This window comes from Chionomys nivalis, chromosome X, assembly GCF_950005125.1.
Source record: "Chionomys nivalis chromosome X, mChiNiv1.1, whole genome shotgun sequence".
In the NCBI taxonomy this organism is placed as follows: domain Eukaryota; kingdom Metazoa; phylum Chordata; class Mammalia; order Rodentia; family Cricetidae; genus Chionomys; species Chionomys nivalis.
Window position 1 is genome coordinate 36,089,072 of NC_080112.1, and position 144,179 is coordinate 36,233,250.

General features: G+C 39.6%; 1 long non-coding RNA gene across 3 annotated transcripts; it reads right to left on the reverse strand.

The window, feature by feature from the left end:
* Window positions 1-32,521: 32,521 nt before the first annotated feature.
* On the reverse strand, window positions 32,522-115,395 carry LOC130867929 (uncharacterized). 3 transcript variants are annotated; one of them, XR_009056485.1, is made up of 6 exons: window positions 115,254-115,395; window positions 113,000-113,098; window positions 92,271-92,367; window positions 74,939-75,010; window positions 54,982-55,145; window positions 32,522-33,103 (listed from the first exon to the last, which is right to left on the reverse strand). It is a non-coding gene; the product is annotated as an uncharacterized LOC130867929 (long non-coding RNA). The 3 variants fall into 3 exon arrangements; XR_009056486.1 differs by lacking the exon at window positions 74,939-75,010 and having other exon boundaries at window positions 32,523-33,103; XR_009056487.1 differs by lacking the exons at window positions 74,939-75,010; window positions 92,271-92,367; window positions 113,000-113,098; window positions 115,254-115,395 and adding an exon at window positions 56,222-56,358 and having other exon boundaries at window positions 32,525-33,103.
* Window positions 115,396-144,179: the final 28,784 nt, after the last annotated feature.

Consider the following 144,179-nt stretch of genomic DNA (forward strand, 5'->3'; position numbering starts at 1 on the left):
GCACACTTCTTTCTCTTGGGCTGGTTTCACTCCCTGTTAGCAGCTCTCCTTGCCAGGTATCCCATGGCTCTGGATCTCCAACATCTTGGGCTAAGGTAATCTAGGCTTTAACTCCACTGCTTCACACAATGGCCTCTCTAGGCCTCCATTCAGGGACACCCCTGACACATGCTGGCCTCGGCGACTTTCCTTAGTTGGAGAGTTAGTTCAGTCCTTGACTCTAGAGTTAGTTCTATCTTTAGTCCTACCCTTGACTCTAAAGTTAGAACCATGTGGCCAAAGCTGCAGCGTTCTAATACTTATTAGTGCTAGAAATGGGCCCCTTGTTTAAATTACACCTTCACCAGCTTTCTGTTATATATTGTTTCCTTCACTGCCTAAGCTTGGCTGTTCTGGAGCTTGCTCTGTAGCCCAGGCTGGCCTCAAACTCAGAAATCTACCAGCTTCTGCCTTCTGAGTGCTGGGATTAAAGTGCACCACCATACCAGGCTCTAATCTTTTCTTTAATTCCTTTTCACAAATTGGAAATTTAGCTGGGTGGGATCTGGTCCTGAAGTCACCACCCCCTTTATTCCATTTCTTATTCTGTTTATCTCCTTGAACACAGGACTTAGCTACATTTCACTTCCTGGTGCTTCTTTTCTCATCAAATTTTATATTCTATAATTTACCCTGCTAAGCTGGCTTCTTCTCATTATAAATCTTCATTTGAGTTACCACTAATAGCCGTGTGACACTCTATACTAGACTGTTTTGAGATTTCCTCTGTCAATGGAATTAATCCAAAACTCTTCACTTTTGCCTCATGTAGACTCTTTGAACAAGGGCAAAAGGAAGCTACATTCTTCACCAAAATATCAAAGACCAATCTCTAGGACATATATTAATATTTTTCTCCTCTGGAACATTGTCAACCAGGTTCCCACAGTTCCTCAAATCACACTCAACACCACTGTCTTTCACGATTCTACCAGTATGATCCATTAAGCAGCCCTTAAAGCATTCAACTGCTTTTCTATCCATAGTCCCAGGGTCCATCCATATTCCTTCAAACAAAAGCATGTTCAGGCCTATCACAGGAATACCCCAGTTCCTCCTACCAACTTCTGTCTTAGTTAGGGTTTCTATTGCTGTGAAAAGACACTACAACCATAGCAACTCTTATAAAAGAAAAACATTTAATTGCTGTGGCTCAATTGCAGTTCAGAGATTTAGTCCATTATCATCATGGCAGGAAACAAGACAGCATGCAGGCAGACATGGTGCTAAAGAAGGAACTGAGAGTTCTGACATCTTGACTCACAGAGGACAAGTAGTCTGAGAAACTGAGTGTGGCTTGAATATATTTGAGACTTCAAAGCCCACCTCCACAGAGACAGACTTCTAACAAGACCACACCTACTCCAAGGCTGCACCTCTTGATAGTACCACTTCCTTTGGGGGCCATTTTCTTTCAAACCATCACACACTGTTATATCAGAAGGAAAGCAGAATTTAATCTATCAAGGCACTGAGGCTCTGGGATTGTTTGCAATATCATCTTATAAAGAGCTACGTTCAGGTCATTATTTGTATGGGGATCTCTATATCTCTGAACAAAGCTTTAACGTTTAGTATTTGCTGCCTTCAATGGTATAAATAATCCAATACTGTAGCTGATTTCAGACTACCAAAGTTTGAAATGTCACTGAACTTGGAGCTAGAAAGGACTGCTAACTGTCCGTTCCTTGTGAGGCTGTATAAACTTAGTTTGCTACTGTATAATGTGCCCTGACTTATTATCCTAGTTCGCTTTCATTGTTAGCTTTCTAATTGAGAAATTGCGTAGGTCAGATTAGCCTGTGAAAATGTCTGTTGGGTATTGTATTAATCAGTAACTGATAGAGGAAGGCCCAACCTACAGTGGGCAGTACTATCCCTTGGCAGGCAACCCTGAGCTATACAAGAAATGTAACTAGGGCAAGATCTTGACTTGCCCTGTAGTCAGACTGATGACTATCTTAAATATCTCCATAGAACCTTCATCTAGCAACTGATGGAAACAGAGACAGAGACCCACATCGGAGCACTGGACTCAGCTCCTAAAGTCCAGTTGAAGAGTGGGAGGAATGAGAATATGGGGTGAAGACCATGATGGGGACACCCACTGAAACAGTTTACCTGAGCTAATGGGAGCTCACCAACTCCACCAGGACTGGGAAGGAACGAGCAAAAGACCAAACTAGTCCCTCTGATTGTGGTTTACAGTTGCATGGCTGTGGCAGACTGAGGGGCCACTTGCAGTGGCAACACGATTTGTCCCTGCTGCAGGTACGGGCTTTTGGGAACCTATTCTCTCTTTGGATGGATACCTTGTTCAGCCTAGATATAGTAAGGAGGGCCTTGGACCTTCCCCAAAGTCTTACCCTCTCTGAGGATTGAGTAGTGTTGGGGTGGGAGGGTATGTGGAGGGAATGGGAGGAGGGGAGGGAGTGGGAATTTGGATTGGTATGTATAATGAAAAAAAGATAGTTTCTTTTCTCTTTTTTTAAAAAAATTCAATTATACACTTAAAATTAAAAATAAAAATAAATGTAGCTAGGCACAAACCTGTCAGTGAGCCAGGAAGCAGCATTTCTTCAAGGTTTCTGTTCCAAGTTCTTGCTCCAGTTCTTGTCCTGACTTCTTCAATGATGGATGGTAACCTAGAAGTGTGGACCAGAAAATCTTTTGCCCTGAGTTGGTTTCGGTCAGAATATTTAATCACAGAAGCATAAGGGAAACTAGAACACTAATTTACTCTGTCATATTCCACAACAATGAGAATCTGCAAGAATCCTACAATCTATCACAAAGATTCTTAGATTAGATAACGTCTAGGTGAGCCAACAGCCCCTCCTAATATTTGCTAACTAATTGGACTGTGACTTAACTGTGTAGTTACTGAAATCTGAAGATTGTTTGGAAATTTCATTTCTCCTTAACACCTGGCACTGTGCTTTGCACTTGGCAGGCATTGCTAAATGTGTATGGAATTCAATTATTAATGTTTGCTCCTTACAAAATTTGGGTAGCATTTAATCCTCACATCTACTTTTTAGTGTTACTTATAAAACTAAAGACTAAAAATGTTCAGAATCCAAGTAATCTAAATATCATTGTCTGTATATTGAATATATGTACAGTCACTCATCAGTACGGAAACAGAAGAGAAATGGGTTTAGGAATCAGAAGATATTTATGTTCTTTCCATTAAAGGACATGATAATTTCATAGAAACTGCACATATCCTCCTGCATATTTTAAATTATCTCTATATTATTATTAATACACAAAGTAATGAAAATACTGTGAATAAAGGTGCTGTACTGCAATGTTTCAGGGGAGATAAGAAAAAATAATTACATGCTCAGATACTACTTAGACACAAATATTTGCAATGTATAGCTCATTAAATCAACATATGCAGAATTCATGGACATGGGAGTCTAACTAAATGTATGTTGTTTTATTCATATTACTTATGTGCTAAGAAATATCAGTTTGGTGCACTCATGCTATGGTTTATAGCCTTTAAATTGGCTTGCAAAGAACAAACTACCTGCTGCTTATACTGAGGAGGAGGATGTATATTTGTACATTGCTATCATCACTGGTCTTAGACGGAAGAGTTTCTTTTAAAGGAACATATATAATATATTCTAGGCCTAATATTCTATTTTTTTTAGGTTTTTTTTGTTCCCAGATACCATGCTGTTTTGAAAATGAAATCTTAAAATAAACAGAGAAACCAACAAAACTGGATTCTTAAAGTTTAAAAAGAAGTCTAAAGACTTTAAGCATATCCTAACATGCACAATTCAGGACAGGAAGCAAATTGAATATCAAATTCCTTCAGAAATATCTTTTTCCAGTCATAAATATCACTGCAAGTAGAATCAGGCTTCATATTTTTATACGTTCTTTTGTGCTTTCATTCAATTCTTACTTAAATGTTGAAACAAATAAACAGACTACATACTGGAGTACGTAGTTACAGGTTCAATTTTTTCCTTCAAGCCTATGATGAAAATGTGAATGCTGATGCATTTAAGGCTGTGGTAGAATATGTAGTTTTATTCAGAGATTAAGCACAAACTTGAACACTAGCATAGACCATAGACATGACAGACATATAAAGTTCTAAGAAATTGTCCTTCAAACAGCAGAAAATATAAGATGGAGGGTTTCTTAAAAATAGAATTTTAAAACAAATCTAAAATTTTAGTCGTTTTTTTTCTCTTGAAAAAGATTGGAAAACTTGGAATTGATTCTTACACTTCCGAATTAAGATTTCTAAAACATATAATACTGCCATTAAAGACAAAGTGTTGGGGCTAGAGAGATAACTTGATGGTTGAAAGTATATACTGCTGTTGCAGAAAACTCAGGTTGGGTTCCCAACACCTACTTCAGGTGACTTACAAACATCTATAACTCCAGCTCCATGGATGTTCCATGGGCATTGGCACTCACATGTGTGCTTGCATGTGTGCCCTTGGGCACGAGCACACACACACACACACATGCTTGCATAAAATTAAAAATAAAAATAAATTAAAGATAATCTGGTTTTTTTTTGTTCAGTTCATTATCTTAACTATTTTTTTGCTTTATAAATAATACCACTCAAAATTTCCACCTCCTCCCCTCCTCCTATTTCCCTTTCACTCCCCCACTCCCCCTCCCCCTCCAGTCCTAAGAGCAGTCAGGGTTCCCTGCCCTGTGGGAAGTCCAAAGCCCTCCCCCCTCCATCCAGGTCTAGGAAGGTGTGCATACAAACAAATTAGGCTCCCAAAAAGCCAGTACATGCAGTAGAATCAAATCCCAGTGCCATTATCATTTGCTTCTCAGTCAGCCCTCATTGTCAGCCACATTCAGAGAGTCCGGTTTGATCACATGCTCATTCAGTTCCAGTCCAGCTGGCCTTGGTGAGCTCCCATTAGATCAGTCCCTACCATCTCAGTGGGTGGGTGCACCCCTCACAGTCCTTACTTCCTTGTTCATATTCTCCCTCTTTCTGCTCTTCAACTGGACCTTGGGAGCTCAGTCCAGTGCTCCGATGTGGGTCTCTATCTCTATCTCCATCCATCCGTGGACAAAGATAATTTGTAAAAGAAAGAACACTGTTAACTTGGTAACAACTAGTCTTTAAGTGAGAAACAAATGCATAGAACTGGCTCCCCTTATTACTTTAATATGAAAGCATAAACAGGCTAGATTCCTTTCTTCCATCTGAGCTAATAATAATCAGAAGAAAAAAAAAAACATTTTCCAACAGGACTAAATACCTGAAACAAGAGAATGTCATGAAGGCAGCTTTTATTTTTCTGAGAAAAAAAAAATAGGCATGGGTTACAGGAGTATTTAAAATGTCTCATTTACAGCATAAAGTTGAAAGGTAGATGTAATTCTTATACCTCTAAGTATTTGTTGGATTTCTATCTCTTCTTTACCACTGGGTATCCTTTATATGTAACTAAGATAAGGTAATCAGATAGCCTTATTCAGTCTTTATCATTTTCTTTTTTTTTTTTTGCTGTTTTTCTTTTTGTAAATTTTTCAAGACAGGGTTTCTGTGTGTAGCTTTGGAGCATGTCATGGAACTAGTTATTGTAGACCAGGTTGGCCTTGAACTCACTGAGATCAGCCTGCCTCTGCCTCCCAAGTGCTCGGATTAAAGGTGTATGCCACCACTGCCCATTTCAGTCTTTATCATTTTTATTCACCAGATTGTTCCTGTGTAAATTGAACATTTATTGTAGCACTACATAACTGATTTTAAAATCTGTAAATGAGTTCGTACTTTCATATTGAAACAAACCTGCTAGCTTATATATAAAATCAAAACTGTTTGCTGTTGATAAAAAAGAATATAATAGGGTGGGGAGCAAGTTAATTATTAATTTAACAATGAACTAACAATTTTGTATCTGGTGACTTTAAGGTGCACTCACCTCTGGTAGTGACTTGAATTTGGTATGTAAAAAGGGGTTAGTGATTTTTCATTGCTGCTAAAATTGGCAACTCCCTCTGTGTCCTTTTTGTTCCTTAAAGCTCTTAGTATACAAGTGAACATTTGGATGCAAGACCTTATATAACAAACAAAGGTGATATATGAAGTATGTAAATTGAATATAAAAGTGCTACTCTTAAAGAGTTGATCTAGAGTATGGCTAAACATGCATATGTGCAATCTATTAGAAGAACTTAATCTGGCAAAAAAAGAATTCATAGTACTGCTGATGGTTTGACTTTGATTTAAATGCTAAACTTGTAAAACATATAAACTTGATAAAATTTCAGTGCGACAAACAAAATTTCAGGCATGTGAGCCAGTTCTCCCCGACTTGTGGGAAAATCCTCTTTGACGACAGTTTTCATCATGGCTGTGGCTCACCCATCTCTGCTACACTAAAATTTACTAGGTCTAAATTTTATGTTTAAAGGGTTTTCTGGAGAAATGGCCAAGCAGTTGGCTACTGTAGCAGAGGATCGGAGTTCCAGTTCACACAATTCTCATGACAGATCACAACCACCTGTAACTCCACATCCAGGCGATCTGACACCCTCTTCCAGCCTCTTCAGTCACCAGGTATCATATGGTAGATATACACACATGCAGATACTCACACATACACATAAAAATAAGAAAATCCTAAAAGGGGAGTTATCTAAATTGTAATTCAAGTTATTTTTAAAACCTAAAGATTATTCAATCTAATCCTCTTGATTAGACTTACTATACTCTATTATTTTACAAATGAATGTGAATTAATGATATTTATAAGTTGACAATACATTTTCATCCTGCTCTTTTTCAAACTCATGTTGATGCTAAAAGGTCTTTGCTAAGCCAGGTATGGTGTCTCAAGACTTTTGGAAGGAAGAGCAGGTGGAGCTCTGTAAGTTTGAGGCCAGCCTGGTCTACGTGATGAGCTCCATGACGGTCATGGTTATGTAGAGAGACCCTGTCTGAAAATAAATAAATAATAATAAATAGTAAAAATCACTGAGAATAGAATGCAACAATCATTGTGGATGCAACACCAATCATTATGGTTGCAAAAGCAAACATTATGATACAAGTAGCACACCCTCCTTAAGACTACATGAAAGTTTTGGGTACCTTGTAATATTCTTGGAAGTTTCTATAAGTAAAAAAAACCCATGCTAAACATATCCCCACTGTGCAATGTTATGTAAAACCAAAAAAAATACTCCTTGAACAAAATCCATTTGTCAGTTTGTGAATTCAAAGGATAAGGTATCAACTGCTTGTTTCTGTACCACTTACATGGATCAATAATTGTGCAGGAGTAAAAGATGTGACTCAAAGAAAATGGCTTTGAACACTCATTTGGACAACTTTTTCTTATTCTATTAAAGTCACATATTTGGGACACTATAAATCTAATTCCACATTATAGTACTTATTGATTGATTATTCTTAGGCAATTTCATTATGCATATACTGTATCTTGATCACATTCAACACAAATCTCCCTTTCCACTCCAACATGCTAGAATGTTGATTGGCTTGATCTTGTGCAACCATTGTGTAGGTAAACATAGTTGTTCTGAGTTCATGCGTACAATAGCCATATCTTGTCCAGAAGCTAGTATTTCATTTCCATCCTTTTGCTTTTATATTCTGGTTGTTCCCTCTTCAGTGATTTTCTCTGAGGCTTGCGTGGTTGATATAAATGTGCTATTTATGGTTGATTTCGCAACAGTCACTTATTCTCAGTTCATGTAGGAGTCCCACAACAAGTAAGGCTAAATGCAGATGGTTTCACTGAAAATCTTTGAAAAAAGTTGGGTTCAAAATATCATCATTCAAAATGGTCAAGAGAATACATCAAAGCCTGAAGGTTTATTGAGTGTAGTGAAGAAGGCAATGAGCCTCTAAACTGGGGGTCAAGAATAGCTGATGGCAGAGATGTATAGAGAACAGGAGAAGGATATTGTAAGTTGTACATATTAACTGTTGATACAGTCATCTTTCTTTTCACATTTAGCTTCCCAAATACTTACAAAGGTTTATAAAGTTTTGCTCTGGGGAATCTAATCAATCCAGTGGGGAGGAAGATGCTATTAGCATCAGAGATTTCCTAGTAAATGAGTCAGATCAGTTTCTATTGCCTCCTATAACCAAAATATTCTACTCCTATACACCAACCTGTATATTGTAGTCAAGTGAGAGATCATCCAATATGAGAAGTATGAAAGAAAGTGAGCAAAACAAGCAAACAAGAAACTCAGGAAAAAGACTAATCAAAACAAAGAATACTTCCAAGCAAAGGTTTATCCAGTTCTTCAGAAAGAAAGTGTCATATTCACAAAACAAGAACAAAATGGCAGTAAGAAGATTCAGAATACACTAAGAAGTTATTTAATTAAATATCTAAATATATAAGTAGGCTTGAGGACAGGAGTTAAGATTGTTGTAATAGGAAGGCCGCTTATTGGTTCCCAGCTGCTTAGCCCCAAAATACTGTGTGTTAATTAAATCACTGCTTGGCCTATTAGCTTTAGCTTCTTATTGGATAACTTTTATATGTTAATTTAACCAATCTCCATTAATCTGTGTATTGCTATGTGGCAGTGGATTACCAGGTAAAGTTCCGTTCATCTCCAGCAGGGCTACATCGCTTCTCTCTTTGCTCTGCCTCCTTTCTCCCAGGATTCAAGTTAGTTTTCCATGCCTAGCTCTGCTATAGGCCCAAAGCAGTTCTTTTATTTATCAATGGTAATCACAGCATACAGAGGGACATACCACATCACCCTATAACCCATATAAATACTAAGCAAATGTGGCAACTCAGCCACAATTCCATCCGAGTGGAGACAGGATTCCCAGAGGAAGCAAGCTAGCAAGGCTACCTATATGGGCAAGCTCCGAATTTGATGGAAAAACCCTGCCTCTGTGAATACAGAGAAAGAGTAATTGAGGATGATTCTTGACATCAACTCTTGCCTACACATGTAAACTTGCAGACATGCACATGTGAACATGCACTCACACACATGCAGAAGCACTCATGCGTGTACACACACATACACACACCACTACCACCACCATTCATACAAAAGGATGCAAAAGGATGGAAGCAAGGCTGGAGAGATGGCTCAGTGGTTAAGAGCACTGCCTGCTCTTCCAAAGGTCCTGAGTTCAATTCCCAGCAACCACATGGTGGCTCACAATCATCTGTAATGAGATCTGGTGCCCTCTTCTGGCCTGCAGGCACACATGTAAACAGAATACTGAGAATACTGTATACATAATAAATACATAAATCTGTATAAATGCATAAATACTATATATAATAAATACATAAATGTATACATAATAAATAAATCTTTAAAAAAGGATGGAAGCAAAAATAAAAAGATAGAGAGGAGGAAGATATTTGAAAAACTTTGTTGATTTGTCTAAGGAAACTAAAATATCTTAAATCACTTGATCTTACGTTGTAAAACAGTTGTCTTTTTATTTATAGTTTGGTTACTTAACATTATAGGGGTAAACAGTTTAAAAATTAAATAAGTTACTAAGACTTAGCAGAAGAATAACCGTTGTCCCTCTATCCTGCTTCTGCATCCTCTAAACACAAAATCAGGAAAAGAAAAGGGTAAGACATTGTAAACAACACTACAATAGAACAATTCCAAAACCCTTCCCCAAATGGACAACTGGAGGCTCCTGTTTGCAAAATCTTATCACGAAGGAAGAAAACAGATCCACATCAAGGCGCTTTTCAACCATATGGCACAAAGAAAAGTTTTTCCTAGAAAAAGACCTGCAAAAGCATCATAAAGAACAAATAGCTCTTACACAAAGAATTACAGATCATTGTGATATTCTAATTTTTCTCACTAATATTTCCAAAACAGTACTCAATATCAGCAAAACTTGAGAGAGGAGGCTAAAGAGATGCCCCAGTGGTTAAGAGTGTCGGGTGCTCTTGCAGAGAACCAAGATTTGGGTATCTGTACCCAAAATTTCAATATCAGCATCTCTCAGTTTGGATAGTAAGGGACTCACAACTGCCTATGACTCAGGCTCCAGGGGCTCTGACACTCTCAGGACTCTATGAGAAGCTGAACCCATGTGGACAGGCAGATATATACACATGTATAAATAACATCATCTTTTCAAAAATTGATTTCCAACCTAGATCTTATATACAATGAAACTGTATTAAATATGAGAACAAAGTAAAGCTGCTGACAGTCTTAAAATCTTTGGAAAAAAAAAAAAACCACTTTGCTTTCTCTGGAAATGGACTGGATTCTGTGTTCACAATAATAGTAAACCAAACAAAAAGAAGACTCAAGGCAATAGTACAGTCAGGAAGAAGGCCAAAGTTTGAGGGATGGAAAGGAGACTGAGGGTGAAGCATTTTTAGGCACAGAAAACAAAAGTGAAATAAAAAAAGAAATATGTTTATTCCCAACAATGAAAAAAAAAGATCAAGTGAGCAGAGGAGAAAAAAGGATGGCTCCCTAATTTATTTAATCTCAATCAAAATCCCACCTGATTGTCTTATAGGAATGGAAACTGTGATTCTAAAACACAAAACAGTAAAGGATCTAAAGTAACCAAATAAAGTCTGTGTCAATACCTCAGTCACTAAAATGTTTGCCTTACATAAACACAAGTTGAGACCCCAGAATCCATGAGTGTGGGGTGTGAGGAGTGTGGGAAGCCTGACATGCTGGTACATACTTGTAATTCCAGTTCTGGAACAGCAGAGATAGGCAGATCCCTGGGGCTCACTGGTCAGCAAGCAAGTCAATGAACAATCCTGTCTCAAAAGCAGAGGTTGGGACCTGGGAAACCACAGTAAAGGTTGTCCTCTGGCATCCATACTCATTTGCTTGAACACATACATACACACACATAAACATGCACAAATGCATACCTATAAAAATAATAATAAAAAAATAACCAAATAAGCTTCTCCAATCCTGCTGCAATCAGCCCAGCAGGTGTTAGTTTGTTGTTTTTGTCAAAGTACTTTCCTGTGCTCAACCTGTAGCCTCTGAGAACATCCATCTCCATTCTAGCCAGGGAACCCTCCACAGACCCAGCAGAACAAAGGTGCTTCTAAACAGCGTTTACACTGAAACAACTCACAGAATTCAAGATGAAGTCTCAAAACAGACAATATCAATCACCAAGCAGGAGCTGGTCCATATCTGGGGAGAGGGATAGCATTTCCTTTTTATGTTTCTGCTGAGCCATCAAAAACTAACCAAACTGAAGATGAAGCAGAATACAATAATGTCATTAGTCAATCAAAGAGAGTCTCAGAAGAATAAAGGGGACCTGGAAAAAGAATTCCAAGGAGTTCCAAGTGCAAATGTGATGACACAGGTTCCAGTGAAGGTTGTCATGGCAAGAAGTGCCAAGCCATTCTGTTTCAAGACTGGCAGTCTCAGTCAACTACATCCAAACCTTGGCACTACAGCTACTCCATGCCCTTGTGTTAGGTGAAACCTTACAAGATTTCTGAATTTAGAAGATCTCTGACATCTTAAAATGAAGAAATCATGCAGCTGCCAAGCTAAAGAGACCTCATTTCATGAAATGAATAGTTAATCAGCACGCCTATCACTTGAGCAGTATTTCCACAGTCCAGCTCCTGTCCATCTTCTCCAGATGTTACCTGACGACAGAGACACTCTTTCCTCTACTCGAGGCTTTTTGTCACTTATCCAGTCTTCCACCCACAGGGTTTACCACCGGATCATGGGTGTGTTAGATGGAAATTGCAGACCTTCGATGGGTGTCACGTCTCATCCTCAATATGACAATATAAGACACAGCAATTCCACTTTCGACACAGCAATGGAAGCAAGTTCGGAGGAGATGACTGCCATGGATGCAGCTTCGTTGAGACGACAGATAATCAAGCTGAACAGACGTTTGCAACATTTAGAGGAGGAGAACAAGGGACGAGCCAAAAGGGAAATGGTCATGTACTCAGTTACTGTAGCCTTCTGGCTGCTGAACACCTGGCTTTGGTTGCGCCGCTAGAGGTGACCTCAGTTCTCAAAACTAATGTCTTGTCATCTAGGAATATAGAGCTTGCAAACTTCCTTTTTGTTTCTGTATTTGCCATTTCTACAACCCATGCCTCCTGCTAATGAATTTCTTCCAGGAAGTAGGAAGGGAGCAGGCAATGGAGATATAGTCTGTCACTCAGCTGTATTTACTTGGGACCAGTTCTGTATTGATGGGATGTTAAGGAGGTCATCCAGTTCTTGTTTTGAAGGTAAAAATTTAGTCATGAAGCATACAGTTTAAGCAGTTTATTTAGCAAAGTTAAGCTAACCAAATACTCCAAAGAGTATAGAGTGGACTTCCTCAGAGTAGAACCCATCAAGCTCTATTTTGATAAAGGTGTTTATGAATATTTATGAGGCTAGTGGCACAATTGTAAACTAAGTAAGGAAATTAATTTTCCCTTCCAAATCATGATGGGCCAGATCTCTCTTCTATGGTAGTTTTCTAATGATCTTTCCAAACCCAGGGGTCAAAACTGCAATGCCAGTGATATATAATGACACCAGGTCTTTTGAGAATGCATATCCTACATTAGTGCACATGTGTGAAAGAACGTTTTGTTGCCTTTCTGGAGTGAGAACAACCTAACTGCAGCTTTAGGGATTCTTAACCACAAAAGTTTATCCTGATCATCAGGAGACACAGCCACCAAGACATAACTGGAGTTTTTCTCAGTTGCCCCATATCTAACTTCTGGCCTACCTCATATCAGTAATATCAATTGTAAGAATTCTTCCTGTGGGTTTTGTTAGGGAGATTTAGGGTTTTTTTTAAGCACTTGCTTTTGTTTTGCCTCACCAATTAATACAACTAACTGAGTGGGACAGAAAGTACAGAAACAACAAGATTCAGAAAAGCAGCTGTAAAAGAAAAACAATATTCTGACCTCTTTCTCAGACACTTTTAGTTTGAATGGTTTTCTTTTTCCTTTATTTTTCTTTAGTTTTTTGTTTTTCAAGACAGGATTTCCCTGTGTAACAGCCTTGGCTATCCTGAAACTAGCTCTGTAGACGAGGCTGGCCTCGAACTCACAGAAATCCACCTGCCTCTGCCTCCTGAGTGCTGGGATTAAACGTGTGCACCACCACCGCCCAGTGAATTGCTCTTATTAAATATTCTTCCATCCAACTTTTCAATATTAGCACTTTTGAAATTCTGATCTGTTCTCAGGTTTAATTTGTCTTTGAGAAGGAAGGAAAAGAAAAGATAAATGAGATGCAACTAAGGAAAGCATACACCTAAATTGAATTATTTTTATTCAGAACATATAAATATATATTCTTTTTTTTTCTATTCTGCAATATTAGCAACTAAACTCAAAGCTTTGTTCATGTCACACTGGTGCTTCCTGGGATGAATTCCTGGCTATTGGGTTTGGGGATTTTGTTTTGAAGTAGAGTATTGCTATGTAGCTCAGGATGGTCTTGAGCACTCAAATCTTTCTGCCTAAGTTCCCTAAGTAATAGAATCATAGGCATGGCACAGTTTTGTGGGACTAAGGATGAAGTCCAAGGCTCTATTATGCTGTATCTCCAGTTTCTAAAGAACACAATGAGAAGGATAATTTAATTATAAATGAGAAAAAGATTTAGAGATATTCACTTTAAAATACACAATAATGAGAAATAAATAAATAATAGAAAATTGGTAACTTTACTCCCTAGAGAAATATATCTTAAAATCACAGCAAATGGCTGAAAAGAAGGTTTAGCTATTAAGGTTGCTTGTTGCTCTTACAGAGGACCAAAGTCCATGTCCAAGAACCTACATGATAGTAAATGACCATAAGTTACTCCAATTTTGGAGAATCCAATGACTTCTCTGGTCTCAGTTGGCAGGGAACAAACATTGTACATAGACATATATGTAAGCAAACACCCACACACATAAAATAAAAACAATAATCTTTTAAAGTGAAAAAGTGCCTTAACTACCCTTCCCCTATAAGCCAATTAATGACTACCAGCAATTGTCATTATAGTACCCTCATCTAGTAACTGATGGAAGCAGATGCAGAAATCCATGGCTAAACACTGGGCTGAGCTCTTGGAGTCCAGTCTTAGAGAGGGAGGAGTGATAATATGAGCAATGGGGTCAAGACCATGATGGGGAAACTCACAGAAACAGCTGACCTGAGCTAGTAGGAGCTCACTGACTCTGGGCTGACAGCTGGGGAAGCTGCATAAGACTGAACTAGGCCCTCTGAATGTAGGTGACAGTTGTGTGGCTTGGGCAGATTGTGGGGCCACTGACTGTGGAACCATTATTTACCCCTAGTGCATGAGCTGCCTTTTTGAAGCCAGTTCCCTATGGAGAGATACCTTGCTCAGCCTAGATAAAGGGAGAAAGGCCTTGGTCCTGCCTCAAGTGATGTGACAGACTTTGGTGACCCCTCATGGAAGGCCTTACCTTCTCTGAGGAATGGATAGGAGGAAGCAGGGAGAATGGAAGAAGGGGAGGGAGAGGGAACTGGAATTGATATGTAAAATGTATAAAGATTGTTCTGCTAAAAAAAATGTCATGTTGAAATTTGCATGCAAATGGATGGAACTAGGAATCACTATCCTGAGTGAGATAACCCAGACTCAGAAAGAGGAGCACAGTATGTACTCACTAATAAGTGGATATTAGACATAAAGCAAAGGATAATGAGCCTATAGTCCACAACCCCAGAGAAGCTAGATGACAAGGAGAACCCTAAGAGAAACATGCATAGTTTCCCCTGGGAAGGAGAAATAGACAAGATCTCCTGATTTCTCTCCTGATTGGGAGGGTGGAATGGGGGTAGAAGGGAAGGCCCAAGGGGACAAGGAGAGAAGGGGAGAGAGGAGAACTTGAGGGAACAGGATGGTTGAGATGGGGAAATAACAGAGAGAGAGAGAGAGAGAGAGAGAGAGAGAGAGAGAGAGAGAGAGAGCAAGGAAAAAGGTATCTTGATTGAGGGAGCCATTATGGGGAAAAAAAAAAACCCTGGAACTAGAGAAATTCCCAGGAATCCACAAGGATGACCTCAGCTAAGACCCTAAGCAATAGTGGAGAGGGTGCCTGAACTGGCCTCACCCTGTAGTCAGATTGATGACTATCTTAAATATCACCGTAGAACCTGCATCCAGCAAGCAATCAATTCAGATGCAGAGAACCATAGCGTAGTGTAAGACTGAAAGGGCCTGCTTGTTTGTTGGGATTTTCTGTCCTATCCGGTTCCCCACAGCCGGCAAACCCCAAAGAAAATCACACAGAGATCTCTAAAAGTTATAAAGCTGATTGGCCCATTAGCTCAGGCTACTTATTAGCTCTTGTAGCTTATATTAACCCATTATTCTGATCTATTTTAGCCATATGGCTCAGTACCTTTTTCAGCTGGCAGGTCACATCCTGCTTCCTCAGTGATCTGCGCAGGACTGGGAGGAATCAACTTCTTCCTTCCCGGAATTCTCCTGTTCTCAATTCATCATTTCTACTTCCTGTCTGGTTTTCCCGCCTATACTTCCTGCCTGGCCAATCAGCATTTTATTTTAAACATGATTGACAGATTACAGACAATTCCCCCGTACCACTTCCCCCTCTTTAAAAAGAAAGAAAGAAAGAAAGAAAGAAAGAAAGAAAGATAGATAGATAGATAGATAGATAGATAGATAGATAGATAGATAGATATTCTTAGTCCATTTTTTGGGAATGTGGGCATAGTATTCCAGGCTACTTCCAGCTGGTTGGGGGAGCTGATAATCTTATGAGGACCCAAAGAAAATTTAGAGTTATGATCAAGTCCTGACTGAAGTATCCTGTGAGTCTTGATCATCTCAGGCAGCAGTCTTGAACCTGTTTTGGATGAAGAACTCAGACATCTGGGCCATCTATTCCTGCCGGAGATTTCTAAGGTGGTCTTCCTTGATCAAAGCTGATTTTTCTTAACTCTGAATAAATCCACAGCCTCTCATTTTCTGTGGAAACAAAAGCAAAATTTCTTCTCCAAATTAACATACCTTTTGACTTCAATTTTTAAGTCAAGGCATTTTCAAAATACCTATCTTAGATTAATTCTGCAGCATTTATAAGCAAATATCTTTTTGTAGCTGTTGCTCCTTCCTCAGCATTCAAACAATTTAAAGAGAGCATAATAGCATACAGTATCAAGATTCTCTGTGCATTTTCTATCTTTATGTGGCTTTATTTTAACCTCTATTTCTTTTATTTTTACTTTTAACTTTTGGCTTTTTGAGACAGGTTCTCTGTGTATCTTTGTCCTGGAACTCCCTCTGTAAACCAGGCTATCCTTGAATTCAGAGATCTGTCTGTCTCTGCCTCCCAGGCAAATCCTACTGGTGTGTGCCACCACAACTGTCTACTCTCTTATTTTTCTTTTTTCTTTTTTTTTTTTACTCAGAGAACTTTAACCTTTAGGCTGTATATATTTTTATCACACTGTAAACCATTTAGAGGTTTTCTTCCTCTTTGAATCTCTCTTTACTGTATATCTCTCTTTTTCTGACCACATGGGTCTTTAATTTGTTAAGAAATATGGAGAAGTTTTTTGCCACAACTCTATGGCATTTCAAGGTCCTTGCTAGCAAGCAAGCTGCAACAGTGTGTCCATAGCTCCATAGTCAGGACCACCTGCTTGAAAGAGTCAGAGTTTTCCCTGGCAGGAAGGCCCAGAAAACCAGCATTTTAAAACTGAGCAGCTTTTTTCCTGCTACAGCTGAAAACTGAAATGCTTTACTCTAGGCTTTACCTAGCTTTCTCAGGCGTTCTGTGGATGCAGTATCCACGTGGGCACCATTTGTAACATGAGGTGTCCTGCTAGTTGGGGTTTCTGTCCTGCCCAATTGCCCACAGCTGGCAAGCCCTAAACAAACAAGCAGGCCCCTTCATTGTTATAGTGGAGTACTGGACTGAACTCCCAAAATTCAGTCAGAGAGGGAGGAGTGAGAATACAAACAATAGTGTCAAGACCACTATGAGGATGGATACTCACTGAAACAGCTTGCCTGAGCTAATGGGAGCTCAACAACTCCAGTCTGACAGTGAAAGAACCAGCATAGGATCAAACTAGGCCCTCTGAATGTAGATGACAGTTGTATGGCTGAGGCAGACTGTGGGAACACTGGTAATGAGACCAGGATTTAACCCTACTGCTTGTATTGACATTCTGGATCCCACACCCTTTGGAGAGATACCTTGCTCAGCCTAGATATAGTGAGGAGGGTCTTGGTCCTGCCTCAAAGCAATGTGTTAGACTTTGATGACTCCCCATGTGTAGAGAGCTGCATTGTGCAGTGCTATGAGGGTGGCACTGGTTTCCGCCCATCACCCCCTCTTGAGAATGTGCTCTAAGTCACGCACTATTCCCATATATGACTAAGACTGAGAAGGTGGTCTAAGTCACATACCATCTCGTATATGGCCTAGACTGAGAATGGGGCTTGCTTTCGTGTACCTAGACCTATCCACTTTTCCCACGTAGCTTGCTGGGGCTGGCTTACCAGGGGCTACTTTAGCTGTGGGTGGGCTTTCCCCATTATTCGAAGAATTGTTCAAGGTTCCTGAATTAACTGCTGAAAGAAGAGTCCGGTGTTGCATCTTCCTTGCTGGTCCGAGGTGGTCGCGACACCCATGGGAAGCTGTACTTACGCTCTGAGGAGTGGATGGGGCTGGAAAGGAAGTGGGAGTTGGAGGAGGGAAGGGAGTGGGAACTGGAATTGGTATGTAAAATGAAAAAATAGAGCTTCTAAAATAAATAAATTTAAAAAAATAAAACAAAAAAGTTGAACACACACACAAAAAAAGTAATCAGCCGGGCAGTGGTGGCATACACTTTTAATCCCAGCACTCAGGAGGCAGAGGTAGGCAGATCTCTGTGAGTTTAAGGCCAGCCTGGTTTACAAGAGCTAGTGCCAGGACAGGCTCCAAATCTACAAAGAGAATCCCTGCCTCAAAAAAAACAACAACAAAAAGTAATTGTGTAAAACTACTTATGACCACTATTGTAACAAAAACCAAAAATGTTTCCCAATACCCAAGATCAGTATGAATGTAAACCAAATGAGCTGCTAAGTGTAGATGAGAACAGAAAGTGGTACTGTCGTTCTGGAGAACCATTTAGTAGTTTCTTATAAAAATTCAAGAAGAGCTACCTGCTTATGATTCGCAGGCACTTTCCTAGAAGAAAAAGAAATATGTGTCTAAAGAGAATGAGTGCTCATAAAAGTTGTGTCATTGTTAAAATCTGAAAACAACCAAAATGTCTCCTGGAATGGGAAGAAATGAACCAATTGTGCTAGACCCATACACACACTTCTAGTCAACAAGACAAATGAACAAATGGCAGACAAATATTACATGACTGAATCTCAAAATACTATGTCAAGTCAATGCAGCTCAATTAAAAAATCTACAGATTGCAAATGCACATTTATATAAAATGCTAGACAAAGCATGGAACATAGACCAGTGTGTCCTGTACATGTGTGTGTATGCACTTGGGGAAGGGAGTAGTGGGGATGAACCTAAAAAAAGCACAAGGGAGATTTCTAGGATGATATCTAGATTGTGACATCAATTTATCAAATTCCTTCTAATCATACGCTTTAAATTGCTCTACTTTAATATATGCAAAGTATACATCAATGAAGTTGATTCTCTTAAAATCAATGTAACTCACTACATTAACAAAACAAAAGATCCCCCAAGCCAGATGATTATATCAGTAACGCAGAAAAAGCGTTAATTAAAATTAACTATCAACTCATAGTAAAAATTATCAGCCTCAGAAGAACAGTAAACTGAACTGAAAATTCTGTTTTACAAAGACCCTAGAGTAAACATCACACTGGAGAGATGCTGAAAGCTGTCCCTTGGAAATGGATGTAGATATTTTCCACTTACTAGTCCATTTAGCATTGTAGTAGATATCCAAGCCAGTGTCATTAGGAAATAAAATAAATATGATTAAAATAGAAAAACTAAAACTTACAGATCTGTGCCTGTAGAAAACCTCTAGTTCATTTTTTAAAAGTAAGTTTATCAACATTAATACAAATTTAACTCCTCCTGTATTTTTATATGCCAGGGAAATCCATTACAGAGTGAATTTTTCAGTAAATGCAATGTACAACATCATCACAAAACATCAAATACCTAAACTCTAATCTAAAGGATGAGATGTAGTAACTCTACATAGAAAACTGAAAGAGAGGGAGAGAGCAAGAGAGAAAAAGTTAAATACTATACCAGTAGAAAGATCCCAACTGTAGCACACCAGGAAATGCAGTAAACTCTGAATACCACTTTTCTCAAACATATCACTGAAATTCTAATTAAAATCATAACTTTCTCATCAAAATTAAAAATGGAGTACAAAATTTGTAACAAATGTAAAAAGCCTAGAATATTCAAAGCAATATCAGAGAACATTGACTAAAGTAGCCATCAAAACTGTAGTTCTGATGATAAATACAATGTGGTATTATCACAAGAATAGGCAAATAAAACAGGAAGACAGAATAGCTATTGCAGAAATACAAATAAATAGTCAAAAACATTAGATTCATTATGAAAGGTGTTTTGCAGAGCAGTGGGAAACATCTTTTCAATGATATTGGAAAAAAGTGTTGGATTAAATTTCTACATTAAATATCATGACTAACACCCAATTTAAAAAAATCAGTCTCAGGAATATCATAGATTCAAAAAAATAAAGCTTTTGAAGTAGAGAAAGATTTTAGGAAGGGCAAACAAAATTAGCATTTATTATTAAAGGGTTGATAGATCAGATTACATTAAAAGTGAAAATATTTAATTGTAGTGGTTCACTTACAGTTCAAATGTTCAGTCCATTACCATCATGGTAGGACAAAGCAGTGTTCAGGGAGATATGGTGCTGGAGAAGTAGCTAAGACTTCTACATCTTGCAGGTAATGGGATGTGGTCTGTCACATTGGGTAGTATCTTGAGCATAGGAGACCTCAAAGCCCAACCCTTCCTCCAACACACTTCCTCCAATGAGGCTACACCTATTTCAACATGGACACACCTCCTAATAATGCCACTCCCTATGAGATTGTGGGGATAATTATGTTTAAACTATCACAAATAACAGAAGACTTGTATCCAGAGAATTTATAAAAAAAATCAATGTGTAACAACTCTACCCAATGTAAAAAGTGAGCAAGAGTTGAACAAATAAATCACCAAAGTGGATATTTAAATGACAAATACACATATTAAAAGTACTCAAATTATATATACCACCACATTTAGTAAAGTGCTACTATTAAAATGTTAAATATTAAAATTATTTTTAAATGCTGATGAGGATGTAGAACAATAGGCACTCCCACCCACAGTCTGTAGGAGTGTGAAGTATAATGATCACCATGCAAAACTGTTTAGAATTATCTACTAAGGTTGACTTCACCATAGCCCACCACCTAACAATTCTGTCTCCACATATAATCTAATACAAAGAGTACATATGTACCATCAAGTTTCGACTGAAATATTTTTATCAAGGTTACTCAAAATAAAGCACACAACTGAAAACATGAGCTTACTAACATGGGGTTGTAGATGTAACTCATTGGTAGAGAGTGTGTGAGGCCCAGTATTCTATCTACTGCACTGCCAAAAGGTAAACAAAAGTTTACTTATGGATTAAAATGGAGGCATGAAAATGAGGAAGCTATACCTATAATGGTTTAGATAAAATGATGCAGTGCACTGAGGGACAGCGGCAGGCCATGAAGGGTGGCCAGGTCCTGCCGCCCAAGGCCTCTGTGGGTCCAAGGAGGGTAGGAGGTAGTGGGTGAGAGACCTTGGCCAATTGGTGGGGTAGCAGGTTCTATGAGGAGCCACAGCAGGTGGGAGATGGATAGGCATGCCATGCAGAGAGAGGGTTTGTGGTGCAGGAGAATTATCTGTATTCTGTCAATCATGTATTTTAATAAAACACTGATTGGCCAGGCAAAAAGTATAGGTGGGTCAATCAGACAGGAACTAGAGGTGGGGCGATGAGAACAGGGGAATGTTGGAAAGGAGGAAGCCCATTCCTCCCATTCCAGCACAGACCACCGAAAGGCAAGATGTAACCTGTTCAACTGAGAAAGGTACCAAGTCATGTGGCTAACATAGATAAGAACAATGGGTTAATATAAGCTACAAGAGCTAATAAGAAGAGTGAGCTAATGGGCCAATCAATTTATAATTAATGCAAACTCTCTGTGTAATTTTCTTTGTGGCTTGCCAGCTGTGGGGTACTGGGCAGGATGGAAACCCCAACAAGCAGGCCGCTCATTGTTAAAGGTTTGGGTACAGTTTATTCAATGGGTTATGGAAGGAAAAGAAGGGGAAGGAGGATGGGAAGAAGAGAGACAGACAGAGGGGGGGAGAGAGATAGAGGAAGAGGGAGAGGAAACGAGGCAGCAGCCACCTCTTCCACAGAGAGAGAGAAAGACCGACAGAGAGAGAGCTCACAGGCTGAAAGAGGAAGGAACATTTGCTTGCCTGGGCAAAAGTAGGGAGTGGGTGGGCTTGTCTCTTAAAGGGACAGGACAGACCATTACATTTCCATCTCTTTTTTTATAATAAAATGGCGGGAGGTTAGGCACCACAGGTTAAATGAATTGTGATGGCTGATTCTCAAGACTGATTCCTGCTTATTTGTGGGCATCATCTTGGGGGGTGGATCCTGAGAAAGCTGGGTGCTGGTCACATCCTGGGGTAGCTCGTCTCTTTACGCCTGTCCAGGGTTTGTGGTATGGAAATGTCCAGTGTCTTTTAGGCCTGTTTAAGGTGGATCCTTCAATTTAGCTCCCTGGAACTCACAAGAATGTTTTGGGTTTGTGAAAAGATAAGTTTTAAACAGCAGCATATTTATATCAGAATGACTGTGAGAGAGGAGGGGGGAGGAGGCTACAGCCACCTCTTGCAAAGAAGGACAGAGAAGAGAGAGAGCTTATAGGCTGGAAGAGGAAAGAAGATCCATTTGCCTTGGCAGAAGGGGGAGTGAGCAGGGCTTGTCTCTTAAAGGGACAGGACAAGTCTGTAGCAGTTTATAACATTCCCATCTCTTTTTTATAATAAAATTTTATGGTTTAGATAAACACTGCAGTTACCCCAAGGGACAGCAACAGGCCATGAGGGGCAGCTGGGTCACACTACCCAAGGCATCTGTGGGTCCCGGGCAGGTGGGAGGCGGTGGGTGAGAGACCTCAACACATTGACAGGGTAGCTGGTGAGAGACAGAGATGGATAGGCATGCCATGCAGAGTGAGTATTTAGTGGGTTATGAAACTAAAGGGAAGGGATAAGAGGGAGAGAAGGAGAGAGGGAGGGAAAGAGAAAGAGAGAAAGAGGGGGAGAGAGGGAGGGAGAGAGAGAGAGAGACAGAGACAGAGAGAGAGAAAGAAAGAAAAAAAGAAAGAAAGAAAGAAAGAAAGAAAAAAAGAAAGAAAGAAAAAAAGAAAGAAAGAAAGAAAAAAGAAAGAAAGAAAGAAAGAAAGAAAGAAAGAAAGAAAGAGAAATGGGAAGGAGAGGAGAAGAGGCCTCAGCCACCTCTTCTGAAGAGAGGGGGCATACAGAAAGCTCATAGGCTGGAAGAGGAAGGAAGATCTGCTTGCCTCGGTGGAAAGGGGGAGTGGGTGGTGTTTAGTCAAAGTGAGATCCCAGCCCTCTAAGACCCCTATATCACAAGAGTCTGGAATGTAATATTGAGTTAGACTCCAATTCCCAGCCTGTCAAGTGTTTAGACTCCAACTCCCAGCCTGACAAGCACTGACCCCTCCTTGAGAAGGGTCAGGATCACTCCCACAGGGCATTTAGACTTGCACCAGAAAATGGAACACGTGGTTTCAGGTTTGAGTAGGCTCCTCTCCCCACCATGCTGTCTCAGTACACTCAAGAATGCCGCATTTATTAAACACGGGCATTTTAATTCAGACTAATCTGGTTTGATTGGAGTTCTTTGTTGGCAGAGTGGCTTTTCTTAAGATTAAACCAAACAGGTCGGACTTGTCTCTTAAAGGAACAGAACAGACCATTACAATACCTACAAACAATATGAATAAACCTCACAGATACTTTTAAATTAAAACTTTTTTATAGCAGTTAGTAATTAAACTCAGGGCATTGAGTATGGTAGGCAAATGCTTTACCACTGATTTACCTTCACAACACTTCTTTATCTTTTTTCCACCCCTCTCTCTTTTCCTGTATTTATTTATTTGAAACAGAGTCTCATAAAGTTCAGTCTGGTTATTAATAATCAAGAATGATCATCAATTTCTTTTTTCCTCTCATTTTTATTGACATGTACATATATATGATGAATTTTAATTGTTTGTATCCCTCAATTCTCCCTCTATCCCTATCTCTCTCACTAAAACTTTTCTTCTCAACAAGTCCCCCTCCGACTTATATATCTTCTTTTTGTGTGACCCATTGACTTTAGCTAGGGTTGTTTGCCTGAGGTTATTTATTAGAGCATGGCCAACTAATCTCTAGCTACATCACTAAACAAAATGATACCCCTCCATGAACAAACATAAGTAGTCTCTCAGGGAGGGATGGAGCATTTTGGGCCCTTTCCCATACATGGTGAAATTTTGAAGGGTTCACAACAGCTACAATGAGTTTATGAGTCTAATACCTATGCCATGTCTAGAAGACTGTGGTGAGCCCACAAGTATACAATAAATGGCTGGGAGATCTATTAGACTAATCCACAGGAAGTGTATATGTACATGTCCACACAAAGAAACCATTCAGCAGAGCTGTGGGGACTTATCTTTTGGAAAAGTTACTATTAAATTTGTTAAAACCCTGTGAAGTCATAATTCTTTTCTTCAAAATGGGATTCATTCCCAAAATACCCCAGCAGTATCACTTCTGTCCAGGCAAAAGAATGGCCTTCCATGAGGCCTTAGAGTGATAACATTCACTCTTTGTTTTAGCAGTCAAATCAACATAAACTCAATCCCTCACAATTATCTTTGCCAACAAATTACGTAGGAATTTCAAAAAAATAGGAAGACAGCATCTGGGTTTCAGGGACTTTTAATAACTTTATCTAATGGTTTGGAATGTCAGGTATTTCCCCTTGGATGCTGGCCCCTCCTGGGTAGTGTCACCCCCTTCCTGGAGTGCTGCTTTGTCTGGTTTTACCTGCCCCTTTTGATTCTGAAATGCATATCATCATTGTCTTTGCCTATGGAATTTTTTAACCATATCTGTAAAAACTAAAAGCTTGGTGAAGATCATCCCCTTTTCTTCCCTTTGCTTCTTTACCCAAAGGAATAAAGAACTGTTGTAGGAGCTGTGGGCCATGTTCCTGCCACCCAGCTCCCAGTCACCTGGCTAGCTTATGCCCCGAAATAACAACACACAAACTGTATTCTTTTAAACACTGCCTGGCCCGTTATATCTAGTCTCTTCTAGGCTAATTCTCACATATTAATTTAGCCCATTTCTAATAATCTGCGTAGCACCACTAGGTGCACTTACCGGGAAAGATTCAGCATGTCTGACCTGGCGCCTGGCTGCATCGTGTCTGGCTCTGAGAGGAGCTGCACTGCATCTGAGCTCATTTCCTCTTCCTCCCAGCATTCTGTTCTGTTTACTCCGCCCACCTATGTTCTAACCTATCAGGGCCAAGCAGTTTCTTTATTAATTAACCAATTATGTTCCTCCATCATTTCCCCTTTTTCTGTTTAAACAAAAAAAAGGAAGGCTTTAACTTTAACATAGCAAAATTACATATAACAAAACAGTTATAAAGCAAGAATTACAGTTACAATATTTATACCTACTTTATCTTTTATCATAGCAAAGGAAAACTATAAGTATCTATCTGTTCTTCAACTCCATCAAAGACTCCAGAAGGATATAATATTACCTAAGTAAATGAGAAGTAAACAACTTACAAAACTCTAGAAATCACAGAGATATCTTGCTGCCTGGACAGTCACCCAAAGTTCCTCTGTACCGTTGGGGCATCCATCTTCGGCCTACAGGCCCATAGTTTCCAGCAGACATTTCAATGAAGCAGGAAATTTCAAAGGCAGTTCAGTCACTATCTGCTGTATCCTTCAGAATGTTTCGCAGACTCTTTCATGAATCAGGAACCCAGAAAGATCATCTCACCTTTAGGCAAGTTCAGCAGTCCTCTCTCTGTGGGTTCTCTGTGTCCAATTCATGCAACAGTCCAGGAAAGAGCAGTTTTCTTCCCCAAATGGCTATCAAACTCCATAAGGATCCTCTTTGATGCCCATCTTTTTCTTGAAGTAGATTGGTGCTGCCAGGAGCAGAGTGCCTCATTGTCATGAAAAGTCCTAAGTTATTAAAACATTAAATGTCATATTCTATAGTCTTTGAAAGATATGAAGAATGTCTATTCAACTAAAATATATATACATATATCTAGAAAATCTTACTAACATGACTACAAACTTGACTATTATTAATGATTATCCATTAACAACCTATATACATTACATTTTTCCATGAACTACACAATCACAATACCTTAATCAAGATCAAAAATACATATACATATAACAAAATTGACCTTAAATTTAAATCACTAAAGCAAAATCCATATCAGTGCAAATTATTCACATCTATATCATATCCCCCTTTAAATGTAAAAGAATATTTATAAACAATATTTGGGAACATGGGCGCAGATTTTTCTCTCCAAACTGCTTCCTGTGGCATGGGGGCGCTGTTATTTAGGTCTTTCATGGTATAACCTGTGTGCTAGATTCATCTCAGTCAGCAGTTGAGTGAAGTGATTTTTTGAAGGTGTTCACAGCAACCCTTCAGGAGGGCATGGTCTATCATACCATATTGGGATAGAAGCAATACACAGGGTCACATCATCTGTGAAAACAAAAGAAGAAACTCCTTTCCAAAGCATCATGTCCTTAGATCCAAATTTTAAAGTCAAGGTATTTTCAAAATATCTATGTTGGATTAGTTCAGCAGCATTTATAACAAATATCTTTTAGCAGATGTTGCTCTTTCCTCACCATTAAAACAATTCAAAGAGAGCATAATAGCATACAGTATCAAGATTCTTTGCATATTTTCCATCTTTGTGTAGCTTTATTTTAACCTCTATTTCGTTTATTTTTACTTTTAACTTTTTTCTTTTTGAGACAGGTTCTCTGTATATCTTTGTTCTGAAATAACTCTGTAGACCAGGCTGAACTCTCAGAGATCCGCTTGTCTCTGCCTCCCAGGCATTGGATTAAAGGCGTGTGCTACCAAACCTTGAAGTCACAGAGGTGCTACCAAACCTTGAAGTCACAGAGGTCAATCTCCCTCTGCCTCCCAAGTGTTGGACTTAAAGGTGTGTGCTACCACACCCAACTACTCTCTTTCTTCCTTTTTTTTTTACTTTTAAGAACTTTAACTTTTAGACTGCATATATTTTTAACACACTGTAAATCATTTAGAAGTTTTCTTTGTTTTTGACACTCTCTTTACTATATCTCTCTCTGTTTTTCTGACCACATGAGTCTTTAATTTACCAAGCAATCTCAGTAGGACTAAAGACGTGGCTTGGCTAGCTAGATGTAGCCCATTCCTTAGCTTTCCAGCCTCATGGCAGAGGGACTGACTGTAGCCATTTTTATTGCCACAACTCTATGGCATTTCAAGGTCCTTGCCAGCAAACAAGCTACAACACTCGAATGCTCTCTCTGTAGTTGACCTCCTGCCTCAAAGAGTCAGAGTTTGCCCTGGTAGGACAGCCCACAAAGCAGGCATTTTAAAACAACTCAGCTTTTTTCCTGCTACTGCTGAAAACTGAAAAGCATGCGTTTAACACCATTTAAGTGTTTCGTGGCAGGACCTCTTAAAACAGCTGCTGGGTTTTGCAGCTAAAGCTGAGTCAGGAAGCCTCTCTTAGATGAGAGTGCTTGCTTATCTCTATCAAGCAGAGCAGAACTGAGAAATTGCTGCTACCAAAAAAACATGCTTTACTCTATTCTTTCCCAAGCTTTCTCAGACTTTCTGTGGATTCAGTTGTCCACAGGTTGGGGGCCATTCTGTTGTAGGAACTGCGGGCTGTGTTCCTGCCACCCAGCTCCCTGCCGCCTAGCTAGCTTATGCCCCGAAATAACAACACACAAACTGTATTCTTTTAAACCCTGCCTGGCCCATTATATCTAGCCTATTCTAGGCTAATTCTCACATATTAATTTAGCCCATTTCCAATAATCTGTGTAGCACCACTAGGTGCGCTTACCGGGAAAGATTCAGCATGTCTGACCTGGCGGCTGGCTGCATCCTGTCTGGCTCTGAGAGGAGCTGCACTGCATCTGAGCTCATTTCCTCTTCCTCCCAGCATTCTATTCTGTTTACTGCACCCACCTATGTTCTAACCTATCAGGGCCAAGCAGTTTCTTTATTAATTAACCAATGACCTTCCTCCATCATTGAACATGTAGAGATAACGTACATGAGTTGATTTATTCTGTTTACCCTCAGATCCAATTAGCCAGGTTTTCACTTGCCATAGCAAATCTTAGCTGGACCTTGAGGGGTGCTGGGGCTAATACTCAAAGCCCTCAACAGAAGATATTTTTTTGCTGGACATTTCCTCAATCCTTTGGCTCTTACTTTCTCCCAACCCCTCTTCTGATATGTCCCTGAGCATTGCTAGAGGAGCTACAGTTGTCTCATTTGAGGCTGAACACTCCAACATCATTTATTTTCTGCACTTTAGCCAGAAACAACAGTATTATATTCCAACCTAGGGACAATGACGTCCCAAGCCTTGAGTTCTTAAACAAGGTTATAGATTCAGGTCTTGGGGGGGAGCAGGACTTGGGAATAGGCCTCAAACTCAAACAAATGGCGGTTTGTGATTCCCCCATAACAGTCATGCCACTATTGTACTAGAATCTACATCTTGTCTGTTGTTATTGCAGCTTTCAAGTTTCACAGTTGAGTAATATTTACTTTCTTGTACCTCAGCAGCCTGCATAACATCAGACCTTCAATTTCTGATCTGCCTGTCTCAATATCCTTAGTGCTGAGATTACAAGAGTGGGCTGCCATGCCTAGTTTTATGCAGTTCTAGGGATACAACCCAGGGCTTTCTGCATGCTAGATAAGTACTCTCTCAACTGAGCCAAATCACTAGCCATTACTTTCATTTTTCAGACAGGGTCTTACTAAGTTTCCTAGACTGGCTTCAACTTGAAATCTTCCTGCCTAACCTTCTCAAGTATCTAAAATGATAGACCTTCACCACTATGCCCAGTTCAGCCAATTTCCAGCAAAATAAGTCAAACAAAAAATTATAAAAGTCTACTTACAGAAGCTTCACTAACAGTCTTAGTGACTGCTAGTCTTCGAATTAAGGTGACAGTAACCTAGGAGTGCCCATAATGGTTGAGTTTTAAATCATATCATTATGTATCAATCACTGAAAGGTTCACTGATGTTTGGAACACAGACAATCTATACTAGGAAGTGCCATGAAGGGGCAGTAAAATCTGGTGACCCAACAACTTCATTCCGCATTATGAATTAACTATTAACTATTAACCATTTCCGACACAGAACCATAAATGGACATATATTTAAATGCTCACTATAATGCTGCTGGTGATACAAGAAATGAGGCATAGCCTCCATCACTGGAAATTGGCACTGGTAGAATGTGGTAGCAGCACCCCATAAAATCCAACCCAGAATTTGAAGCAACATGAGTAAACATTAAAAGAAGTGCTTAATTTGTAAAAAGAAATAAAATGAGAGCTATCTAACACCATACAACTCATGTAAATTAAACATTATCTAGACAAAATAGGGTACATTTATCAAAAATACACAGAAACTGACTGCATGGTGTACATTTTAAAAAGCGAGGAAAATAAAAATACAGAATGGGGGGCTAGAGAGACGGCTCAGTGGTTAAGAGCATTGCCTGCTCTTCCAAAGGTCCTGAGTTCAATTCCCAGCAACCACATGGTGGCTCACAACCATCTGTAGTGAGGTCTGCTGGCCTCTTCTGGCCTTCAGGCATACATATAGACAGAATATTGTATACATAATAAATAAATAAGTAAATATTTAAAAAATACAGAATGGTAAATAAAAGGAAAATTTTGGGTGCTGGTTGTAGTGGTTATAGTGCAATTATTTCACATGTACTAGACCATAAGACTCTAAGTTCTATTCCCCAGTACTGCAAAATAATAGTAAGGAGCTTCGGATATAACTACAAACAGATTATTTGCCTAACATATGAGGATTTAGCTGAACTCTTAGGACTACACAAAAGGGAAGTAGAATGGGGGAATGTATGAGGGATGAAGGCAGTATCAGGTGGACATCTTCAGCAAACAGTCAAGGTTACTACTCCTGGTGGGACACATTCATATAAATGTGCCTGTAGATACCAGGCACTTAAGGGCATAGCTTCTGTGGTACTGTCAAATGTGTAACTTAAAGTTAAACAGGAATCTTCTGGGCAAAATGAGGGGTAGTCAATGAAATAGCTGTTCTCTATTCTTCCAAAATACCAGTCATTACAGACAATAGAAGGATTGTGAATCTGTTTCACATTCATGACTAAAGATCTGGTTGCTAAGAGGTGAACTGCAGATGAGATGCTAAAGTAGAAACAGGACAAGTCAGGTGAGTATAGAAATCTGAAGGAGGCATGTATGGCATCCTCATGTTAATTTTGCTTTCTGTCATGTACACATGATACGGACATCTGGAGGATTCAGAGCACATGGAAACCATCACACTAAAATTTCTGGTATAAACAAACTAGGAATTTTACCAACTCCAAGTGTCCAACTTCCCAGCACTGGGAGACTGAGCCAGGAAGTCTGCCGCAAGTTCCAGAACAGCCAGAAACACATGACAAGCCCATATCAAAAGAAAAGAAACCAAGATAAAAGGTGCAGGTTCTGGTACTCACAAAGCTTTCCAACCATCAGCAAAACATTAATTTCCAACTGTTCTTGGACACTTTCATCAGTCCAAGAGAGCAGCTCTATTCTCACCAGCAGTCATCCCTCACTCCCTTCTATCCCAGCTCCTGAAAACCTGTATGTCTAGAGAATTGTTTCCTGTGGCAATTGTGTATCAACAGAATTGGACAATATATGGCTTTCTGTAACTTGTTTTCCTCACTGAGCATGATTTTAAAGTTCACCCCCATTGCAGTCTAAATTTCTACTGTTCTTTTTGTTTTCTAAGATGGGGGACTCATGTCACCAGTCTGGCCTTCATCTCCTGATCCTCTTATCTTCATCTCCTACCAGACCCAGTTTATACTTTCTTTTAGGGCTAAAGTTTATTTCAGTTGATGGGCATTGGGGTTATTTCTATCACTTGGCTATTGTAAATGTTAACATCACTGATAATATGCATACTAGTATTTGACTTTGCTTTCAATTCTTTTAGGCATATACCTAGGAGTGGCAACTGGTTTTGTTAAGAATCACCATTTTTGCAGTTGTACCATTTTAAGTTTTCACTAGCATTTTTTAGTGTTTATATTTTACAACATATTTTACTTATGCATGTGTGTATCTCTCTACATTTGTGCTTCTCACTTCTAGACAAAGCCACCAAACATTTGGTCTATTTTTTCCAGGGGTCTCACAGAGACAAGGGGGGAAAGTTGGTGAAAAAGTGAGTCTCTGATCATTTGCACCCTTTAACCCTGTGTTTACTCATACCATTCTGATAAATGTGCCAAGTGTCTTGGACTTTCATGACAGCGGCCGAGTGTCTACATTTAACTCTACTTTGCTACCTTCTCCTTGGAGCTAGAATCATATCGTAGACAGTACAAGCTCAATCTCACAGTACTACTTCAAATGCCAATTGCTTGTTGCCATTTACATTTGTCTGTCCACCTATCTATATATCAATAGTTCTAATATATCAATAGTTCCCATAACACCTCATGCTGGGGAAATTGTGGTATAGCTCACAGAAGTCAGGGAAGTTGACTTAACATTTCTCATTTATCCTAAGGGAACCAAGTAAGAAACAGCCCAACCAAAGTCATGTATGTGGTAATGTGTGTTGGAAGACACCTGGCTTCCATTCCTTTCCAAGGCCACGTGCTCAGTAGCACATCCACCAGAGGCTTTTTGAGCTTCAGAGTTGGAGGATGTTCCATTAAATTCATTAATCAGGCAATAATGTCACCCCCCACCCCCAATTCATGTTGAAACTTGAGATCAGAAGTGTAAAAGTAGTAAGACTTTAAGATTTCAGGGGATACTGGGGTAAAATAAATGTGTTAACAAGTGAAAAGGACATGAACAGGGGATGGAGTTAGAAAAGTACCATGATCAAAATATGTCCCTTTTAAAATTCCTGTTGAGACTCAGTGTGAAATATTGAGGTAGGTAGGTAAGTAGGGTATTCAGAAGGTTGACTATGTCACAAGCACTCCATGCTTAATGGACATTATGGATGGTTTTCTTTATGTGAAAATTGTGTTCAACTCTCTTTTGTGTTTTTACCACATGAATAAACACCAAGAAGGTGGCTATCAGACAACAAATGTTGATGTCTTGGACTTATTCCCTGGAGTTGTTAAAAAATACATTGTCAAGTCTTAGGTGTTTTGTTATAGCCATATGAACGGACTAAGAAAGTGATAACTGGGCTGGGAGGAGATTGTCGTAATGGCTCAATGTACTTTGGAGGCATGGTTGGGATCCACACCTAATACTACAAATATAGAAAAAAGGTGTCACTTATTCAGTCAGAAGAACAGGGGGCATGAAGCTCCAACCCACTATAGCATGATGATTTGGCATCTAGCCACTTTCTAAGCCAACCAGGGCACCCCACTCCACCACCACTTATCAATTAGCATATAAAAGATTGACTCAGTGCTCTAGACTCTAGTGACCTTGGGTAGTCTTGTGTGAGGATAGACCAACTACAATAAAAGATGCTCCTAGCATCCCTATTATTCAGTAGAATACAAGGGCGTCAGACACTGTACATATGTCTGAATATGTATTTCCTGTTATATCACCATATTTGGCCATACTTAGAGCATCTATTCAGAATTGCTCTGTCACTTGGGAGAAGGAAATGAAACCTAGGGTATGAAACTCTTCACATCTGTCTCCACAGCCAATACTTTGTTTAGGAATAGGCAAACAACTTCACAGAATTTCAAAACACTCTCCTTTTGATAACTATCAAAATAGTTTTATAATTATGTTTTTAATTAAATAAATTCATGCTGTAGAGAGCCATTTATCACACTTAAAATGTTGCCAAATACCTGAGTAAAGCCCCATCCCCCTTTTAGAAGACCAGTGGCTTGGGAACACAATAGGGGATGGAATGACCTGGGATGTAGGAAATATAACCTCCCAAAGAACAGACAACACAATCTTTTATAAATTCTAAGTCATTAGCTTCATTTTTATTGAATTCAGCACAAGATGACAAAAACACATTATATTACCATATTTGGCAATTAGTTAATTAGACATTTATCTTTAAATCACTTTTACTCCTTTTCCATTTTTAAGCATATTAATGTAAAATACATGATTTCTTACTAAAAATCTCTAGTTTATATAACAATTAATAAATACCCCTTTAAAACTATTCCTCTAGTGAGAATTTTAGCTTCAAATTTCTACTTTCTAAAAATATTCATAAGTGTAAATTTATTTACCAAAAAAGTAGGCAAATAACCCATATTATAAAACTTGTTTTTCTTCGAAGCAAGTTCCATTCTCTTCTTCCTCCCACCATGGAAAGTCATGCTTGAGCTCCTCAACTAAGCTCCTCATTCCAACACACAGTTGCTCTTCTGCTTTCAGAAGGGATGATCGGCAGTAGGGAACAGTCCAGTAAATTCTAGGGCGAGCTTTCGGGGAACTAATGACGGAGTGAGATGTTGAAACACATAAAGTGTTAAAATTCTATTGAGACTGGAAAGTCCTTCATAAAAGTTTTGGAACAATGATGTAGGAAGAACAGAAGTAAACCAGGCTCCTGGGTAGATAGAAAAGAAACCAAAATGAGGAGAAATGGTGAGGTAGGGGAGCAGTGTGCTAAGGTGTTTTACTCTCTATCAGCAATAACAAATAGAAAACATTTATGATAACACAGTCAGTCTTTAAAAGTTGAGGCAAGAAGAGGAAGGATGACATTACATCTTATCTTTGATCTCTTCAGCTGACAAGGTTGATGAGACTGTTTTGGATGAAATCACAATGAAACCATTAATTGCTAAGGTGATCAGCTTCATGGAGGTCCTTTTGTCTGTTCTTTTCAATGAGATAAGTCACACACGCATTTATGGCTCCTAGAAAAGTGACTCGGAAATATTAGAGATAAAATGTTGATAATGTGTTCAATGGAGAATTGCTTCCAGGTAGCCTGAAACCCAGCAGACAATGTAGCTGTTGCCTAATAAACACAGAAATCTACATTGTATGCCAGGTTCATGCCCCAGACCTGGATGTTCAGCCTGCAAATCATTCAGATTATTTCAATGTAAATGATTGTTTTAACCAGGATGTTAACATTGATATGTGTCTTATTTACCACAAATAAAATAAAACAGAAGTAAAATTTACTGTGATTTACTTGTAGGTGAAATTTCTTCAAATAATGCTATTGGCTGTCATTCATTATGTAATCTTTAAAATGCCCTTTAAAGGTCAAGAGATATATGGAAGTACAGGCAGGGAGAGAGAAGGATATCATGTTAGGTATATGATACACAGATAGCTGAATAGAAAAGTGTATCTTCATGGATGATAAGGAGGAAAACACACAGAGGCCTCACCAGTCATAAAACTCTTGAAATACAATGAATGATGGAAGATTCGACTCTAAAAACTATGTTGTTCCAGATAAAGCTATCATTTCATTAACCTTGCTCTGGGTATCGTAACTGACGCTAGATGATGCCACCAGAGACCCAGTAGCCAGATGTAGCTGCTGATTACCAAAGACAGGATCTACACTGGTTACTGAGCCACAGAGGACACCCTAATCCTTCTGAGAGCTGGACAGTTTGTGGCCTTCTTAGAAGAGAATCTGTGGAAGAAAAGATGTCAATTACAGAAATTAATAAAACAATACCAAGAGTTTTCTCGGGTTGTAAAAATATGTAGCTCTTAACTACCTCTAGATTCACTTACTAAATGTCTAAAACATAAAATTATTAAAATGTAACCATTGCAACAATATTCAAAGTAGCACCTCATCTGTTTGTCATTTCCAAGCTGTTCCCCTACAAGAGAATACAGGTCTAAATTACTAGCTAGTTTCTTATTGATCCAGCCATTCATTTATCTTTCTAAAAATACTTATTAGGACCCTTTTCTGTATTTTAGTTCAGGACCCGAGGATACAATATTGAAAAAAAAATCCCTAACTCTTAGAACTGAGAATTAAAGATAACAATAAGGGTAGAGAAAAACAAGAAAAGAATCCAGCACAAATGCAACTAGTTTATAGAATAATAAATAGTTGAAATCAGTGGTACTGTTTCTAAGGTAGATGAGCAGTGTGTAACTGACTGGAAGAGAGGCATACATACATCTAGAGAAAGGGCCCTGGGGCAGGGTGTGTGTGGGGGGGGAGAGGAGAGGCATCAGGGCAGGAAACTATCCAATGATTTCAAGTAAGGCACTCTATCTCTGCTTTTGATCATCACAGGCAATCACTGTTTTCTACATTTAAGGTCATTATCAAATGTAAATATAAGCACATGCACCCTACAGTCCTGCCCCTTTTTTATTTTAATAATCTGCAGCATTCACTTAGAAAGATTTAGGAGGGTTCTCATCAGGAAGAAAGCTCTCAAAGGCTTACAACTTTCAAATAATACAAGTTCAGTGGACATGCAGCTGCACTATAGGATGATAGTCAAATACATGGACAACCAAGAACAGTGGCTTATTACAATACTGTTAACAGTAAGGAAACACAAGCAGCTTTCTGGAACCCACAGTGTACTTGGCTCTTTTTGGGAGGACAGCTAGGATTGACAAGGGAAGTAGGCTTTTGTTTGATTGCTTTTTCCCCTTTTAATAATTATAAACTAACTTTATCTATTAGTTGTATTTTAATACTCTCTACAAAAGAGCATGCATAATGAGATGAGGGGGAAAATGAGCATTTGCTCAGTTTTTGGCAGGCTCTTACCCTTACTATAATATAAAGCATTTACAGAGACACAAACACACATCTCATAACACTCTAAAAGTGTTCCTAAATCACCTTTTATAGAAAAAGCTTCCAGAGCTTAGTTTGATTAGTTCCAATGCAAGGTTAAACGGATGTTTATTTATACTTCTTAGTCCATCTTAGATACAATCTGTAGACCCAGAGAGGTTAGATATGGAGGAAGGGATGGGATGGGGTGGGATGGGGAGGGAGTTATATGGATCTCCCTGGGAGGGGAAAACAATAGATTTTATGGGTGGAATGGGAGGATCAGGTGGTTGAGGGGAGGAAGGGTTGAGGGAGGGAATTTGGGTGGTCTAGAAACCTACTGCAGTGGAAAGTTTCTAATGAATAATGGGGAAGAGACTCCCAACTGGCTATATAACCAAATGAAGTTTCCACTACTGGAACTGGGTTACATCCAATTGAGGTGTTGGCCAAAGGGGTCCCATGGAAAACTCCAAAAAATTCAACCCATTGCAAAGAATATAGGTTGTTCGCCACAAACAGATAGAAAGGTCCATTGCTGAACATAACACCCATACAACTCATTGAAGATGGATAGGATCGAGCTGTTGCCTACATAGAACTCCAATACTCTGGTGTCTATGACACAGAAAGATACTCTGCAGGCTATCAAAAGAGAAATCCAAACACTAACGCAGCCACAAAACCTTTGATCTACAATCTGTCCTGTGTGTAAAATACATGCTCGGGCAATGCTGCTACAAAGCTTGTGGAAATGAACATCAATGCCTGATTTGACTTAAGATCCATTCTAGGAGAGGGAACCTATGCCTAATACTGCTTGAGTGATCGAGAATCAGACTAGATAGGCCAGACCTAGGGTAAAACAAAATATTACTAGTCTTTTTTAAAGTACTGATAAAATGACTCATAGTGATAATCTGCTATATTCAGGTATTATTCAGCCATGACAGAAGTTTTCTCCTGCAGCAGACAGAAACTAATATAGAGACCAACAGCCAGACAGGAAGAGAGACCTCAGAACATACAGCTCTAATGAGTTGTCTTCAACAAATTCCTCCCTCCCCTCAGAGCTCAGGAAACCTCATGGAAGAGGAGGCAGGAAGAGTGTGAGGGCCAGAGAGGATGGAGGACACCAGGAAAACAAGGCCCTTTAAATCAACTGAGCAAAGCTTACAGTAAGCACAGGGCTCAGTACTAGGTAGGTCCTCTGCATATATATTATATCTTTCACTTTAGCATTTTTAAGGGACTCTTGAATGTGGGAATGAATGGGTCTCTGATTCATTTGCTTTCCTTTGGGGCTCTTTTTCTTCTGTTGGTTTGCCTTGTCCAACTTTGATGTGATGGTTTTTGTTTTATTTATTTTGTCAAGCTTGGTCGTTATCTTTTAGAAGCCTGTTCTTTTCTAATGAGAGACAGAAAGAGTGAGTCTGAATGAAAGGGGATGTGGGGAGGAACTGGGAGACAGATGGATAGGTAACTAATTAGAATATATTGTATAAAAAAAGAATCTGTTTTCAATTAAAGGAAAAAATTGGAGGGGAGGGCATGGAGGTGTATTTATTACTATCTAACAATAAAATTATTCAAAATGTAATTAGTCTTATTGTTTTTAAAATTTCAAACAAAGGATGGTAAAAAATTTTTCCTTTAAATTCATACAGGTAATGCATGATGAACTATAAATAAAGCTTTACTCAAGTTTATTTCATGAGTATCCACCACTAACAAATGCAAAAGTGAACAGAGTGATATAGAATTTTATGTAACAGTACATTTTAAAAGTTCATAAAATTCAAAGAGAAGAAACATTATTAAACTACAAAGTCAAGTTACATAACATTATTACCTAATAATTAAACCCCGTATGAGAAAAAACTGTAATCAAGGGATCCACTGCCTGAATCCAACTCACACCACAAAGAGACAAAACACAAACAATTAACACACAAAAGTCTCCATTCTGGCTGAAGACCATTAGTTTGTGGTGGGAAAAGAGAATTTAAATGGAGGCAAAGACTCATTAAAAGTTAAGTCTACAATCTACTGCCAGAGAGCTTGTTTGGAACCCTATTACTTGCAGTTACCCTAGCATTTGAAGAGCCTACACTCCACAATTAAACAGGAGAAACCTACAGGCTGAACTAAAGGAGAAGTTGCCAGAGAGAACACTACCTTCCAAAGTTTCCCTAGAAATGAAACAAATACTGTTTGGAGGGTCATTCAACTAAAGCGAGAATAGAATCACTCAACCTCTTTTGAAAGTTTCTTTCCTCAGGCAATTCTATTTTGCCTTCAAAAAGTGTCTCCAACTTTAGAAATGACAGCTCTGGGAAGAAATTTTGATCCTGAAGACTATATGGGAAGTAAATGCAGAAGGACCAGCTACTAGCACAGCACTGGCAGAATGAGACTTTGAAAGTGTTCAAAGGACTTTTTAAAACTTAAAAAGGAGTTTCTAAACACTTTTCAGTTCTGTGATTTTTCTAATCCTAGTAGGTTTGTCCCACATATCTGTCTCTAGAAGCCACCCTAGTGGCCTGTCACATGTAGCATATGTGCTACCAGCCTTCCATTAACTAAAGAATGTAGTCAATTTCTGTCCCGAACACATTGATGGCACTGAAAGAGCACAAGTCAGTCCAGTTGCTAATTTAAAAGTGAATAAAAATGTCTCTCACTAGATGGGCTGTATATTAAATGTTCTTTAAAAAATAGACATATACACGGTGAAGGGGGGCAGAAAAAGGGACAGAGAGGGAGAGAAACAAACTTGATTATGGGTGATTGGAATTATGACATTCCATATGTTTACATATATTCACACTCATCAACTGCCCACATGAAATGTGCTACTCTTTGTCATACTTTAATAAAGCTGTTTAAGAAAACCCACGTGCCTCTCCAATGGTAAAGAACAAAAAGTCTATTTAACCCTGAGTATAGACCAGTATAGCAATGTATTCACATACACGCAGTGTGCCACAGGGCTAAATTATTCTGGAGGAGAAACCAACCTTTTAAATACAGGTGTCTAATTAAAGCACATTCCTGTGAACTTAGATTCTTTCTGCATTACGTTAGAGCCCTTGACTGAGGCTATCACCATAAGCAGGCACGTGGTGGCAGCCCGTCTCACTACGGCATACCTGAGGTCCTGTGACTACATTGACCAAAAACATTTATACCAGCTGATGGTCACTTGATCCTCACATCTCTCTATTTAGTAAACTGTTCTACAAGTTTGAGATAAACATTTTCTGGAACATTCCTGCTCAAGACACTTTAAAAAAGACAATCTCTGCCAAATAATTCTAGCCTGAACAGGCCTGGGAAGGGCTGGGTTGGCACAAGATCCAAAACACGATTCTAAGGGTGAAACCTTTTCCAGCTAATAAAGACAGACTCAGACTAGTTCTTAAAAATAATACTTAGCAATTAGATACATGCCTTTAATCCTTATGAGTAGAAAAAAATAATTCATTTTCTTCACTCTCTCCAATCTGGAAAAAACATCTATGGCATTTTCTAGAAACAATGTTAGCAATGTGTAAGGCAGTGTAGGATTCCTGTCCTTAAAAGGGGAAATAAAATTATTTGCATCCCATTAATGATAAGAAAATAAAGACATGAAATAACCACTTTCTGAACCTTTAAATAGAAAGAATAAACAAGCAAACAAACCAGTCAGTTCCTCAAAAAATAAATACCTTGTATTTTGTTTAATTTCTGAAAATATCTAACATCATAGGCTGTAGGCCTCATTTATAATATTAACCACCAAGCCTGTTTTTGCCATTGTTCAACTTTTACATCATCCAGTATTCCCCATGGTGCTGAATTTTTAGTGCTTCTGTAACAAGTTCTACTCAGTTCAAACAAGCTAAAAGAGAAGCAAGTGGTAGGCCTTCTGTGTGCTGGTTGTCCAGCTCCGGTTGCCCAGCACTAGGCCTCCTCACAGATGGGAAGAAGGATGCTTCTTTAGGGCTTGCTCACTGATAGGTCTGTGCTGCTCAGAAACAAAGTCACGCTGCTCTGACATTAGTTGTTTAGAAATGTGGCTCCCTGTGAGAACACAGGTGCTTTAGGTAGTAATCAGGTCTCACTCTTTTCCAAGTCCCTAGATGCCAGAAGCATTTTGTAAACATTTTTCACTAAAGTCAATCAGGCCAGTCAACTATAAAATGTCTATAATAATAACACACTTCAAAGAAACCACACACAGAAAACCCTGAAACCCCATGGATGAACATCTCCATTCGGGATAGCACCTATGTATGTCTTTGTACACTTAAGAGCACTGAAGGATCTTAGGGTCAGGCACGGAGAGCTATTAGAAAGCCTCTTAACCTTCACTACAGCCCTTAGCACAACCATGGAAGCCTACCAGAAGTCAAGCCACACTATATGCACCAACAGGTAGGGTTCTGTGGTTTTTTTAAAATCTAAGTCTATACAAATGGCTCCCACCACAAAGGAAAAGAAGGAAAAATGAGCTACCTGATGGAATGTGAAGATTTGGAAGCACCAAATCAGATAATCTGAAAAAGGTAAAAGGCTAAATTTGCATCACCATACATGCAAACCCTATTTGATAAGCTGTCAGCTACAACATGCAATGCTCAGCGAAGAGGAAAAGGGAAGAAAATGTGAATTCTAGTGTAACAAGGAGAAAATGGAAAAGGTAAGTGAGACTTCCAGGAGTAGTCGTTTATAAACTGTAGGAAATGTGAGAAAAACAGTACACAGTCCGAACTCACGATCAAGTATTTGCTGCCAAACTGGTTGAGGCTGGTTATTACACAGTGAAAATGAATCCATTTCTTCAACTGGTCAGAAGAGCAAGTATTTTGTTGGAAGCAGCTCAGTACAAACCAAGGACCTTGCCACATCTTGCAACAGCATTCTTCTTCTGCCCTCAATTTAGCTGTAGAAGCGGGACTGTGTCCCTGCTGATAGGGGAAGGGTTTTCATAGCATATGGCCAGTTCTATAGAACACAAACAAGTACTTAGAGAAAACCACCATGCCAGTTAAAACTCAAAAGTCAAAATAAAGATTAAGAAAAGCAAAAACGTCCAAATTAAGACTAAGAAAAGTAGGGCTGGTAAGATAGTTAAGTCTGGAAAGTACCTTACCATAAAAGAATGAGGACTTGGATTTCGTTCATAGCACCAAAGTTTGAAAAACAAGCCAACAGCAGCAACGAAAAAGCATATGCTGGGGTTCAGCTGTAATCATAGCAATGGAGAGAGACAAAGACAGGTGGACTCCTTGGGCTTGCTGACTAGCCAGCCTCCTCTACTTGATGAGGTCCAACAAAAGAAGCCGCCTTAAAACAAGACGGATAGCATTCAAGGACAACACTGGTGGCTGACCTTTGGACTGTGTACCGTATGAGATGAAACATTAGAGAAGGAGGCAAGGACGAAGGGAGGGAGGAAGAGAGAAATCTGTTTTCAATTGAAAATCACCTATTTTTATGTTGCATAATATGCAAGATAACAAGGAAGGCAGATACGAAAAAGGATTACTACTAGGTACAAAGTGCAAGGAGAAGGGATGTCAGTGCAGTAAAACCAGAAACACGGATAAGGGAAGCCAGGTCTCCTGACACTCCTCATTGGGGACATCAGCTTCCTGAATGGCTGCTCTTACCTAAATAGACGATGAGAAAACCTGAAAGGCTGGAAAGAGGAGTGACTTTGATCAGTTTAATGAGAAAGTTTAGAGCCTAGAGACCACAAAAAAAGGAAGATTATTTCTAAGCCTAGGGGAAGACAAGAGATAAAGGAAGGAAGTCTTTCTTCCTGTGCAGAGGAACAGTAGCCGACTTCATTACTAGGTTGAAAGGGGAAATAACACGAATAAAATTGCTGTTTATATTGATGGTAAGTAACACAGGGGAAATCTGGTTCCTCTTTCTATGAGGGGAAAAAGGGGTCAGGAGAGGTATGCCTTGAAAGGATTAGCTAAGAGTAAAGCTGGATGTGACTGTTAAAGTGCCCTAGGAATACAGCTTTCAGGTAAAAAAGAAGGGTAAGAGGGCTGGGATGTAACTCGACAGCAGTGTCCACCTATCACGTGTGAGGCCCTGGCTTCTATGCCCAGGTGCTCCCTCTTCCTGAAAAGGCTCTGCATTCTCCTGAGCTCCTGGCTCCAAGACTATAACCTCATGTTCATTCTCCTTCTTACTATCCTATCAAGACTGTTTCAGATTCTCATGGGAAATTACAATTTGCTTTCTGACATGGTCTCTTTTGTAAGCCTTACCCAGATGATAAAATGCTGTCATTTGGGGAATGAAGTAGGAGGAAAAATTCCAAACATGCTCATTCTTTTACTTTCCCATCCTAACAGTGGTAGTGCATACAGGGAAATCCCAGATAAACTGGAGAGACCTGTCACGCCCGTCACCACATTTCTTCCAGAGCTGTCCCTAAGAAACTGGCAGGGACCAGAATCATTAGTGATAAAGGAGCTGTAACAGACTTGACAAAAATGAAACAAAGCAATAGACTTCTCCTTGACAGAGTTTCATATCTCGACAGAACCTAACATTTTTGTTCACCTTTATTACTATAGCCCCTAATGCATTTAAAGCCAAAATTCAGCTAAATGAGTTCTCCAACCATGAACACAACACTCCAGAAACAAGAAGTCTCAAGATGCAGTAAGAAAGCAAGTTGTGTTTTGTTTCCAACAGGTGAATGGGAAACCGACAGAAAGCCCTTAAGAAAACTGTCATTTTATCAATATGTCAAACAAGTTACAAAACAATGTGTCTACTAGAGCCCTCAACCAGGATACAAGCCACATAAACAACAACAACAACAACAAAAAAAAAAACAATCAAAGAAAAAACAACCCCACAGTTCTTTGACTCTATTACAAATAAGAATTGCACACCATTTTTCTACAAATATAAAGGCAGTGAGAAACCTAGAAGGCAAGCACCCTACTTGATGCTGTTTCTCTCAGTTTCTTAAACTTACTTGCCCACAGAACTCTCCTCATGTCTCCTCAAAACATGTTTGCTTAAGTACCATCTCCCAGAAAGCTTATTCCTTAGAGTTTATCACATATGCTGACAAGTTTGGATGGCAAATTATGTAAGGAGTACTCTGGAGGCAATTTCCTCAAAACCACAAGTGGGAAAATGCATGAGACAATGAAGGGCATTTAAAGTGACAGGCACCTGGAAAATAAATATGCTATTAACATAACCCAGATGCAAAAATATACCAGGCATGGTCCAATCTTCCAGGGAAAAAAACTTCAACAGCACCTGCCTTTACCTATGGTTTTGTGGATCACTTGAAACCAATTATTTATTATTTAGTGTCCTTGTAGGAAGAATTGGAAATGAGCTGAGAGTCTTGACCAAATAGTCAATGATACAAGTTTGGGAAAAAAACAAGGTGTATGTAGCAAGTAGCAGGAGAGAATGGTGAGCTTTCTCACCAAAGAAAGTGACACAAAGGTTCCATGATCCAGGAAACAGCTTGGCATTTCCTGAGCCTGTTTATTCTTCAATCAAAAGAAAATAATACTGACCCACACAACCATGGAAAGGCTTGCACACAATGAAGTAGGTACCTTACAACCTGAGGCCAGCTTCCGAAGCAGCAGCCTTGCTGCATAGGAGCCCAACAACAATGGTGTGTAAGTTCAGGTTCATAAGGCAAGCAGGCAGCTGCTCTACAAATTTGGGAATGGAGAGAACATTTTGTCAAAAAATACATTCATTTAAATGAGAAGGGAGTGGTGAAAGATGGGAGTGGTTACAGGCTACATTCACTGTTCTACTTTGGATGCTCACCACAAAAGTTCTATTATTTCTATACCAAAACCATTGAAACTCTATCAGGTTTTCCCTCCCTAAGAGAGCGTAATCTTGATTTTACCTTCCATTTTACTATAATGATGATATCTTGCTTTCTTCAGGTTCTTCAAAAATCAAGGAATAACCAACACGCAATAAACCACACATAATTAAATTAGATGATCAATCAGGAAGTCTGAAAAATAGAATCACCCATGAAAAAGCAACATAAATAAGAAAGTGAAATTACCCACTAGATCTAGTTTCCTTGTGCCCCTTTGCAACCCTCGCCTCTTGCTATATCTATGCTTCTGTTCTCGCTTGATACAATAACTTTTCTTTCTGTCATTAACAATTTCTTTGTATTTTCCAGAAATTTATGTAAGCAGCATTATATTTAGTGTATTCTCATTTTATTTAGGTAGTAACTTTTTCCATTACTAAGCAATAGCCATTGAAATACAGTGATGTATTTGTCCATTAAGTTGCAGTTGGACATTTGGGATTTTCCTCTTCTTGATCATAACTAATAAAACTGGTATGAACATTCACGTATACATGGCTTTCTTATCCCTCTAAACAGGACAGTTAGATGACATAGTAAGTGTATGTTTGACATTCTAAGAATTCCCAAATTGTCTTCTAAAATATATCTACCACTTTACATTCCTTCATAAATGTCTGAGAGCCAAATCCCTGCATTCTCAACTTCCACTTGATAGTCAACCTTTTACATTCCAGTTGTTCAAATAGTATGTAGTTTTCATTGACATTTTCCTAATGACTAATAATGCTAAACACCCTCGTGCACTTATCTATGGAATATGGGTATCTTCTTTAGAGAAATGTCTGTTGAGATCCTTTGTCCATGTTTTAATTTTGTTGGCTTCTTATTATTGAAAAGGTTATCAGGTTTCACAAGTGGTTGAAGCAAACTCAGATTTTACAGAACTTATAGTCCACAAGTAAATAAAAATTCCCACAATATTTTCTAAAGCCCATGTTCTATTTATGATAAACCTGAAACTCTTTCACAGCTTGAAAAGAACTATTTACATGACTTAACTATTTATATGACTTAACTAGTTACATGACTACTGCTACGATGATCAGAACTTAATTAGTGAATGAAGTAACCCTATATACTACATGGTAGCCCCCAAAACCTTTGTTACGCCTTGGAAAATTACCAGTTTTCATCCATAAGTCACGTTTCATTCAAATATTTGAACTATATACACGAATCCTAATGATTCTATTTTATAAAATAATAATTTCTTCTATTCAAACTCAGACCCATATTCAAAAGTAAATAAGGTTAAAACCAAGTTACATTGTTTGTGCAAATGGTGGCAGATGAGCATGTGACATGCAAACAAGAACATGAATTCCCAGTGGAGATTCGTTAACAGCAGCTAAACAGTTCTAGGCACTGCTGAGAGAAAACAGTCCTGGTTCTGTTGTGTGGCACCACCAGGTCGTGGCTCAATTGTTACAGTTGATGTGGGTTTCCTTTTAGATGCCTGGAAAATGACTCTGCTGACCACATCCACATTCTGAAATACTTTTTGAGAACTTGTAACCAAACTGCAGGAACTGACTCATTTTTGCAGTGCCCAGTCACCACACAATAGTTTCAAAGAGGCTCAAGTCGAAGGCAGAAACACCAAGGTTTCAGAAAATAGGCAGAAATCTGTCTGAATTTTCATGAGAGGAGGGGGAAACCCCAGGGCAAAGAGAACTAGGATTGAGTCCAGGACATTAAGATTAGGTCTTGGAGAAAAGTCTGAGCAACAAAATCCTTATAGACAAAATGTGTAAGAAGTCTATTTCTAGAAAGTAGATTCAGTGGGAGATGTACACAGGGCGATTTCATACAAAATGGTGCCTTTAAAGCCATTCTTGAATTCCTCACTCTTTCCAGTTCCTCAAGCCAAGTGATGCTCAGTCATGAGTACTCGCTTGCTTCATAGGCTATAAGCAGTAATGGACAGCATAGCATGCCTAGGACACCAGGAATAATGAAGGGCTGACACTAAGCTCCTGGGACTCCCCTACCTCCTCCCCTGTCCATTTCTCCAAATTCTTCTTGGCTCTATATGCAACACAATCAAGAAGATGGGTATGCGCATAAAGCTCCAAGCCTCTCTGTATTCACACTGAGCTCCTGAGTCAGCTCAGGGAAGGAAGAAAGGCAGCAAATGGAGCCCTTCTCCTGGACACCACAATCTTCCCAAAGTACTCATTTCTCCTTCCGCTCAAGTGAAACAGATCAGTCACTTTCAGCCAGAAGCAATGATGAGATATGGCCCAATTGAACCAAATTTTAAACAACAAAACCAGCAATTTTTTATGCAGGTGAGCGCTTTGCTAAAAAAGAATATAAGGGTAAACAGGAATACATCACTAGCTAGTCAGGCCAGATGATAAGAAGTTTTGATAAGGGATCAGGTATCAGGAAATAAGATCCCCTTAAGTAAGATCTAGGAGTGGCTATCAAGCCCCATTTATTCTAAGTCTGGTGTCCACACAATGGTATTTATATGCTTTATGTCTGGTCTCACGCTTGCCATGCAAACTTGCAAGTGTCACTAACTGCCAATCTTTTATGCACAAATCAAGACTTTTGGTATTAGATTATAAAATAGACAATAGGGAGTATTTATGGCAGTTACTGCTCTACCTTTAATGAATTTCAATATAACTGTAAGAAAAGTTATATAAATTCTTACCCTTCCCAACTGACCAACTGCTTTCATTTTCCTAGGTTCCCTTTTTGTCTCCAGTTGTAAAATCAGTAGGATTGTATAATTTTCTAACCTGGGTCAAACAAAATTTTCTAATAAATTAGAGGGACTTTACTAATTGACTGAATATAAAATAGAACTAGTAAAAAAAGCCTAAGTTGCTTCAAGTTGCAAACAAAATGTAAAAAGCCATGCCCTATGGGACGCGTTACAGGAAACATAAGTGACTCAAAACATACCACTATTCAATAGTAAGGCCCCTCACATCTCTGTCTCTGAATACATGGGATACCCACATTGAGCGCCTTCATTTTTCTTTACTAGCTTTATAAGACACATCACAATAAAAATCAGAAAAGAAGCATTTTATCAAAAGAAAGTCCTGTACAATTTGCACCCACTTTGATTTTATAAGGTGCAAAGACGTTTGGCTCTCCAAGTTCCCTATTGCCAATATTACCCCTCCTCTAGTTAGTTTCTACCTCATACCTTTCAGCGTTATCTTACTATAGAGAACAGATTCCCAAATGGTTCATCTTGATGTGTCCATTGCTGTTCTCCTTTTTGATTCCTAAACTTCTCTTCCTCCAGCTACCACTGTGGCTATGTTAGATCTTTCTATGGGTTTCTCTGCACAAATGTCACTACATCATTGGCTTTTCAATCAGCTCTAACCCTGCAGCACTCCCTATCTGTCGGAGTTGGTTGTGTTTTCTGCCATAACATTTACTAACACCTGTCACATATTTACTTCTTCCTACCTACCATGTAAGCAAGGACTTCATTCACAGCTGCGCTCTTAGATTGTGAACACTAAAATGAGCCTTTCTCTTTGTGGTATCTCTGCCTATTAATTCTCCTCCATACTTACCAAGTTCAGTTGGCACCTGAAACAACTTTTATTAACACCTTACCAAAAAATCCAAACTTTAAGGGTCAGGAGTACAGGGTCAAGGGAATGATCCGTTTAAAGATATATTCTATCTTCTATGCACTATAACCTCCCCACCACTCTAGGGTAGAAACATAAGAGGGAGTATTAGGGTGTGGATGCCAAACAGAATGTGGGAAAGTAAGAAAGCCTGTGTTGACCAATTTGTTTGCTTAACTTTGATCTACATTACCATTTTATCCCATTGGACCATGTGCTTACTAGGAATGTGGACTTCAAAAGTCACACTGAACTACATATTCTCGTCAATGTCTTTGTGGCTAAAACACAGGTCATTCTGTTTCCTTTAGAAGAATTTGAATAGCTATTTTTAAAAGATCTGTGGGTAGGGAAATTCATGTTAAATTTACTACTTAATTACAAGGAAAAGTAAATTGTCTTCAAGAGAAGTATTCCCAATGGCAGAGTGGCGACAAGTAAGACTTTCTCTAGAGTGTTAGCAGTCTTATATCTTCCTCTCTCCACAAAGAAAAAAATATCTCTCCTTATTTGTCACAACTTTACTAGATATTAAAAAACAAATAACCACCACCACCACCACAATAAAACAACCAAAAAACCTTGAATTTAACTGAGGTCAGAATCAGAGTTCAAGTCTATTTTAAACTGCTTTGTAAGATATCTTTAGGGAGGCTCTTGTTAAGATTTACTAACCTTTATAGAAATGGTTTGAAAGCTTAGGTGTTCTGAAATCACATTTGGCCAAGAAGAAAAGAAGTCAATCAACCCATGCAGATCCCAAGTTTTTTCTTCCATTTAAGCAAGGAACCTAGTTGACAGAAGATGCTTAAAGACTTGATGCCAGCCTGGGAGAGGTATACTGCCCCCAATGACAAGTATCAAACAAAAGACCTTTACTGGGGGAAAAAGGACAAAGGAAGTTTCCAGTTTCTACTTCTCTATCCAACCCCATTCCAAGGACTCTTATTCTGTCCTTTCTTTCCTTTTGTCTTCAGGAAGAGGATGAAAGAGGAAAAATAAAGATAAATGAATGAGCACAAAAATGATGGAATGAAGGCAAGCACCATTTCATAGCCTCCTGGGGTTAGGCCCAGTTCAAGACCAATGAGAAGTTTTAGATAATTCCAAGTACGCATGGACTTGGTTGGGTTGCCCTCACACACCTTCTAAATCAAATTTAAGCAAGTACAGTAAGAAGAAACTATTAATTTTCAATCTGAAAGTTAACTCCTGGTGCGAAGATGAAGTTTTTCTTTTAATGGGCATCAGTGGCTGCTTACAAGTTCTGTTCTATAGAGAAAGTCTTCAGAACTAAATGAAGATAAAATTAAAAAACATTCATGAATACAAATTTTCATTCACTTTACCTTCCTACCAAAAGTCCATCCTAGGATAACAGTACTCACATAATTCTCCCCTCCACCCCCACCTTCAAAAGAAAACTTGAGAGGGAAAAACAGGGGAAGTTAGATGAGTAAACGTATTAGTGATTTAGGTCAACTGAAAACAAGGAATTCCCCTCCTGGATTTCAGTGGCCTAATTAAAACTCATAAAACACCCATGACTAAGACCATTCCTACTGATTTGTGATATAAGAAGTAGCAAAAGTCAACTGTGTATTTCAGTATTGAGAGACCCAGGCCTGAAAGATGTGATGCTTTTTAGACAGAATTGAGAAGATCACTGCTTTCAGCTTCAGTCAACTTTAACTCTGCCTTTGAACCCAAAGGACTTCCCATCTAAGCTATCAACAGTCTATTTGGATTCAGATTCTGTTTCTACAACAAAGTGGCCCAGAGTAAGTTCCTTTGTTTCTCTGTGCTTTAGACTCGTCACTCATAAAGTAGGGGAGACGGTGGCACCAACAGCTAGCTATGAGCATCAAATGGGGGTACTGCCACTGGAGTAACCACAGGAGCAACTACTCAAAACATACTAAGGGCACAACAAATGGCAATCAGAAACTTGTTGCTATTTTAGTTAATCTGCTGTGCCCAAAGTCAAATATGTTAGCATAAACCCATAGGCCTTGGCTTAACCCGAAAGGATTTGGAAAATACAAGTGCATGGGGCACCATTACTCCAGGTTCCCTAACATGTACACTGCTATGTATGACCAGGTGGAAACACCAGAACTCTCCTCAGGCTCTGTGGTTTACAGAAACCAATGGCGTCACTCGGGTACCAAGGGGCAAAGTACACTTAAAGCACAAGCACATTTGATCCCCAAGCTTGGGCCTCTTACAGAATAAACAGTTCAGATTTGGAGATAATTTTTGCACGCAGGTAACCAGAACTGTGAAAGCTCTCAGCAAAGTATTGCTCTGGCTACATATATTCAATCAAGTTTTCTTTGTTAAAAACTAAGCTAAGGTCTTTATATGTGTATGGGAGGAGGATATCAACAGAGTCTCTTTTAAACAATATGTTATCCATTAAAAAGAACAAAGGCAGAAAAGCTACATTAACACCAATAATAAGGTCCCCAAGCAGAACAGCCAGGTGCTTCAGGAAAGAATTCCTTTTCATGGCAAGAAGGAGACAGAGACGTGCTTTAAAATGAAATCTTAGTCTGGCCACCCTGTAGTTCAGAAAATTTACATTTCTTTTCTTTTGGGGGGGTTTTCAAGACAAGGTTCCTCTGTAAAAAAGCTCAGGCCAGTCGCAAACTCAGAGACTTGTGCTGGGATTAGAGGCATGTACCACCATCCAGTCTCTGAAAGGTTCAATATATATTTTTCTTTGTAGTTATTTTTCTTATTTTGCTTTGAGATTAATAGTTTTAAAGGGATTTCAAACAAAATAGATGTTATTTACTATAGCTAAGAAAAGCAAATGCTTCAGTTGCTATACTGACATACAAAAGCATCAAATCCAACTTCTATATGCATCAAATCTGTTCCTTCAGAAAAATTAAAGGAAAGGAGCTATAATGATGTAATTACATAACAACATAATTTACAGCTAATAGCATATGTGGTATGCCTTATGTCTTACATTAGTCTACATACTTTAGAATGTATAAATTAGAATAAATGGAGTAGTGAGAGATTAAGTTATAGCATGGAATCCTAAGGATTTGAACTAGAAGATGTTAATGTTAAATCACTTCCATTTTTAATATATAGCATTATAGCAATTGTTCTATATTGATTATTTTCCAAAGAAACAAGGGCAGTTTAGTAGGTAAGTGTTGATATTTTACCTGAAATACATGTTCTAATTTTGCTGCCCATCTTTATAAGTTGAAAGTAGTTCATAAAATGATTTTACTTTGCATGTTCTCCTTAATATTTACTCTTCTTGATAGCAAGAAAATAAATGGCCAATCATCTCATTTCTAAATTTAAAAAATATATACCTAGTAAGTCCAGTTCTGGTTCAGTTTCCCCCTTCTGAATAAAAACATCTGTTCTCCAAACCTTGACCATGAAATCTACATGGTTTGTTTAGGATAAATAAGTTTTCAGAACTATTAATATAAAATGGTAAGTAATAGCAAAAAAAAGTTGGTGTCAGACTAAACATGGCACTCAGGAGGCAGAGACAGGCAGATCTCTGTAACTTTAAGGCCAGCTTGGTCTACAGAGCAAGTTCCAGGACAGACAGCCAACAGATACACAGAGAAATCCTGTATGTATCAAAAGACAAGGAAGAAAGGAAGAGAGGGAGGGAGCGAAGAAGGGAGATAGGGATGGAGGAAGGAAGAAAGGAAAATAAGAAAAAAAGTCAGCAAAACATTTTCTCCCCTCATCTACAGTAGTTTGAAATGAGCATAAGGGAAGTTAAAAACAGATCAAAATACATATCTAAAAATCTTTACGTCTGTTCAAAGCAAACAATACCAGGAGTGGTTGGCTAAAATATCAAGCAAGGATATAAAATGCACAATATGCCAAAAGGAAGTAAGAGCTATAAAGAAAACCTAAATGGGGATGGAAGGACAAGGAAGTAAAACAGGGGAGGGCTGAGAAGAATTTTTTAATCACTAGAAACATATAGGTACAAGAGAACCACCTTAGACATATTTTTAAGAAGCACTCCTTTTCAGGATTCAGTAATGCAGTTCAATTTCCTGAAGCCACTTACTGTGCCCTGCATAACTCCCTGAGGTGACCATTTCTCCCTTCACACTCTAGACCTCCTTCTGGGTTAAAAAAAAAAGTCCCAGAAAATAGCTAAGGAAAAATTTTGTTTCTAACTGTATAAGTAAATTCCCTTGGGATTAAAAAAATGTATTTTTTTTTCTCTTAGTTTTTAACCAACTAAAGTCAGGTTGATTCACTGATAGAGGTTAGATCCCTTGAACTCCCATAATCCCACCACAGACCAGTTTAAAAAAAAATCATTTCACACAGGACCATAGTAATAACCACAATGGTGATAATATCACCTTCTGATGACACTAGGCATAGGATAACCAATAATGAAGAAAGCAGGTGATACACCCCTCGGACACAGCCAAGTTTCCGTGTTTGTAAAGCCTTGCTCTATTATTCTCTTCTATGTCATTTCGGGCAATTTGCTTCACCTCTCTATGCAGTTTTCTCTGCATAAAATGGAGTAAAAATCTACTGGCTTTTCAGTTAATACATGTAAAATATTTGATACTAAAATGTATCTCCTGGGTAACTATCAGGAACTGGCAAGCACTGTACTAGATGCCAGGGATATATTTAGAAAAGTACCTAACACATAGCATGAGTCCAATAAATGTTAATTCAAGAGTCAGAAACCCTTATCTGGCAGGAGGCACTCAGATTATTATAAATTTTACAAAGAGGGTGATTACTTAATATACACACATATGTATGTAACTACAGGGGAGGTTTGGCATTCTATTCTAAACGCAAGTATGCAAATATTTCTGTGATAAAACATAAGGACCCACTGAGCTAAATAAAGACTATAAGTGGCCTCCTGTAAGCTCAGGTCAGGACTTGCTATCAGTTTGTGACAAAAACATTTTCCCTCACTAGTTAGAACCATTTGGATTGAGGAAAAAAAATGGTAGAATTATATTTATTAAGTAAGGGATAAACCTTACTGAAATCTTTCCCTCACTAATTCTAAAGATACTATTGACAAAATAAATTGCCAAAAACATTGAGTAATAGAAAATGGGAACAGAAAATGCCTTCAGGCAAGGAATATGCACAAGTGAATAATCAATCTAGGGACATTATTAGTCTAAACAGTCTCTTGCTGATACAGTGTTTCCTAGATTCTCAGTCTGCCAATTCACTTCCATAAACAGGTCTCAAAAACTCTTTCTAAAGTATGTTAAGTAATTTTTTTTTTAATTTTTTTAATGATTTATTTAACTTCATTTTATGTGCATTGATGTGAAGGTGTCAGATCTTGTGGAACTGCATTTTCAGACAGTTGTGAGCTGCCATGTGGGTGCTGGGAATTGAACCCGGGTCTTCTGCAAGAGCAGTCAGTGCTCTTAACCACTGAGCCATCTCTCCAGCCCAGTTAAGTAATTTTTTAATGTAAGAAATTTCTTCGCGTTTATGACTAATAATGCAATCCTGTCTATTTCATAGGAAAAAGACATAAGCTAGTAAATGGCAGATGCACAGTTGGTTGAAAAGCATGTTGCAAGAACACAGAATCTTCTGTAGTCAGCCTAGGGAAGAGGAATACTATGCCAAAGTGGTAAGCCACTTATCAAAGAATTCTATTCACATTGCATTTGAATATTAGCAGCCCTTGTAGAGCCTACAATTACTGGTTCAAGATGTTCTCACTGCTGCTCAGCGCTTGACAAAGATGTGTACAACTTCATGTATGCTGACTTATTACTCCATGTTGGTACTTATCTCTCCCAACTTTTCTCATAAGATTTTGTATTTAAGTATTACTATCCTCAAGACCTATGTTCCATGGTGATCTCATACACAAAGGCAAGTCAAGGGACATGAAAACAATACAGTGTTTCCTACTAATGACACTTCGTGCTTTCCCCTTCTCCTCCTACTCAAAGAGACTGCAACAGAAGGTTTGAATGGCATTTATGAACTGAGATCTTAAAGCTAAAGATCAACACCCAGCTACTCAGTTGTCATAGGAACAACATTGCAAGGTTTATCTGAGTTCTAATAAACAGCCATTCATTTCATTAGTAATTAAAGCCCCTCTTCAAATAAAGCTTACACACACACACACACACACAGAGAGAAAGAGAGAGACAGAGACAGTGATTACCTCAATAAAATTTAATCATAAGTCTCTCAAATGTCTTCCTTTCACGTTGTTGTTTTGCAAACCCACAGATACATGTCATTAATATATTTTACCAAATATACCAAAATACCAATACTTTCAGTAACTCCAGGAGAGAACTCAGAGTAATGCTTTTAGATGTATATTTAAACATAATACATTGAGAACAAAGAATGACAAAGTAAATTTAAAAATGAAGTTTTTGGTAATTCTTCTGGGACATACTTTGTAACATTTACTCTCCCAGTTTACATTATATCCCGTTTTTATCACTCAAGACAATGGCTTCTGAATGCCTAAAGAACATTTAAAGGTTTTATAGTCTTTTTCCTATCCAGCATGTATTTAGCTTAATATTAAATCATCATGTCTTATCCAAGATTTACATGAAATCCAGAGATGAAAATAAGTACTACTCCCTGCATACATACTAGCAGTAGAATATAAATTATCTAAAAATATTGTCATGCTTTGTCACCATTTGTCTTTCTCTCAAACCTCTAAATTCATGTATGTCAGGAGGGCACACTAAGTCAAATGGCTTGTGACACTCACACAAATTTGTGATGCCAATTGTACTGATTTATGGCTGGGTCTGCACCTCACAGTCATGCTTGTCTTCCAATTTAAATAGACGTCTTGGGGGCTATTTATGAGCTGAAGAAAAATGATCTTCAAACCCTTAAAGTATGTAAAATGTGTGGGGGGGGATTTACACAATCTACTGTACTCATTTCCCTCCTCCCCATCCGTACCCCACTCAACTAACAGCGAGCCTGTAGTTTTTTGCTATCCTGTTATAACTTGCTTTTTTAAAGTTGGGAATTTTATAATTTCAAAAGCAGCAGAATGAGAACCAGAAGTCAAACATGTTTGCCCAACTTTTAATTTAGTTGGAGATACTTAACACAAAATAAATAATATTACACTCTTTAAAATTCAAAGCACAATTTTGTTCATAGGACATAATTACATGTTTACATTCATAGATGAATACTGCCCAGAATACCTATATAATTACTGACACTTAAAATATTTTCTCTCTAATTCTATGTAACTATATATCACATGATTACTTCAACTGACCAATAAGAAGCTGGCAAAAATCAAGCAGCCACCCACTATCTAATCTTTCCTTGTTGTGCTTAACCTTTCTCTACAATCTTTATTCAGCAGAGCCAAGCAATCAAACATTCACATTTAATATAAAACTGTGCCATCTTACTGTTTTTAGGAATATAGGTATTCAAAGGCTATTGTCTTCTTCTGGAAACCTTAAACATAGAAACAACTCAGACTCAAAATCTGAAAACTGAATTTCAGGTTTCAGAGAAAGGAAGCCAGACACAAAGACACTACACAGCTAAGAGTTGCTCATTATCAACTTCAAATGTTATGGACTATATGGAAATAGGCACCCTTTTGCTTTATTAATATAATCAAACAGAAGAATTTCAAAATTGGTATATGAATGCAAAGCAAAATCCACGACCATCAGAATCTACCACTCACAATCAGATGTTTTGGGTGCATCGCTTCAACTTCCATTTTGTAAAGATCTAGACAAAGCACTTGACACAATGGGGAGGGAAAGGAGCAGACTAATTCTGAAAGTATCTCTTCAAATTTCAACTTGCTAGTCAGAATGAATGCAAATTTTTATCCATGGAAAGTTCATGCAGCAACTCAGGCCAACAGCCCATTTTGATTTTATACTTTCCTCCACTGAAAAGGAGCCCAGGTTCAAAAATCAAGACCTAGTTACAGTACGTATTTGGCTGTACTTGTAACACTCAGCTCATTTTTTTTTAATTACCTGGCTCCTTCTCAGCCTTTATGCTATACTGTAGGGCTGCCTGCTTTTAAAATTCCTACCTTTCATGTTATGTTTTCTGTTCTACACAATTGTTAAGGGTCTGTGAACAATTTTGCAATTCTCCCACACACCATATGATATTTATTAGGGACAATGCCACTTTTCACTTACCGATTCTGGAAAATGCAGTGTTTCCTGGTGACAGAACACTGCAGCTTCCGTTTGCCCGAAACTCGCTCTCAGCTTGGTAAATCTGATTATAAAACGGCTTTGTTCTGATCACACGAGGCGCTTTGCCTCGAAAAGTTTTCTAACGACTTATCTGCGCTTCATTCCTGTGACAAAATGAATCAGACAAAGGGGAAAGAGGAGACAAGGAATAAGTCCACACAAGTTCTTGGCACACATTTTCAGTTACATTTTTCTCAGTTTAATCAGTAAGCTACATTAAAGTGACAGTTACCAGTTCAGGAAGCCAGTTTGATCAAATCAGCCACAAGTAATCTGAGTGTCTTCCACTGGTGTGCAGACCCCGGGGCAGCAATTACTTCATCATCTATCACAGGAGGAATCAGTAGACAGATCCCACCTGCACCCTACCCATCTTGAGCAGCAGTCAGGGGCTGAGTAGACAGTGGACAAAATCGCCTGACCCGGGACTTCTTATACGGACCCACCAATTAGCTGCTGACCAATCACAACTAATACCTAGTACCTAAGTCACATGACAGGGCAGTCCCTATGACTGTAGGATTTCTGAATTACTGGGGTTATACAAAGGACACTCATTCAGGAAGGGGGGGGGGGCAAGCTGAAACAGAAAACGCCCTGGCTGCAACAATTCAAGTTTTAAAACAAGTAACACCCTAGCCTCACACAGACAGAGAAGAAGCCGAGACCCAGGCAGGCTAGAAATCAGAAGAATGTCTGGCATGTATTAAAAAATAATCCCAAAGCAGAGGCTGAGTTTTAAAATGCACTTCAGCTGCTAATGTACGGCTCATCCTGCCTCTGCCAGACTCGCTGAAAAGTTTACGTTCCAAACTTCCTTCTGTACAGTTCTACAGAGCCTCGGAGAACCACTGTAGGGAAATGGGAAAGGGGCATAAGCCTCTCTTTCCTTCCCTAACGGGCCCAAGAAAAGAACCTAAGGCAAACATGTTTTATTAAAACAGTTGTAAACCATATGCAAGTTTAAGCATCATCAGGACAAATCCTTATGCTAGCTACAAATCATATCCCCCTACCCTGTCCATTTTGTTCTGTCCATACAAAGCACACTCTTATTAAATAAACAAGCCCACTTCTTGAAGTAGCTGCCAATTCATTCTTAATACCTTCAATTTCTCATAAATACCACCTCGAGAAGAAATTCCCTTCCATTTCTCCATTCTCTGAAAATGGTACTTACAAGTGTTCTTTGTTCGGATCTGTCCATTTCTTCTCCCCCTCCACTGACATTTAAAGTCAAAAAATGGGCTTAGCTTCATCTGTCCAAACCAGACACCCCATTTTCTCCAGCAAAGCTGCAACAGTCATTTCTCCAAGGCAAGCCCAGAGCACTGTGCTGCTTGCCATTCCCAATTTATGGAAGGAAGCATATGTCAAACAAACCAGGTGATGACTCACTCTGCCTCCCCCGGCCACATTTTCCCCAGAATGGGAGGGTAGTGTAAGCACAGCCATTTGGATATGAGTCAGTTTTATTAGACTGCGGTGGCAGTTGATCTGACAAGCTCACTTTTTTTTCTTTTCTAACTTGTACATTTAAGGATCACAATGCATGTTCTAAAAGATTTCAAAGCATTTAATCATGTAAACAAGAAAGCTCCAAGATTACTTTTGAAGCCTCAGTGAAGCTTTGGCCCCACTCCCTAATATGTAATGTTACAGAATCATGTGCTGGAAATTCTAGTTCACACAGTGGGGAAATGTGCAGTCTGCCTCACGTCTTCACCAGTGGAGGAACCCGGTTTAAATCTCGTGTTGGGGCCTGTGTGGCAGCTTCTTCAGGAAGTGGTCAGGGACGTGAGAGACATGTAAGAGACTTTCGCTTTTGTATGTACTGCAGTTCGCACTCTAACTTGAGTCACTCACATAGAAACACAAATGTGACAATGACCCTGCCCCGCCCCAACATCTCAGTCTTTTAATAACAACTTATTTAAAAGCCAAAGGCAAAAACTTGAAAGTTACCAAATGGTCTCTGGGAAAAATCCCAAATAAACTGCTTAAAAATCAACTTTTCAGTAAAAGGTTTAGTAACTAGGATGATGGGAGTGGCATTCCACGGAGTCAATTGTTCCCAGGTATTACGTAGAGAGGAAGAAGTGGAATAATGAGTGCAATTCCCTACACACAAAAAGTCTGCAAGGCTCAGGCAAGCAGCTGAACTACAGTTATCTCTTTTCAGCATATTTCCTTTAACCTTGACCAAAGTCGACAACTGCTTTGACAGAGGCTTAGCATTTACTGTTGATTAAACCTTAATGGATAACTAGTTATGTTAGGTAGGACATACATTCTACTTTTACAATATAACACAATATTCAGATAGCAATTTTCCAACTCTTAGATGAAGACATAGAAAACATACACACACATAAATAATATTTTTAAAAAGCTAATTCTAAGGTTGATCACTCACATTATTAAAAATTCCCCTGAAAGACTTCACTGAAATAAACACCACTCTAAATTTTCATATAGAATCAGTTTTTAGAAATTAAATCTAAACAGACTACTTGGAAGTGTATTTCCAATTTATACTTTTCAAGTCTATTTTAACTACAAAATCATTTCTCAACTAGTTTTTAAAACTTGTTCATATTTCAGCAGGGATATATTAATCTAGCCACTGAAAAACAGTTACCTCCCTATGGTACACAGACAGCATCAGGTCTATAATTACATAGCTTTCCATGGAAATACAGAAATTTAATAAAATCATACAACCAAAACTCTGGTATCTGAAGAGACCTTTAACATCTTTTAAAAGTCTGGAGAACGGCTAGTGTTTCAATCCTGATTCCCTCATCCCTAGCTGTGCTCCCGAACTGAAAAGCCTTGGAAACAGTGTTTGAGACACACCCAGCAGAGTTATTCTGTCATTAAAAAAAAAAAAAAAACCACATAAAACTACTTAATATTGATGGTGAACACCTGACCAAGCCTTCACTTCAACAGAGCATTTCAGTATCTGTTCGGACTTTTCCCACCACATTTTCTGGGATCTCCTAAAGTCACTGCAGAAGGGAGCTAGGAACCAGATGGAACCAGTCAGAGAAAGGTCATTCAAAAGCTCCCATCACAACCAAGCATGTTGACAAAAAGCCTGCCATCTCAGCGACTGCAGGAAGCTGGAAGGTTGTAGGACTGTGGCAGGAGGGTAAGGAGTTAGTTCAAGGCCAGCCTAGGTGAAACCCTGCCTCAAAATTAAAACAAAACAAACAAACAAAAAACAGAACTCACATTCTAGTTGGCCCAGATGGGTCAAGATATTAGCACTGTTACCAGCCAGGAAAAGATAACTGAGTCAAGGAATTGGCAGGGCATTAATAGCCCGGTTCAGGGCAGAGCGCTGTCTTTTACCTCCAGACAGCACTCAATAAGGATAAAGAAGAGCACAGACCCAGGAAAAAGTACTCATGTCTACTCCTTTGCTCTATGTTTTTTATTCATAAGACCACAACACAAAACCCCACTACATTTACCCTAAAGGAAACTCAGGCATTTGGGTGAAAGCCTCAGTATACATTCTCTGTTAGATTACCTTTAATTAGAAAATTGTACAAGAAGCTGAGTGCTTCTTGTGTAGCAAGAAAATGCTATGTGTAGCAGTTTAACGACTGCACAAGGCCTCAGGTAACAAAAGCTAACAGTTTCCAGTCAGCGTGTGACATAAAGAATGCTAACAAGGACAGCAAGTATCTGAGGTGTGAGCGTACTGTACATGCATGCAGATCCTCAACTACCCTGCTCTGTTGAAGGTCAAGCAACTGCTCCAATTTCTCTTTAACATGATGGGGGAGAAAGAGCATAAGGAAGAGAAGGTGGTTTGAATTACAAACGAATAGTGGGAGAAGGCTCAGACTCACACCTTTGCATGGCAGCTTGGGTCAGAGGCACAGATCTCGTTAAGCTCTGCACTAAAAGTTGATCTGGAGAAACAGCATAGAGTTGCCTCTCTGTCAGAACTCAAATTACCAAATAATCTGACTTTGTCAGTTCCAGAAACCTCAACTATAGTTCAAGATGAACAGAGACAGTCAGAGATCCAATACTGGCCCTGGGAGAACAATGCCTGAAGGAATGTGAGATTTACTTCCTTTCTGTTTTTCATCACCTGGAGAACGGACGTAAGCAAGAAAATACAAGAAAGAACTAGAAATCGCTGTATCCATAATGCTCACCACATCATCATGGGTAAGCAGCCACCCCCAGTAGTTGTTTTCCACTCCAAGGGTAGGAAGAACAGCCTCAAGCTTCTGAGTGATACTGTTCATTTGAAGGCAAATAATGCCAGGTATGATGACACACGCCTATAACTCCCTGCCCTGGGAAGCAAAGGCAGGAGGCACACAAAGTTCAATAGTACCCTGAGCTACAGAATGAGATCCTGTCTCCAAAACAAAACAAAACTTACTGTTTAGCAAAGTACTCTGCTTTGAGAGCACATTAGCTTTGTATATAGTTTATATAAAATTTCCACTATCAGAATTATCTCAGAGGAACTTGACTCCATGGCTATACTATGGGAACGACTCTGCAAACATGCACACAAACTACACAGATTCATGTAAGACACTTGGATCATGTCTTGATGAGGACTGGACTCAGTTCCAAGCTTTTCATGTCATATAAGGAACTGCCTGTCTTCTTGAAATGATTTTACACAGAAGCCGCATACTTCACTGAGAAAATTTTTTATTACTTATCTCCTGCCCCACCCATTTTTAAGAACGATCTGACTCATTTCTTTGATGACAACAACATCGTGGGTGGGAGTGAATACAGGAGTGGGCAGGGTAGGAGGAGAAGGGGGGGGGAGAAGAGGAGAAGGAAAGAGGAAGGAGCCAAAAGCTGAATCACGGCCATGTGAGTAATCTTAGGGTTATTTTTCTTCTTCCTAAGGATATAAATCAAATCAAGCTTGTTTTGCTATGAGTGAAGGAAAGAGAATATAATAATCATGAATCAGAGCAATTATCAACTATGTGACACTCACTAAAAATTAACTACAATCACTGTTTTCTCACAAACTGTCCGGAAGATGCAAGAGCATTGGTTAATCAATACAATTTGACAAAAATTCCACAAGTTTGAACTCATTGACAACCCTCTTCTGTGAAAAATATTCCATTTACACATATATTTCAGAAAGAAACTTTATTTCAGAGTCCACTGTAAGATAATCTTTGGCCCTTGGAAGTTAGTGAGAAAAACACAAGGAGAATACTGGATAGAGACCAGGTTACACACTACGTAGTCAAGACCAAATTCAGAATTTATAAAAACAATCACTCAGAAAATGATTATAGCCTCTGAAAAGCACCCACTGGAACTGATGAGTGCACTTGTAGGGCAAAGGCCCAGAAGAAAGCGGGCATCTCTGTAATAAGAAGAAAGTTACCATAGGAACCTTCGACCAAAATACAGGAATCCCCAGGAATGAATGAATTTACTAGGAATAATTAGATAAAAATGGACTGAAGCCAAATAAAAATCAAGCATTAAAAATGTATGCAAGACTACTACATGGGAGGGGGATCAGCTCTCTTGGGCATACCTATAATCTCAGCACCAGGACACAAAGGCAGGAGGACTCCTGAGTTCAAGGTCAGCACATACATACACGCTTTTCTTTGTTAACAGAAAAGTGGATAGATTAAATAAAAGTTTTCAAACAAACACATTAATATTTTCTACTCTTGGGTAAAATGGATTTATTAAAAAGTTAAAAGGGCATTTTCCCTTTTGGCAATGTTGAGTCTGGAACGCAGGTATTCAGGCATGCTAGGCAAGAGCTCTATCACCTAGCTGCTTGCCCTTGTTTTTGCTAAAGCACGGAGCTCACAAGAGCTAACAAGACAGTGTTTTCTACAAATCCAGTCCCTTACAGAATGATCTAGAGAGCTCAAAAAGGACAGTGCTTTCAAAGAGCAGTCAGGGTTCCCTGCCCTGTGGGAAGTCCAAGGTCCTCCACCTTCCATGGAAAGGGAGAGGGAGGGGTAATGGGGGAGGGGGAGGGGGAGGGAAATGGGAGGAGGGGAGGAGGTGAAAATTTGTAATAATAATAATTAAAAACACAGAAAAAAAAGAACAGCGCTTTTATCATATTGCTAGCTTTTCCAAAGTTCATTTCTATTTATAGGATAGTAATTTTGTACTAGTACCATTAATGGGGTCTCTAATAAATTATTTCAAAACAGCTTCGAATATGCCAAGGCTTTTAAGTTTCTTGGGTTCTTTGTACTGCTCAATTTGGAAATTTTAATTAGTAATGAGTTCTTTGTGGATGACAATTAATTTGTATACCCGAGTTTACCTATCAGCAAATCTGCCTGAATAACAGTGATAAATCTTAACCAAGATAAACTATCTATTAATGCTGGGTTCATATAAAATAAACCACATCTGTTCTCAGACTGGATGACTTAGCTATCCACATCCTCAGCCTTCAATTCAATGACTCTTCCAAGTTACTAGGACTTATTTTGCAATCAGCATTCTCCAAACTCATAATCTCAAATTTCCTATGTAACAAACAATATTCTCCAGCCCAATTTTGCCACATCCTGTTCTGTGCCTACTGTAAAGCCTAAAAGAAATTTCCAATTCATATTTAATTCTCTCTCTTTCTCTCTCAAAGGAAACAAAAGGTTATGTAGCTGAGTAGATGGTTCAGTTCAAAGGTACTTCATTTGCAAGCACAGAACCTACATTCATTCAGAGCCCATGTAAAGAAAGTCAAGCATTGTTTCACAAATTGGTAATCGCAGTGCTGGGCAAGCCAGAACTCCTGGCTCTCTAGGACTCACTGATGAGCATGGTCTAGCCTAGTCTACTTAAGGCAGCTACATGCCAATAAGAGTCCCTGCATCAAAAGAGTGGATGGTGCCGGGCGGTGGTGGCGCACGCCTTTAATCCCAGCACTTGAGAGGCAGAGGCAGGCGGATCTCTGTGAGTTCGAGACCAGCCTGGTCTACAGAGCTAGTTCCAGGACAGGCTCCAAAACCACAGAGAAACCCTGTCTCGAAAAACCAAAAAAAATAAAAAAAGTGGATGGTGCTGGAGAAGTGACAAGGCCATCCTCTGGCACATACACACGTACCTGCACACACATACACGCACCATGCAGATGTTCTAAATATTAACTCAAGGGGTAAAAGTACCCTAAACAGAAGAGCCATTCATTGAGCACTCTGTTTAGGTACTTTCTGTTCCCTAATACACTAAACATTTGGAGTGGGAGCAAGGGGGGTATAGGGGCTGCCGAGCATTTGTCAAGTCGTGGGAATCACAAGTTTCAGAGGCACCACAGATTTTAAGTGTTTATAATCAGTCATTAAGTACGGAATAAGAGAGACAAGAAAAAATGTAGTTGCAAAGACATCCTGGAAAGCAGGACTCTGCTCAAGGACAGCGGATGTGCAGGAAGGAGGTGGGTGATCTTTGCTGGGAGGAAACAAAGCAAAGAAGTCAGTAGAGGCAGAAACAAGAGGTAGATACAGCAAGTCTCTCTCAGAAATGTCCAGAACAAGGGGCATGCTGACATGGAAGGAGGAAAAATCCATGGAGTCCTGTCCCTAGGCAAAGTACTACAGGCAACTAATGACAATTAGGACAATAAGGACAATTAGCCTCTCCCTGGGATGAACCCCCCTTACTGATTTTCAATGCAGAGTGGTCAGCCTTGAAATAATATACACAACCATCAATAAAACTCGACTGACTTGGTAGGTAGTATTTACACATATTTTTACATATACAAAAACATGTATATAATCATAAAACAAAAAGAGGTTATCAACTTTAACTGGGCAGAAAGGAAATGGGGAAATGGATGTATTTCTCTTTCAATTAAATACATTAAAATGGAAAAGGGGAACATAAAAAGAAGTCATTACTTCATTTGAGGAATTCTATTTTAACAATAAATTTTAGTTCCCAACCTTGTAGCTATTAAATCACCACTTTCAGTTTTCTGTTAATGTACCTCACTATCTCCCTCCTAATTTACCCTGATTCACCATTATCAAGCATAAGACCAAACTATCAGAACTATGCTACCTATGGAAAAGTAACTAGCAGGATGGTATTGGGACCTTAAATGACCACAACATTAAATGCATTTGGTGTGGACAGTGTAAAGAGTCTTACCTAATGCTTGGAGTGTGGGGAAAAGTCATAGCAAACGGAGATTGTATTGAGGCTCTAAACAGAAAAAAACACTTAAGAAAAGCTGGAATAGGGAGGACAAGTGGGGGAGCCACTTAAATACAAACAGCCCATACTTTGTTTTGTTTGTTTGTTAGTTTTTTTTTTTTTCAAGACAAAGTTTCTCTGTAGCTTTGGAGCCTGTCCTGGAACTAGCTCTTGTAGACCAGACTGGCCTCGAACTCACAGAGATCCACCTCACCTGCTTCTGCCTCCCAAGTGCTGGGATTAAAGGCGTGCGCCACCACCTCCTAACTCACACTTCTTTTTTTTTTTTTTTTTAAAGAGACTAGGTATGGAACCCACAGCCTTGTGTATCTTAGATATGAAGGACTTCAGGGTCAACTTGATTGGATTTACCATCACCTAGGAAACAAATCTGTGAAAATGTCTGTGAACATGTTTTCAGAGATGTTCAACTGAAGAGGGAAGGGTCACCCTGAATGTGAGCACCAACACCACAGGAACTGGGGTCCCAGCCTTAATAAAAACAAACATAAACGTGAACTGAGTGTCCACCTCTGGAAGCAATGTGACCAACTGCCTTCGCTCCTGCTGTGTTAGTAGCACATGCAATGAGAAAGTGAGTAGGAAAATATCAAGCCTCCCTTGTCCTTCCATGACTTGCTTCTGTCAGGTATTTTGTCACAAAGCAACGAATACACCAGGCTGGACCCTAAGCCATTTTACTTTTCATTTGAAACAGGGTCTCTCAATTCTAGGATCAAATAATTCTCCCAGTTCAGCCTGCGTAGCTGAAGCATGTCATGACAATCAAACGTTCTAGCCTCACCTCAAGACCAGGAATTTTCCGAATGTGAGGAACTACCCTTTTCTCTATATTCCACCCTATAAGCCATTAGACAAGAATGTCACAGCTTCTAACAGTTGTAGAAGATGTCAACACAGGTCGAAAACCAGATGCTAGAAAATCCAGACATCTTTGCAGTGGTGACCTCTTACCTTAGGAGCCTACAGCATTTTCAAAGAAAAAAAAAATGAGAAGCAAACTTACAACTGTCTGAAAAAAAAAGTTATCCTTAAACCAACCACAACGAAGAAAATCAAATCTCACCAATGGATAATTAGTTCCAATGCAGAGAGGTACAGATGTTAAGTGGGGAAATCAAGAAACCCTAAAAAATGCCTGACCAGCCCTTACCATTCCCTGAGTGATTCCTGTGCAACAGCAAAGTTTGCTTTCACAGAAACTGAAACATCAACACTCCTAACAAAAATGTACAAAAATAAAATTCCTAAGCTCACCGCACAATTTTAAGATCTAATATCATCTACACTAAAACACTACTGAGTTAATGAAACTCCATTCTTTCAGATTAACATTAGGAAAGTAACAAACTTTGCCACTTAAGCACACATAACATAGTACCTCAAAGACATGGATGATGGTCAAACTCATCATTCATTGCTCTGTTCTGAGGAACTGGAAAATACCCTTTGCCTTCACTTCATTGCTTGTAATGGATCAGCAGGTAAGTATGTAATGTTGTAATGGGGCATAATACAGCTCCAACTACTTCTACAGTCTGACATATTGCTCTGAAAGGTAGAGTCTCAATCATTTCCTCAACTTCCCTAATATTAAAGTCACTCCCTACCACCATCATGACTTTCTGCATATACAAGGGTACTGACCCAATGTCAACAAGCAGGCACAATCTATACAGAACCAGGAACAGACAACACATACAGTCAAATGAACACTTACTGTGGATCCACTTATTGTGGATGCCAGGGTAAACAACAGCTATAATAACCAGTGCTGGGCATATAACAATTGAAGTTCCTTCCACTGCCATATGCACCCCTATTTTAGAAATGTGAAGGTCACAGGGAGTGTCCAAGAGAAATCCCCTTAGATTACATGAAATATAGATGTTGTGGTTTTCCCTTCAACTGGGTGAATACACATTCTCTACCATTTATTTCTGACCACACTGCCAAATACACTCATTCAATGTCTTACAAAATACTTTCTAACCTCTAGGCACTATGCTGGGTTGAAGGAATACAGCAATGAACAAGAGACATAGGTTCTGCCCTAATGGAGTTTCCAAACTGTAAGGAAAGGAAATAGAATCAAATAAATACAGAATAGGCAAGGTGGTGATAAGGTGCCCAGGAAGAACAGAGGAGGCATGGGAGGGCAGATTAAGTAGTCATGAGAGCAGATTCTATAATTATCTAGGCAGGGAATGAAGAGGACATGGCAGAGAGGAAAGAACTTGAGGTGTAAATATACCTTCTCAGGAATAAAAAATCAGTAGAAAGTCCAGTGTTACATATCAGAATGAGCAGGGGAGAAAGAAGAGAGAAATGAGATTGATTAAGCTGGAGAGGCACAGGGAAGCAGGTTAAACAGGGCTTCCTGGACCAGTCAAAAGAGTCCTTACTCCGAGAAATAAAACATATGAAGTTTTTGATTGTGAGAGTGGGCTATCTAAGGATCTTTGGAGGGTGTTTTAGGACAGCTTTATTTCAGTTACTGTGGCAAACTATCTGACATAACATAGAAGCTTTCACTAGGTTCAAAACTGGTTTGTTCTATTGCTTTGGGTCTGTGCTCAGACTAAGAAGAGGAGAAAATGGTAGGAGGAGGACTGAGGCCCTTGAATATGAAGGGGTTGGGGCAATGATAAGTAGCTCAACAAAGGTGTACAGGGTAGTTTTCTATCAACTTGACACAAGTTCAAGTCATCAGAGAGGAGGGAGTCCCAACTGAGAAAACACCATGTTCATAAGATCCAGCTGCAAGGCATTTTCTTACCTAGTGATTGATGGCGGATGGCCCAGTCATTGTGGGTGGGGCTACCCTAGGGCTGGTGAACAAGCCATGGGGAGCAAGCCAGCAGGTAGCACCATCGTTCTATGGTCTCTGTGTCCATGTTTCTCTCTTCACTGATTTTGATAATGTACTGTCATATGTGTGCTAAATAAACCCTTACTCCCCAAGTTGCTTTGGTCATGGTCTTTCATCACAGTAATAGTAACCATAACAAAAAGAACTAGCTGTGATGAAAGACCATGACCGTGGAGGTCCTAGGTGCTCCTAGCAGGGGAATGTGGAAGCACCATACTTAAAGGAAGTGAGGCCTACAGAGCACAGGACAGAGAGGCATTCCAGGTTGCCCTAAGGGATAACTTTGGAACAGAGGCTTCAGGAAGAAGTGGGTGGTAGAACAGATGAGTGAACACAGACAGGTCAATTGCAGGAGCCTATTCTTTACGTCTCTGATAAGGCAAAATGAGAAGTTAAGTCAGAGCACCCATGGAGGTATATTGGTACATGTTTGGTTTCCTTCCAAGCTCATCTACCTTTTATATCACAAGTCTAAGACCCTCTCTTCAGACTTAGGTGATTTCATCTCCTGTATGGCTGCTTATTGTTGCTGCTGCCACACTGGCCAAAGGGAGTCGACAACCTCAATGCACATTTTATAAGGCAATGCAACAAAAAGCTTTGTTGGTAATATAACCCAGAATAATCTAATAGGTTGTGGTTATAGACTGAAGTATCTAGGAAACCTTGAACTGCAAGTGGTCAGCAGAGCTGTGAGCAATCAGTGAATGGTGCTTAGCTTTGCTAAAAAAGACAAACTCTGAGCAAAAGCACATTGATAACTGAAACTGAATACTACTTCAGAGACACAACAAACAAAGCAGCATACACAACTTGAAGACGCCTAAGTATATGACTTATTCAAATCTGTCTCATGAACTAAAGATTGAACATGTCTCCATGAATGACCTTGAGGGTTCCAATAAGCAGGAATAGCACTAAGGGGGTACATCCCATAGAGTTGGAAAGCACCAGGTAGGATCCATCTGTAGCTATACAACAAAGTCTGAGCAGAGGTTTTGGTACCTGAGGACATCAAATCCTTCCAAACCAAGCATCTTGAGGTCCAGACAGAATGTACTGCACATGAAATTAACATTTTTGACTTTAAGAATGCTATATTCCAGGTATTGGCTATGAAAGGCAGCCTCCAAATTCTTAGGGTAATATCAAGGACACACATAAAAAGATGGGGTACCTGAATTAGTTAACCCCAGATAAGGACAGTCAAATGGGGTTCAGAACACAGAATGCTCAGGCCAAATGCCAGCTCTACTCAACCCTACTACTGATTATAGGATGTGTAACCTTGGAATTTTCCAGAATAAGCATAAAAACTTTTCAGGAAAATCACAAAAACAGAGCAGAGGAATGTTACATATCCTTAGAATATCAACTGTACTATAAAATTTGAGGGCAAGAAAAGCTAAGGTGCTGCCCAACATAGCTATCATGAAGATTAGAATCAGAATCACATTTTAGGAGAAGGCAGAAACTGGAAATAGATTATATGCTTGCCTCAGGCTCTTTTTGTCCCCACACCTCTGAGGTTATCTTCTGGAACTCCAGAGGGACAATGGCATAAAACACTGTCTACTGGATCACAGAAGACATGCTACCCTGCAGGAAAGAAAATGGCCCTATGAGGGTTCTCCACTATGAGAACAGACAGACTGAAGCAAGCTTAGCAAGAACAAGGAGTGGGTTTAGAAAGTGAACCAAGCAAGGCTATCAACTCTCAATTTTGCCATCTCTGCACCTTGTCGTGGGATTTTGGAGCCTCATGAAATTACACACAGCTATTCAATGAAGTTGTGTTACTGTGTAGGTATATAGTATCTTTTCTTTCTTTTTCTTCCACTTGGTTCTTTGTTTTGCTTTTGTGGGTTTTGAGGCAAGTGTCTATAGTGTTGCTGAGGATAGTGTACTCTAGGCAAGTGTCTGACCACTGAGCTACATCCTTAGCCCTATAAGCTGTGATGTCTGAGTGTGGTCTCTACTCAAAATCTCATCAACACACCAGCCCTCACTGCCTTCCTAATCTCAGATAACTAAGAACTCCCAGTGATACTTCACCAAGGCTTGTCCCCACATGTTCTGTAATTTTAGCCCCAACTGGAAGGAAATAGGTGTTAGGAACTTGGTAGAAAAGATGGCATGAGTTGGTTTCCATTATCAAAATGCAAATATTGGACAAGGAAAAGATGTATCCAAACAAAGGGAAAGGATGTCTCAGCATTTGAAACTGTAGATCTGTATGTATCACCTATACACTAGGCACTCTGAAGACCACATCAATATTGGTTTGCTCTTGACAAAAAAAAAAATTCCTTTCAACCTTAAAATGTGCAATCTCATGGCTAGGATCTGAGACAGGAGAAATACACATGATGTATCCAATCCTTCAGAAAGCAAGACGTGTCAGAGACCTGGCAAAAAAGTGAGGAACAATCAGACAGGGCATATAACTCGAGTGCATTATGCACAGTGGTACAGTATTGACAGAAGTCCTAGGCTTTATCCCCAACACCACAGCAAACAGACAAATCAAAAGATGATAAATCATCTAAGGAAGCATGTGGACTCAAAAGGAACAGAAAGAACACTGTCAGCTTTTCCATCCTTTCTTTAAATGATTGGTGGGGGAGAGCCCAACACAGTAACATCGACCAAGGCAAACCTTCTGCCAGGAGCTAGAAGAGTGTCTGTTAGCAGCTGTGTTCCCTACTGCCTGCCTAGTCTCAAACTCCCACAGCACCCAGCCTTCATAATATTCAAGTGTGTGTTCTAGGATGAGCAGCACTCTAATGAGTAGCAATGACTGCCAAGACACAAGGGTGAGGCGGCTGCAGTGCCAAGGTTGGCCTTGAAACATGACTGGCAGGGATAGGAGACTCAAGGACTGGTACTATCACTTCCTTTGATTTTGTTGTTTTGTTCTTCTAATGCCCCTTTGAAAGACAGATCATCTTTAATAACCTAAACTATCCTTGAACATTATTCTCCATCTCAACCTCCCCCATATGCTGGATTTACAGGTTTGCAGTTTTCCATCATCCAGGAATGACTTAGTCTCTCTACCTGCATTTTTACTCCTGAAGAGAATGAAGAAGGAGCTGCAGCTGTGGCAGTGGGTCATGCAGAGGGGGTCAGGAAGAGTTCCATAAAGAACACATCTCAGAGGAGTCCTACTCCTCATCCTAAGCCAGCAATCTGGCCCAGTTATCACCCAAGACACCCAATTTCACAGAAAGATTCTTGTGAAACAGGAATATCCCAAGCCCAATATCCTTCCCAAACGCCAAAGCTTCTCGTACAGACTGAAGGTGTAAGCAAGCAGTGCTCAACAGTGCAGCATGAACGTGTTTACCAGGAAAGGCGCTTCTCAGCAGCCCCATCTTCCTAATGTAGCTATGTGGGGAGACAGGTCAAAGGAGACCCATTTCCAAGGTTGGGATTTTTTTTGGTGGAGTGGTTGGCTTTGTCTTTGTTTTGAGATAGGGTCTCCCAATGTAGTCCTGGCTATCCTGAAATTCTCTATGTAGACCAGACTGGCATCAAATGTAGAGAAATCCACCTGTGTCTATCTCTGTCTCCCATGTGATGGATCTAAAAGCATGCACCATCATGCCTGGTCCAACTTCCCAGTTTTTCAAGTAGGAAACATACTGTAGTATAAAGTGTATAAAGTAAAATAACATGCCAATGAGCCACTGTAGAGTTCCTTCACTGCTCATACCTTCTTGCCCATGGTCTAACGTAAGTATGAGCTCAAACTATAACATGAAATCAGGATATGAGCCAGATATTAATTAGGGAGCAAATTACGTCAATGCCTTACATTCTTCCTCCAGAAAGATGATTGGAGGTATATATCAGCAGCAGAGTTCTGCCTAGCATATGTAAGGACTAGGGTTTCAACTGGAGCACTATGTGCTAAAACAAACTAGCAATAATTATCACCAACAAAAGCAACCCCATGTTGTCATTAGGAAATATTCATATGGTTTTAATCCAGGTTCATGCTGATGTGCCCAATTTTTGCATGGGTGCTGGAGATCCACTCTCTAGTTCTTATGATTATGCTACAAGTATTTTACCAGCTGAGCCATCTCCCCAACCAACAGTTCAAGGCTATTAAAATAGTGACACTTCTATCAAATGGGGAGGGTTCTACCAGTGTGAAGGAAACAGATCTCTGAGGGTATTAGGATACTGACTCTTTGGGACTGGAGAAATGGCTCTGTGGCTAAGGGCACTTGCTGACTCTCTTAGAGAAGGGTTTGATTCCCAGTACCCATATAGCAACACACACCCTCAAACATGGATTCCATTGGATTTGAAGCCCTCTTTGGCCTCTATCAGAACCAGACATACACATGTTGCACAAACAAGCATAAATGCAAACATTCATACACATAAAATTAAAATCTGAAAAAATTAAAGATAGTGACTCCAACCGTTGAAATGAAAAAATCTTAGAGTTTCAACAAAAACCAGTGTCCCTGAAATGAGCCTTCTAGGAAAGCTAAGACAAAATAAAGTCTTGTTCTCATTTAATGGGCACAACTATGGAATTGATACTACAGCAGAGCAATGACCAGAGTAGGCTGAACTAGTGTTAGGCTACATAAGACAAGTTCATTCAGTGAAGGATTTCTGCCAGCAAGGGCAAGGTGGATAATAATTCCCTCACTACAGCTAATGGATTTCCATGTGTGACCCTCCTCACTCATTTTTACTCCTTTTTTTCCATGCCTGCCACACAAACACTGGAATCAGTTCTACATGAAGTATCTACTGCAGGTATACCTCAACTTATATTCAGATCTTTCCCTCCAACATTTCACAGATCAACGGTTTCTCTAGAATGTCTTTATTTTCTCTTTCTGCTGCTTCTTTTAAAAGCAGTTTATGGTAGAAAACTTCAAAGTATATACAAAAATTAAGAGAACAGTACATAAGGTACAGTTGTACCTTAAATAAATTTATAATAATAACAACAACAACTCCTCTTAGGTTTTGGGCTGTTAAGAAACCATCACTAGGGGGAAAAAAATAAGCAAATGAATACATAAACTTTTCTTAGGCCAACAGATAGATTTCCTTTGTTATTTGTTTTGTTTTATTTTCAGACAGAGTTTCATACTGTGATCCAGACTGCCTACAACTAACTAACTATGTAGCCCATGCTGGCCTCAAAGTCATGGAACTCATCCTGCCTCACCTGACAGGTGTTTCAATTATAGGCATGAATTCACCACATCTAGTGAGTGACTTTCAATTATGTAAATTTATTATTGTGTTATATATGTATAGATGCATGCCATGGCATGAATGTGGAGATCTGTGAACAACATATAGGAGTTGGTTCAAGCCTTCCACCATGTGAGTCTGGGGATCAAAACCAAGCTATCAGGCATAAGCCAACTCACCAACCTGAGATAATTTTAAGACATAATTTTCTGGAGTGTTTGGTTGTTTTCTTAAGGTTTTCTATAGGAGTTAAATTATTACCAAATGAAAAGTTAATACTCAGTTAATTGTATCATTAATCTCTAAGTCCATATTCCAAATTTGTTTTAAAAGATATTATGAAAAATTGTTTTTAAATGAGAAGTGATTCTTTCGTATCCTCCTATCCTTTAGTTGTTTATTTGTCAGGCAGAGGTCAGGGTGGCATCTTTTTAAATGTAATTTGAGGAGAGCACAGATCATTTCCCAGAAAATCAAAGTAGATGCTACAATTAAAAATGAGACAACTGGTCTTCTTCCAAGAACTAGAATTAAATACATTCATTGTATAAAATCAGCAGCCTTCAGTTCTAGCTAAATCACATCCCTCCTTTACCACCGTAACATCCTTAAAGTTACTACCACAGCCAACCCTCTGTTTATTAACCACTTCTTACCCTAGTCCCTACTCAGCAAAATAAATGACAGTCCCTCCTCTTACCAATCAAGATAGTGTGTCTAGAGCAAGCTATCGAGGGAAATTCTTCTGATTCTCAAAATTCCTACATTGATCAGTACAGGGTTTGCAAGAAACCCTTGTTTATTCTCTTGTCCACTTTCAATTATCTCTAGATGACTTCATGTGGCATGTAAGAAACAACTGCATGGTGCATAAAAATGCAATGAACTTTCTGCAAACATTTTGGACCATCAAAATGCTCCCGAGTTCCTAGGTGCAGCATCCCCAGAGTACTGTCACTTGATGAAAGCTATTTCTGGCATGCAGAATAAACCACTATTAGTCTATGTGACCATCTCCCATACCGGTCCATTCTTCATAATTCTTACCTTTTCTGCTTTCTAAGTTTCTCTCTCCTACAAGCTCTGCCCAACCTCTTCATTGAGGTTTTAACATGTGATAAGTCCTCTGAAATGTCTAAGAATGATAATATTATACGAGATGTCCTGGTTAGTTATTTTTACAGCTCTCTGTTCACTTAGGACACTATAGAAGAGAAAGCATTGTGGGGACAGATGAGAACACATGCCCTCTAAACTGCTATGGGCCTATAATGCATTTCAAGGCATAATATAAACATTGACATACAGAACTTTGTGGGGTTAAAGAGGTAGACTAGTGGTTAAGAGGACTTGCTTCTCTTCCCAAAGACCCAGTTTTGATCCAACACCTGGTAATATAAAATCACCTGTAGCTCCAGCTCCAGGAAATCCAACACTATACTCTCTTCTGGTGTCTATTGTACACACACACGGTGCCATAAACTCACAAGAGCATACACACATAAAAATGGATAATTAAATCATTTTAAAGGAAATCTTTTTAACAACTGGCCTATAGTAAAGGCATGTGATGTTCACAAAGCAGTATCCTTATGGTATGATATAGTTCTATCTTTGCCATCCCACTGAGCACTGGCTTTTATGCTCACTAACAATCTCTTTACAGCTTTGTGTTATCCAAGGCTTGGAGGCAATTTAATAATGACCTTTACATACCTCATGCAAATTATACTGAATGCAGACTTGGTCACCAGCTAATTATCACCTCATGACAAAGAGCTCTAGGCAAATTGGAAGAAACCCAACAGATGACTGGAAAACAGCTTGAGAAAAAGTTCATCATAGACATAAAAACTTTTTTTTAAAGGCAGCTCATGCCTAAATCCTTAATGATAGTAAACTTCAGTTTCTATTCCTTGAGATTTGTCTTCCAGGCACCCGATTTCCAAGGCACACTCATAAATTCCAAATATGGCATTACGTCCCAAATAATAAAACTAAAGATCATACTGCTACCTTCTAGCATCTTTCTCAATAGGAGGAATGGAATTCTTAAGTTTTAGAAAGAACCTGAAGTAAATAAATGCTTCAAGTGTCTTTATCACTTCAATGAACACTCGCAGGCAGTCATAAAAATACGGCACCTTCAATAAAGATGCCTAATAATAGCAGCTCATATACCCCCCAGTACTTAGAAACGCCTACCCAAGTTTCTATGTTGATTCTCACTCCTCTCCCTCATTCCTCCCAGCATATTGTATAATTTATTGGGGAGCCATAAAAGACTGAACATTTATAGTTTTTCATAATATAGTTTTCTCTCAAAATTAAGAATTTAGGTAGGCCAGAGATCTCTCTGAGATACTAAATGCATAAAGGAAGTGCAAGAACTCTAAGCTGATTTTTCTAAGACCCTTCACATTTTACACTCGGCTTTGACTTGAGCCATTTTTAGTGCTTCCTAAATGTAAAGTTTAGCTGCTGTAGAGTTGAAAAGTCACCAGTGAAATATTAATTACAGTTGAAATCTGACATTCTCTCCTATGTTCCTTAGGCACAATAAATACCCATGATTAAAAATACATTCCATTCCTCTAAGTGCAAATTCAGTCTGTCAAACTGCATGACACCATAAAGCTGCTGAAATTGTGAAACTCAACCCACTGAACATTCTGAACAGCCCTTCTCTAAGGAAAAGTTAAAAAAAAATCTACTGTATCCTGCACAGCCATCCACATCTGAAAATTACACAAGGGTTTTTAAATCATCCCCAATAAAACTGCTAAATAGCGAAGAGGACAAATTCTCAATCTAAACTTACATCTCCTCATTTGTTGTAAATGGTACCCAAATAAAAATTTCCCTTTTGCTCCTAAGAACACAAAAGATCAAAGATCTCTGTAAGAGCCCTGTAATCAGACACTGGCATAAGACTCTGGATACTGTAGGTTGTATCTTTAAAAGGTGTCAAAGGAAAGGAGATGAAATGCTGTGATCTCCACCCACTGCCACTTAAGACTTACTGCCCACGCACTGTACAGCCCATGCCAGCATCCTGCATCCACCCTCTTTCAATCCTTCTACATTAGACCATGGAAACTCAGGATGTGTGGCCAGAGGCTCCTGCTTTGAATCCAGCTGGTCTGCCACGTGGCATGGCCATGACCTTAGACACACTTCCCCTGACATCCTGTGAGTGGGCTTAAGTTGGAGCCAGACCATCCCACTGTACAGCCCGCCCTGCTCCTGGAAATGTAAATCCTAACTCCCTAAAAGATTCCATTCTCACTTCCACAACAGGGCTTCCTGCCGCCAACCCAAGAACAACAGGTCTTTGATTATCCCTCACCACCCTGGGAACACCTAAAACCATTTCCCTGTTCAGTGCTAAGGGTGAGATTTCCATCTTACTTGAAACTTTGAGAGAAGCTTATTCCCAGATCCCCACTAAACTATTTTAGTCACGATAATCACATCTAAAGAAATTATAAGGCATATTTAAAACTCCAAATCCCAAACAGGACTCTCTATATAATTTATGTACAACCAAGCTCTTTTCGTGAAAAGAGGTACCTGTTCATTGCCAGAGAGTGAATCTGATGGATTGGATTCACAGAGCATCATCTCCATGGTCCTTCTTCTAGGCTGGAATGAAAAGATTTCAGAAATTCTTAACTTTGCCTGTGCTTGATTGGTGCATGCCTACAGTCCCAGCTACTTGAAAGGCTGGGCACAAAGATCCTAAGTTCAAAGGCTGCCTAGGCTAGAGCAAGGAGGATCGAGTCTTAAAAAAAAAAAATAGGGTGGTTCAATCTTCAGTGAGGCATTAGAACAGAAGGAGGGAGAGAGAGAGAGAAAAAAAAATCTCTGTATAATTTTTCACTTTGAAAAAGTCTCTCCCCCACCATGTGTCTGAGTGTGTGTGTGTGTGTGTGTGTGTGTGTGTGTGTGTGTGTGTGTGTGTTTGCTCTGGAAGAAGTAAAGGGCTTTTTGCTTTTTGGCGTGTTTGCTTTTTTGCAAGAATTCTACCACTAAGCTACACTCCTGGTCTCTTTGCTTAAATGAACAGGTAAGAGACATTAAAAAAATAACAAACTTCTCCATTCCAGTGAGGTTTTTAAGGTTTTGTTTCATGGGCTGATAGAACTAGAGATGTTTGGGGATAGCAGTACCCACACCTTTATCCATTTTTTTAAAACGTAGATTGTAGAAATGCTTTTCAAGCAAAGATGTAAAGCTTGGGAGAGTTAGAGTCAAGGAGTAGTTCATGTCCTCCATAGTTTAGTCTCACACCATTGTCAATTTCCCAATCAGACACGAATGGAGTCAGCACGCTCTGTCCCCTGTCTTAACCAGGATTTACAATTACAAAACCTGGAGCAGTTACATGAGGAGTCTGCAAAGTCAATAGTAGCAGGAAGCCCTAGGAAAGAAAACCAGAACTTGAAATACCAACAAAAATGTGTGTGCCCAAGTTCAGGCTTAACACGCTGTTGCCAGACACTGGCTGCTGGCAGAGGGAAAAAAGATGAGCTGCCCAAAGTTCTCTGGCTCTAGCCATGAAGAGAATTGCTGATATTTGTAGCATCCATTGCTCTCCTTCCCCCTGCTGTCTCAGGCTTCTATCCCCAAGTATTCCAGTGGTATAGATGACAGCCAGCCCCAAGAGAAGTCTACAAGGCTAAAACAAAACCTTCCTCTGAGTTCAGCAGAGCCATGGTTCCAAGAAAGTGGGGCTGAATCCCATTACGGTTTGTTGTCCAGTCATTTGGCTACAGAAACGTAGACACTGTTGTGCAGTTCATGCCAGAAGACAGCAACTAAAGTCCAAAGTTTCTGGTCAAATGCCAAAAATATAAATAAATAAAAATTAAAATAAAAAAGATGGTAGAACTGGAGTGATCTCAAAAAAATCATCAAGAAGGAGGAGTTTAGGAAACTAACCTCCCTCCTAATTGTTTATAAACCCCAAGGCTAGCTCTCAGGCTTGGACATGTAGTTCTCATCAGAAATAACCTGCCAAAGAATTGGCAGTGAATTGCTGAGACTCCAGGTTGGCCATCTACAGCAGACACACAAATGGTACTGGCCACAGCTTACTGAAGGTAAAATAGTCATTGCTCCCGGGGACTAATAACCCTGTCAACTGTCAACTGGGGGCTAAGATGAAAACACAATCCTCCATAAGATCTAGTCTCATAACATAATACTCAAAATATCCCAGATGAAATTAGTATTATTCAACACAAAAAAATAACACATGCCAATCAGAAAAGTAAAAAGATGTAAGGAAGAACTGTTGAAAAATTGAGAACCTAACAACCAAATAAACAAAACCTGGAGACAGATCTAAACGTTAGCTCATCTGAACAGTAAAGAGATAAACTATCTGAAACAAAGCAAAATAAAGGCTCAAATGTCAGGTCTGCCACTTTGCACAGGAGAGAGGTGGAGAGAAAGGATACTGTGCAGTTCAGTTGAGAAAAAAAAGCTGACAATATATTGACTGAAAATATGTTTCAAAGCTATATAAACCCATGATTTCAAAATAGATTATTATTACCTTATATAGGATAATCACAAAAGTTGAATTAAATTAATATATAATAATCCCAAAGAAAATCAAGTTGAAAACTAGATGAGGCTAGCAATTGAGTTTTCTATTGCACAACTCTATTTGAACAAATCAATATTCTACCCGCAGTTATACAGAAATAGGAAACTACCAATAAACTGAACCATTACTTATAAAACACTCAAACCAACAAAAACAGAATATGCATTCTTTAAAAGGAAAACTAAACTCTTAACAAGATAGACTATGCTTTGAAAAAGCCTTATAAATTCAAGATAATTAAACTAATACAAAGTATGGCTTCTGTTCATGATGAACTTAAACAAAGTCAACAACAGAAAGGCAAAAAGACAATGTCCAATTACTTGGAAATTAAACATACTTATAACATATGGGTCAAAAAAACAATTTTGAATTGAACAAAATAAAAATATAGAACATCAAAATGTGATACAGCTAAACTTGTGCATAGAGGGAAATTTATAGCATTAATTCTTTCTATGTGAAACAAAGGAAGACCCCTAAGCAATGATCCAAGCTTCTACTTAAAGAAACTAGAAAGGAACAAAATACAGTCAAAGCTAGAAGGGAAGAAGGAAATAATCAAATAGTAATAACTAAGAGCTGACAGCAATGAAATGGAAAGCGGAAAAATGGGAGGAAAGTATTGAAATCAAAAAACCAATTCTTTTACAATATACACACAACAGTTAAAACACCTGACAAAAATGATTTTAAAAATACACATATACATGCACATGCTCAGATGCACATACACACACTAAAAAAAGTAAAGTAAAAACCCCTCCACCTATTAATCCCAAGAACAAAAAGTGGGAGCATCATTACAGATCTCTAGATACTAAAAATGAAATGCTATGAGCATATATTTGGCTAAGACTGTTTTTATGTTCATGAAAGATATTGGTCTTCAGGGTGTTTTATTTTTTTATTTTTTTAAGATTTATTTATTATGTATACATTGTTTTGTGCCTGTAGGCCAGAAGAGGGCACCAGATCTCACTACAGATGGTTGAGAACCACCATGTGGTTGCTGGGAATTGAACTCAGGACCTCTGGAAGAGCAGTCAGTTCTCTTAACCTCTAAGCAGCATTCCAGCCCCCTTCAGTGTGTTTTAAAATAGGTGTTCTTGTTTCCTTAAATGTTTTCACTAGTAAATCTAAGCATCAATTTCTTGAGATCCCCTTTGAAAGATTTTTAACCATGAACTACAATTATTCGTGCTAACTATTTGCAATGGTTAATTTTGCTTAATCAATCAACTTGACTGAACTGAGAGAAACATTCATGAGATTAAAACAAAGCACAGCTCTGGGGAGCTCTTTGAGGACATCTATATAGAGGCCTCTGTGATTGATCCACTGACTTAACTCATTAACAAAATTCAAATCTCAAAAGACTATTGGGATGTGGTAGGATAGGGTAAGGTGGGACTTGTTTAGGGGACATCTAACACTGGCCTTATATCCTGTAGGCAGTATCTTGCCCTGGCCCCTTCATGTTATTTGTCCACTCTGCTTCCTGGATGCTGTGTCAAAAACTGCTCTGCTCTGCTAATACTGAAATGATGAGTCAAATGAACCTTTCTTCCCTGAAGTTGTTTGTCAGGTAATTAGTCACACAGGTGATAAAACTAATTGCAATGCTATTTCATTAGATGAAACTGCAAGAAAAGAGTCACAAAACCCAAATGAATTAAAAAAGACACCTAACCACCTGGCATCTTAATTATCACAGAAAAATCTCCAGTCTTTTAATAGCAATCAGATGGTGTGGGGAGGGGGTGAAGGTAACAGGGACTAACACTACATACTACTGTGATTATGACCATAGATAGCCATTCAAATCCTTACAGAGAATTTGAAATGGTCTATGAAGTGTGGCTGGAGGCAAGAACAAGAGTAGGTGATGCTACAAGAGGAACAAGGTCTAAGAATAAAGCAGGTCAAGAAGGCCAAGGAATTCTTTCTATACTTTCTCAAATTATAAAAACTACTTTCTGAGACTCTCCAGCTCTCTAGCCATTAAACATAGCTTTTCTCTATACGTAACAAGGAATTTATTAAATTTTTTCTTCCTTTGAAGGTAATTCAACTGTTCCAGAAGAAGTTTGAAAATCACTGCTCTTAGATGTCCCAAAGGAGATAACTCGGGATTCTGGCATAGCTTCCTCAGAAAAGCTATGGGTCAGCCATTCCCAACCCAAGGCAGGAACTTGTAGAGTCAACTGAGGTTGTGAAAGAAAATCATGGTATCCAACTGACTGGCTACTGTCTTAGTCAGACCCAAATAGTGCCTCATAAAGTTGAACGCAACCTCATAAATCTCCATAGCCATACCCTTACTTCACAGATGAGGAGACTGTGGTCTAGCTATAGGAAGTGACTGCATATCTTGCTAAGGAAAAACTGAGGCTGAGCCCAAGTTCCAGGGTCTCATCACAATATCCTTTACACTACAAATAGAAGCACTGATTGAATAGCTATTAAATGAGGCAATATGCTGAGGAGAGGAGATGCTGCTATCACAGAATTTAAACTGTAGTGAATATATCCATCAAACTACTACACAAAAAAATCTAAGAAGGAAATGAATGTTAGATTAAGGAGTAATGTAGAGTGCAAATAAATTACCAAAACAAATAAATCTTCAAAAGACTTAGCTGACCACCACCAAAACAAGCATAGTGATGCAAACAGAAGTCACTTTAAGAACTAAGGAACAAGTAGAAAATCATTCTGTCACAATCTGAAAAGAGAACCTGGAAGTGGTAAAATAAGGAGTCAGATAAAAAAACAATGACCATGCAGAAGTAATGATTCTAAGCACAAAGTTTTGAGACCACGACCAACTTTGGTCCAGACATTGCTGAGATGATAACCTTGGAGCTGGAGTTAAGAAGCCCCAAGAACAGGGCCCCGCAACCAGAATGACAACAGTCTGGACAAAAGGGACTCTTAATAGTTCTCTCCTTAAACACAGGAAGAACAAAGAGAGGAAATGATGAGAGTTGCAAAGATAAAGCATCTCTTTTTTAACTAAACCCTAATACAACTAACACTTCTAATAGAAAATTTCTAGCCAGGTTTAACAAGTTATTTCTCTAGAGGGGCTCTCAGTGAAAAACATTCTGACTCTCTAATGTTATGCTACATACACCTTCAAGAAATATCTGAAACTTGAGGGGCAAGAAACATATGGTAAATTATGACATGGAAGACTTTAAGAAAACAAGTCTCCAGTCTGCAGTACACAAAGCAATTCTAGTACAACAAGCTATAATGTAGGTGGGTCTTCTATCTATCTGTTGTTTCGTTGGTTAATTAATAAAGAAAACTGCTTGGCCTGATAGGTCAGAACATATGTAGGCAGGGAAGACAGAACAAAATGCTGGGAGGAAGAAGGCAGTAAGGCAGACACCATAGCTCTCCTCTCCGAGATGGACGCAGGTTAGAATCTTCTGGGTAAGCCACCACCTCGTGGTGCTACACAAATTAATAGAAATGGGTTAATCAAGATGTGAGAGTTAGCCAGTAAGAGGCTAGAGCTAATGGGCCAAGCAGTGTTTAAATGAATACAATTTGTGCGTTGTTATTTCGGGTGTAAAGCTAGCCGTGCGGGAGCCAGGTGGTAACACAGAACGCTGCTCCTTCTACAATTGGTGCTACAAAGCTAATCAAAGAAAGGTGTGGTAGCTCAGGCACTCTGGAGATAGAGATTAGAAATAGTTTCTGCAACAGAGAAAATGAGGCTAACCTGAGCTACATGAGACACTGCCTCAAAACAAAAACCAAAATATCCAGCTTTGTTATCCACAGCTATTAACAGATAAACAAAACTTGGTACCTAATCCCTTATAAAAAGTAGAAATTTCTGAAAAAATAAATAATCAAGTTACCCACAGGTGGCTGAGGCACTCAACAAGAAATTCCTGGAAGTGTCTAAAGCATATTGAAAACTGGGGTAAACTGACTTCTATCAGTTTGAAAAGAAAATAAACAAGCAAACTTGTTAAATCGGATAACCAGTTTGGTACTGGATTCAGACCATACTAGCGCTAAAGGTTTGTGACCATTCACCTGGGCAATTTATTTGTTCATCCTTCCTTAACTTCTAATACAGTTTATTTGTTTTATTAAAACATAAAATGGAAGATTTAAAATCTGGTTTGGTGGGGGCAATAAGATCTGGGACTGTATTCAGCGGGAGCCCAGAATATACAATGCCCTTGGTCCCATCCCCATCACTACAAAAATGAGTAAGTGCTTTCCTTTTTCACACATCAATTTTAAAACTGCATTTGCTCCAGTCAGCACTGCTGGGGCAAAAATAATATCATCACTACAGGCGATAAGGCTCCTAAAGGAGCAACTACCACAATGACTTAATGGAATACCTCCCATTTGAAAATTATTAATCATAAATTGGGTTAGGCTGTCATTCTCTCCTAGGTTCTCATAAACTGTCTAAGAAAATTCTAAAGTATCCAATATATTTCAGTTTTTCAAAGAAAACAATAAATGACAATGATTAATCTTAGTCCCCATTTTAAAGCCTTAATAGTGAAAAATGAAATTCATATATATATATATATATATATATATATATATATAAAACGTTCTTCAGTTGTTAATCTCATAATCTGGTAAAAAAAAAAGACAAATTTTTGTGCATGATCACCACTGCATCCAGAAGTTCTGTAACAGGGTCAATATATTTTTAATATATATGCAATCATACTATTACACAAAAATTCAGTAACACTAAGAATCAGCTTTGTCAAGTACAGGGACTCATAACTACAATCTCAGCTACTGGGGAATCCTAGAGTCTAGAAGTTTGAGGCCATTCTAGATGTTTTTTCTTGATAAGGGATGGTGAAGTTAGATGGGTGAAACACATGTCCCCTTTTGTTTTCTCTTGATGTGGACTTCAGACATGCCTCCAATGTCTCTTGTGTGTAGCTATGGCCTTATTTCTAAACAAGGTCAAGCATCTTTTCCTCCCAATGTCAAGGAAGAAATAAAATGTAGTAAGAACTTTTCTACTTTTCAAAGTCCATCACTTAAATACTAACCAGTGAAATGCCATGAAACTGTGTCTGGAGTTGGAGGAAACATCTCTTGTCATCATCTGTCCTGCTTTCTGAACTCGAAGTTCTTTGCCTGTTACTACAGCCAGAACTTTGAATTTGCCTGTGACTATAGCCAAGAGGGAGCTTTCTAGCCAGGTATCTTATGCTGTGACCCTCGAGGGGAAAGTCAGATGGAAGATGAAGCATCCAAGAAAATGTTTCACCTGGCCCCAATCACCCAAACCATCCAGAAGCTCAGGTATTTGGGGAACACTAGCAAAGCAGGGTCACCTCAGAACTCAAAAGAACACAAGCTCTGCTCCACCAAAACCAGACATCATTCAGCAAATTAATGAAAAGCAGCTTGGAGATGGCATCATTAGACAGGAAGTTTGAATACATCGATAACTGAGATGTCAAAAAGGAAATCAGAAAGTTTGCTCCGATCCATAACATATGGATAGACAAAAGTGCTGCTGAAGTCCTTCCATTTTAAAAGGATAACACATGTATATTTTCAAAGCAAATTTAACATGGTTTTATTTTTTGGATTTAGATCCTGAGTGATATATAATCAAAAACTTGATACTCATAAAACTGAGCAGCACTGGACCTTTGAGAAGGTGTCAATCAAGTAGAAGTATCATCTTGACCTTTTCTCAGGCTGCTTGGTGTTACTTAATTTACTGGGTAACTTCAAACATGCTGAAACCTTTCAGGACTCAGTTTCTCCATCTGTTTATCAAGAAGCAAAGAGGGATAGATATAGCTAGCTGGGAATGACTGGTACTTCCTATAAACCATGTATTTTATTGGTAAATATGGTTTTCTTCAAATATGTAGCTCCTGAGAAAAAACGGGTTTTAAAATTATATACAATAATACAAGTCCAAAATGTCTTTTTTCTAGATGCTTTCTGCAACCTTAACAGGAAAGTTCATTACAATAACCACCTTTCCTTTTAACAGAATGTCTACTAATTCCATTTTTCTAGTGCATTAAACCTTTCCTACTATTAGCCAAGTGTTTCTTCGAATGAATTTAGCTACATGCTGGAACTTGCTTACTGAGTATGTGGTTGTACTAACCACTTAAAATGAGTATACCATCAACGTGATGGCTTCACACTACAGATGATAGAAAAGGAACCCAGAGCTTGTCAACAACAGCCTTGCTCAGCTCCTTTATATTCTAAGGAATATAAAACATAGACAAAAGGAGTCTGACGATTTACAGACCATTTTGTATCGAAGAGCAATTCAGTTTGATATATGCAATTACAACCAAGCCACCAAACCAAGCATCCTGTTCGAGAACTTTCTCAAACAATTTAAAAAGGTCATGAAAACCAAGTGTAGCCAAAATCAGTCTATTTTAAAAGTAGAGGTACTTTAGAGTTTATAAGAAAACACAGATTTATAGTACTTATGCAAAAATTGATTACTTTTAATTACATCAATCAGCAATTGAGAGAAAACGTTGGGATTTGTTAAATACATGAATTTATCGCATACATATTATTATTATTATATGTTTAGGGAAATCAGTTTGGCCATAGATTATAAATTAATAACAGCAGTTAAGTGACCTACTGTCTTATAGAACAAAACGCCCAAAAAGCACATTAAAATAAGCACTCTAGAAACCAGTTTCCTCCACCGAACAGCTGTGTTCTATGAAGCTCTTGCTTTGTGGTGAAATGAGAAATTATTATAACCAAAAGGTTAACAAAACACCCCCATTGAAAATCAACAAAAGAAACTTAATTAGGAGACATTACATTAAAACATCAACCTTTACCTTTAAATTTCTAGGAGAAAGACAAACTCATTTTTTAAATCTAACTAGTGTCTTTGGCCCTCAGCACTGTCCCTAAAATGTCTAACCTAACACCATTTCAAAAAGATTGTCCTAAAAAAACATGAAGTCATTTTTAATTATAGACAACCACAAGAAGAACTAATAAAAATTTCAACTTACTGGAAGAGAAGAAATATCTAAGGAGAGCCAAAATGTTACTGAGGTGCTTAATGATAAACTCAAAGTGCCAAAATAAAATGGAGGTTTGTAAAATATAATCACACCTCTAAGGAGCATTAGTGTTAACTCAAACAAACATTTTAAAGTTCAACCAGGATGAAGCACAACTGGAAGATTCTTTATTTTACTCATTTCCTCAGAAGGTTCTTATGGCTCAGAAGATGTAATTCGACCTACTGCATTGCATAAAATTTGGAAGGCAGCCTTTCATACATAATCCTGAAAGATGCTTGCTTCTTGTGTTCCCAGAGGCAAATTTTATAATTTGTAGTTTTTGTAAAATTTATTTTCTCCGATTAGAGGCACTGTCAGGGTCAAGTTTAGTATGAGGAACAACAGAAAAGAACTACTTGTGCAAAAGCCTACAGAAAGACCTTGGCCTTCAGTCTTTCAGGATGAACTCAAGGCTTCAGTAAGCTTCTATCTTAGCTGACAGGGATAATCATTAACAGTCACAATAACCAACAAACATAGAGCAGGTGACAAGAAACAACCTAGCTGGGTTGCTTGGGTAACAAAGAAATAAGAGAGACAGAGACAGACTGAGAGAGAAAAAATAGGGTTGAGAGTCCTAATGTTTGGTGGCTGCGATCATCTTCAATTTTGACTTGGCTGGACTTACTATCACTTAGGAGACACACATCCTGGTCCGTGTGTGAGAACTTTTCTAGAGGACCAACTGTTCATCCCTCCTGTTTTCTGTCCTTACGTACATGTATAGGTTAGGACAAATTAAAAACGGGTCTGAAAGGACAACACATTTGCATTTTCCAAGTCCAAAAAAAATAAATAATTGGAGAAAGCAGACATGAGAACAAGAACTGGCAAAGGCACTCTGCCCCTACAATTTGCCTGTTTCCTAGGCTGCCCATAGCTCCAGGCCTGTTGGCATCTTGGACTAGAGAAGATCCATCCTTCTCAGTCATTAACTGATGGCAAGCTTTCCAAAGTTGTGTCCTCTGGCCCAGGCCTTTCCTGACTCACTCTTTATCTGGGAGGCAGTTTCATTTCATACAGCACCACCACCTTTAATGGAAAGGATTTTGAATTTAATAATAAAGGAAATCAGTATACCCTCAGGAAACATCAGGCCTTTTCATAGGTTTCAGATACATGAGAGTTCACTATGGTCAATATCTTCAGTATAGACTTATAAAATATGGGATTGTGAAGAATGAAGCCATAAACTACTAAAATGACCACAAAATGGTATTTTACCTGATTTGCTATTCTAATTTCTGAAATACAGCTTAGAGACACCAAAACTAGGTAAAGACCAAAGTAATCTCTAACGTTCAATAAAAATTATAATGAAAATGTTTTAATAATGCATTAGTAAAGTTTAGAACAATTAGAATAGATGGTAAAAATTATTTAATAACCAGACCAATGTGTATATTGAAATGTTACAATTATTTTAAATATCTGAAACACATACCTTGGTATTTTAAAGAAAATACTTTGGGGCTGGAAAGATGGCTCAGCTGTTAAAAGCACTGGCTGCTCTTCCAGAGGACCTAGGGTCAATTCCCAGGGCCTACACAATGCTTATGACCATCTGTAGCTCCAGTCCCAGGGGATCTGATACCCTCTTCTGACATCCGCAGGCACCAGGTATGCATGTAGTACACATACATGCAGGTAAAACTCACACATATAAAAAAATAAACCTAATTTTTTAAAAAAAAAAAAACTATTTGATGCATTAAGCTGTGCCATTTTAGAAGATTTCTCTTTTATTTTCCAATTTTGATTACCACCAGAACAAAAACTATTGGCCACCTGAGGTTTACTTTGCAATGGTTTTGTGATATCTTCCCTTTTACCTGCTGTTGTACACGAAACCAAAGATCAAAAGGCAAAATGTAAAGTACCAAAGGCTCAACTTCCTTTTTAAGAAACAATGATAAAATTGTGAATTATGAGTGACTTAACTTTTCAAGACAAGCACAACTTAGAGAACCCATTGCAAACATAGAAAAAGCTATTTAGGAGAGATGTGTACAAACAAGGTCAAAAGTCTTGCCTCATTACTATACCTTTGCAGTTTTCAAAGTTTTGGCTATCTTCAAGTATATTTTACAACAGTCATAACCCCAGGAAGTGTTTTTAGTAATAAGCAGCCTTTGAACTGATAAAGAAGTGTTCAAGATTTTGGAGCCTAAGTAGACATGAGTAAAAGCACTGTGAGATCCTGGATGAGATCCTGGAACAGAAGAAGGACCGAAGTGGAAAAATTCATGAGTCTAAATTGAGTCTGGAGGTTGGAATTTTTGTACCATGTTAAATTTCCTGGTTGTGCTAAGTGTGTATACCATGGCTTACTAAGGAAGCTAGAAACTCTCCACTATTTCTTTAACTCTTCTACAAATGTAAACTCAGTTAAAATAAACAATATTTAAAATTGAAACACACCAGAGAACAAAATCATTATTTAATGTTATCTTAACAACCTAAGAGCACTGGAGAGATGGTTGAGCATGATAAGACCACTGACTGCTCTTCCAGAGGACCCAGGTTGAATTCCCAGCACCCACATGGCAGCTCACAGCTGTATTCAACTCCAGTTCCAGGGGATCTGACACCTTCATACAGACATACATGCAGGGAAAACACCAAAGCACATAAAATAAAAATAAATAAAAACTTAGAACCTAAATCATGTGGAGGTGTGGTAATCACATGTTTTAAACTTCATATTCTAAGGCAGAGTCAAAAAGCCACTGCAGGTTCAAGGCCAGCCTGGGCTACAACATAAGAAATTCCAGGCATAGGCTACACAGTGAGACTCTGTCTCAAAACAGAACAAAATGAAATACCTAAATCTTCTGAGAACTTGCAACAGTGCACATGAGTGAAATGGCTCCACTAGATGGCACTCTATTTTCTTTAGCGCCCAAAGACCTTATCCATCCCAATAGAATTTTTTTCTCTAGCTTATTCTTAGCACATTAAATAGGTGCAGTTCTTTATATAATATTCTATGAGCTCACTGACTATACAAAATAAGTTTCTGCTTTATTCCCGAGAAACGTCTTCTTTCAAGATTCAACCTTCATTATCATGTCAGAACACTAGTATGAGGTTTACCTTTCTAGTCACTCAACACAGTAAGCTGTTCCTTTGTGCTGCCATCCTTTGTACAGTCTGAAGAAACATTCCTTTTAATGTTTATCAACATAAGAACTTTCTGTCCTCCTACAGACTTCCAAACCCTTCCCCATTCAGACAGTAAATTCCTGTAAAGTAGCAAGTAGCCAGCCTCTTTCCACTTGCTTCCAAGTCTCTCGGGATGTAAGACACCTCTCCTGGCCAAAAAAATGATCAGTAGAGATCAAAAATAATAATTCAACCATTTCAGGGTATCCCAATGAAAACAAAAACATTCATGCTATTCATTTACTTACTTCCAAAGGCCTAAACTTGAATGAAATAGAAAAGTGTTCAATCTCTTAATTTTACAGATTAAGCCACTAAAGTACTTAAAAATGAACTGGAGATTGAAGACATGAATCAGCTTTTCCAGAGGACCCAGATTTTTTTAATTCTAAACACCCACATGGTGGCTCACAAACATCCGTAAGTCCAGTTCTAGAAGATCTAAAATCTTTTCCTGGCCTCCAAGGGCACCAGGCGTGCCCATGGTGCACAGATATGCATATAAGCAAAACAACTATACACAAAATAATTTTTAAAAAATGAGCTGGAGCAAGGTAGTGGTGGTACAGGCCTTCAATCACAGCACTCGAGACAGAGGCAGGTGGATCTCTGTGAGTTCAAGGCAAGCCTGGTCTACAAAGTGAGTTGCAGGACAGCCAAGGCTATTACACAGAATAATCCTGTCTTTAAAAAAAAAAAGAGAGAACTGGAATTTGGGTACATTAGTACAAGGCATAGACTGAGGTAGGAGAATCACAATATCTAGCCTTAAATTTTTTTTTTAATAAAGCCGAACCTGGCTGTGGAACAGAGAATTACTCAAGTTCCCCAAAGAGAATCCTTTCTTGTGACCAACAATTTGGCTACCTTTTATATAAAAGCAACCTTTAAATAGCTCCCTTCTGCTTACAGCCCTTCTAAAGTCATTACTGTTGCTCATTACGAGTTCACCAGCATTAGTCAGCACAAGTTGGTTAGTCACCAGTTTTTAAACCACCAACCACCCCCTCTCCTTTCTGTTTTTTCCTTTCCCTTTGGTATTTAACAAGATTTGAGAGGCTGAGTAACTATACCCAAGAAACCCTGCTGGGCTTTTCTTGTCCGTCTGTGGTCTAAACTGCAACCTGAGTCCAGTTAGTAAAAGGAATGCAACTCTTCTTGGTCACATGCTTCTCCATGTTTTAGGGACTAACCTTCAGATTCCGAGTTTCTTCCGTGTGTTTTATTAGCAACAGCTTGCATATTCATATGATTTATCACTTTTTTCACGTAGTAAGTATTTGAGCCCCATTCTTTCAACAGAGGGAAAAAAAATGCCCTACTCGAGGAAAGAGAAATGATCCAAGACAGGGTTTCTTCTGGTTTTTAAAATTTTTGGTCAAGTAAGGTCCACAAAACCTGCTCCAACTTAACTTTTCATCTACAAAGCCTTCCCCAACCCTGTCATCACCATATCCAGCATACTAGAGTGAAAGAAAAAGGTCCCACGATGAATAATCCCTAGAGACCTTGTGGGGTATATCTGCCTCAAAGCAGATGCTCCACCAGAAACGGAAACAGAAGAAAAACTCCCAGAACCACGGAAGCTATCTATCAGTTTCTCTACTCTCTGGAATCCTTATCCTTCCTAAACCATCCTACACCCTCTTTTCTCCCCAAGGGAGACCCCATCCTAAGGTTAGCTATTGTACTCTCAGCACCTAGCATTCAGATATATACACTAAGTATCTGCAAAGCCAAATCTTGACCTCCCACCTTCCCTTTAAGACTGGGAGCAGGTTCTTCACCTACCCACACTCGTGGTTCCTTTTCTGCTATCCAAGCAGCCTGGCACAGCAAAGGTGTGACAGTGAAAACAAATGACGCAATGTTCTCCAGTGAAAGCAGTGGTAATAAAAGCACTATCGAGAACTCCCAGTTTTCCTAATGTTTACAATACTAAGGCAATCTGTTATTGCAAGGACATCACTTAGCTCTACATGGACAAATGCCATCATGAACTGCATGGAATTGTAAATTGTGCTTTAGGAAAATGCTATATTGAACCAAGGGAGGATTTTCACATGTTACAACACTATGACAGGACAGTTTCTCCTTACATGTCTTAGTATACATAAAACCTGCAAATAGCAAAAACCAAGAAGCCCCTTCACGTGAACTCTAGCAAAATATTCAATTAATTGCTCGTCTCTCTCCTGAAAAAAGGGCTAAGATAAGGGTAAGCTGTAAAATAAGGCAAGAGGGTAGAAATCTATGGTGAGATGCACAGGCATTTGTTAAAACAAGTCTACATATGACAACAAGGTAGTGGGGCACATTCACAATCATAAAATTCTTCAAAGATTGATCATGTATTTTTTTAAAAGATACATACACATAGCCAGCCATGGTGCATGCCTTTAATCCCAGCATTCCGGAAGCAGAGTCTGATCAGCCTAGTTTACAGAGCTAGTTCCAGGACAGCTAAGATACACAGAAAAACCCAGGCTTGAAAACCAAAAAATAAAAAGACACATACACAAAATGCAACAGACTTAGTAAATATCTCTCTAATCCAGAAGAGATGGTTTACACTCATAATACCAACACTCAGGAGACTGACGTACAAATCAAGTCTGAGGACAATCTAGGCTACATAGTAAGACCCTGCCTTAAACAAAAATAAACGACTCTTCGAATTATTTCTTCTGGACCTAGCATGGGCTCATACCTGTAATCTCAGCACTTGGAAACTGAAGCAGGATGATTGCTCAGAATTCGCAGCCAGTCTGGATTACAGTGAGACAGTGTCTCCAAGAAAAGTTTCTTCTGGAATACATCAGTCAATGGGGCCCATCGCTCCTACCTATCACCCTCACTTTGGAGGATGATTGGTCATGATCCTCACCTGACCGGAAGAATAAGAATCAGCTGACCAGCCTATCAGCTGGCAGGACTTCAGGAAAGCATTTTCTCCTTCTCATTGTCAACAGGAACAAAGCAGGTGTCACTGCCACAGACTTGCTCTTACTGTAACCCTGGGAACCTTTTTCAACTTTCCTACTCCCTCAATGATTTGGGGGAGGCTCTGCCTTGCTATTATCCTAGGAGGACATCGAAAAAGAAAGGCACACGGTCCAGACAGGAAGAAAGCATTCTCTAGCACTAGCACAACCCCACCTTAGAGACATCCCATTAAGTGGCACAAGGAAAAAGTGACCCTCCAGCACTCTAGAACCGCATGTGCTTCCCCAATCATAAGAGACAGAGAGGACAAAGACAGATTTTTCTCACAGATTCTATTTGCCAGGCACTAAAGTGCCTGGGAAAACAGGGACTACCCCAGATGCTATAAGAGCATGCCTAGTCCATTTGCTTATAAAATGCAAAAAAAAAAAGTGAAGAAATAGAGAAAGGGACAGCACTTCAATTCTTCCCCAGTGGGTATGTTCCTTGAAGTCTTTGATTCTGTAACAACACTTCTCAGACTTAAAATCAGATCAGAGCCTATTATCAACGTGCTTTCTTTGGAGGCAGGCCTATCTCTTCTCTGAGTTGGAGATAAAATCCATACAGAAGACTTGTGAAAAGACTCCACAGCACCCAGTGGGAAAACCCAGTACAAGCCCCAATGAGCTCATAGGTCATCTATCCTTTTCTGGCTGCAAGAGCCCGGTCCCTTTGCCTCCTATTGCCTGCAATACATACTAGTGAGGCCCAGACAACTGCAGGAGAAAATATCACCATTTATCATGCTCACCAGGTAGCAACTGAACGGCTTTCATCTGCCCCTCTAGCGTACAGTCCGGGGAAATGTAATTCTAAGAAGAGCCCAAGAGGCATGTGGGGTGATGGATATGGGAGGAATGTGAATCTAAACCACTTACACTAGAATTTCAGATGAGTGGCTTCCATATTATCCAAGTAGGAATATCCTATATTAAAAATGACACATGGAAATTCCATTTATCATGTGTGACTCGATTTGATTTTTCTATGTTCTCTATATGTTAACTTTCCAAGAAAGGTTTTCAAAAGAACATTTGAGAAAAAGCAACAGTAACTTCACAAATGAATGAAGAAAATGTGGTTGAGGGTACATGCCCATGAACACATCACATTGCACTCAGTCTTAAAAAGGCAGAAATTTCATAATTTTCAATTAACAGATGAACTTGGAAGACATCATGCCAATTAAAACAAGCAAGACAGAAGCAGACAAATGTGCATGATTCCACTTATAATGAGAAATCTAAAGTAGACACTCATTTAAAAACAAAATAGAATGTGGTTGCTAGGAGATTGGGGAAAAGGGCTTTGTTTAAAGTGCACGCTTGATTTTCCAAGGTGAAAATGTTTTGAGATCCATGGCCCATCCGGGTGAATATGAAACATTATTATAGTGTGCATTCAGCATGGAGTAGATGACAAATCGACCTTACATTTATTTGTCATGGTAAAAGGAAAAAGAAAAAAAAGTACCACCTTTGTTCTCCATTGTAGATTTGCTAAACCTGAAGTTCAACATTTTGATATTTAAAAAATAAAAAGACAAAGATATTTGGCTGATGTCTTCTTGAAAATAAAACAGTGAGAATTAAGTTGCTTTGAAGATTCAAAACAAATCATTATAAAACATATGAAACTACTGCGTGGGACAAACTTTGTCATTTTAAGCACACATGACATTTTTACAGCAGGAAGAAGCCTGACATTTTTCTCAAATGGTATGCATGGTATGCTGATTTGGATTCTCAGTCAAATGTGGCTTTTAGAAAAAGGATACATCACAAGACAGTCTTGGAAACCAAACACTGTGGTTATTATAGCAAAGGCAGCAAAGTAAATCATTCATTTGTGGACAGAGAGAGGGAGGGTTAGTCAAACATTATTAGCCACAGTCCCACTGTTTTCATTGCTTCAAGCCTGGGTTCCCCCTTTACCACACCTCTTTACTGAACACTGATCCATCATCCATTTCTCTGAATTACACAAGTCACTCTTGTTATGAACAATAATCAAGGGCTAGTGGAGCAAAAAAGCAGAGCAAACTTACCTAAGCCTTCCTCTTGAGACTTCAAATTGCTTGCTGGGTCTTGTCATGGTCAATGCTGTTGCTCCTGTCACAGCAATGTTGTACACATTTCTATAGCCTAGAAATCACAAAATAAGTCAGTTTCCCAGTAGACTGGGAATCCCTGGCATTGGGGTTCTATGATTCACAAACACACTCCCCAGAACATTTACCCAGATTACTTATTTAACTATGTGAAGCCATGAACAAGACAGGAAGGGTATTTGCTTAGTTTGTGATATGTACACCCCTTATTATGTTGTAAGACAAAACACAGAAGTAAAATTGCTTTCTGATATGTATATATTGGCATGCCAAGATTTTTCCTACTTCAGCTCTGTCTCAATGAAGGAATATCCGCTGCCACTCACAATAATATGGAGTTCGGCCCCAGAGGTACAAGAGAAAAAAACAAAAGCCTAAAATGGTATTACCCTGGAAAGCCTTCAGGGGAGATACTAGCACAAGAAAAAGCTGTAGGAGGTACCTATTGTGTATCACACTACCAGGAGTCTAAGGAATAAAGACAGAGACACAGAAAACAAGGCTTAAGGATGCAAGATGAAATGAGCAAGCCTCCTATAGTCCCCAAATTCAGGCTGAGGATGTGGGTGACTGGGCAAGAACTTGGATGACATGCACAAGGCCCTGGGGTTCTCTCCAGCACCAAAGTACAGTAGTACATGATAAGCAGTTCAAAAATTAGGAGCAACATGTATACCCCAAAGCTGCAAAGAGGAAGAAGGTTGTGTCCCTAGAGATACTGTTTAAATTACTGACAAGAATAATTCGGGACAATTTCTGCTGCATATGGCCAGCACTCCAGTGCTTGAGTAGGAGCCTTGAGTAAAAGAGCAAAGTCCACTCTGATGTCATCTCCACTGAGGAGGCAGAGGTAGAAACATTACAGAATTCAAGACCAGCCTGGGCCATAATTACATCCAAGAATCTCTCAAAAAAGCCAAAACTAAAGAGTAAGGAGTTGGCGACAATAATAATTCTCCATCTTCCTATCAATAACAAAAGAAATCTCAGGCTTCCACACTTAATGGTTAGAGCATGCACAGCTTCATCAGGGGGATGATGTGCATGTCTTATTTCTTAATTTTTTAGTTGCCTGATAAAACTGTTATCTATCCTATACAGCATCATTGTTCTAAAGTACACATCCTGTGTAATGGTTAACTATAGTTAGTTGCAAAATGCCTTTCTTTATACAGCTAGTAGCACTTTTGTGGTGCGAACACTAATTAACATCCGTGCTCTTTGAGTTTTGCATTACAGTACCCCATCTACAATAGACTCCATTGCCTTGCTCTTCCCATCTAGCCACATGACTCTGGTCATCACTACAACCCATTAAGCACCCAGGCAGCCACCGGTACATTCTACTTCAGTGAGGACTATTTTTCATGCTGGGTGATTTAGAATTTACAGATCTAAATCTCAAGGTAACTTCTGGATGTGATAATTAAACAAACTCCTCTTCTCTTCCCTTCTTGCCTGCTGGAAGGAGGTCACCTCACCATAATAAAAAGAATAAGAAAAGCAATTACCAAGAATGAACAAAAGATTTCACGGTCACCCACTGATGGCAGGAACAAATAATTTCAATGGAAGTACATGAGGGGAAGAAATAAAAGGAAAAGAAGAGGAGGTCACCATGACATGGACTGAATGAGGACAGGAATGAACAGAGATGTACACAAGAAACCTTGCTTTTTATGTTGAACGAGAGTTAATCTATCTTGCTTCAAATCTTTCCTCAGGTTCTTCTACACACAAAAGTGCTTTAAAACTTTAAAGCACCCACCATGTGATACAGTAGGACCTCTCCGTACAGCTCTCAGTTCTCAATGTCAAACTGACCTCTTTTTAAGTTATTTAATACCAAGTAAGCACTCTGGACAGTGAGAGACCAGCATGGCCATCTCAATGACTGTAGCTATGTCCACCATCCTCAAGTCAGCTACTACATATTGACCAGACAACAGTAGGTTTTACTGGCTCAACTTCTCTCTCCTCACAGCTCCAATGCCTCTCGCTCTCAGCTTGGCAGCTTCCTTTCCTTAGCCAGGTGCATCACTACAGACTTCTTAACCAAAAATAATAATGGGGAAAAAAAAAAACCCTCAGGAACCCAATGGATGAAGAAAGTAGCGGATTAGTCCAGGGGAAAAAAAGGCATTTAGAATGAATGAGAAGGAAACAGAGAAATTAAGCAAAAGTTCAGAAAAAAGGGGAAAGCTTAGCTCCAAAGCCAGCCACAATAGTCCAGGGCTCTTTATATTTGGGCCCTTCTGTAATCCCCTATTAAATGCTTTTGCTAACTTTAAATGATTAGAGCAAAAATACCCTGATAGTTATAGGTCTAATCTTAAGAAAGGTAGGTAGGGGTGGTGAGATGGCTCAGCAGGTAAAAGTACTTGCCATTCTATCCTGATAACTCTTGAACATACACACACACTTACTTACATGAATAATACATTTTCAACTGTGCTTTATTTATTTATTCAATTTTAAAAAGGCTGGCAGCTTCCATTTTTCTGCAAGCCTTTGAAGAACTCTGCTGAAAAGATCACATACGAAGGCACAATTAGTGGGTTTTCGGGGAAGGGGGAGATTTTGAGACTGGGATATCCTGTTCCCTTCACTGAGATAAGCCTTTCTTTCAGCAAGCTATATCAATGGCACCAGGCTTATAGATAAGCCCCAGATGCTAAGACTGCAGGCTCATGATAGACCCTAAGAAAACCAAGCAGAGCAGGAAGATGATTCAGTTAATAGCTTGTCACCTAAGTCATAACCCACATAAAAAGCTGAGCATGGCACCAGGAAAATGCAATCCCAGCACTGGGGAGGCAGACATGTGTGGTTCCCATAAGCCAGGTCCAGGTTCAGTGAGAAATAGTGTCTCAAAAGATAAAATGGAGCACAATCGAGGAAGACACAACATCAACTTCTGGCCTCCACATGTCTGTGTACACACCCTCAACACAACATGTGGAATATGCCTCTTAGGAAAGTGCAAAGACTTTAGACGTTAAGCAGCAAGAGTACAGAAGGAACCTTAATCCTGACTGTGCACTATAAAGACTCAGGCAATTTAAAAGTGCACTTCAAAACACACAGGCCCCATACCCACCTTGGTGGTAAAATCATCAGGAGCAGTGTATTTTTAGCAGGCTACAAAATCTTAGGTGAGCCTAATTGCAGTCATGAGATTAGAACATTAAGAGTGGATGGCATTGAAAAGGAAGGGGGTAGTCACATAGCTCCAGTGGTAATGCCCTTGCACTGTATGAAGGCCAGAGTCCAATCTTTAGTGACACACACACAAACAAATAGCATAATTTTATGTAGTTTAAAATCAAAAGGGATTATGTGGCTCCTCAACATATCAAAAAAAGAAATAAAACTCAGGTAAAAGACAACCCCAAGATTCATGTTGCTTCTTGTTTGTTTTAAACAAACTCATGACCAAGGGCTACTTGAGGGCTGAGGTTATAGCTTAGTGGCACATGCTTTGCATGTGTGAAGCTCTAGGCTCAAATCTCCATCACCTATATAGAGAATGAAAGCAATACAATTAATGCTGAATTTCATCTGAAGAACATACTATGGAACTGACATATTATGAAGAGAAATGGAATGTCATTGCTTTTTTCAACTTCTCTAGTGATTTTATTCAAACCCAATAATGCAAAAATCACTCAAGACAACATTTTAAATCACACTTAACAAAAAGCAGTCTCAGGGCCTGAGGCTTGAAACTTAGTTGGTAGGTAGAGTGCTTGCCTGGCAGACATGAACCCTGGATTCCATCCATGGCACCACATACAGCAGTCATGGTGGTGCATATACATAATCCCATCACTCTGGAAGCAGAGAAAGGGAAATTTAAAGAATTCAAAGGCATCCTCAGCTAGTGAGTTTGAAGCTAGCCTGAGCTATAACACTGTCTCAGAAAGGGAGGGAGGGGTCAGACAAGACTTTTGTTTCCCTTATTTTCCATTTTCTGTGCAAAAACCATTTCTTTTTAAGTGTCACTGCTTCTTGCTTTATTTTCCAATTTCTTTTCCTATAGAAAATAGGTTGTTACTATAGCAATATTTTCCTACCCTGGTATCATTTCCTACTCACTTGTTCTAGGGGTTTCCGCACATAGCAAGCACACAAATCTGTTCCAAGCTGCTCACAACATTAGGATCCTTGGCAACACCTAGAGATGAAAATATCTTAAAACTATGGGAACGGTTAGCTGAATGCCACAGTTCTGAAATGTCTCTGAAGTACTATCTGGGTTATATGTATCCCAGATACGTCAATTCTTAAGGCATCTCTATCCGAAAACTACAGAAGGCTCCAGCAGTTAACTTGCTAAATGAGCTCGTCAGTTTTCCCTGAAAACAGTTACAAACAAACAGAAACAAGATAATCCTTACATGATTTTGAGAGTGTCTTTAGGATGACACCGGGAAGAAGTTATGTATTCACATGTACATGAACTTCAATTTCAATTCCTAGTGACTCAGAAAAAATAAATAAAACAACACACATTTGAATAATAAAATTACACCTTTGTACAATAAAGCCAGTATCCGGTAAGAACATCACCTTCAGGACTTTAAGAAGGATCCATTAGTTGGAAGAAACAGATGCACAAAGCAGCAAAGGTCATTTAACCAATGGTCAGGGCTTTTATACAAACACATAATTTGGCAAAATATTAGGTGGCCTCTGTTTTAAAGAAAAAAAATCAAAATGTATAAAGTTCTTTTCCCAAGCATACATGCACACCTACAAACCTCTTCCTATCTATATTATTGGTACCTGGGAAGCTCTACCTTGCAGCACAGAATACCATGAATAGCTGCTTCCAAGCACATACCCATTTGGCTCCATATAGCATAGTTTGTCTTAAAACCAAGCAGAAACCTTAGGATGGCTGCATATCTGGAAATTTGTAAAGAATTTAAGTTTTACTCATTCAGTGTCCACACTGTCCTGTCAGTGAGCCAAGTCTCTTGACCAACAATCAACACAGAGAAAACAATAACAAGATTACTATCAAAGACAAAGAACAAATACAAGAAAAACCTTATTAGCCGGGCGGTGGTGGCGCACGCCTTTAATCCCAGCACTTGGGAGGCAGAGGCAGGCGGATCTCTGTGAGTTCGAGACCAGCCTGGTCTACAAGAGCTAGTTCCAGGACAGGCTCCAAAACCACAGAGAAACCCTGTCTCGAAAAACCAAAAGAAAAAAAAGTCTTATTTTGCAGCTCAACACTGAACAGATCTATTTCAAAGACTCAAGTATCATATGTTAAGCTACTTTGACTGCTAAGTCTGCTCTTTTAAGTGTTCCAGTAAAACAAGCAATGCCAAACACCAGCATGAATTCCAAATTAAGCCTCCTAGGTATCACTTTTTAAAAGCTTTTTAAAAAACTGCTTCTAATTTTTTGCTGGTACAGCTATGCCTAATTCTAAAGGTTGCCCATAGCAAATTTTTATGACGTTAACTACTAGTATTTATTATGGTCACATTAAAAGAGGCAGGCAATGACACATCTGAAATTCCCACACGTGAGTGGCTAAGGCAGGAGGATGACTTTGAGATCTTCTTAGGCTACACAGCAAGTTCCAAGCCAGCTAAGGCTTGACAGCAAGACAGGTTTATTAAAAGGCAATTACTTAATAATCCAAAACGAAAATGTTGTGGGAGTGTATCCAGGGCCTAGGTTTGAATTTCTAAACCAAAAATATTGTTTCCTAAGAACCACCTATAAACATGCTATCCAGACTTACTATGCATGATGGTCTTAAGGATGTTAAAATGCAGAAAATTGCGTTCTGAAATGGGTCTCAAATGAAAATAGAATTGAAAAGCGGCCCTTCTGATGTTTAGGACCACCATCATGAATGCTATCATTATTCCTGACAACTGTTGGCACTTTTGGTCTTTAGCAGTGTGGTGATGAAGAGACAGGGCGCCAACTAAGGAGCAAGAAAGAGAGCATGCCTCAGCAGATGATCCATCAGTACCTTGATTTTAGACTTGCCATTTTCTTATTATTTACAAATTCTCAATATTTTCTTTTTTGTGTAAGTATGTATACATGTCTGTGTGTGTGCATGTGGAACAAAGCTCAACTCCAGGTATCCTACTCAGTTCTTTTCCACTGTATTTTTAAGACAGGGTCTCTGCCTGAACCTGGAGTCAGCTAGGCTGTGTGGCCATTCAGTTCCAGGGATCTGCCTGTCTTCATCATCCCAGCATTTAGGATTTTGTTAGCAGTCCTTGGAATTTGGTGCCAGAGATTTTAGATCAGTTCCCAAATAAATACATAGTTTGTAAAAGGGTTTATACTGAAGGTGTAGTTCAGTGACTGAGGGCTTGCTTAGCAGTATGATGATAGATCATCTCCAAAAACACAGCAAAAAATGAGTTTTATGAATATAATCATCAAATTCAGCCTGTCTTTTCTTTCGTGATTACATCTGAGGTAAAATGTGTGTACATTTGAGGTAAAAACCTAAAAAAGTCAAGTTTCATCCAAATAGCAGCACCAAAATAGCACACTCAATTCCAGGGCAAAATTACTTCTCTGGAAGGAACTCACATTTGCTAGCTGTCTGTCTATCACAATGTGTCAGGCAAAGTGCACACTTCCCACAGAGTGTCTCCTCCATTTCAGAGGCAGCAAGTACCTGTGGACAGAGTCCCATTTCAAGATCAGAATCTGGATTCAAAATCAACCGGCTGGTAGCCCATACCAGGTGTGCTGTACTCCATGTTACTGAGCAAACAGCTGAGGTAGAAACAATGCCTATGCCCAGGAACTTGAAGCCAGCCTGGGGTAACACATTGAGACCTTGCCTCAAAACACAAACCAACTGGACAGCTGATGTGTGTTTGTTACTTTGTGTATGTGTACCTATTATTAGGTGTGTGTGTTTGCACACCCAAGCATGCATATAGAGGCGAGAGGTTAATGTTCAGTGTTTTCCTCAGTCCCTTTCCATCTTTTCTTTACAGGCAGGGACTTTCACTGAACTTAGAAGCTTGAAGATTCTGCTAGCCTGGTTGGCTAGCAAGCTCCAGGGATCAATCTTTAGTCTGCCTTTCCAGTACCGGGATCATAGGTATGTGTCACTACACCCAGCTTGTATGTGGACACTGGAGATTGAAATCAGGTCTTCATGTTTGCATAGCAATCATCTTATTGATGAGTCATTTGCCAGACCCATCTTCTTATTATTAGTTTGTGTGTATGTGAGCACATGTTGTGTACATGTATGTACAGGTCAGAGGGATAACCTTGCAGAATTGGTTCTCTCCTTTTACCTCTACATGGGTTCTGAGTATCAAACTGAAGTCTCCAGGCTTGCATGGCCAGTACCTTTAATGCTAAGTCATCTTACTGGACCCTAATCTTCATTATTTTGAGACGAGTTTTCTACATAGTTCAGCCTGCGTCAAATTTGCCATCCTCCTGCTTTATCATTCTAAGTGCTGATATTACAGACACATGTCACCATGCTCTAGGTTATCACTCAACAATGTCTCAGATTATCTTATCCCCTCCAGGTAGCAGATTATTAGTTTAACTACTGAGTTTCCTGAATTGAGTTAGACCTTCCTGACACCCTTTTTCCTTTGCCAAATTGTTTATCCCAGACAAAAGCTGTTTATTCAGCATTATCTTGACAATATAAAACTCAGAAACAACCTATGAGCTACATGATAATGATGAGAAAGACACCTCACAAAGCAAGAAAACACAATGTAAAATTAAAAGAGCAGATCACTGCGATTACAGCTATGGGAAACTATAACATATACATGTAGACAAGTAAGAGATTACAAATTAAGATTTTGCTGGAATTAATCTTATTTTGTCCTTTCTTGTAAGTGAGTTGGAATCACACTGGTTTAATTATATACACGGTTGTCTTCAACTTTCAAAATGCAATGTGGGACACTTTGTAAAATAGTTTTAGACCTTATAAATTGGCAAAAGTGCAAAAACACACCTTAGAAGTTTCCTCTTTATTGTGCAATAAAGCCTCAGGGCCATTGGTTACTAGCAGCATGACCTTGTGGAAGCTAACTACTCTGTACTGTTTCCTCATCCATAAAAAGAATTACTGTCTGCTTCTTGACCCATTTAGCACATTAAACAAGGCACTATAGAGAGCACCTGACTCATAGCTTTCTTTCATTGTAGCTAATATCACAGAAAACAGAAGTAATCATATCTCTTAGAGAAAGGATGTCAATGAAGTATTAACTAGAGCTAATAAGGTAATTCAAGATTCTCAGCCATTCTTATACAAAACAGAAGGACTGTGAAAGCACAAACCACTTTTAAAGACCCTCATGATTATACTGGGCCCACTTATGATATCTAAGATATTGTCTTTTAAAAGAGGGGGACAATCTCTGAGGAGAGAGATGTACTATTATCAGAATGGGGAAAGAGCTATGAAGTAGAAAAGAGAAACTTAACATTTCAAAGAACTGGGGGTGGGGTGGGGGGGAATCTATGACCAAAACCAAGTCCTGTGAATGCCGATAAATCCTAACTCTTGGGATGCTGAGGCAAGAGGACCATGAGTTTAAGTCAAGCCTAAGCTATAGAGATGATGTTTTAAACAAAACAAAAACAATTAACTACAAAAATCAGGGTTTCAACTACAAGTGCCTTAGAGGTTGCCTTGCCTTGAAGCAGTCGTTGCTACTACCTCTGTGAGTTAGATTTCCTAAACTTGCATCTTTGAAGAGTAAACTGGCTAATATGATCCCACTATCCATTCTGGCCCTCTACTTCAATGGTTTCCAGGAGACAGCTTGTCATTTGAATCATGTCAGCTGGACCATCAAAACAAAAACAACAAAAAACTTGAGGTGTGAATGAAAGTCAAGGTGTATATAATTGAAATACCCTTGAGCCATTTTCACATCTTGCTTTTGACAGTGACAGCCACAACAAGCAGATGGCTGTGCTGACAAGGACTGTGTCATTAATCCTAATGATAATTGATGCTTTTTACAGCTCTGTTTAGAAAGAGACTTCACACATGAAGAGGTTCTACTTGATCCCCGAAGCAGACTGAAAGAAAAGACTACTATGTCTAGTCTATCCTTTGTTCAACTGAAGAAACTAAGGTTTTTAAAAGTGGAGGATAGGGGCTGAGTTAGGGCAGCAGTTAAGAGCACTTGTTGCTCTTCCAGGTCTGATTCCCAAACACCCACATGGCAGCTCACAAGAGTCTTTAATTCCACTTCCAAAGATTCTGACCCCCTCTTCTGGCCTCTGCAGGCACCAGACACACATGTGGTGCACAGACACATATGCTGGCAAAACATCCAATCAAGTAAAAAAGATGCGAGAGGATTTGCCAAAAATCCTATAGTATAGATAAATAACAAGCCCAGGACTAAAATCCAAATGTTCGAATTCATAATTACTATTTCTTTTGGTTTAGGCTCATTCTGTTTCTCAAGACACTAACATACCCTGCCATGTTTCCCATCGGTGTCACAGAAAATTGAAATAAATTTTAAAAATTTGCATACTAACATTCTGACTTGATACTGACAATATATTTTATTGAAATCTAAGAACAACCTTAATTTCCAAGTGATAAATGGTTCAATGAAATCTGAAGGCCGAAAACAGGATTAGGAATTACCAGTCACTTGTCCTACAAGGAAGTGTGTGTCAAAATGGAGGCCAAGAAGTTCTTCCAGTCCTCAGTTTAACACAATGCATTATTACTCCCATTTGTGGCAATGTGGTGCTAAACAAACCACTGGCTGCCAGTCTAAAAGTATCTTGCTTTATGTAAGATAACTTAGGATGATTACCAAGTTGACTAAAGTCACCTAATAACATTTTGCAGAATTTACTTCAGAAAGTAATAAATGTATGAGTGAGTATACTTGAAGCAGCAGCATCCTCTTTCAGGGAAAAAAGACTGATGGGAAGCAGAGTCAAAAACTGGAACACAAAGCCTTCACCAACACTGAACACTTACCTGGCTAAGTGCCCAGTCTCAAAATGGAGATCCATTTTGAGGCCATCCAGTGCTGCACAGCAGGACCCTGTCTCAATGAAGTGGTTCAAATGTAAGTAATGTGGGGGGGTTTGTGCTTGGCTTTACACACATGCACACCATGTACACTGCCTGCTAATGCTACTCAAATTTTCTGGAGCAAATTCCTCTGACAAATGGGAGGGCTTATAATGATTCATGCCTCATTTTAGCACAAAGAGAAATAAGTGTATACAAAGAAAGAATCCATCAGCTGAAAGTGCCTCCATTATCAATCTTCTACCTACAAACACCATTCTAGACAAATTAAAACTAGGAAACTAAAAGTATTAAAGAAAATATTTTGAAGAAAACTATACTGTCTATCCCCATTTTCCTCCTCTGGAAATATAGTAATGAGCCAGCAGGTGCTTACCACCAAACTTATATTTTATCACAAAGTTGCAAACTTTTTAATGTTTAAACAGAAGACTTCAAGGATAGATAAGAACATGCAAATGACTGACTGCTCCTGGGACTGGCGAGGGAGGAGAAGAGGAGTGGGGGGAGGGGGGGAGGGGCGGGAGGAGGGGGAGGGAAATGGGAGGCAGGGAGGAGGAGGAAAATTTTTTTTTCAATAAAAAAAAAGAACATGCAAATGATACATATTAGGAAACTGCATGTCCCATCTGACAGTTTACATAAGAAAATCTCATGAGGTTGACTGACATGCAACTATTGAGGGATTCAAAGACACAAAGGACAAAAGAAAAAAATGAAGCCCTTTTGAGGTGACCAGACCATTTCCTTCCTTTGGGGCATATGGGAACGTCAGGCTCACACTGCTGTCTGCCAAGAAAAGGGAGAACTCATAGTAAGGAAGAGAATGAGTGAAGCCTTATGGTATACACATAGGCTAACGTGATGGAATTAGGGAAACAATTTAGTCAGTAAAGTGCTGCTTTGTAAACATGGGGACATGAACTCAACTGCTAGAACCCTGCTTATTTTTAAAAAAAAAAAAAAAAAAAACCTTGTAATGATGGTAGTACATGCTTATAATCTCATCACTAAGGTGGAAAGGAGCAGACGCCTGAGGCTCAATGACTAGCCATCCTAGCCTACTTAGCAAGTTCTAGGTCAATAAGAAACCCTTCACCAAAACAAGGTGGAGAACCCTTTGACCTGTTTGCACACACACAAGGAGGCAAGGTGGGGGGTATACTAGAGTGAAGTATAGGAGAGTGCCAGGTGCTCAGTAGAAAAGTTCTGAGTTGGGCTGGAGAGATGGCTCAGAGGTTAAGAGCACTGGCTGCTCTTCCAGAGGTCCTGAGTTCAATTCCCAGCAACCACATGTGGCTCACAACCATCTGTACTGAGATCTGGCGCCCAGGCATACATCGAGACAGAATGTTGTATACATAATAAATAAATAAATCTTAAAAAGAAAAAAAAAAGAAAAAAGAAAAGTTCTGAGTTATAAGGCTAGGAGTTTCTACAAAGCAGTGTACACTGGATTTCCAAAGAAATATTTTATTTTGGGGTAGCTCCCCCAAAGTCCATGCCTAACTGAAAGAATCAATCATTTAAGTTGTCAGTAGGCTACTAAAAGGTGGCAGTGAATCTCCCCAGTGTTTTAGGGAGAAGCCATCACAGGTCCAAAGGTGCCAGTTCTAGAGGATGACATCATCTGAAGCTAGTATAGCTCCTTGAGACATGGAGGTAGTATAAGAAGCATTAGAAATACAATAAAATAGAGCTAATATCTACGATGCTGGCACTGGAATTAGACTTTGAGACAAGCTTTTGGTTTGGTTTTGGTTTTTGTTTTATAGAGACAGGGTTTCTCTATAATAACCTTGGCTGTCATGGAAGTTACTTTGTAGACCAGACTGGCCTCAAACACACAGATCTCCACCTGCCTCTGCCTCCCAAGTGCTGAGATTAAAGGTGTGTGCCTCAACCACCCAGAGAGACTTTTTTTTTGGCATGCACGCACGCATGCATTCTAGTGATCAAACTCAGATCATTGTATTAGCACAAGCACTGTACTGCCCGAAGTTTATCTCCCCAGACCCTATAACCATGTTTTGAATCACGGTAAGTTTTACGCTGACATATTACTGAAAGGACTGTCAGGAAACAAAAAACATGGCACTAAAATTGGCATTTGTCAGAATTAGAAGAGACTTTGGAGATTAGAATCTAAAGCCTGTGTGAGAAATGGCAATGCCAAGGCTCAATGTGCTAAGTCACCAGTGTCACTTTTAATACCTGTGAGCCTTCTTTCTTCTGGGTGTGTGTGTGATTTGTTTTCATTCATTAGATATAGCTACAAAATACACATAAATATAAGACTACACCTGGTTTTCACAGCAAAGAAACCTATGTCGAAAAACAAAGGTGGGGTCTGGGACTGTCATTTGAGCTCCATTGGTCAAATTATTTCTACCATTCTAGGGGAAAGAACAGTCAATGACCACATTATACATGTATCCTGTCACTAAGGCACAAGCTGGCCCCTCAGTGCACACAGCAGTTGACTTTATACAGCTGTTCCAAGGGATATTATCTATCCTTCCTATCCTAAACAAACCTGAAGCTTTGACACTGACTGAAATCAGCAAACCCTTCCTCTAAAGCAAATTTATAAAGACTTCATCACTTTCCTGGTCAAATACCTGCCAGTTTGGGGTTTGCTGCTATTGCCAAAATACAATTCAAGAGCCTCCTGCACACACAACTGGGCTGCTGGGTAAGCAAGCAATAAGGAGCCACAGATGCCAGGCTGGGACAAACCTGTGCCTAGAAACCCACCACACTGACAATGCCACAGCACTGACGGTGAGGATGAAAGTTAATGTAGATCATTAATCCGGAATAGGGATAACAAACATGCAAATCAGCCTCCGTGTCATCTAATGTTGTGTTCAAATTATAGGAGAGCCATTAGCATCGAATCCATCTTAAATGTGCATTCTTAAAACTATGTAGCAATCAACAGTAGGCCTGTTAACTATATAATATTAGCAAACTACCACCTACATTCAGTAAACTCACTAGTTGTCTCTTACATTTACCTTCAGGGAAGGCTGTGATAAGAGACCATGAATGATACAACCAAACTGGTAACCTGACAAAATTCAGTCCTGGTTCTCTACGTGTGTTATCAACAAATAGCTCTGCATTTTCTTACAGCTATAGTTAGAATGTTGAAACCACTGCTGTGGTATATAGCAATCTTCAAGGCATAACATGACCACTGCCATCATGTAGGAAGAGACTGTTGCAGTGACCTACAAAAGAGCTTTGTCTCAAACGCAAGGCAATGAAACAGGCAGGTTACAGTGATAGTCAGATCTATGGTAATGACAAAAGGAATAACCTGACCCTCAACTAAGACTCCATTAAACAGTCCCTCCTGCCCACCCTCAGCTGGATCTGACCTTGGGGGATTTAAGAATGCACACGGGCTAGAAGATTAACTGAGGTGAAAGGACACTAACAAGATTTGCTGAGTGTTTGGTTACCTATGATCTAGCTGCTTTCTTTCAGCCACGCAAAAGAGGTTCTATGGGTGCCCTTGCTGTGGTGAACATTCCTTCCCCTCAGGAAAAAGAAGCCATTGATTACAAAGACAAATGCAGAGGCTAAACTGCATTACAACCTGCTCACCCCACAAAGTGTGAACAAGCATGAGTTACATGGTTACAAATTAAAAAGCTTATAGAATAAGTAGTTAAGGCCAGAAGAAAAGCCATCCTCCAAACCACTCAAGTCACAAGTGAACACCAGAAAATATACTTAGTTCCAAATAATCCTGGCCTACCCAAATTTTGTACTGCTAAAATCAGGATCTAAGGGTGGTGGTTTAAAAAAAAAAATCACCAATTAAACTTGGTAGTTTGATAGTTTGTTAAGCAGTAAAACCTAGCTTAGATAATAATGTATTCTTCATCACTTCACTTTATAAACATTAATTAAATCTTCAATATTTCAAGGACTGAGAAGGTGGTTACTTGGAATATAAAGATTAGCAAAGAACAGTGCCTGCAATTCCAGTCATTTCCCCTATACACACAGAGGCAGTAGTAACAAGATCTACTTAGGATGGCCAAATGGTACAAAAAGGCCACACTAGAATGGTCATAGTATTACACATCTATAATTATGGCAGAAAGATGATGTGTTCAAGACCAGGATGAGCTACTTAGCTAGTTCCAGGTGAGACCTTAACTAGAAAAAAAAAAGGGTACATTTGAGCTGATTTTAATAAGCCAAACACATTTTGACAAGGAGAATGAACCTTGGAAGTAAGTAGCTCAGTGGTAGAACACTTACCTAGCATACAGTCTGAGTTCTTTCACCAGTAGAAGAAAAGGAAAACAAAGGAGAGGACAGAGCAAAAACAGAGATACAAGAAAGAGCTCAAGGAATGTTCTAGGAATGGCAAATAATTTAGGACAGAAGGGTTTCATAGTCTATATCTTGCTGTGGAATTTGGATCGCTCTTGTAAGTAAGACTGGGTGCTACAAATTGTCCATATGGAATAAATGGAATAATTAGATCTGTTATAAGAAAGCTGATAAGTGCAAGACAGATTAGACCCAGAGTCCAATTCAGGGAGATCATTTGGAAAGCAATTACTACATTCAAGGGGCAGTGAGTATGCGGGAGAGAAGAGATTTTCAGAGACAAGAGACCTACTTGTTCAGAATTGACAATGAACTAAATATAGACTGTGATGGTATGAAAAGGTGTATTGAAAGAACAGGGAATCATACCAAAGCTCTATTCCTTTGGAACCCCAGAAGCATGGTAAGTAGATTAATTAAAAAACAGAAGAGGGGCTGGAGAGATGGCTCAGAGGTCCTGCTCTGCTGGAGGTCCTGAGTTCAATTCCCAGCAACCATATGGTGGCTCACAACACTCTGTAATGAGATCTGGTGCCCTCTTCTGGCCTGCAGGCAAACATGGAGTCTGAACATGTGTACATAATAAATAAATAAATAAATTTAATTTAAAAAAAAAGAACAGAAGAGTAGACTAGAAAGGAATGCCCATGTTCCCTACAAAGGCACTTGTGGCACATTCTCAGAAAGACAGACAAGAGGCAACTAATAAATGGTCCACATCCAGACCCTGAGTAGAGAAATAGATAGTAGAAAATAAAGACCTTCAGTATCTTATTATGTTGTTTGAGTGAATTTTATTATTTTTGTTGTTTTAAAGATAGGGTCAAAATCAGACATTGGTTGATTCATACCTTTATTCCCAGCATTTGGGAGGCAGGTAGAAATGAGTTCAAGGCCAGCCTGGCATACAGAATGAGTTCCAGGATAGGCTATAGAAAAACCTTGTCTCGAAAAACAACAAAACAAAACAAACAAACAAAAGAAACCATCTGGAAAAAACAATAACAAAAACGAAAAAATAGGGTCTCATAACACAGACCAGGCTGGCCTCCAATATCTGATCTGCCTGCCTTAGCCCCTTTAGTGTTGAGATTGAGAGCTATCTTAAACATTGGGAAAAGGGAAAGTTCAAAAGATGAAAGCAAAGGTGTGAATGCAAAACATTCAGGAAAAAGATAAAGATGCAGAAAACAAAAAGCTGGGCTGGAGAGATGGCTCAGTGATTAAGAGCACTGTCTGGTGTTCCAGAGGTCCTGAGTTCAATTTCCGGCAACCACATGGTTGGCTCACAACCATCTGTAATGGGGTCTGGTGCCCTCTTCTGGCCTGCAGGCATACAGAATATTATATACATAATAAATAAATATTTAAAAAAAAAAAAGAAAACAAAAAGCTAATGGATGACAAAATCCTGAGGGAAGTATCAGTAATAGTGATTGGGGAGAGCGGGAAACCTTGAGGTATACACTTTACCCATTTTCTCCTGTAGTTATCAGTCTTCCCCGTGGGTTCCTCCAACTGTAACTGGTACTTAAACAAAGAATCAATGACAGTAATTAGGACTACTTGAGTGACAGAATCTGTATCCAGGAAGAAAAAAAAGAACTAATCATTTTAAATTGTTTTATTTTGATTTTTGATAGGGCCTCATACATTTACCAGGCTGGTATAAAAATTGAGCTAATCCTCCTGTTTCTGCCTCATGCGTACTAGGATTAAAAATATAGTCAGTGAACCAAGAAAGGAGGGAAGCACATACAACTTTTTAAATCCCTTTTATCCCACCTACTACAGCAATGGATACCAGCTTTGACTCTTGGGGCACATATTTGAAATGTGCTTATAAGTTGATCAATGTAAATCCATACTCAGAAATGTTGCAAAATCTGAAAACGGTCATGCCTGACCTCTCATGACATAGTCACAGTGAGATAGATAGATAGATAGATAGATAGATAGATAGATAGATAGATAGATAGATAGATAGATAGATAGATAGGGTTACCGTTAAGCAGTATGAATAAGTTACATAAATATGAGTCATGCTTAAACTCAGATCTCATTAGGTAGACAAATAGTCTCAAGCCCCTAAAGCAATTACGGACTCAAGCATTTTAGATAAAGGTCTAAACAATTTTGTAGCTAGCTTAAGATGACAGCTACCAAATATATTATCTTCATGTGCTCTCGGCAATTAAAAAAAGAGCCTTTCCAAAAGCAGATCCCGGTTATACCAGTAAAAAACACAGGCGTAGGGGGTGCAGCCTGTGTGGCAGGGGCTGATAATGGGAACACACTGTGCTGGGACAAGCTTGTCGCTTTACAAGGTTGTCAACTGTTTATCAAAGAACGCTCTCTCCTCATTGCCATCTATGTAGAGCGACCTCAACATTAAACAGAGATTTCTTCCTGATGGTCTGCCAGCTGACCCAGGCAGCTGGCAACCAGCTCCTCCTACCACAGGTGGCTGGAGCTAATGAGCTGCCTTAAAAGCAATAAGGCCATCAGGGTAGTGCGTGGCTGTAAAGCTAGCATTCAGGAAGCTAGGGCAGAAGGATCTGCTCAAGTTAGAAGCAGCCCGAGCAGGACTGTTAGTCCCTGCTTCAAAAATAAAATTTAAAAATAAAAAAAAAAAAAACCTCTTAAGCAGGGAAAGATTTCCTAGATTGAACAAAAGGCAGCAGTCACAAATGGAAAAAGTGAGTACACTTTCTTAAAAATACCAAAAGACATGTTAAGAATAAAAAGGTATCTCAAAAAAAAACAAAAACAAAAAAGCAAAATGACAAGCCAGGTTTGGAGAAAGAGGGGTTTTTTGTTTGTTTTTTCTAAAGCAGGGTCTCACTAGTGGCCCAGGGTGTATCACCAAATCGATAAATACACACACACACACACACACATATATATATATATATCTGACAAAGGAGTCAAAAACAGAATATGATTATTTCTTACAATAAAATAAGGGGGATTCAAAGTGAGTAAAAAGTTGGGCATGGTACTTCATGCCTTAAATCCCAGCACTTGGGAGCCTGTGGTAAGAGAATGACCAGTTGGAGGCTAGCCTGAGCTACATACCAAGTACAAAGCAAGCCTGAGCCACCGCCTTAAAAAAAAAAAAGGAAAGATTTTAACAGGCACTCACAAAGGATATACAAGTTATCAATGGCATCTACAGCATTCAGCATCACTACTCAATTAAAAAAAATGGTTTTTAAACCCACAAGGATCACCTCATACTAATTAGAATCAGTGCTACTGGGGGAAAAAAAAAACAGAAAATAACAAGCTTTGGTAAAGCCATGGAGAAATCAGAACCTTCACATTATTGTTAGGAATGTAAAACGGTCTAAACACTATGAACAGTATAGCAGTTCCTTAAAACATGAAAAATACAATTCTTTCAGTCACTCTACTTTGTGCAGAGTGCAGAGCCTTCAGGAAGTATCCTTACGTGTACAGCAGCGTTACTCTCAGCAGCCAGAAGGTGGCACCACTCAAGAATCTCTGGACAAGCGAATAGATTCTACTCATAAAGCACCTACAGTGTCAAATTCTTAGCAGAAACTAGAATGTTGGTTGCCATGACATCATGAGGGAATAAGTCATTATAGTTTATCAGAGTTTTGCTTTTACAATAATTCTTGAAATGCATAGTATGGATAGTTATTTAATAATGTGTTGTACCTAATGTCATTACCTCTATACTAGAAAAAACAGCTTAATTGTATGTATATATTTTATCACAGTTTGAAAGTATGTATTTTTAAGCCTACAAAAATACCTCAATTCCCTCCTCAAAAATAGGCAAAATTCAATATAAAAAATGATGTGTGACTATAGTCTCCTGCTTCGGAAGCTGAGGATTACTTCAGCTAAGGCATTATAGACCAGGCTCCTCAGCAAGAACGAATACAATGAGAGCATGCCTGGGGGAGGGAGGGAGGGAGAGAGAGAGACAGAGACAGAGAGACAGAGAGAGAGAGACAGAGAGAGACAAAGACAGAGAGAGACAGAGACAGAGAGAGACAGAGAGAGAGAAAGGGCATTGTTTAAAATGTACAAAGGAATCAGAACTCTTATGCCCCACTGGTAGAATTTATATTGGTACAACCATTTTGGAAAACTGTCAACATCTTCTATCTACTGAAGCTCAATGCTCCAGTCTAAGTACCATACTCTCTTTGCTTTATGTCTGCAGAACTGGGACATGAAAATGTGAACCAAAGAACACAAGCAATAATGTTCAAATATGCTTTATTCATTTTAGTCAAATCCTGGACACTATGCAAAGATGTAACAGAAAACAAGTAAATTATCATTCAATCTATTCAAAGAAACTACTTATTACACAACCTGTGAAAGAACATATACAGCAGAGTTCCTATTGTATGATATTATTTATATGGAACTCAAAGATCTACCTGGCCCTGCCTCCCAGGTGCTGGAACTAAAGGTGTGAGTAACTACAACCTGCCCTGCAAGGTGTTTTTCTTCTGTTTTGTTTGAGACAGAGTTCACTACGTAGCAGATTCCACCTGCTACTCCTTCCCAAGGGCAAGGATTAAAATCATGGCTCACCATGATAGCTGTGTCCATTCAAATTTTCAAAATATCATTTTATTTTAATATGTATTTGAAATATATATTTATATATAACTATAATATATTTAAAATATATTTGCTGTTAGCTCATGCCCCCCCCCCATAAAGCAAATGTCAAAAATCACAATGTAGGACTGGGTATGGTCAGTGTTAGAACACATGCCTTGCCTGCACCCAAGGCCCTGACTTGCATTCCCAGCAGCATCTCCCACCTCCCATCCAAAATTGTGTGCATATATTTATATGATATATATATATGTAAATGCATACACACACATATATATATCATAAGGTGTTATCAAACATGGGGGAGGTCACACCTATGCCAAGTCAGTCCTGCCATTCACCCTCAAGAAGTCAATTAAAAGAGCCAAGATAAACATGGAAAGCAGAAAAGGGGAATTTATTCAAACTGGACACATTAGGAAAAGAGACAAAGAGATCCAGTATCCTTGAAGTCAGTCAGGGTCCTGAAGTGAGATCAAAGTTTAAATCCACGTCAAAGGATTTGCATATTTAAGCATCATTAGATGGCTGTAAGGTGCTCTGACAAGTTGCTATAACCATGAAATCTCTTTCCCAGAGATAAGCCATTGTGTCCCGCCGCCCCACCCTCACCCACACTGACTGATGGCTCTTCCTTCTCTAAGCATGAGATTCCCTGGGAAATTCCCATTTCTTCGGTGTCTACTGTTTCAAAAGTCTGATAATCTGATAGACATATGTCTTTTTAGAACATCTTCATTGCTGCCAGGCAGGTTACAATATTATCATACTTCAGTATTTGATAAACATGTGGCATCCCTCCAATACCTATCCTTTCCACACACTATCTACCCACTCTAAGAGAAACCTTCATTCTTCTTATAAAGGGACATTTTATTGACTGTCCCTAAACAGTCAATTAGCACAGGTAACAATGTGAATATATGGAATAATGTGAATATTAAAGACCTTAATATGCAAAATCTTACAATGTAGTACTAAGAATCAAATCTTTTCGCTGTCACAATTTTACAAACTTGATTGCCTCTAACATGCCCTTAGCTTAGTCAAATACACAGATTAGTGGGAAGGTAATAACTATGAAGTGATGAGAAGGTATTAAATACAGAAAGGCTAATGTAAAAGAAACTTACCAAGCTGTCTTAACTGGTAGAATGCTTGCCTATCATATACAAAAGCCCCAGCATAAACTAGTAGTGGCTGCACACATCCATGGGAGGCAGAGAAGCAGGTAGATCAGAAGCACAAAGAAGCCTGATCAATGTGATATGGAATTAACGGCAACAGTTTTTACATTGGCTCAACAAGACAAGTCAGAAATGCACTTAACAAAAAATCGTTTGGAGCAGCCGGCAGATTCAGTTTCAGGAAAAATGTTAACAAGGATCAGGCCACTCCTTAAAATGCACCATGTGGATACAGTGAAAAAACTGGAGTCATCTGGTATACTGCATTTTTTATTTAAATGTACTAACTGAAATAGATTAGTTTTGCTTTTTCTGAGAGAACATCAAAATGTGTTTCACTTCATAAAAATCAATAGAAAGAAATGTAAAAATATTTAACATAAGAACAAATGGGCTTGTACTACTGGAATGCAATAATCATAAAGCTGGATAGGTGGATTAACTGTCGTACATACCTGTGGATTTTCCGGATTCCTGTGTTTGCTTACTCATATATATTCAAGTCTTATTTTTCAGAAACCACTTCTGGAAGCTTTTGGCTTCGATACTGCCACCTGTAGACATAAAAGAGAAATAAAGCATGTTTTATTCATCAGCATTACATCTTTCCTAGGCATCTAACAGAGAAAAACGGGAGGAAAAGTGGCAAAATATTTGCTTCGAAATACCAACAAAGTGTTTTCTCTCCCAATGCAACTTACCTAAGGCATCTCCTTCCACAATGGTTCAATAAAGTAATTGATAAAAAACTGAAACATAAGAAGTCCCAGGTCATCAACCAAATCACCTTCTGAATAGTTCAATAAAAGATATGGGAGTTCTGCTCACCAACGCTTGGGAATATAGATAAGGAAAATGAATTCGCATTTGAGACCATCCGGGGATACCTACACGGTTCCAGGCTAGGCTAGGGAAGAAAGGTGGGGTGGGGGGGAGACGTGTGTGTGTGTGTGTGTGTGTGTGTGTGTGTGTGTGTGGGAGAGAGAGAGAGAGAGAGAGAGAGAGAGAGAGAGAGAGAGAGAGAGAGGAGAAAAGGAGGGAGGGACTGAGGGAGGGAAGGAGGGAGCAAGGAAGAAGGGGAGAGGTGGGGGGAGGGGGAAGAGAAAGCACGTGCCAGCATAATTTACAGTCATTTCGAGACCTACCATTTAAAATTAGGAGTCAACTTGCCCTGTATAATCTGAGAATAAAGAATTTCATAACTAAACCTGATAAAAAGAGATAAGGCACGCACGCTATGGTTACTTTATTCCAAGGTCATAAGGTATCTATTTAAAAATAAAAATTCCAGTCTGAATCTGAACAGAGCTTAGTTCAATCTAAACAGATTTTCGGTGGGGTGTTTTCATCATAGTACCCTGGGCCTGATTTGAACATAAATAAATCCTAAAAGATCTTTCCCTATCTCCTATTGATTAAAATACAGATGGATCCTTTTTTCCTTAAAAAAAAAAAAAAAGTCACGAAAAGAACAGAGGAATAAAATATGCATAAGCAATTACCAGAGAATCCAAGCAGCCATAAGATAAAAAGAAGGGTTTGCATCGCAGGAAAAGATAAAGACAAACCTTTAAATTCTGTAGTTAATTGAAAATATGAGGAAGCGCCTTGCCCGGGCAGCTGCGCAGCAGAGGGGCAGCCCTTCGGAGTGCCGGTCTTCCCAGGACAAGTGTCCGCCTCCTCCCAGGCTCCAACATGTTAAACCAAAGACACAAGAAGCACTTCCCGCGCCCACCCCCTGCTGAGACAGCATAGACTCCCACCAAACCTGCCTGGCTTGCTACCCGGCCAAGCCCGGGCTTCTTTGCCCACATCATAGACGCATCCCACTTACCCATCGTTTACTTTAAAGCTCGAAAGCTTGTTTTGTTTTAAGGAACTGCGCAAATCCTGGAAAACCAAGTCTCCCTGAGACCCTCACCTCCTCCTTCCTAGGATGTTCATTAAAAAGAAAAAAGAAAAAAAAGAAAAGAAAAAAGATACCAAAAATCTTCTCCCTATCCAAGCCCGATCGTACGCTGGGCCATCCCAAAGAAGGTCTTTGAGTACCCTCTAAGGACCAATACCGCTCCCACGTGCCTTCTCGTGCAATGCAAACGAGCACGAGCTCCTGAGGATTGTGTGCGCGGCCAACCCTCGGGGAGGGAAGTCCCGCACACCCATCACCCCAGCCCCCACCCCAGCTCGGACAGCAGGAGGGAGACCCCGGGTGTGGCGATGCGCTGGTACACAATACTCTAGTAACTCCAGCCTTCCCCCCGCCCCCTAAACCCCCCGCAGTCCTGCCACCAGTCTCCCCTCACCCAGTCCCTTCAGTCCCCGGGGGCTGGGAACAGGGGGCGTCCTGATGGCTGTTGGGTGGGGATCAGGAAGGTCGGAGCGACAGGCTACCACCACCCAGATCGCGAATGGGTAAAGGGCGTCGTGGTCGTCAGACGCAACATGGAAGCTCAGCTCCTCCAAGGAGTCGAGGTGAGGACCGCTCCCAGAAGACCCGAAGGAGCGAAATCCCACAGGCGATAATTCTCCCGTACCTCTCCCCACCTAGCTCCAGCGCGCGTTCAAGCGCGCACCCTACGGGGCCAAGCACCTTCCTCTGGCAATTGGGACCTGGCCGGCCCTTGCCCACGATGGCCACAGAAACTCTGCTTCCCAGGCCACGGCGACCCCAGAAACCGGCAAGGCGCCACTGTTGCTCGGGGGACCCACCTGAATGCAGGATGCGCCCGCCGTTGCTCTGTCTCCAGCAGTGGGAAGGCGACGGCCGGGAGACCGCGGGACCCCCCACTCAGCCTCGCTCCCTCGGAAAAGCAGACGGAGCTACCTTAGAGCCAAGAGGTATGTTCGTCCACCTGGCCTGCAGATTCTGCTACTGGGTCCAGCGACCAGCCCGAGCCGAGCCTTCATCTCCGCCCCTTTCCCGCCACCCGCGCAGTGCTGCGCTCCGCCCCCTGACCGCCCTCCCCTTGCTGCGGGGGGGAGGGGGGCAGCCCTGGGCGCCTGGCTGAGCCTCGTGTCGCAGTTCCCGGGTCCCAGGCACCCTGGAGGACTGGGGGCGGCCCTGGGATCCGCCCCGACCCCGACCCTCCTAACCTTCCCGCGCTCAACGGGCGGCTAAGGGTGTGGGCACTGCACGCTCTGCCCTGTTCTTCCGCTGTCTCTTCACTCCCTGCCTGGCAACTTCCACCGCCCGGCGGGTGACTGCCTTAAGCTTTGTGGGAAGCGGGGTAGAGTGCTGGGGTGGGGAATCAAGTAAAGAGGAGTAGAATGAACCAGTGAGAGGAGGCAAAGAAATAACCATGTCAACTGGCAGGGGATGGATGCAAGTTGCTGCCTGTGGTTTCTGTTACATTAACTACCTGGATATGCTGCCGTCCTTGTTAAAACCGCAGTAATGTTCAGAGGCATCAATCTAAAGATTTCCATGCTAATTGGTATTGGGCTGTTGGCGTTTGGAGGGTGGCGGGTGGAAGATGATGGCAGAAAACCATAGGCTCCTTCGTTTTTAAAAAAGTTGCATTTCTTATATACGTTGTATAAGCCACCTTTCTCATTTAAAAACAAAAAAATAGATAGCAATAGTTACGGTCTACAGAAACAGATTCAGTGTATATGTATTATTTCAATCTACTGTAATTATATTAATTGGCTCTTTATAAGGTAGATTTTAAGTATTTTATTAAAACAGGCTCATAATTTTGGGATCAGGAATCCCAGAGATTTCATTTGATTTTTGTCTTTATTTCTATCTAAGATGTCAGTTTCATGAAGATTACTAAATGTAGTTATACAAAAAAATAAATCCTTTTTCTTCTAGGTTAACGGTATGTTTAGATCTGGCAAAGAACAAATTGTTTTTAAATCCAAGAAAAAATAAGATTCCCACTCATTAGGGATGATCTAATGATAGCTTTTTCTTTCTTTCTCCTTCAGGCAAACTCCCTTTCTTTTTTACACTGTCCTTTCAAAATTGCCCCTCAAACATAACTGAGCCTTTTTGAGCATTTATCTTCTTAAAAGGAACAGGAAAATTCCTGATCATTTATTATCAAAATCCATGTGAAGCTCATAATAGTAAATTTTCAACCCTGCTTTTAATCATTCATTTAACCTGATACTTGGTCATAATTGTTTTGAGACAGAATTTTGCTATAAAGTTCAGTCTGGCTTTGAACTCTGGGTTCTCCTACTCCTGAGAGAACCAAGAAATGGTTTGTTTCTATAAGTGCATACTTTTTAATTAACACTGTGAACCAAAATTAAATTTATTAAATTGACTAATAAAAGTACTATATATGTTTCTGTATAAAGTAAGACAACATGGATGATAAACAGTCCTAAAGCAGAGACTCTGAAGTAAAGAAAACAGTCTTTAGCAAAACTGAAGATATCCATTCTGTAGAAAGCATGACAAACATCAGTAATTATGCAAAGAGTGACTGCTGCCTCTTCTCTCTTCCGGTTGTGGTTAGGATTTATCTCTTTTGATCATAATAATAAAAACAAAGAAATTCAGCATTCTGGTGACATTGCTTAGTAAATTAGCAATTTTAAAATGCTTTTATTACCTAATTAATCTAAGTAAATGCCTCCAATAAATTCAATTTTATTCTAACATTTATTTCTGCTTCCAAAGAAACACTTCAAAGAATTTAAAACAGTTAAGGTAAAAACTAGTAGCAATTGCAAGCCAGATTCTTTGGTTGGATGTGTGATGCTGAAGTTAATATTAAGTGACTTCTGCATATTATACGCCAGATATTGGTTCTCAGCTGCCCATTGGCTACATCTATAATGAGTTCCGGTGTGGCCATGTCTATCCTCTGGAAATGCATTTCATTTCTTTCTATCTACCTTATTGAATCTATCTTCGTCTAAACTATGTCCATTGAATTTTCAAGAATCAACCCCTGATCTATACATCTCACTTAGCAGCTGTCCTTTAGGTTGAATCTCCCTTGAATTCTTGGTTTAAAAAAAAAATCGGTGTGATTAAACATCTAAATTTGGAAAGAGTACTTCAGGCAAAGTTCTCTTTTTAAAACAAAACAATTCTTTATTGATGCTTTGGAAATTTCATACCATGCAACCCAATCCTACTGACCTCCCAGTCCCTCCATATCTGCCCCTTGCCCCTGAAGTATGCCCCCAAATTTAATTTAAAAAATAACAAAACGAACAAACAATCAAAAAACCTACCTTCGTTCCTCCATCCTTCCAACACCTCTTTATCCATCCTAGTGGCATCAGGAGCTGCGGTGTGTCGCGCAGTATATATCCCTTTTGTCCAATCAGCTCCACCTGCAAAATGTTCAAGGTCTGGTTCGAAGACTCTAGTTTCTGATGCATCATTGCCACTGGACCCTCACCGAAAACTCTTCTCAGATATCCTGCTCTTGCTAAGTCACGAAGATGTCGCGGTTATCATTATGCAGGATCAGTCCCTTCGCGCACTTCATAGGCCTGTTAGGGAGGGCCACACTCAAGGCCCAAGACGTAGGTCTCAGTGATAGCTGAGCTGGTTGGCCCTGGACATTGGGACCACCCGCGCAAGCAAGGGGCAGAGCCAGCGGTCCAAGGCCCATACCATTGCGGCCATCTCTCCTGAGTGAGTGCTGGGGTCAACTCTCCCATGCTGCAGTGTCCAGCGAGGGACAGAGCCAGCTATGGCCCTCAGATTTCAACACACATGGTTCCTATGATGCCCTGTGGTAACAGGAGTCGTGGACATAAAAGCCCAGATTCTGACTGCTGTTAGGGCATTGACCCAGAAATGGCCTTGTTCCCAGGGGACAGAATGTCATCCTGTCCCCTGGTGGCAGCACAGGCCACTCAGATCAACATGGTTCCAGTGGGGGCACAGCCCTTGGACACCAAAATGGCCACATGTGGCGGTCCACATCCCTGACCCTCTCTGTGGCCTTGTTGCAGCGTGAGTCATGGATGTCAATATTGACCCTGGCTGTCGAAGACACATATATGGCTGTAGGCAGCATCCCAAGCCTGGATGCCACCCCCATTCCTCACAGCTCCTGCTTCTTCAGAACTGCCTTTTACCACAGTACACAAACCATTCTGCCTCTCTTTCTCTCCTATTTCACCACCATCTATAAAATACTTGCTCATTATATTGGCACCTGACCCCAGGCATGTAAATGCTTCAGGCAAACTGAATAGTGAGGACCTAGGCTGCCCCATGGGTGTCTTTAGCTCACCTGAGCCACATAGCATCAGGGGTTCGGGCTTCGTTCTAAGAGATAATAGTTGACTTTCTCAAAATCAGGAGGGTGTGACACATCTGAATAAAAGGAAGCAAATAAAAAATGATAATAAACCAACAGATCAATTTTGTTCTGGCCAAAATTAAGGCAAGATCTCATGATACATAAAGGGTACAATTCAAATAATTTTCCCTGTGTTTTCTTTCAGTGGGACAAACCCTTTGTCTCACCAACCAAGGACTATTAAATTTCTTATTTAATTCCTGTGCAGTTGAAAAAATTTCATTGACTTTTAAATAAGAATGTGTACTAGATGCTTTCACTGTCCTCGAAAAATCCAATGGACCCTCTATTTGGTTTTAGAAGTTTTCTTGACATGCCTGCAACATAGGTGAGAACAGACGTGAGCATCCTCAGAGCCCTGGAAAGAGAGTTCTAACTTGCAGTTCATGTTCAAAACAATGGATTAAAACAGGGCATAAACTGTTGTTCTGACAGTTTAATCCCATTGATGTCTTCTCGTCCCAGTTCTCACACCAGCAGAAAGCTACTAAGTGTGTTAGCGTTCCCACTTGAGAAGATGTCACTTGATAATTGTTTTAGTAAATTTTGTCCATTTACCACTTAAGCCATAAACCTGAACATAATAAAGTATTCTCTCCTTTTTCCTTGTCATTGAGAATTGGTTTACAAGACCGTGATGGGAAAGCTCTTTTGACATTTGCCACTCTGGCTCTGAGAAAAGCACTAAATTTCTTTACTTTGGATGATTAAGATAAGTGGGCAACATCATTGATTTAAATTTGCAGAATGTCAATTACTTTAATTGGTCTCCTCATGTTAGGGAAATAAGTCAGCAGTTACCACACAAGACAATGTGGATAGAGACAGTATCACCCATCTATTTCTCAAATTGAAATGTTACTGCTTTCAAGGAACTTCAAAATAGCCAAAAGCCAACAGTTGGATTTAAAGCTTATTAAGTAGGAAAAAAATTATGCCTGTCACTGTAAACCAGACCAATTACTAATGGCTGGTGAGGTCATGGACCCTAGAAGAGAACCAACTATTGCCATTTCCTAAATCAGTACAATTTCTAAGTGAATTTTAAATATATATCCACATGGCCCTAGCTCCTCAGCAAAGAAGCTTCTTTTAGCAGGGGACTACTATACAGAGATCCACAACAGGTCAAAATGTGGAGAATACTGACCATGGAGGTTCCCATCTTCAATTGATATATCTACCCCACAATCCCTAAATCTAAGGCTCTTGGAAGGTGAGGGGCAGAAAGATTGTAAGAACCAAAGGACTGGGAACTCTGCTGCCAGATAGTGTTTTCTATATGTTACAGGGAAGCTGCTCCCGTGCAAACTCAACAGCATAGCCTCCTGAGCAAAACCTGCAGAACGATGGTACCCAGTTGATATCCAAAAATGGATGGATGAAGGACATCTCCCAAGATCCCATACCTAGATCAACAGCTACAGAAAATTGCCCCCTCCTTTTCTCCTCCTCTCTCTCTCTCTCTCTCTCTCTCTCTCTCTCTCTCTCTCTCTCTCTCTCTGTATGATTTAAAGAAGAAGAGGTCATGAATTTTACTTTCGTTTTTGAGGTTTATTTTTGAAGGTTCTCGTTATTACACACAGTATTGGCCTACCTGGAACTCAATTTGTAGAACAGACAGGCCTCAAACTCAGAGTGATCCTCCTGCCTCCGCCTCCCTTGTGCCGAAATTAAAGATGTGTGCTATCCATGGCCAGCTTGAGGTAATGAACTTGAAAGGCAGGTGGAGGTATGAGAGGAGTTGTGGAGGAGGCAGAGAGGATATGATGGTGAAAATAATGTAAATTATTTGAACAAAGGAGTTCAAGATCATGATAGGGAAACCCTCAGAGACAGCTGACCCCAGCTAGTGGGAGCTCATGGACTCTGAACTGACAGCTGGGAAGCCTGTATGGGACTGAGCTAGGCCCTCTGAAAGTGGTTGACAGTTCTGAGGCTTGGGCTATTTGTGGGACCCCTGGCAGTGGGACCAGGATTTATCACTGGTACATGAACTGACTTTTTGGAGCTCACTCTTTATGGTGGGATACCTTGCTCAACCTTGATGCAGAGGGAAGGGGTTTGGTCCTGCCCCATCTTGATGATATGCCAGGACTCCCCATGGGAGGCCTTACCTTCTCAGAGGAGTGGATGGGAGGTAGATGGAAGGTGGGGGAAGGGAGTAAGAAGAGGGAAGGAAAGGGGGAGTGTAGATGGTATATAAAATGAATATAAAATAAAATAATGTAAATATGGAAAGAAAGAAAGAAAGAGAAAGAAAGAAAGAAAGAAAGAAAGAAAGGAAGAAAGAAAGAAAGAAAGAAAGAAAGAAAGAAAGGAAAAAGGGAACAAATGAAAAAAAAAGAGGCCAATAAAAACTAGTGTACATTGTATAGCAATTTGCTACAATATAAAACATCACCTCCTGGAAGGAGATAGGAGGGTCCAAAAGCTCAGGAGTTAAGGAAATACACATGATTTAGAAGCTCAGAAAGTAACAAGAATGAGATGCATCTCCCCAAATTTATATTAGTGGTAAACAACTCAGGGTGAGGGACACCTGCAAGACTCTGCTACCCAGGGATTCATCTTTTTGGGGGTACTTTTGGTGCTGGGGTGCCCTTTTAGGAGATACAGCAGCACCCTTGGAGTCATCCATGCTCCTATAATTAAGTCCTCTCACACTCTACTATGCCCTCTAACATTCTACTACGGGTAACATCAATAAATTCATTAGTTCAACAAGCTAGACTTGGGTATAATCATGTTTTTGGTCTGTTGGGAGAGACCAGAGAGTGACCTCTCTGAAGCAAATACACATTTATTCATGTTTATTTATGTATCCTCAGGAAATCATGCAATACTGTAAAAGGTTGGTTATATGTATGGCTCTTTGGTACAACTAGGAAGCCTATCAGTTTAGTGAGCTCACGATTTCATTCCATTGTGGACAGTTTTGTTTTATTCTTTTTCATGATTGATAAATGTATTGTTGGTCCCTAAGTGTTGTGTATGGGATTGTATCTCTTACAAAGATAAGATGAAATTGTATTCTATGGTACCTTAGTGTGTGACCATTTTCAGAAAGAGGGCCTTTGAAGATGTGATTATGACATAAGTTAAAATGAGGTCACAAAGGTATAAAATTGCCCTTTAATTCAATTTTACTGGTGTTTCTCACAAGAAGAGATGACAGAGTGAAGTTTCCCACGTCCAGTCAGAAGGACGCTAGAGGTTGGGGTTACAAGATAATTAGAAATCAGAAATAAGAATTGACTCTCCTCTTCTAGGGCCTTTAGGGTGACACAACTCGGATAAATCCTTGATTTGGGACTTCCAGTCTCCAGAACTATAAAACAATATATTTCTGCTAGTTTTAGCCACTCAACTTGAGATTCTTTGTAGCACTTAGGAACCAGAACATCAGGGACTCATCACCAACTTTTGGTGATACCTGTCCACTATCTTCTATATCCAGCTTTCAGTAAATGTTCAAGGATAGCATGTTTAAGAATGACTGGCAAACTCCTGGGAGAATAGCTTAGTTAGTTAACTACTTCTGGACATGACTGTGAACCCACAGCACCAACATAAGAAATGATGTGCATACCTGCACCTAGAATTTCAGGACTGGAGAAGCAGTTACAAGGATTCTTGGGACGTATTGGCTAGTTAGTCTCTCTGAGTTGGTAAGCTCTAGGTTCACTGAAAAACCCTTTCCCCAAAAATGGAGTTAAAGAGATGGTTCAGTGGTTATGAGCATCCCAACACTCATGTAATAAGCCTGAAATCTCTGCAAATCCTGTGACTTTAGCTCCAAGGAGGCTTGCTGGCTTCTAGCCTAGTCAAAATGAGAGCCCCAGGTTCAGGCAAAAACCCTGCTTAAATAATAATCAACAAAGAGTGACAGAGGAGGACACCTACCTGATCATGAGCACACAGATTTGCCTGCATGTGTACACATATACCTAGATAGACAAATAAACCTATAAATGATTGAACAAATAAATGAATGAATGAATGGATATTTTAAAACAAAAGTAGAGAGCATTAGAGGAAGATAGTTGATGGTGACCTTGGCCTTCACATGCAAACACATACATGTATACACACTGAGCATATGTATATACCACATACATACACAAACAATGAGAGGCAGAGTCAATTTTGCTCACAAAAAACAACAGCAGGTAAAATCATCTAGAACTTGGAAAAATCTTAAGGATTTATCTAATCTAATGACTCCTCCAAAATAGAACTCTGTTAGAAATTTAGAATCACAAACTCTTAGCAGGTTTAAAGGATTTTAGAGATTTTTCTTTTTTATAGAAACACATGGCAGGAGTTATGACTCTAAAAAAAACATAAGATAGGGTTCTCTGCCCAGATTGTGCAACACCAAAAGTATGTATCACTTTGATAGTTTGATTGTAATTGGCCCCCATACGCTCATAGGGAGTGGTACTATAAGAAGGTGTGGCTTTGCTTGAGTAAGTATTGGAGGAAGTATGTCACTGTGGAGTGGGCTTTGACTTCTCAAGTCATTTCCTTTGGCCTTCAGGTCAAGATGTAGGACTCTCAGCTCCTTCTCCAGTACCACGTCTGCCTGCATGCCACCGTGTTGCACCATGATGATAACGGACTAAACCTCTGAAAATGTAAGCCACCCCAATTAAATATTTTTCCTTTATTAGAGGTTTCATGGTCATGATGTCTCTTCACAGCAACAGAAACCCTAAGACACCCCACTGATTTGACTCCACCTCTAGCTACTGGGTTGTGATAGTGTCTTTCCTAGGAAACGAAAGATATAATGATGAACTGAGGACTGTTCAAGTTGGAAATTGATGTTAGTTCAGTCTGGGAAGCCTTCCAGATCCATTTATATTTTAATTTGGCAATAGTGAAGACCAAAAGCTTCTCAATACTTAAGAAAAGACACTCAGCACATAGTGTTTCCTCCATTAATATGTACCAGATTAGCTGAGAAGACAAAACTAACAAGAAGTAGACTCAAGGATGGGGTAAGCAATTCCTTAGTCTGTTTATGCTGAAACAGCAAAATAACTGAGACTGGGTCAGTTATAAGAAACTGAATTTATTATTCTTAGTTCAAGAAACTAAGAAGCGGGGCTGGAGAGATGGCTCAGTGGTTAAGAGCACCGCCTGCTCTTCCAAAGGTCCTGAGTTCAATTCCCGGCAACCACATGGTGGCTCACAACCATCTGTAATGAGGTCTGGTGCCCTCTTCTGGCCTGCAGGCATACACACAGACAGAATATTGTATACATAATAAATAAATATTTAAAAAAAAAAAAAAGAAACTAAGAAGCTCGAAATCAAAGTACTGAAAAATTAGGTATCTAACGAGGGCCTATTCCTCATACAAAACCTTGTGTGGCTTTCCATGATGGAAGGAAGAAGGGGGAAAAACCTAACAAGCTCTCCCCAACCCCCTTTCCTTTTTTATTTCCCTTTGAGACAGCGGCTCTAGCTCAGGCTGACCTTAAACTCCCTAGCAGAGGATGACTTTGAACTTCTGATCCCAATGGCTACACCTCCCAAGTGCTGGGATTGCAAATGTGCATGTCACTTCTGCTTTCTGTGGTGCTGGAAATCAGGCATCAGACTTACTAGTTACTCTATCAACTGAGCAACAAAACCAACCCTTTTACAGCACACTATTCCAATCCATGAGAGCAGAGCTCTTCTGGCTTAATCATCTCCTAACGTTCTTCTCCCGTAATACTATTGCTTTGGGGGTTAGGGATCAATAGGAATTTTGGAGACAACAGCATCATTTTCACCATGGAGGATACATGGAAGGCAGACAAAGCAATGAAAGAAAAGAAAAATCTAAGACAGACTTGTCCTAGAGCTAATTTAAAAGAAGCCCCAGAAAGGTGACGTTCTACCCAATTTTGGTGGAAACTTGGGACTATAACATGGGAGCAAGAGGTCTCTCTCTTAGGAGCCTCATTTTTTCTACTCCTCCCAGTCTAGTTAGCCTTTGTGGACATGACAGGTCAGCAAAGGGTCTTTCACTCCCTCTTAGAATCTCCACCAACTCTGGACCCCTCTTCAGCCATCCTCCTAAAATATCTAAGTTAGATAACAGCTACTTGAAGCACACTTTTTAGTGCTGGCTCCCACCTCTTTTTTTTTTTTTAAGATTTATTTAACTCCTATCACATACAGCGCCTATGTCCTATGCCCTTCTTTAATAGAAAATGCCATTGTTAGCGAGAACTCATTTTGAAATGTATGCCTGGGATAGACCCCAATATAACCGAAAAAGCAATATCTGAAACCCAACCCTTTGTATATTACCCAGAAAAGAGAACTGAATGCTTTTACAAGGAGTCTGCACTACTTGAAGATGAATAGTGTGACTTTTCAGACAGAAGTGCCAAGAGAATTAGAGAGTGTCAATTCTCTGAAGAAAGAGAAGCTGGAAATAATTCTCTATATGCCTATTGTTCAGTCTTAATACCTAAACCCTTAAAAACTTTTGAAATCTTTCAGTCAGAAGCCATTTGGAACTTGATCAAATTTACTCTCACAAAAATGTACGAAAGTGTTCCAGCTATCGCCCACAAACTGAATCAAAGTGTTACAGTAAAATGAAAATGAATTTGATATTAGCTTGTTTTTCTCAGAATCATCCCTGTGGGGGAAAAATGTTAAAAATTCAAAACTTGGTTGTCTGCTCATGGTGTTATACATTGTTTTGTTTGGGGTTGTTTGTAGTGCAGGCTGGCCTCAAACTTTGTAGCTAAGGATGACCTTGAATCTCTAATTTTCCTGCTCCCACCTCCCAAAGGCTAAGTTACAGGCACGGTCTGGATTTGCTGAGTGTTTTTGATGTGGTATCTTAAGAGTCCTTCTTTACCATGCATATGAATTCCACCAACCATTAAACCAACCAATCAGAATATTAGTAGGGAAACTGACTCCATCTGTGAAAATGTTGTCCAGCAATTGGGTCCCAGTCTTCCCTAGCCTTAGGATAGTGATAGCCAATGTCAGACAAAAATTTAGATATTGTTGATCTGGAACCGCAAACCCTACCCTATCAGTTACTTTTCTATTGTGATAAAACACCATGGCCAAGGCATCTTAAAGAAGAGTTTATTTAGGTTTACTATTCAAGAGGCATAAGAGTCTATCATAGCAGGGAAGCATTTCTTGGTAGCATAGTTCTCCATCAAATGCCCTTTATCTTATGCTTTCTAGCATCCATCTTTCCCCAGCAAACTAATCATTTGCTGAGAAAAGAAATTTTTGTTTATTTTGTTTACAATTATGACCTGGCACCTAGAATTGTGTCTTGTATATTCTAGATGATTTATAAATATTTGTTGAAAGACTGATTGGTACAAAATCAATTTTTATTACATTTATCTATTTTGTGCATGTATATATGTGGGTGTATACATGTGCAGTTAAGTGGGAATTTGTGGGAGTCAGTTCTCACCATCTACAGTATGGGTTTCAGCAATGAAATCTAGTCTGTCAGGGTTGGTGGCAACAACTTTTACTCACTGAACTACTTCACCAAACCCAATACAAATACAGTAAGTTAAAATGTTACACTGAACAGGATCAAAGAATGTTCAGATTTCACTCACTTATTAATAGGAAAGCCAATTAATTTTCTGACTAATTTTATTTTATTGAAGCAAAGACTTAATAATGAAGAGTAAAAGTTCATGATGAATACTTTGTGCTCGTTCTCTTCACATGTACATTTCTTCTTCACTTATATATGCATATAGATGGAGAGGCGAGAGAGAAAGGGAGGGACAGACAGAGAGTCTCCTGTAGCCTAGACTGGCTTGAAGCTCACTATATTGCTGATAGACTTGAACTTCTGATCCTTCGGCTTCTATCTCTTCATACTTGGATTACAGGCAATTTGGAAGCACACCCAGCTCTTATTTGTGAATATGTTAATGTGGATCTACCTGATAATGCCTAAATGATAAGACCTTCTTTTTGCACAACCTGGGCTCTTCTCCCATTTCTGTGCAGTAACTCAGGTGATTCAAAGACAGAGATGGGGAAGGGAGTCTTTGACTAGAAGAACAGAGGAGTCAGCTGACATGCCCTAGAAGAGAGGAAAAACAAAGAAAAAGATCTAAGCACTGGGCAATAAACTAGGAAAACTCCCTCACCGCTGTAAGTGACCAGCATGACCTGTCCCCTTGGCCTATTTACTGCAGAACACCAGGGAAGAAAAAAGCAGTGCACACCTCCATCTCTAACCTGAGATCTATGTTGCAGATGTCATGGTAGGCACCTTCTTCATTAAGGCTCCCACTACTTGGGCCCTTCACAAGTCTCTATTGAGATGGCAGGTATGCCGGGCAAGAGGATCCACTAGGAAAGTGGAGTCCAACATCATTGAAAATAGGAATCTGCTAGATTTCAGAAAGTCCAGGTTCCCTCATGCACAGACATCCTCTACTATTCATCACTGGTAGCATCGTCCAAGGCTTCAATATTAGTACTTCAATTGTGCTTCTTATTCAAAAATCACCTGAGATGCTTTAAGGAGCAAACACACTTAGGAGGGTCAAGAAAAGAGTACCGCTGAAGGTTTGAGGCTACATAGTTTTAGGCAAGCCTAGAATGAAGGGCTAGACCTACAAAGAGTCCTGGGAGTTCACATTTGCAAACCCAGCACTTGGGAGGTGGAGACAGGGGGTCCTGGAGTTCAAGGTTATCCCTGGGCCAAAAGGCCAGCTTATCTCAGAGAGAAAGAATGAAAGGGAGGAGGGAAAAGGGGGAGAAATGGAGGAAGGGAAGGAGAAAGGAAGTAAAGAAAACAATCCCCACTCAAACAAAACAAAGTTAAACATAAAACATAGCAAAACAAATCAATAAAATCCTTAATACACAGACCCAGGGTTTCCTACATAACTTCCAATGACCAGTGCAAAACGGAAAAGCAGGGTTGTTTGCTTAAACAAAATCACTAAGACTTTCATAACATCAGAGTATTAAATCAAGTGTGTGGCCCCTTCTAATTGGATCCCTGTGCAACTGCACAAACCTCTGGCCCATGAAACCAGCCCCATGTGCTCCCAAAATTCAGTTTTTATTGAGCTTGCATATGATTAAGGTTAATTCACTAAATACTTTTCTGTATGAAGTTAGGCTTAAAAAATTTGACTTTAGCACAGATAAAAAATAAAATACAAAAGATTTTTAAAATTGCAATTGACACCTGCATCCAAACTTACCTCTAATGCAATAACTTAAAACCCTCACTCTGAAGCATTTCTAGCCTCCCCAGGGTGAAATCATCATGACAACACTCTTTAGAAAATCTTTCAATCCACACATAAATTATAAAGTATTGTCATGAATCACCTTTTTATTCCTTTTTTAAAAAACAAAAATGCCATGACACGGCATGTTTTCTCATATAGAAAACTGATATAATTTGAAGTGTTAATCACTCATCATTCACATGAAACTTTAAATAAAGCTAAACAGGATTATTGCTAAGTGGAGATTTATTATCACATCAATAGAATTCATGATGATACCTGAAAACATTAAACTACTGTTAACCAGCCTCTTCCTCTCTTCAGCAATATAGAAAAAGAAGAAAATCTACTGTTCTGACAATTTCAACCTCAAAACAGGTCCAACCAGCCGGGCGGTGGTGGCGCACTCCTTTAATCCCAGCACTCGGGAGGCAGAGGCAGGTGGATCTCTGTGAGTTCGAGACCAGCCTGGTCTACAAGAGCTAGTTCCAGGACAGGCTCCAAAACCGCAGAGAAACCCTGTCTCGAAAACCAAAAAAAAAAAAAAATAAGACAGTTCCAACCCCCAAAGCAGTCTCACTACTGAGTATCTCTAGAGAATCTGTACACCCTCTCCTATCCTAAGATCTTCCTCGGAAGTGGATCTTGAAGAGATAGTCCCTATCCCTACTACCCTGAGTTATAATAGCCGTGGTTCTACCTAGAGGATAACTAAAGATTCCTTCCCTTCACTTCTTCTTTTTCTCCTGGTGGAGACTCATTTTCTTCCCAAAGAAGGATTCATGTTCCCAGGTTTAGTTCTGGATGCCAGTAGGTGCTACTTTTAGTTTGCTACACGTGTATATTCACAACTGGTGGGTTCTGCCTGACCTTGATTTTCCACGAGACGATCTGATAAGTTGTTTATGGTGTAGTCCTTCAGATAGAAGAAGTGAAGTAACCAAGCCGTCCTGAAAATCCATTATCTTGGAATCATCCCTCATCTTTGATACTGGATATCACTACAGTTACACCCAGAACCTGAAGTCAGGTACTTACAGAAAGTATTACAGGTTTCTTTTTCCATGGAATTTTAGTGTATTTCTAGTAAGAGCTGTGTGGAGGCTGCTGCTGGTACTCTTGTCAGATCACCTAGCTCAGTGGTTCTCAACTTCCTAATGCTGCAACCCTTTAATACAGTTCTTCATGTTGTGGAACCCCCAACCATAAAATTATTTTCATTGCTACTTCATAGCTATAATTTTGTTACTATTATGAATCATAATGTAAATAACTGATATGCAGGATATCTGATCTATGTCCCCTATAAAAGGGTTATTTGACTCCCCGAAAGGGGTTGTGACCCACAGCTTGAGAACCACTGCTCTAGGTTCTCTTTCATGTGTTCTGTACTTTGCTCCTAACACCTCATACCTGCAGCTGTCTTTGGAAAACTACTGTTAGGCTACTGTACTATTTCCTTTCACTGGCTCTGGGAAAAGCTGGATGGGTGTATATTCACACCCATACCCCTTCCCACACTGGGAAGCTCTTAAGAAATGACTAGCCGGTACAGAATTATGAAAACTCCCAAGCCTTAACCAGAGAAACAAACTTAGGTACCATTTTTTATTCCTAAGATGTCACGGCACCAATTTTATTCCTAAGATGTTTCTAAGATGTTTGCAGTGCAGCTGCTAGCCGGGCAGAGACGGTTGTTGGTCCCTGCAAGATCCCCGGGCAGGCTGGCAGAGCCCGCCAGGCGACAAGCGGCTACAGTTTCCCACCAGCGGGAGGGCACGCACCACGTGGGTAGTGGCGGCGGGTAACAGACATATAGACACAAAAATAGCCATAAGCATTTATTAAGGGAGAGAGAGAGAGAGAGAGAGAGAGAGAGAGAGAGAGAGAGGAGAGAGGCAAAGCCCCGTGTGTACACCGGGAGAGAACAGAAGGAGAGAGAGGGCAGCAGAGGTCAGAGGTAAAAAACAAAAAACAAAAAACAAAAAAAAAAAAAGGAGTGGGCGTGGCTAGGGCAGGGACTGAAAGAATACCACAATTAACACTTCTAATCTAATTGTATGCTACGGTTTCACTTTGAAATGTTCCCTACATGCTTGTGTGTGAATGCTTCTTCCCTAGACGATGGGACAATTTGGGGGAGCTGTGGCACCTTTAGGAGGTAAATGTAAGTAGTAAGCCACTAGGGGATGACCAGTCCTTGAAGTCTTTGTTTTCTAGTAAAGCACAATGTGAGTAGCCTTGGACACCCACTGTCATGCCCTGTTCTGCCTAAATTTCTTGCTATGACAGACCGAAGTCCTTTTGAAAATATGTCACAGTAAACCATTCCTTCCCTGAATTATTCCTGTCAGCTATTTCATCACAGCAACTAGTGCCAGAAGCAAAGACCTGTATTTTCAGACCTGTATTTTTTTTATAGCCATCTTAAGTTCACAAGTTAAGTAAGATTACTCACCTTTGCAGGGCAAGTTCCAGACCTAGACCTAGAAAATTAACTTAGTATCTTGTCTCCCTGCAAGACCTGCAGGCCCCAGGCTTCAGAAGCAATTAGCATTTCCTTTGTTAGTTATTATCTCTTTCTCTCAGTCAGAGAAGTCCCCAGACCTGAATCCAGCAGACCTGACACCCTCCCCTCCCCCCTGCCTGTTTGCTATATAACAGCTCCTGAGGAGTAATAAAGTGGCAACTTGATCAGAAAGCCAGACTTGCTGTCATTTCTCGTGTCTCTTGCCTCTCCATTCCTCTTTCTCCTCCAGATTTATCGGGGTCCCATTCATGTCCTGCTGGCCAGGACAAACTAGAAAGCCAGTGCACCAGGGAATGACCTAAGGATTGGGAAATCACCTGAACTCACCACCTTTGGATTCTTCCCCTTTCTTTGTTCTGCTCCCTGCAACTACCTTACTGGTTTCTTCTGCAAGCACGCCTTTCCAGTCAGCTTGTACCCATCTTAGTCTTCCTCTTAGCCTATGCTCTGAAGAACCTGACCTAAGCAGGTTGGATTCAGGAAAGACTTATATGATGATGGTACAACCAACATTGATAAGTAAAGTGAGTCTTAGAAAAACAATATGCCCAGTTTTCCAAAGTTATAGAATGATAATAGATCCAGCAGTGATTCCCTCTTCATGTTGCTAGTACTGAAGATTGCTGTACCCAGGCAAACCAGCACTAGGGCAATTCCTTCATGGTTGTAGTGCTTTGAAAAAGAATGACCCCCATAGGCTCATAGATTCGAATGTTTGGTCATTAGGGAGTGGTGCTACTTGACAGGGGTTGAAGAAATATGTCATTAGGGATGGGCTTTAGGGTATCAAATGCTCAAGTCAGGCCCAGGTCTCTCCTGCTACCTGTCCATCCAAATGTAGAACTCTCAGCTACCTCTCCAGCACCATGTCTGCCTGCTTGCCACCATGCTTGCCACCACGACAATAACAGACTAAGCCTCTGAAACTATAAGCCAACTCCAGTTAAATGTATTCTTTTATGAGACTTACTGTGGTCATGGTGTCTCTTCACAGCAATAGAACATTGGTGAAAACAGTGGTCTTAATAGAGTGTTGTGTGCTCAGTAGCTACTGCCATCTTGGCAGATTATAAGCCACAAAGGCAGGTACAAAATATTTTTTTTCTGAATCACAAGCCTTACACAATAAGATGACTTATAGCACAGAACACAGTTTACATACTATGCAATAACACCTGAGAAATGTTTAGAATTTTCACCAACTCTAGAATATATTCTGCTCACTGACTATTATTTGGGGTTTTAAGAAGAGGAAGAAGATAACACAGGTGAAAGGAATTCTGAAGAAAGTTTATTTAACAAGTGACTAGTTATCAAGATGGAGATGGTGAAATGAGGACCAACAATGAAGATAAGCAGTTTGGAACTCTTACTTGTGAGAAGCTGACATTATTCTTAGATCTGAGTGGAGAAGAAGAAAAGAGAACCCACGGGAACTCAGAACCTAGAAAGTTCCACTAGACAAGAGCAAAAGACTCTTGTAGAATAAAATCACTGCCAATACAGTGGAAGTTCAGACAAACAAATACTAAGATGTTTCTCTCTTTTCTTGCTCTCAGATCACTTCCTGATGACTTGCCTTAGCCAAACATAACTAGAAGAACCAATGCAAGGAAACCTTAATGTTGCAATCTAAAGTAATCCAAATCAAATTGGGAAAGGCTACAGAATGATCTGGAAGAACAAGTGGAAAATAACTTTAACACTAAACAATAACTCAAACTCTAGACCATGTATGTCACTTGATCCCAGTATTACTCAACCATAGATAATGATAGTTATTGTTCTAGGAATTTGCCCCAGAATATTCCATATTTACAATTTTACATCTATTTCTGTTCCTGTTTCTCTGTTTTCTGGTTCCTGGCTGTGTACTTACTCTTGCATTTTAGCTTTGACATTGTTCAAGAATCCCTTCCGCATGTTTGTCCCTTCTTTATAAGATCCCTATGGTAAATCAAAGTACGATTTCACCAAATTCACTCTGAGGAATCTGTAAATTTATTTAGCTTACTTAAAGATCATGGCTAAAGGTTTGCCTATAGCTGCTGCACAGGAAAGTCTTTACCTGTGAATGATGGCCTTCTTCATAGCCACATAGATGGAGATCCTCCTCCAGTTACCTTCCCATGCTCTATATACTCCAGCATATCCTAAGAGCACTGACCATATACAATTAGAGCACAATTTCACACAAATGACTGAGAGATGCTGAAGAAATTAGATAGAAAACTGAGGTGAGGGTCCAAAGCCCCTCTCCAGACCCACCTTCTGTGAAAACATCAGCAGGCAACATGTCCACTCCTGATGGTCTCTTGCAAGCAGGCACAGCCAACCTGATGAAGATGGAAGCTGTTTCTCTCACAGGCCCATTTTTGTGTTTTCTCCAGTTTCGTGGACTTCAGCTATCTAGTAGAATCCTAGATTTCTATGAGAAACTCTCATTTTTGTGTTTTCTGAAGTTTCGAGAAAAAAAATTCTCATATTTGAATCAGCTTTGTGGTTCTGTACTCCCACCCACTCTGTGGCCAGTTGCCCAACTGCTGAATATTCAGTATTCAAAGAAATACAGCTTTTACGGTCATTAGCAGACCCAAGTAAGATGATGCCTTTGGTATGGTGCATGTGCACAAATGGAGAATGCTTAGCTGTTGAGAGGGTCATCTATTAGAAACAACTTGGTCTAAAGTTTCTGTGTTTCTATTGGACAGAGACTAATCAATAAAACCCCTTTTCTGTGTAGTCAGGAAATGGGCCTAATTTTTCTAAAGGGCAAAATAATGTGAACACTCAAATTTCCATATTTTTGCATGTATTTCTTAGGATATGGAATACCTAAGAACCCTCCATTGTGTGGCATTAAGAAGTGGATTGTTAACTTTGTATACTGGCAAATAGAAAACAGAAATTCTCTGCAGGACATTTAACAGATGTCATATGAAAAAGGGAATGGAATCATGAAACTTGGCTCAGCATAGGTTGAGACAGGACCTGGCTACTATGTTCAGTCACTGGGAAAAAGGTAAAGACAGACAAAAATCAGAATAGAGGCAATGACTCTAGCCAGTCCTGGTCAAGGATTTCAGTGAGGTACTAGTGAAAGTCATGTCAGGACCATACCATGACAAACTGAGATATTTGCAGTCCTTAAAAAAAAAAAAAATGAACTCACGTCTGGCAGAGAAGCAGGTTGACTGCCTGCAGACCCTCTCCTTTTTCTGTATTCCCCCAGACCCGATTCCCCAGTCTTGTCCCCAGCACGGCAACAGAACACCAGGTACAGCCTTCCCTCCCCTCTGCGCACATGTCCTGTGGATCCTACAGACTATCTACTCCTAAACTCCCTCCCCCAGCTCTTGTCTGTATCTCATCCTCTAACTCCAGCAGGCACCTTCCACTAAACCACAGACCATGCCTGTCAGAAAACCAGGTAGGCTGCCCAAAGACCTTCTCTTCTCCCTGTTTCCCCAAACCCAGTCTTCCAGTCTCATCCCTAGCACTGCAATAGAAGACCAACTTCATCATTCCCTCTCCTCTGCCATATCTCAAGAGAGGTCTCCATCAAATCTCTCCCCTTAGAGCTCAGGGAATACAGAGGAAGAGAAGGCAGAAAGAGTTTAAGAGCTGGGGGAGATGGAGAATGTTAGGAATATTTTCTAACGTGAGCGCTCTGCCGATGCAAAAATTCCAATCAAGCCAAATCACAAGCCGAATTTATAGGATATCCAGGTTTTAATGGTCGGGTGGCCCCGAAGGGAACCAGGAAACTGCCAGCAGGATGGGGGGGGGGAGGTTGGGGGGAACCACGAATGAACTCTTCAGGGAGCAGTTTAAATAGACTGGAGGGGGGTGTCAAGGTTTGGCAGACTGCCTTGTCCCTCCTCGGAGGAGGGGTCAAGGTTTGGCGGGCACAAGGGCAGGGCCTCCAAAGATGGAGACCAGAGATAGGGACTTACAGAAAACACCAGGAGAACAAGGTCCTCTGAATCAACTAAGCAAGGTGTATTTGAGCTCACAGAGACTAAAGCAGGGCGTACATGGGTCTACATCAGGTCCTCTACATATATATTATAGCTATTAGCTTAGTGTCTTTATGGAACTCCTGACTGTGAGAACAAGTGGGTCTCTGACTCTTGCTCATGCTCTTTGTACTCTTTTCCTCCTGTTGGGTTGCTATGTCCCAACATAGTAAAATAGTTCTTGCTTTATCTTATTATATTTCATTTTTTCAAACAATAAGCACAATATTGGAGAAAGTCCTTTTATATGCATCAAGTTTTACCATTTGTGACACACAAGTGTAAACAATGTTACTTCAATGGAAGGTCAGTGGCTGATCACCCCCAGTTTTCCAGAAATCTCTTTTATTTATTTTTCAGCATTAACAAACACCATGCAATAATTATGCTAGTTGAATGAATGTGCACAGAAAGGAAACACTCTCTTAAGAAAACATGGCTTGGATTGCTATTTTCAGCATAAAGGCATCACCCGATCAGAAGTAGATTCATACCCAATGTTTTCAGTAGTCATACAGAGATTTAACTCATTTAACACACATTATTTGAAATTTTGCTCTGTGACAGGAGCTGAGCTATAAAATATAATTGTCCTAGAAAATTGTTATGAAGAATTAAGAATTCAGATCAGGGATCTCTCACAAAGCCTGGCAATTTGAATTTAAACTATGCTATACTAAAACCAAAATTAAACTGATTATCATGGGATAAGAATCATAGGAGCTGGAGACATGACTCAGTGATTTAGACTGCCTGGTGATCTTGCAGAGAACCAGAGTTTGGTTTCCATACCTGTTTCAGGTGTCTTACAATCTCATAACCACTTATAACTCCAGTCCAGGGGATCTGACCTCCAAGGTGCATGCTCATGCACACACACACACACATACACACACATGGGAGGGGAGAGATTTTAAAAAGAATCTCAAGACTGGTGAAATAACTCCTCAGTGAATAAAGGAACTTGCCACCAAGTCTAAAAACCTGAGTTCATTCAATTCCCTGCACCTTCACTGTGGGAGGAGAGAATGGATTTCTCCAAGTTGTTCTTTGACCTCTGCACACACACATGTATACAAGTAAGTACACATGAAACAAAAGAATCTTTGAAGCAAACCAAGCATGGTGGCTTGCACTTGTAATTCCAGTATTCTTCAGACTGATACAGGAGAGAGAGAAAGAAAGAGAGACAGAGAAAGAATTTTATTTGATTTAAGAGTATATTCTTGGCCAACGAATCAGAATACCCTCTCCAATATTATAATGTACAGTACAAAGTAACCACAGCTTCTGCTGGTTTGAAAGAAAATGGCCCCCATAGGCCCAAAGGGGGTGGCACTATTAGGGAGGGGTGGTCTTGTTGGAGTAGGTGTGGCCTTTTTGGAGGAAGTGTGTCACTGATGGGTGGACTTTGAGGTTTCAGGTGCTCAAGCCACACCCAGTGTATCAGTTCTTCAACATCATGTCTGCCTGCATGCTGCCATGCTTCCCATCATGGTGATAAAATATTAACCCTCCGATACTGGAACCCAGCACTAATTAAGTGTTTTCCTTTGTAAGAGTTGTCATGGTCATGATGTCTCTTCACAGCAATAGAAACTCTAACTAGGACAGTTCTAAAGTTCCAAAGCCAGGCAATCCACAAGTCAAAGATGTCCATATCTCATGCCTGAACCTGGGAATGTCTTACCCTTGTAATATGTTTAAGATATTAAGATTTTTTTACTAGGTCATCAAGGTGAGCTCAGTGTAATTACAAAGAAGAAGGGATAAATAGTTAAATGTTACCAACTTTGCAGACTGAGGGAGTTAGGCACCAGAGAATGCAGGCAGCCAGTGGAAACTTGGAGACAGAGACAAATAGATTCTCTCCTGAAGTCCCCTGAAAGGAAAGACCCTGAAATGATTTTTGGACCTCCATAATTGCATGTTTGAAGTGACTAAGTAGCTGCCTGAGAAATGTTCATGGTAAATAACAAGGAACTTGACTGAATGGGAGTGACTACAGTCACATCAAGCCCCAAAGAAGTGCTTGAAGCACAACAATTGGCAGTGTGACAATTTTAGAAAATGGCCATAGGACCTGCTTTTGAAGGTCATGGACTATTTGTCTTACCTTGGAATGTGAACCCCATACCATCTGGATTTTGGTGACTCCTATAATGTAGAAATGTTAGTCTATAACGTTTAATGGTGGGTCATAGGAAGCCACACAAAGTCTAGTGAGAAACATGACTCCTCTATTCTCTTTTATTTTGTACATATAATTTGATGGATGGTCATATCTTTTAAAGAAAGTATCAGTATGGAAAAATGTATTTTAGTACAGAGAAAGAACTTGAGCTTCACTGAGGTTTAAAGATTAAAATGCAAACAAATTATGAGACTTTTCCATCTTTTAAGACATTGTACCATTATTTGGACCCATATTCTCACTGGCTTTGGATATACTCCTTCCTATCACCCCATGTTTTGCTGTTTTGATGTGACAAGATTTTGAGCATGATGTCCTTCATTTGTTATTCCAAAAAGAGAGGAATACTTTCCACTCAGTAATTCTGAATTTAGCATTCAGGGTTGGCTCTAGTAATGATGAGTTGATAAATTATTATTTCCGAGTGTTCTCATCATTCAGATGATATCATCTAAAATGAACAATAGCAATGAAAACAATAAGCGAATGTAGATGCACACACAAACATACATACCATAAACACACGCACACACACATACTGAGAGAGAGAGAGAGAGAGAGAGAAACAGAAAGAGGAAACTAAGCAAACAGGAAAAAATACATTTTTAGTGAATCAAGGATATGTGAATGATGCTGAAGTTTGAAAATATATCAAAACTTAAAATTTCAAAAAGTTTCTGCTTAAATCATATTCCTTTCAGTATTCACAGTCATAAATGACCTGTAGATGTCACATTTCAGAGGCCTCTAAAACTGAACTGCACCTGCTATATATGGCAGTTCAGATGATTTTTCCTATTTGCTAAACAAACTATTACCTCCCTGAAGCTCCAAGTAAGTTTCATCTCTTCAGTTAAGCAACACTGTCATTAGAAATAATTTTGGAATTGCTGATCAGTACGGCCAATTGTTCCCATAAAACATGATTGCCTCCCACCGGAAAGGAATGAGAATACAAGGTAGACGTGAGCATTCTTGTTTAAATCACTGGTTAGAGGATGACTCTTTTTTTTTTAATTTTTATTTTTCCTTTCAATTATTTACACTTCCTTCCCTCCTCCCAATCCCCTCTCACTCCCCCACACCCTTTCTTCCCTTTCTCACCCTACTTGAGAGAGGGCAGGGACTCCTGCCCTGTGGGAAGTCCAAGGCCCTCGCCCCTACATCTAGGCCTAGGGAGCTGTGCATTCATATAGACTAGGGTCCCAAAAAGCCAGAGCATGCCGAACAAACAAGTCCCAATGCCTTTATCAATGGCTTCTCAGTCAGCCCCCATTGTCAGCCTCAATCAGAGAGTCCGGTTTGATCACATGCTCATTCAGACCCGGTCCATGGTATGTACTCACTCATTTGTGGACTCTAGCCATAAACCAAGGTCATTAAGTCTATAGTTCACAAGCCCAGAGAAGCCAAATAACAAGGTGAACCCAAAGAAAAACATATATTGATTCTCCTAGAAATTGGAAGCAAACAAGATTGCAGGACAAAAGTTGTGAGCATGGGGGTGGGGATAGGGGTGGAGGTGAAGTTGGGGGAAGGGGAGAGGGGGAGAGGGAAGGGAGAAGGGAAGGACTGGCAAGAGCTTGGGGGAGTGGAAGGGTGGAGATGGAGGAACGGCAGATATAGGAGCAGGGAAGAAGATACCTACATTAAGGGATCCATGTTAGGTTTGGCAAGAGACTTGGCTCTAGAGGGAATCCCAGGTGTCCACGGGGATGTCCCCAGCTAGGTCCTTGGACAGCAGAGGAGAGGGTGCTTGAACTGTCCTTGCCCCACTATCACACTGATGATTATCTTGAATATCACCATAGAATCTTTGTCCGGCGATGGATGGAGATAGAGACAGAGACCCTCATCGGAGCAATGGACTGAGCTCCCAAGGTCCAGTTGAAAGGCAGAAGGAGGGAGAAGACAAGCAAGGAAGTCAGGACCACGAGGGGTTGGTCCACCAACTGAGGCAGTATGCCTGTTCTAATGGGGACTTTTTAATCTTATAAAAGTTTAACGAATGTGTCAAAAGGCATAGAGCAGTGGTTCTCAATCTGGGTTGCAACCCCTTTGGGGAGTCAGATGACCCTTTCATAGGGGTTACCTAAGACCACAGGAAAATACAGATATTTAAATTATGCTTCGTAACAGTGGCAAAACAGTTATGAAGTAATAATTTTATAGTTGTGGTTACCACAGCATGAGGAACTGAATTAAACGGTTGCAGCATTAGGAAAGTTGAGAACCACTACAGTAGAGGTTTCACAGATATCCAAAATGACCTACATTTTGTCAGATTTATTTTATCATTCTCTATATGTGTTCATGTATATCTATATGTTTGTCATTATTGCTTGTTAAAACATTTTCGAATATGTTGCTAATATTAGATTTTGTCATCGGGATGTTTCCAGAAGCAATGACATCCTTTTACCTAGAAAGAATGTATGATTTAAAAAGGTTTTTACAACCTGAGCCCTCATAAAATTCTCAGTATCTTTAAAATCAAATCTTGTTTTGAACATATCACTATAACCAGGACAATGTTGTGGGCTTTTGATCCTAGGAATCTCTGAGAATGGAAATCTTTCCTCTCCCATATAACACATGGACAAATTTAGTCCTATTGCTTTTGTCCCTGCAAGGAGTGCAAGGGGGAAAGGAGGGAAAAATTTCTGAATTCAAAATGGTTTGACTGATGAATTCAATTTGTGCCTGTGTCACTACATTCTGGTATGATCAGGTTTTTTAAAGAATGATCTCAAATGGACCTAAACTGGGCTTAGCTCTTTGAAGTGTCTACACAAAACTTAAAAGACAATTCCTTTCTTTTTAAATGCTACAATGTGCACTTTAGGCACATAAGAGTTACATTCTCTGGACCTAGATAAGTACTCTCTTTCCTCCCCTGATCTGTACTATCATCCTCCAGGAAAAGAGTGACAGTTTTAGTTTTCTACAGCTCTCCCACTTAGAGCTTGACTCCCTGATACAGTATTTCAGTTATTTCCATACTTATTTGGATATAGAACTTAATTTTCAATACAATTTTATCTGCTCTTTAGTTTTACTTGAGTTTCTTATTCACCAGAATCATTAGATATCACTATTTATAATGCCCCATGATTTTGCTGTTTGGGAACTTAATAAATTCTATCTCCCCAGAAGCAAAAATACAAAACTTTAAAATAATAATTTAAATAGTAAGATGTAGCTATTTAACACTTAATAAAGTGAAATCTTTCATTTTTCTTTGTATAAAAATATATGAATTGGGTGGCTAAGTGAAGACATTTGTTAAATAGCAAAAGTACATGTAGTGGGGAGCTGCGGGCCTCTTCCCATAGCCCAGCTCCCACATGGTTAGCTTTATACCCGAAATAACAACACACAAATTGTATTCATTTAAACACTGCTTGGCCCATTTCTATTCATGTGTGTAGCACCCCAAGGTGTGCTTACCAGGAAGATTCTAGCCTACGTCCATCGTGGGTTGGAGCTTCATCGTGTCTGCTCTGGAGCACACCGGCATGGCGTCTGCCCCAGAGAGGAGAGGAAATGGCATCTGAGCTCACTTCCTCTTCCTCCCTGCATTCTGTTCTGTCTACTCCACCCACCTAAGGGATGGCCTATCAAATGGGCCAAGGCAGTTTGTTTATTGACAAATGACCTTCCTCCATCAAGTACAGGAAGTCAGGACCGCGAGGGCTGCGTCCACCCACAGAGACGGTGGGAATGATCTAATGGGAGCTCACCAAGGCCAGCTGGACTGGGACTGAAAAACATTGGATCAAACCGGACTCTCTGAATGTGGCTGTCAATGAGGGCTGACTGAGAAGCCAAGAACAATGGCACTGGGTTTTGATTCTATTGCATGGACTGGCTGTGTGGGAACCTAGTCTGTTTGGATGCTCACCTTCCTAGACCTGGATGGAGGGGGGAGGACCTTGGACTTCCCACAGGGCAGGGAACCCTGACTGCTCTTAGGACTGGAGAGTGAGGGGGAGGGGGAGTAGGAGGAGGGGAAGGGAAATGGGAGGATGGGAGGAGGTGGAAATTTTTAATAAATAAATAAAAAAATTCTAATGACCAAAAATAAAAAAAAGTACAATCTGAAGCACGTAGTAGGGTGTGTGTGTATATTCTTACATTTCACTATATAGCCCAGGCTGCCCTTGAAGTTGCAGGAATCCTCCTCTATCTACAACCAAGTTGCTTTGGATCAATTCTGTGTGTGTACTACCATGGTCAACTTAGAGTATTTCAATTCTGAATACAGATGATGAGAGCAACTATCTTTTGGTTGTTCTGTTCTTGAGATTCAGCATTCCACAGTTATGTATGATCTTGGTCATAGACTTTTCAGAAATGATCTTGGTTGGTTTTCAGAGGATTCTGTTATTCATAGTTTTCTTAGATGACCCATCAGAGGATGTATAACTCAAGAAGTACTCCAAATAATAAAATTCAAATGGCTTTGGGAAAATTGGGAATATGTAAGGCTACCATATTTTTATCTAAGAGTCTTAAGTAAACCCAAAGCAGTAGGCACCCTTCTTCCTGCCCTCTGAACATTGCTGTGGCACTTTTTAGTTCCTTTGAATGAAATACTTTCTAAGCAGAAGGTATCCATTATTTTAAATATATTTCCACACAAAACGTCTTAATGCACTCTGCTAAAAACCCAGACAAGTACCACCTAAGATCAAAGGCCCTTCCAGTTCTTATAAGTCATTCTTTCTTCTTACCACAAGTCTTACCTCAATCTAATGAAGAAAAGAAAAATAAATGAAACAAAAGGAAAAGAATTTCTCAGCTATTCTGCTCTAAGGTGCCACTGTAGACAGGGCCTTTGTGGACACAGTGTTGGTCTGAAAATGTGTGGGTATCATGCTGGTGGTATAATAAAGATGCTGGAGATCTTGATTTTGTTCTGTACCCCATCCCTTAGCCACTTGACATGGAAGAAGCCTCCCTAGTGATCTCTCTGACTTCAGTGTCTTCATATGTAAAACATGTGAATACCACCAAGATATGAATGTCAAGGACTTTTTGACATTTGGAGTACTACTATTAGCAATTAGGAAAACTACACATACAGAAATATTGATAAAGGGCTCTTTGGTGGCACAGAACCATAATCTGAATATTTCAGAAACGGAGGCATTAGAATCCTGACTTTGAAGCCAGCATGAGCTACTTAGTCAGAGCCTGTCTCAGAAAAGAAAAAAACAAAAAGAAAAGTGAGATGTTTACAAAATGATGAATCTGCTACATAGCAAATGCAAATACTCTGTGCAACTTTCTACTGGGTACCAAAGTCACACTGACCACAAGCTTATCAACCTAGGTTGTGATATTTCATATTGATTTACTCTTCTCTAAGAACTGTCTCCTCAACATCACCATCCCTGACTTCAAGCTCTAATATAGAGCTACAGTAATGGATGGAAGCAGATGCAGAGATCCACAGCTAAGCACTGGACTGAGCTTCCAGAGACCAGTAGAAGATGGGAGGGGCAATAATAAGAGTAAAAGTGGTTAAGATCATGATGGAGATACCCGCAGAAACAGTTGACCTGAGCTAGTGAGAGCTCGCTGACTCCAGAGTGACAGCAGGGAACCTGTATAAGACCAAACTAGGCACTCTGAATATGTTTGACAATTGTGTGGCTGCGGCAGTCTATGGGGCCACTGGCAGTGGGACCATGATTTATCCCTAGTGCTTGAACTGGGCTTTTGGAGCCCTTTCTTTTTGGAGGGATACCTTGTTCAGCCTAGATATAGCAGGAAGGACCTTTGTCCTGCCTCAAAAGGATGTGTCAGGCTTTGTTGACTCACCATGGGAAGCTTTACCCTCTCTGAGGAGTGGATTGGGGCTAGGGTGGGGGAAAAGTGGGGGGATCAGGAGGAAGTGGGAATTAAGATAGGTAGGTAAAATAAGAAAAGATTGTTTTTAAAAAATAAATTAAAAAGAAAAGAAATGTTTCCTCCTTTATCCCCTCAGATCATTGCTTCCTGGCCAATAAAAATTTATTTATTTATTTATTTACTTACTTACTTATTTATCTATTTACTTCTGGCACAGAAAATTCTCCCCTTCAGCTTTGACAAGGAAAAAGCATGTAAAACTCTCCAAGTTATGGTGCTGCCTAGGAAGAGGTGAGGAAACAGGTCAAGGGAGTTAGCAACTAAGCAGTCTCTCACTTTGATAAAGAATAAAGAAAAGGCAACATAGCTGTATTAATGGAGGTGCTTAATCTGAGTGAATTTTCTGGGTACCCACAATGTTCAATTATTATGAAAGAAAATCATTGGGCACCAGAGTGGTGCAGTTAACAGTTCCAAGTTACCTCCTTGTTCTACTGATGCCTACCAAAGCCAATAGTCCTAGTTTTCTGGGACAGTATACTTTTTCTGCAACTCAATGAAAGTAACTCTGGTAATTTTTTAAAATTGTATGTGTGTGTGTGTTTGTGTGTGTTGTGGTGAGTGCAGTACCCACAGAAGCTAGAAAATGGTGTCATATCTTCTGGAGCTGGAGTCACAGAAAAATGAAAAATGCCCAATTTGTGTCCTGGGAATGAAACTTGAGTCCCTTGGAACTTCTGAGCCATCTCTCTAAACCCTAACTCTGGTAGTTTTAAGAATAAATACTTTTTGACACTCCATTGCAGATGTCTATGTCACTTTCCTTCAAATCTTATGATCTTGCAAGCTTGTAACTGAACTGTTAGAATCCATCAGAAGTGATTCTGTGTGGCTTTCAAGGATATATCCAAAAGAATGATAAAGCTTCCACTCTGTTTGCTGGAACTTTACCACTTAGAGTTCTGAGTCATCACATAAGATGTGAAAGTATTATGAGATTACTTGTTCTGAGAAGGCCCAAGTCATATGACATGGTCATGGATAGATGTTCCAATTATCATTCCAGTTCATTTCCACTTCCAAGTTTTTTCAGACTAGATATCAAACATGTAATTTTAGAACCTTTTAAAATATATGTAATTCTAATTCTTAGCCACACCCAACCATAAGAATGTACCACTGATCGGGCTGGAGAGGTGGCTCAGTGGTTAAGAGCACTGCTTGCTCTTCCAAAGGTCCTGAGTTCAATTCCCAGCAACCACATGGTGGCTCACAACCATCTGTAAGGAGGTCTGTTGCCCTCTTCTGGCCTGCAGACATGCACACAGACAGAATATTGTATACATAATAAATAAATAAATATTTTTTTAAAAAAAAGAATGGCCGGGCAGTGGTGGCGCGCGCCTTTAATCCCAGCACTCGGGAGGCAGAGGCAGGCGGATCTCTGTGAGTTCGAGACCAGCCTGGTCTACAAAAGCTAGTTCCAGGA